We start from the raw sequence: 139,793 nt of genomic DNA, 5'->3' as shown, positions 1-139,793 counted from the left end.
AGTGTCAGTTACCCAGAGGGGCAGGTTCATTCAAGGTAGTCTTGGAGACGGAACTGCCAAGAATTTCTGATGGATTGGATATGAGAGGTGACAGAAATGGAAGAATCCAGGGTATCCTGCAGGCATGGAAAGGAGAAGAACCAGGATCCTAAAACACATCCAGTTACTTAAATCCCTTTCTAGAAAAGTAGTGCAAGTAATACTTGCTCGAGTAGGTCAGAGTTTCTGGGCCCTTTCGGGTGCCTGGCCTTCACTGCAACCCGCTTCTCAGTACGCAGACCCCGTGGCTGACCTGTTGGACCGCTGGGGCGTGTTCCGGGCCCGGCTCTTCAGAGAGTCCTGCGTCTTCCACCGTGGGAACTACGTGAAAGACCTGAGTCGCTTGGGCCGGGAGCTGAGCAAAGTGATCATTGTGGACAATTCTCCTGCCTCGTACATCTTCCATCCCGAGAATGCAGTAAGTGGCCCCAGGGGGAGAGAATGCAGGGCCCCATCCAGTTCCACGTTTGTGCCCTCAAGCACCTGTGCCGGCTTTCTTGGCCTTCCCTGGGAGGCCCCAGCTCTGGCACTTAGCAGGTACTTGGCACTGACTGAGTTATTTAACCTCGCCGAGCCTTAGTTACCTGGCCCATCAAATGGGGATTCTGGGGGTGCTGACCCGGAGGATGCTTGGAGGACTGAGTGTGGGCGTGAAAAGCACTTAGAACACTGTCTGCATTGGGTAAGTGCTCAGGGAGCCTGGATCTTAGCAATTTTCATGCTGTTCCTGAGAAGGGCACCGTCAGTAACCTCCTGGAGCTCACGTCATGACTCCTGTAGACTCAGAAGGCCTGGATGATCTCTTCAGCAAAAGTTCTTAAACAAGAATGAATAAAAACACCTCAGTCAAGGCCTTCAGACAAGCCTGCCCGGCTTTTCCGCCTCATAGTGATGCCTTAAAAGTATACAGTGGGAACATTTCCTACATAAAACTCCCTAGAGCATGGCAGCCCTTAGTGCCCGCTCCCTGGGTGCAGCATGACTTTCCGAGCAAGAGATGCCATCCCGCTTCCCAGCTCCCGCTTCCAGGGGACGAGGGGCCAGCCAGCCCTCGGGTGACAGCAAAGCCCTCCGCAGCACCGCCATGCTGCCTCTCAGCTCAGGCAGCCCACCCTGCACAGGAGGCTTCCTCCCCAGCCTGGGGTTCTCCGCCTCAACACAGGCTTCCCCAGGGTTCTTTCCTTGAAGCCAGAACTCTGTGGCTCCACTGATAGCAGAAAGCCGAGATCAAGCTAGATTTATTTAGTTAGTGCATAACGATTACTTGAGTAAACATTCCAAATTTATTATATTTAAACATGTTCATTTTAGTGAGTTAATCAAATTCAGCATAATGCATTTTGTCATGCGTCTCTAACAGATAAGGATTACTTCTTAATATAATCACAGTTCCATTATAACATCTGACAGAACTAACAGTTTCTTAATATTATCTGCTATCCAGACCGTGTTCATATTTTCCCCGTCATCTCAAAATGTTGTCCTGCATTTGGATTGTTTGACTCAGTATCAGACAAGGTCCAAGCACTGCTTTGGTTAATAATGTGTCTAGTAATTCTTGTGTCATTTAATAATTCCCCCTACCCTCTGCCTTTTCCTAACATCCTGTTTACTTGTTGAAGAATTCTGGTTATTTGTCTTGTAGAAACTTCCTCTCTTCTGGCTCTGTCTAGTTGCAGCCACGTGGTGGTGTTTTACTTAACTGCCATATTCCCTTTTTTTTTTTAATCAATTAATTTATTAGACAGACAGAGATCTCAAGTAGGCAGAAAGGCAGGCAGAGAGAGAGGAGGAAACAGGCTCCCTTCTGAGCAGAGAGACCAATGTGGGGCTCAATCCCAGGACCCTGAGATCATGACCTGAGCCAAAGGCAGAGGCTTTAACCCACTGAGCCACCCAGGTGCCTGCCATATTTCCTTTAAACAAGTAGTTAGATCAGTACTACTTGGTTAAATGCAGGTTCAGTTTTTCAAGTTTTTCAGTTTTTTCAAGAACATGTCATAGGTGATATCATATACTTATTGTGGTATCACATCAAGAGGCATGTAAGGTCAGGCTGTCCCACTTTTAAACATTTTACTTTTATTATTATTATCAAGTAGGCTCCATGCCCAGTGTAGAGCCCAATGTGGGGCTCGAACTCACAACCCCAAGATCAAGACCTGAGCTGAGTTTTGAGATCAAGAGTTGGATGCCTAACCAACTAAGCCACCCAGGTGCCCTTTAAAGATTTTAAGTCGGTCTTTGGATTCAGGTGTTAGCCTCTACCATCTGTTTGCAAATTCCCTGTTGTCCTTTCACCTAAAAATGTGAAGCCGCTGAGGATCATTGCCTCCATCAACTATTTCATTAACAACTACGAAATGGTGATTTCTAAATTTTATCATTCTTTCCACATTTATTGGCTGAAATTCTCTTTCTTTTAAATGAAACTTGCCCTCATTGACTACTTTATTATCCTAAATTCAGTTTGAATGTTTGAGTCAGGAAGTCAAGGTAAAGTCTTGGTTCTTTTTCTTTAATTCTTCAGTCTTCAGAGTAATGAGGTGGTGCTCTAGCAACTTCCAAAAGTAGACAGGGAATTTGTTGTAGGTATCTATATGAACTCATGGGTTTTTTTATTGTTATAATTTAATCCATGTATTCTTCTTTTGGATGCTGAAACGCTCACCTTCAGATAGCAGACATCCCTTCATATAACAGTGGTCTTTGAACACTTCTGTTTTCTGGTGCAACAAGGTATTCCAGGCTCATCTTGTCCCTTTCTTGCCTCAGCCCTGGAATCACCCACTTTCCTATGGAGCCTGATTCCTGTTAGTGGAAATGGTATTTAGATATGACAGTCTGGGTGGATTCTCATTGTTCCTGAGGTATCCTTTGCTTCCAGCCCTTTATACTGGACAGACCTAAAATATACATATTTTTAGAATTAAAATTAAATCATGAATTCATATTGGTTTTTTATAATTCAGTGTTAAAAGAGTTTTTATTTAATTTCTTTGGTTTTGTTTTTGTATTTGTATCTCTTCTTGTGCTGAAACTCTTGGTTCCTAAATATATTAACTTCATTACCTAGTCTTAGTCTATAGTACTTAGACTTAGTCTATAGTACATGTTTAATAGTTTCCAAATAGCAGTACTAACGTTATTACTACTACTAAGACAATTAGTACATGTAGGGTTTTTATGGAGAAGTGTACAGGCAGAATGTTATGTTTTAAATCACTTGAAGTAATTCTCTGTGTGGCTATGTCACCAGCTTTATATTAACTTTCGTTCATTTCTTTTATTGCTTTCTTAATTGTTTAATTTTTTTAAGATTTTATTTATTTGACAGAGAGAGACTCAGCAAGAGAGGGAACACAAGCAGGGGGAGTATGAGAGGGAGAAGCAGGCTTCCTGCTGAGCAGAGAGCCCGATGTGGGGCTCGATTCCAGGACCCTGGGATCATGACCTGAGCCGAAGGCAGATGCTTAAAGAGTGAGCCACCCAGGCGTCCCTTAATTGTTTAATTTTATTGCAATTATGTAACATATTTCCATGAGTCCAACATCAAAACTACCAACAGAGATGGGTTTAGAGAAATCTTGTGTCCATGTCTGCCCTCTCCCTCATTCCTGCCCTTCCCGTAGGAGTAGTCATTATTTTTTTGTTAACCCTTACCTTGTTTATATTTTTAAATTATACAGTGAATTGTTTTGTTTCTGAGCAGTCTTTAGATTTATAAAAGGGCCCCAAAATACTACTTTTGAACTCCTTTGATTTTCCCCAAACTTTTTTTAAATTTTTGTATTTACTTATTTATTTATCAGAGAGAGAAGAGAAGTAGGCAGAGGCAGAGCTGCAGACAGAAGAAGAGGGAGAAACAGACTCCCTACTGAGCAAGGAACCAGATGCGGGACTCAATCCCAGGACCTCAGGATCATGACCTGAGCCGAAGGCAGATGCTTAACTGACTGAGCCACCCAGGCGCCCGGCAGATTTTTTACGTCCCTTCTTTTGCACCCCTGACTACCACCCATTGCCACCCCTCCCTACCCTCTAAAACTGAGTGTAAATCCTGTCTGTTCCCGTGGCTCAGACTGTCCTGAAATGTTATATTTATGCTTTTAACTGCTCACTGCTAAGGATGGGAGGAAATTCCCCACCTCCCTTTGCCATGCAGCATGGCCCGGCAACCCCAAGTGAAAGCTTTCCTGGCCCTGTTTGGGGGCTCCCTGGTGTTAGTGGCTGGCAGGCAGGTGACCTCTGGCTCCAGGTGAGGTGTAAGGAGCTGCTTAGATACAATGGAAGAGCTTTTGAAATTGACAGGTAGCAAGGCTAGCTCTCCTATATTCTGCACTCTGTCCACCTTTCCTGAGGCAGGAAATCAAAGCAAGCAAATGCACGCAAACTAGCAGTTAGACTCCACGTAAAAAGCAAATGCACTGAACTGTACCTTCGTCCCAAACCAGGGAGCTTTGGAACGGCCTTAGCTGGGATGGGAGAACCAGATGATGATGATGATGATGATGATGGTGATGATGGTTTTTAGATACCTGTCCTCCTTACCAAGGAAAAGACTAACAACAGTGTTGGGGGCCCAGTCAGGCTAAGAGCCGCCCCCTCCCGCACCAGGTGCCGTTCTGCTGCCCGCTCCACACACTGTCTTCCAGGTGCCCGTGCAGTCCTGGTTCGATGACATGACGGACACAGAGCTGCTGGACCTCATCCCCTTCTTTGAGGGCCTGAGCCGGGAAGACGACGTGTACAACATGCTGCACAGACTCTGCAGCAGGTAGCGCCGGCCCCCGATGCCTCCCGCCCGTGCACCCTGCAGCTGCCGGCCTCGGGGGCCCACCCGGCCACAGCTCCCCGGGAGCGCCCAGTGGGGACACTCCGTGCTCCAGGCCACGAGGGCCATGTGGCCATACCTACCTGGTTGCTTTTTTAAGAACAGAAACAACTATTTTAAAATGAACTCTTTTAACCAATTTCATAAAGGGACATGCATTTTACTGGATTTGCTTTTCTTAAAACATACCAAAAAGGATAAAAATGGGGAGGGGGGAGAAAAAAAGCTTGAGGTCTATCAGAACTTCCTTTCAACTGGCCCCCCTTGGCCCCCTCCTCCAAGCAGACAACCTGTCCCTTTCTATCCCAGCTCGGAGCAGCTGACCCAACTCAGAATCTCTTTCCTCCAGGATGAAGTGCCTTTTTGAATGTTATTTTAAGCTGAGAGTTAATTTTTCTACACAACATATTTCCAGACATCTTTTAGTCTTTTATTGTCTTAAGATTCTCTAAAAAAAAAAAAAAAAACCGAATATGACAATTTTCTAGAACCTGGGGTGGGCGGGTGGTGAGGGATGGAGGTGAGTCCTTGAAGCCAGTCTCCCAGCAGGTGTGTGTGCTCTGACGCCCGGTGGCGGCGCTGCAGGACCGGGCTCCCGCAAGGAGCCTCGACGACGGTGGCAGTGTCTCGGTTCATTACGTACCCAGTTTGGAATGTACCTGCAGTCGTGCGGCTCGACACTTTAGGAGACAATAGATACTTTTATATTATCACTGTTACTTCGGATGGTGACAGTTGTGTCCTGCGGTCACACTTTCCCCTTGAAAAGTGGCATCGTCACCTCTACTTTCAACCACTGCCATACTTCTGTACGTTTTTCATTCTGTGGCTGTCGTTCTGGGTAGAGCAGTTCCAAGAAACTCCAAAACCCTCGGATATCTTAAAAAAAAAAAAAAAAAAGAAAGAAAGAAATCTGTTGATTGATTTTTAAATTTTTCCTTTCCAAAAGTTGGATACACACGGAGCTGTTTGGGAATTTTCTTTGCTGCTACCGCGCTGCCACCAAATGGAATTGACCAGCGGCTGTTACACTGTTCTTTGCCACTGTGCCTATGCTCAGAATCTGCTCACTGCTAAGCTGCAGACATGGATAGGGTCAGAAACGTAGGTCCCCCTCCCAACCCTCCCCCCACGGCAGACTGCACCAACCGTAACCCTTCCCTGGCACTGGCCATGGGAGTTCAGGAGGGAGCAAAGACACGGGGGCCAGCGCACCAGGCATGGCATTCATTCTAAACGGCAGCCATCATCAGATACCGTGATGAGCTGACTGTTGTCCTTTGAGAACCTGTGGCCTCAACCAGCCACCGCACTGATGTGGCCCAAGTCCACTCCTGGTCTTCTCTTTTGAAGCACAGCCTCTTTCTGAGCCGGGGTTGGGGAAGCCTGTCCAGATGTGGATGGAGCTCATTGCCCTGAGTCAGGGAGAGACAGGGTGCCCTCCCTGGGCTGGGGCTTCCTTTGCAGCCTTTCCCAGTGAGCTGTTCTAAGCAGTGCCATGTTCCTTGTTTGACAAGACAGTTTATAAAGTATTGCTCTTAAAAATAATTTAAAAGAACCCTGTCGTGTTGGCACCATTGCCTTAGTCCTCTGTGGGTTGGGCCTCCGCCAGAGCTCTGGTGGGAGAGACTGGCACTAACAAGTCTGGAGATGGGGGTCAAAGTAAAATTTTCTCCTGCTTTTGTTCACAAAATAATGAAGCCAGCTGCCAGTCCCATCCTCCCAACAGCACTTTAGGCTGTGGACTGCCATGTGTTCAGAAGACAAGTGTTTGGGGTAATCAGGTGCCCCAGCATTCTGGGTATGCAGAACCCAGTAATCCCCATGCCAGTTCCAGCAGAAATAGCCCCACGCTAGGCATTACCACAGAGAACGGCATTATGTGGCAGATCTGCACATGCCCTCAACCTTGATTTGGAAAACTAGTCATTAATGAACCCGCTGCCTTAAATGTTCTTGAATGTTGCAGTCAAGTGTCTGTCCTGTGTTGAAATCCACACAGAAATCAGTCCTGGGGACAGCCTTCGACCCTCCCCCCTGCCCTATTCTCTGCCGGCATCACGTGGTCTTCTCTGGAATAGGGGGCAGAGAGGACGGAAATTCTAGAGTATTTCAGGGGAATTGAACCTAGGAACAGTGTCCCACTTCTGAGAGCTGGAGTGAAGACGCTGGCAAGCTTGAGCCAGACACTGCACCTAGTAGTTCCTGAAACCGCGAGCGCCATTGCACGACTGTTGGGGATGGAGCCCGGTTCCAGCCATTGCAGACTCAGACTGTCTCGGGGGGTGCCAGCCCCTCCTTCCCCTCTCCCCGAGCCTTCTGGATTCTGTGCACCTTAGTTGACCACACTCCAAAATGCCATTTTTATTTTAACCCTTGATTCTGCTTTATGTACATAATCAGAATATCTATATCTCTCTATATATTTTTAATCATCTACATGTAAATGAAGCAATAGAATTCTAACATAAGGCCAAGAAATGAGATGAATGTTTGGGGTTTATGTTTTTTAAGGTAAATACGGGTATTGTTTTTAATTATTACCTTTTATTAAATTGTGGGCTTTAAAACCTAATGAACCCTATTAGCTACTTCTCTGTGCCATATGCTTCCCATGTTACCAAAATATCCCCCCCACACACACACGCACGCACTCTTCAACCAAAAGGGAAACCCAGCCTCCTGAGTTTCTTGGTCCTTTGTGTACCAGGTTAAAATACAGGCTCCCGGACAAGTATTTTTTATATTAAGATCTGGGACAAGAGAGCTTGGGTCATGGACTTGGGCCCCTATGATGTGACATCTCTGGCCAGGCTGTGGGTGGCAGTGCCTGGGCCCATCGGAGGTAGTCACTGCCCTGTCTTCCATTGCTCTGGACCCTATGTGTTGGTCTGTGGCTTCACGCATTAGCTGTTTGTAAACAGTGTTATCTGTATCCTAAGGAGGAACGCAGCATGTCACAGCCGATGGTTGGTGGGAAGCTCCTTTGACACTCCAGTTTTGATGAGGTGACTTTGGAGAATCGAAGAGGCCCTGATGACACTGATCTGTCATGGTTGCAGCATTTGAACTTCTGGTGTAAAAAAGAAATCTGTAAATCTATAACCTGGCAACCCTTTACAATCCTACATTTTAAAGACGGCTCTCTAATAAAATCTAGAACCACACAGCCCTCTATGGTCAAACACTCGTGACGTTTGTGCCTCTGCTTTTAAAGGTGCTGCAATGGGCAGTTGGCATGCCAGGGTTCGAGAGGGTGGGTGGCTTGAAGTGCTCACAGTTACCTGAGCAAGCTCTTAACGGCTGCCTCTGTTCCTGTCTCACTGTAAAACTGATGGTGTCTGTAACTGTCCGTTCTCCAGGGAGCTTCTCAGCAGACTAACACCCCCCATCCCCCCCCCCACCCCGTAGTGGAGATTCTGGTGCCTGGGTAGTCGTGGATTTCTGTTGGACATTTGAATGTGACAAACAAGCCAGCATAGTACTTGGGAAATACTACATGTGGAATGTGCACGTTTCCAGGGGCGAGCATTGTCCGGTCGAGAGGTTTGCAATGATTTCCTTCCTGCCAAAAATAAACACGTGAAACTGCGCCCTCTTGTGGATGGACTGCTTCTCCGGCGCTAGCGCCTCTTTCCGCTCTCTACGCGCTCTCTGTTCTCTCCACCTGCACGGCCTCCCGCCGGCCCCGCGGGTCTTGGGTGGGGGGTGGGAGGCGCTTCTGGAGAGCTGGGGTGGATGGGAGCAGCGCCGCAGCATCCCAGGAGCCACTAACCTTGACCCCGGGGCAGGCTGGAAGACCATCCGGCTCAATGGTAGGCCCCCTAGCGGCGTCTCCGCAGACAGAATCGCTCTCCTGGCCCAAGGATTCCAGCCCTACCAACGGGCTTCCGCACAGCCTGAGAACCGCAGCCCACAGGAGCCACTGGCATTGTGTGTGAGGTATGGTGTCTAAACCCAGAGCCCATGGGCACGCTGGCTGAGCTGCTGTGATCACCCGCTGAAGCATGGCAAGGGCTAGAAAGAGTAAGGATCACTGAGCCAGCTTTCTCACCCGGGGACATCCTCCAGGCACTGCCCTCAGCCCAGCCCCTCTGTACGTCAAAGTGAGAGGGGCAGCAAGTGCTCTTCTGCTGGAGAGTCATGGCGGAGCCTTGGGCCTGGCCACACCACTCATGACTGTTGCTTCATGGCGATCCCTAATTCAGATAACACCAGTGTCAACGGTCTCATTAGACAGGCCTTCTCCCCCATTTCATGGATGAGAAACCTGAGGCCAGTGAGACAATTCTTGGCAGTCTCTACTCTATCACAGGTTTCCACCAGGCGTGTATACTCGTCCTGAACAAGATAGGACACAGGATGTGGGTCAGCCCAGAAAACCTACTATTTACCCAAAAACAAAACCCCAAATCCCCCACAGCTAGTCTGTGCCATGCCCCTAGGTTGCCCTCTCCACCGTGGGGCAGCTGTCCAGCCAGAGAAGTCGCACCAGCTTTCCCCCAGGTTTTGGACTAGGCTATGTCCCTCTCTGTGTCTCTCCTTGGTTCTGCTCCTCCCCAGCCCTCTTCTCTCCCTCCTTTCTCCTTCTCTGGCATTGCCACCGTACCCACAACTGCTTCACACGTCTGCATACAACCAGACAGACAGACAGCTGAGAATTGTGGCAGGCCCTGAAGTAGAAGTGTCCCAGTGAATGTCCATAGATCCTCTGAACAGGTGGGAAGGAAACATACATCATCAAGAAGCCACTTATTTGGGACTTGGGCATACTTGGATTTCACCTCTGGATGTTTTCTTGTTTGAGCACGTATCATCCGTGTTCCAGGACCAAAGAATGAACAGGAAGCCAGGGAGGGGAGGGGAGGAGTGGCCGGGGAAAGCCAGCCTGGGAAGACAGTCTGTTGAGCTAATGGATGGGGGGAGTGTCGAGGGCTTGTGGCGGACTCCTCGGAGTAACTGGGAATGCTTACGTGGCAGATCTACACTGGGACTGCCCATGGGTCAACAGGCTGCTCAAGGCCAGAGCCACAGTTGGCATGGTCAGCAGCCTGGTCTCCAAGGAGAATATACTGGACCCTCCAGCACTGAGGAGGAGGATATGGGGGTTCTGGAGTTTTCCATCCCAAACTTCATTACAGCTCCATCTCTTAGCTCAGCAATTCTCAGCTGTGAATCGCTCCCATTAGAGTCACCTGATTAGATTAGAATCACCTGCCGGCTCCTAAAAACATAGATCCCTTAAGTCCACTCCAGACCATTCGAACCCCAAACCCTGAAAGTGGGCATCACATTTCTACTCAAAGTTCCAGGAAGGGCTGAGAACCCCTGTTCTGACCAGCAGTGGAGGAAAATAAATTCCCCAATTTGTTTCAGGCTTGACACCCAGGTATGGCAGAGGGGCCACGGACAGGACTTAAGGGAAATGGTTTGTATCGCTTTACCTAAAAGGCCAGCCATACAAGTCCATTGCTAAAAGGTCAGAAAACCCAGACAATTACAAAGAAAATCCCACACGGTCACTGGGAACCTTTCCCAAGGCAGGGGTGAGGAGAGGGACCTAATAGCCACACTCAGCTGACAGTTCCCGCTTTAACATTGAGGCGGAGCAGAGTAGATACCCCCACTTCACATGGGAGTGCTGCGTCACACTGCCCACCAAGCTAACCGAGCCTTGCCACCCCCCCCTCCCCTATCCTGGCCCAAGCGGTGTCTCCAGGGGGTAGACAGCACGACTGGGCAGGGTGACACATCCCCAGCTGCGGGGACGCAAAGTGGGGACACCTCCTTGTTTGCAGGGACCTAGGGCTCTTTTCTAGGCTGTCCTCAGTCCCTACCAGTTCCCACCACAGCGACTTCCAAGGAGCCCCTTTTGGGCCGGGTGACCGTGTCACTGCTCCTCTGTGGCCTGCAGCCAGATGGGAGGGGGCGGGGGTACAAGTGAGCCTAAGGCTGTTCTCCTGAACGGGGCGTGTGGCCAGGAAGTTTTCAGGCTGTGGGATCCAAGACCCCTGTCAGGCCTTAGCTCCCCTCCCACCCACCCCCAACGCCCTGTCCGCTCTGTGGAGGGTCGCACACCCCCTGCAGGACCTGGTCTCCACGAGGGGCGGCGTACTGCACCAGTCTGGGAGGGACTCCTGAGGAGAGCAGGACAGCCACGTGAAAACCCGAATTTAGGGAACTGGGGGGCGGGGGGGCGCGCAGGGCTTGAAGGGGCGGAGCTGGTTTCCAGGGTCTGTCCCGCCCCCTCCGGGCCACACCTACACCGTTGTCAATATTGACGCAGGGGTGGGGGGGAGCTAAGCAGGAGGAGGGGGTGGCAGAGTTCCTTTTTTGCCCCGGGGGAGGCACCATTCTGTGTGGGGACACGGACACTGAGCCAGGACCCAAATCAGTAGGGTTATCTGCTTCTGCAAGCACGAGGAAGAGGACAAAAGTGATGGGTGGCTGGAGAGAGCACTGCTTTAGCTAACGTGGTCAGAGAAGGCCCCTCTGGGGAAGTCTCACTTGGGTTGAGGCCAGAATGCAGAAAAGGAGCCATGGGAAGATTTAGGGGACAGGCTTCTGGCAGAGGTAACAGCAACTACAAAGGTCCAAATACTAGAATGAGGTCGGTGTCTTAAGAGACAATGAGAAATATGTAGCTAGAACACAATGAACAGGGAGAGTGAATGAAAATCCACCCAGCGGGACAGGCAATTGGAGGCTTTATTTTCGGGCTTAAAGCAGGGGAATGGGGTGATCTACTTATGGTTAAGAGATCCCTTTGCTTACTGTGAGAGGATGGACATCAGGGCCGAAGAGACCAGGAGACACAGAGGGAGGCCCAGCCACGTTCAGGATCCAGGTTGAACCAGACTAGCTAGTGGCAGCCGGTGCATGTGAGGGAGGGAGAGGAAGCCGGGGCAGCCCCCAGGTGTGGGGCCTGAGCTACCAGCTGGAGGTTCATGCCCTATCTTGGCCTCAGAGGAGGTCTCTGAGGGGCCTGACCCAGACGTCAACCGTGAGGTCAGATGCGCCAGGAGAGACGTGACCAGACAGATGAAGGATGAAAGGTGGGCAGGGGTGGTGGGGGGGCGGTGGTTCGGAAGGAATGGGAATCTGTGTTGGAAGAGACACTAGTGTTCCCCTGGGACTGGAACTTGAAAGAAAACAGACAAGAGGCAGCAGCTAAGGCCTGAGGTGTGTGCCCATTGATATCTGAAGGCCCCAACGGAGAGGGCAGAGTGGCCAGTGATGTGGGGAGAACACTCGGGCTGTGAGCAGTTTCCAGAGGAAGGAGTGGTCAGTGGGGTCCCTGGGTGGTAAGAGGGAGGGTAAGGTGAAGACAGACAACCATCCGCTCGCTGTGGCAAGAGTGGGCCTTGAAGACCAGGAAAGGGCCATTTCCAGGGAGTTCAGGAACGAAGGCCAAGCAAAGTACACAGAGGAGAGACTTTGCAGGGAGGAAGTGAGAAATGAGGACACGGGATTTTGCTGAGCATGGGGACAAAAGGAGTCAGGGAAACAGACATGTGCAGGCAGAGACAAACACACACACACACACACACCATCATATAAAGGAACAGAGGACTAAACAGGCGCTCTCACACACGCAAGGTCAGACACACACAGGGCCTAACCACCTGTCCTGGGATGCAGGCGTCCCTTCACACACAGGGACCCATTAACTCCGTTAACCACAGTCACATACTGTCAGTGGGTCCAACTGGGCACAGGTGGACCTAAACTTCCTGGAGTCACCCCCTCTCTATGACAGGGAGCAGTGAGGGGGAAGCTTGGACATGGGGAAAGGGTCTTGGGGCCAACAGGCAGGTTTTAGCAGTATGTCCTGGCAGAGGAGTCCCAATGGCTGGGCCTTGGCTAAGAGGTGGCCCTGTTCCTGGAGTTTCTGGAATGCTTCATTTTCAGCAACTCCCCCACCCTACAATCAGGAAGGAAAGGAGAGAGAAGCCCAAGGTGTGGGAAAGGTGTCTTCCTGCAAGGACTGGACTGGCCTCTCCCACGATGGGTATCAGGGCTCCCCAGGAGGGGCTGTGCTGGGCAGCAAGCCCAAATGGGGAGCAGTGAGAACAGAAGAGATGCTAGAGGGATCCCTGGCCCCCTACCCCATCTCCTGAAGTGACCTGGGTCTCACAGAACTAGACTGCCACCCCCTCCCCCAAAAGCTTTGGTTCTCCTTCCTCCTAAAGTGTGTAGGAGTAGCCTGGCCTTGTGGGGATCAGGGATCAGAGAAGGAAAGTCATGGTATATTCCACACCCCACATCTTGGACCAGCCCAGGCCACCAAGCTCTGCTGTCTCTGGCCTACAGTAGCCAGGAAGGGAGGCCTGGCAGACCAGCCATGGCCCTGGGGATGGGGTGGCTCTCAGGGAGGTGGGTCAATATTTGTTGACTGACTGTTTTTGAACCCAGCCCACAGGTGGTGGGGTGTCAGGCTGGGTGGGAGCTGGGATTGAGTTACAGTGCCACGACAGGTAGGGGACAGGCCCAGCACTGCCCGCTGGCCAGGAAAGAGAGCACCTTCCAGCAGGTAGGCCTGGCAGGGAGGGGGCTCCAGAATCAGCGGGGAGGGGTTGCTCCGAGTCAGGGGTGTCTAGCACAGGGTCACCAGGCTCAGGGTCACGAGGAGCTACCACAACTTCGGAGGCAGGGAAAACCCAACAAGTGAGAACACCAGTGGGGGCAGGGAGGCCATAGGCGGCGACCGAGGGGAGGAAAGTGGCAGATTCTGTACAGGTGGGGTCTCCCTCGTGCCCAGAGTCAGAACACCTGGGAACCCAGGCCCAGCCCTCCCTCCTCCCACTCCCACCTTCTCTGGAGGGCAGCGCACCACCCCTCTTACTGCAATTCTGGCAAAGTGACCTCAGAGTCTGCCCTTTCACAGGTACTTCAGGAGGAAGTGGCCATGGGGGCACCAGAGGAAGGGGGGCCCCGGGGGGAGGGGGGCTGGTGGGTGGGTGGGAGGAGGAGCCCAGGAAAGGAGGGAGCATCTGGAGAAGGAAGGGAGCACCTGACAGTGAGGAGAACCCAGGGTAAAGAAGGGGAGACCAGGGGAGCAAGGGGATGTTGGGGGAGGCAAGCCCTTCCACCCTAGACGCCCTCTCTTCCCCTGGGGAACTCCCTCTATCCCACCCTGTATCCTCTTTCTCCTGAAAGCCGCTGGAAGCCCAGGGTCCCCTTTTCTCCTAGATGCCCAGTTCCTTCCCTGACAAACCCATCTCCCTCCCTCCCCCATACTCCCTTCCATTCCTGACCACCCTCCTGTCCCCACTGGGCATCCCCTGCCCCCAGGCATCCTCCCTCCCCAGCCCCCTTCTCTCTGCCTTCCCTGCCCCCAGTGCTCCCTTCTCTCCCCCAGAGGCCACTCCTCCCCCCATCCTCCTGCTGCACCCCTTGGCACTCTGGGAAGGGAAGGGCCCCTCTGAGGAAGAAGGAGACCACCTGAGGAGAGGGGGTACTAGGGGAGAGAGGATCCCTGTGAGAATCCCTTGCCCATCCCACAGAACCCAGGTGATGTGGGGATGAGGGCCTCAGGCCCTGGGAGCCTCTGAGTTTGGCTGGATATGGGGCACCCTTCCCACCCCCTGCAGGGGATGCTGACCTGGCCCAGTGAATCTCACCCGGTCCCAAACTTCTGGTCTCCAGATTGACTGTCCTGTCTCCCAACAGGTCCCTGGTGACCACAGTGTGGTGGCCAGCCAGGCTTCCTGTCACTCTGCTCCTGACTCCCGCAGTTACCTGACCTACAGCCCATAGTTTATACCTCTGGCCACTGCCCACCTGTGTTCTGGTGGCTGTCACTGGACACTGCTTCTGTCCATTGCCTCTGAATGTCACTATGCCTGTCACTCGGTGTCATCGCATGTTTTCTGTTGCCTGGGACCAGCTTTACAGGATCTCTGTGTCTGCCTGTCACCCACGTCACTGGCACATCGACAGGCAGGTCTCTAACAGCCATTCTGGGTGCAGTGAGAGCGCATGGTGGCCTCCTGTCCATCCACCCTTACTCAGTAGCAAGCAAGTTTCACTCATTCAGTGGCTGTCCCTGAGTCCCTGCTGGCTGTGGCACAGCTGAGAGCTGGCAGCAAGCAGGAGGATGAGCCCCTGGCCTTGTGAGCCCCTGCTCTAGTGCAGGAGACCCTACCTACAGCAGACATGCTTGGTGAGGCTCTAACCCCAACACGACTGCCCCTCTGCCCACCCTGCTCTGGGCAGCTCCCTCCCGCATTCATTCCCTGCTTCCAGAAGCCACCTTGGCCCTCTTCGGGAGGGTGTGGAATTTCCCACAGTGACCTGTGAGCTCACCAGGGCCTGAGCCCGGCCATCAGGGGCCCCGGACAACGGTGTAAGGCATGCAGGCCACTCTGCACGAGCCACACTATTCTTCTGATTCTGTAACTCTAGAACTCTCCTCCTCCTTAGTCTGCCCTGCCCAGGCAGGGTCAGCGAGCCATGGGAGTTCCTACCACTGGAGCTAAGCGTGGAGGGGAGAGGAACTAACACCATGCTAGGATCACTAGGAAAGAGAAATTCAAAGAGAAGTGACTTCTGGGTCAATTGGGCAAAGCAGTGGCAAGAAGCAAAAGTTGTGGGGCACCTGGGTGGCTCAGTCAGTTAAGCAACTCCCTTCAGCTCAGGTCCTGATCCTGGGGCCCTGGGGTGGACCCCCACATCGGGCTCCCTGCTCATCAGAAGCCCACTTCTCCCTTTCCCTCTGTTGCTCTCTCTGCTTTGTACTCACTTCCTCCCTCTCTCTCTCTCTCTCTCTGTCAAATAAACAAATAAAATTAAAAAAAAAAAAAAAAGGCAAAAGTTGCATCTGGCAGGACTTAGGTTAGATGGAGAAAGAACTTCAGTGGATGAAGAAATGACCAAACCTCATACCCAGGGAATGTTACAGGGAAACCTGGGGGAACTGAGAGTCATCTGCTACGATGTAACAAGATACGGAGAGCTCCCTCCTTCCCCAGATACCTCTCATTCCATGCTGCTCTCCTGTGCACACTCAGAATCACAGGGCACTGTGGGAGCTAAGGGAGCTAAGTCACTGTTTGCAGAGCCTGTGGCTGTTCACAGGGTCCGCTTGTATTAAGAGGTCAGCTCTGTTTCAAGAATTTAAGAGTGCCTGTGCTTGATTCACCAAGCCCTCTCAGGTTAGCGAAGCCTGCTGCTTGCTCCTGACTCGATCACAGTCTTCAGAGATGATCCTTGTGTGCAGAGTCTGAGTTTGCAGAAACTTCCTCTTGTCTGTTTCTCTCCGAGCCTGTGTCTAGAGGCTCTTTTAAGGGTCTTTTTTTCAAAATGTGTCTTTCTTCTTTTCTTCCTCCCTTCCTTCCTCCCTCCCTCCCTCCCTCTCTTTCCCCTTCCCTTCCCTTCCCTTCTGTCCCCTTCCCCTTCCTTCTGTCCTTCCTTCTTTCCTTCCTTCCTTCCTTCTTCCTTCCTTCCTTCCTTCCTTCCTTCCTTCCTTCCTTCCTTCCTTCCTGAGATTTTATTTATTTGAGAGAAAGAGAGAGAGGAGGAGCAGGGGGGAGAGGGACAAGCTGACTCCCTGCTGACTGGGGGACCAGGATGCAGGGCTTGATCCCAGGACCCTGAGATCACAGCCTGAGCCAAAGACAGACACTTAACGCACTGAGCCACCAAGGCGCCCCCCCCCACCCCAGAACCTGTCTTTTTAAACAGTCTGTCCCTATTTCCTTGTGCATTAGTTTTGCTTTTATGGCAGAGACTGCACTGTGTGTACAACCTATCCCTGTCTACGGAGTTTGTCTGGGTCCTTGTCTACAATACCTCTTTCAGCCTAAAGACGCTGTTCCTGTTTGCAAAGCTTTGTTTCCAGTACCTGTCCCTATCAGCAGACCCTGTTTCCTCTGCAGTGTCTCTGTCTCTAGACTATGATCCTGTTTGCAGAGTCTTTTTCTATTCCAGAGTCTCGTTCAGTCTGCAGAACCTAAGTCCTATTTGTACAATCTATGACATCTTTTTAGGGACTTTAACTGTTTGCACACCCTATCTGAATTTCCCTGGGTAGAAACTGTTCCTGCTTGCAGGACCTGTTCCGGTGAAGACTCATCACTGTCAGAGGTCACTGTGTCTATCTGGAAGCACCTGTGTCTCTCTGCATAGCATATCCCTGTTTGTAGAGCCTCTGCCTATCTGCATACTCTGTTCCTAATTCTATGTGTAACTGTTAGCAGAACCTGGCCATAATTACAGAGCCTTTATCTGCTTCCAGAATTCTTTTTTTTTTTCCTATAAAGTCTATCCCTGTTTGCAGAACGTGGGCTCTCTATAGAACTCAGTCCTGTTTCAAGATCCGGGAATTCTGTGCTTGAACACAAAGCTAATTACCCTGCCAGCTCATTTCAGCAAACCCTGCCATCTCTGAATAGGCTCCCATTGTTAACAGAACCTATCTATTTATAGAGCCTGTGTGGGCTTACAAAACCTCTCCCTATCTGCAAAGTCTCAGTCTGCAGAGCCTGTGTCTTTTTTCAGAGTCTGGATCTCTTTGCAGAGTTCATGAGTATTTGCCCAAGCTGTTCCCATCTCCCTGTATGCAGGATTTGAGTCTGTTTTCCAAAGCTGTTCTTGCATGCGGGGGTCTGACCATGCCTAGAGAGTTTCTGCTTGTTTCAAGATCCTGTCTCTGGAAAGACGCTGTGCCTGTTTGCAGAGCCTTGCTTTCTATGTACCTGTCCATGTCTGCAGTCTGTCTCTTATGCAAAGAGTCCCTATCTTAAGGGTTTGTCCCCATCCGCATTTACAAAGCCTTCCCCAGTCCGCAAAGCTCCTCCATATCTGCTAAGTCCGTGGCTGTTTGTAGAGCCTTTTTTGTATTCACATCCTTTGCTTGTTTGCCTGCCCTGTCTGAATTTCCCTGGGTAGAGTCTGTCTCTTTGTGCAGGCTGTGTTTATACACACACACGGTCCCTGACCGCAGAACTCATTTTATCAGCCTGTGCCTGTTGCATCCCTTTCTTCAGTCTCAGGAAGCTGTCCCTGTTTGCAGAGCCTCTGTTTATATGTAGAGCCTTTTTCTGTCCACAGAAACTATCACTCTCTGCCGGTGCAGTCTCTCTTTGCATAGCCTGTCCCTAGGAAGACCTAGGCCTATTCACAGCTCTGAATCCTGTAGACAGAGTCCGTCTTTGTTTACAGGATTCAGTCTCATTTCAAGAACCTGTTTGCAGAGCCTTTCCTTGGCTGCTGAATCTGTTTTTTTTTTTTTTTTTTTTACCAGCAGAACCTTTGCCTGTCTGCAGAGCCCATCACTGTCTCCAGTGGCCATTCCTGGCTGCAGAGCTTTCTATCTTCATAGCCTGTTTCTAACTCCCTGCTTGTAGAGGTCCCCATGTTCAAAACCCATCCCTGCCCACAGAGCTGGGCCCTGTTTCAAGACCACAACCACAGATAGCAAATCAGGTCCCTGCTTGCAAAGCCTCTGTGCCAACGTCTACAGTACCTGTCCTGCTTTGCTGGCCTTTGGGTATGTATAGAGCCCTCCTAGTGAAAGGCATGTTCTGTGATGACAGTGCTTTGGAAAGCTGCAGGCGGGGAGTGTTCTTGCTTGGAGCCCAGAGCACAGGTGGTCAGGGCCTGAGAACTCCAGCCCTTGTTGTTTCCTCTCTCATTCCCTCCTGGCCCAGGATGGACATCGGCAAGGACCTCCCAGCCATTGAGAGTCACAGGGACCTCCACGAATGGATCATCGAGGTGAGGGGCACAACCGGACAACAGAGCTGGTGACAAAGCCTATGCAGTCCCTGAGACTAGGCTTCTCCCTCCCCCCATCTCAGAGCTCCCTCCTTCTTCCAACCCCAGAAGGTCATGGGTAGGCAGGTGGTCCTGCGGAGTTTTCCATGGGCACCTTCCTCTCCCAGAACCTGAGGATGGTGCCAGCTCCTGAGAGGGCTTCTGGGAACTTCTTCGAGGAACGCTGCTACATCGTCCTCCATGTGAGCATGCGGGGAGTCTGTCTGAGAGGTGGCTTGGCCCCGCTGGGGAATGTTATGATGCAGACCAAGTCCCGCCCCAGGAAGAGGCAGGCTGGCAGCGCAGGAATCAACCCCAGGAGAGGGCTGCCACCTCTGAGGCCTCTTCATCCTTCCTTCCCCCATTCTGGACCTCCTGTCGTGGGAGGCGCCTGCCCAGTCCCTCCAAGGCCCTTGGCGCACCCTGGATCTGTGTCCACCCCATCCCTGGATCCTCCGCAAGCCCCGACCCTCCCACACACACACACACACACACCTGGGCCCTAGGTTCCCCAGAGCCTGAAGGCCCCGCAGCGGGTGCCCAGCGACCTGCAATACTGGGTCAGGAAGGAGGAGGGCGGAGAGGCAGAGGGCGCGGCGGTCGCTTTCGAGCAGCACCTGCAGGGGGCGCCGGGGGCCTCCACCATGCAGCACCGGGAGGCGCCGAGCCAAGAGGCCGACACCTTCCGGGGCTACTTTGGCCAGGCAGTGCTGTGAGTGCTAGGCCGCCGGCTGGGAGGCCTGGGGTGACTCTCTTCACCCTCGCGTGGGGGTGTTGGGCTGGGGGGAGACGTCTCTCCTGAGTTACAAGTCTCATACCCAGCAACGACCGATTTAGAGCATAAATTCAGTGACTTCTAGTCTGTCGCTGAGTTGTGCACCATCACCTCCGTGACCCCAAAAGAAGCCACATACCCTTCACAACACTCCCCGTTTACCCCCAACATTTCCTTCCCTCCGTCTATATAGATTTGCCTATTCGGTGCATTTTTATAAATAGAATTCTACAGCGCACGATGGGGGATAGAACACATCTATGCATTTATCCCTCACGGGAGATTTGAATTGCTTCCACTTTGGGGCTGCTGCAGATAATGCTGCTATGAACATTTTTATCCACGTTTTGCGGTGGGTTTTTTGTTGGTTTTTTTTTTTCCGATTTTGTTGGGGTAATTGACATACATCACGGTAGAGTTTGAGGAGTACAACATGAGGCTTTGACTTACAAGCCCCGAGACCTGATCACCACACTAAGTTTAGTTAACATCCTCTTGTCTACAAGCTTTTGTGCAGAAGTGTTTTTCCCTTCTCTTGGGTATATACCCAGAAGTGGAGTTCAATGTCTTTTGGAGTTTGCCTTTGTGATACTGTGCCCAGTAGAAATATGTCTTTGAATAGAAATTGCTTCAAATATGGATTAAATGAATGATGGCGATATATTAGGTTAAACCGTAGGAAAATGCCAATATTTGATCATGGCTGTTTCATACATGGCTGTTTCATTCATGTAGCAGTGTTCCTCGAAGAAGTTAAACCTCGCACACACATATAAGGATAGACGGGACCATATTTATACACACACAAGCACAAAACACACCATTCCTATAGGATGCGCCAATAGGCGGGCACACGTACATAGACACGTGTCTGTGTGCACACATGTGTGCTGTGGCCCAGATTCCATGCACTCCCATCTGTACCTCCACGGACAGATCCCCGTGTGCCCCCACTTGTCCATGGATACACGTGTGCTCACCTCTGCGCTCGTTCCTGGGCATGGCAATGTGTAGTCTTCCAGCAGAGCCCGTTCCCTCCTCAGCTACCGGAAAGGAAGCCTGGCCTCTGCCCTCAGGCACGTGGAGACCAACATGTACAGCATCCAACACTGCTGCACATTCGAGGGAGGAAGCACGTGCCAGACACCAAGGTGAGGGCTGCAGGGGATGGTGCTCTGCCTCCAGGCTCAGGTCAGACTGTGGGGACTCTCCTATGGGGAAGTGTGGAGGGGGGAGGGGTCGGGGGGTGGCAAGGGCTGTCACCACTCCCAGGTGGCCTATCTTGAATGAGCAGAGAAGAGGTGGAACCAGGCTTCTAGCCCCTCACCACCATGGCTCCTCCGACTCTATTTTCTCATCCACCCCAATGGCCTATGAAGAACTTGGGGAGGTGAGGCAGACAAGATGGCGCACCCAGAGGGTCCTCCTAGGCAGCATAGTGGGAAGTGGCCTGACGTGGGATGGGGGTGCACAGCCCCACACTCTTCACACACATTGTCCCCATCGCCCGTAGGCACACCCACTGTCTCCCATCAGTCCCCCCAGGCTCACACAAGTCTGTAGATTGCCCCCTACTTCCATCTGTTAGAAAAGCAATTGGGAATACCAGTCTTGTTAGAACATGACACGTTGCTGCCATGTGGCAGGAATTTGGCATCACAAACATCCAGGTGTTTGATGTCTGCGATGTGAATGGTGACATCTGAGTTGTGCACATTACTCTCTATATGACATAGAGTGGTCTGTGACAATCCCACACAGGCTCACCCACCGTCCCCACAGAGGCAGTGACCTATGTCCCTGGTCACACAGGGACAACACGCAGCCCCAGGTTTGGCCTGCCATATTGGCATAATTATTTAGAATCCCTCCTTCTCCTCTCTGAAGTGTCTCTGTTTGGATGGTAGCTGTCCTTCTCCATAGATAACACCCTGCCCCCCACTCAGACACATCAGCTCTTACCCATGCGCTCTCACTTGTTCACATCGGAAGTGCCCCCATATGTGTACACACACATGTACACATGTGAGTAGATAGGTACACACACTCCACTTGCACACACATGTACACGTACACACATGCAGCTATCGACATGCCTTGAGCAGACAGTGTCTTAATCGTGAACACCCTGTGAAATGCAGCATTACCCAAAGTCATACATGCCTATGGATGCACACAGCCATCCCCCTAGAGTGACCTTCCAGGTCTCATATGGTCACACAGATGCGTGTCTGTGTGCCACAGTACTGGTCCCACAGATAGGCAGTTGGCCACAGCTTGGTGCACTCATGTGGACAATGTAGGTTGTCCCTCTCCCCGGGTGCTGGTGGTATAACACCCTGTTTCCTGCCCTGCCGCTCCTGACTCTGGCAGGTGGAGCTCTCTTGGAACAGCTTTAATAGGGATGACATCTTCTTGCTGGACCTGGGCAAGGTGATGATCCAGTGGAATGGGCCCAAGAGCAGCATTTCTGAGAAGGCGCGGGTCAGTGTCTACCCTGGGAACTAAGGGATGCAGGGTTTGGGGGGAAGGGTGCCCATCCTCCAGCCACCCCAAGAAGTGGTCCTGGTTCTCTGCTACAAGCTGAGAAGCACCTACTATGTGCAAGCCGAGCCTAGAGCCTGCACTGGCATCCTTGGAGTCTAGGATGCCGTGACGTCTCCCCATGACTCCGGCCTCTGGGAGCTGAGCTGTGACAGAAAGGATCGGGGATGGATTATCTGAGCAGGGAAGTTGGGGGACATGCTGGGAAGCCCTGACTGCCACGTCCTCTCACAGGGCCTGGCCCTGACCTGCAGCCTCCAGGACAGGGAGCATGGTGGCCATGCAACAGACTGGTGTGGTGGATGAGGAGGTCGGATGCAGGTCACGGAAGCTGTGCTGGCCTGCAGAGTGGGCAATCTGCACGCCACTGTGCCCAACAAGAATATTGACGGGCTGCAGAAGGCCAGTGTCCGCCTCTACCAGGGAGCAGACCTGGGGAATAGACAGGGTGGGGGGAGTAGCCTGGGTCTGCATGTCTGTCATTACTACAGTAACACAGTGTCCCTAGAAAGCTCTCTAGGAAAGGCCCCTGGGTTTCTGGAGCAAGCCATGTAGGGCTTTGGGCTCAGCCTGTCCTCTTGCATGGCTGTGTTTCTGAGAAACCTATTATACAGATAGGGCAACTGAGGCACCAGAGGGCCAGGAAGTTGCCTAAAGCTCTACAGCAAGGCTGCAGTGATGTCAGGACTGCAACTTCCATGCCCTCTGCCTTTGGGACTAGAGGAGGCTGGAGTGGAGCCAGGCCAGAAAGCGGCTGAGCTGCCTACATCAGTTGCCTATCCCCTAGTGTTTGTGAGAAGTATGAGAACTTGGTGATCCAGGAGTTGGCGACCTGCCCACTAACCCAAGACCTACTGCAGGAAGAGGTGAGGCAGGCCCAGCTAACCTCATCCATTCCCACCCACCCACAACCCCAACCCGAGCCAGACCACCTCCTGATCATTCCCCTTCTTGCTCCCAGGACTACTGCATCCTGGACCAGGGTGGTTTCAAGATCTACGTGTGGCAGGGACAGTTGTCCGGCCTCCAAGAAAAAAAGGCTGCCTTCAGCTGGGCTCTGATGAAGCTGTTGGGTCCTGTCTAAAAGGGAGCTGCCCTGAGGTTTGAAGTGGGGGGAGCCCTGCCCTGGGGTGTGAGGGAAGAAATGGCAGTACCCTGAAATCTAAGCTAGGAGACATCCATGTTCCTGGGGTTTTCAGGGGCGGTAGTCCTGCCCTTGGGCCAGGAGGTGGATACATCCTGCCCTGGGAGGCTGTCTGATAGAGGACGTGACTTTGCCCTGGGGTCTCAGCTTGGAGACAAAGTGCCTCCTCTGAGGATGGAGACACAGTTTTGTCAGGGGTCTGAGAGAGAACACAGGGCCCCTCTCAAGGTGCCCGGGCCATGCAGCCTACCCTGGGGAGCCCTGACAGGGGCTAGGGCCCGGGGACCAGATAGCACCCAAGAAACCACGTGTAAAAGGGGAACGTGGCCCTGCCTTGCGGTTTGAGAAGCACACCGCACTGGGCGCCTCCTCCTTTTTGAGGAGGGGAGACAGGGCTCTCCTGGGGTCTGGGGGTGTTGTGACGCCCATCCTTCCCAAGGCTCAGACGAAGGGGACCTTGCCCGTCCTCAGGGACCTCAGAGAAGTCGGTGGTGAAGGGGCCAGCTTCTTAAGCGGGTCATGAGCTCGGTTAATGCTGCTCAGGGCTTGGCTGAGCCGCACGTTCCCCCGTGTGGGTGGAGCAGAGAATTGGACCCCCCCGGCCGCGCCCCTGAAGCCCCGGCCTGGGCGCCCCTGACAGAGACCCCGCCCCAGACCTTCATCCATGCGAAAGGCTATCAGACCTACACCAACGTGGAGGTGGTGAACGACGGCGCCGAGTGGGCCGCGTTCAAACAGCTCTTCCAGACGGTCTACCAACCAGGCAGGGCACAAGAACGTCGACCGGACTAGTGAGAGGGAGGGGCGGGGTCTGGAGGGGCGGGGCTGGCGCGGGGCGGCACCCGGCTCCTCAGTGGGATGGGAATGTGGTCGTGGCTTGGCCTAATGGGCCGAAACGTGATCGGCGCGGGGCGGGTTCCGGGGCGGGGGGGGAGGCGGGACCGGCGCGGGGCGGCACCCAGAACTTCCGTGGATGGGAGAGCGGGCGGGACGAGGCCGGAGGCTCGGAGGAGGCGGGGCGGGGCCGGCGTGGGGCAGCACCCAGAACTTTGGCCGGGGGGCGGGGGCGTGGCGTGACCTGCGGGGGCGGGACGTGGTCGGCGTGGGACAGGGCCTGCGGGGTGAGGCGGGGCCGGCGCGGGGCGGCACCCAGAACTTCCGTGGGATGGAGGAATGGGCGGGACCGGGCCCGGCGGGTTGCGGGAGCCGGGTGCTGCGGACGCGCAACCGGGTCTTCGGTGGGATGGAGTGGGACCGCCAAGGGGTGGCACCCAGAAGGTGCCACTGGATGGGAGGGTGCGGCCGGGGTTGGGGGGCTTCTTGAATGATGGGACGGACGGGGGTTAGCTGGGGCGAGGACGCCAGTGACACCTATGCCCTCCCTGATTCAGGTAAATTGATTCAGGTAAGGCTGATGTGGGCAAGCTGCACAGTCAGCCTGAACTAGCGGCCCAGCTCAGGATGGTGGACGCCTCCGGGAAGGTGGACGTAAGGGGCATTAGCTTGGCTGGAGGAAGATAGGCACACAGGGCGGGCTGTGTTTTCAGGTGATCCGTATGGTTGCTGAAGTGCCCCAAGTCCACGCAGTTGCACATCAGACGGTGACACTCAGAGGCATGCGTACATGAACACACACCCTGCCTACAGCTGGCTCACACACATCACGCCTAATCAATCTATGCAGCTGCGTTCACGTAACACTTGGCACACAGCACAGTAACACTTCAATATACTTAAGTCCGCCCCTTTGTTAAATATATGTTATAACCATATATAGAATACAGACACATATACGCACACCTTTTAATTGCACCCAACCAGCCAAGTTCACCAGTGGCAAACGTGTAATTGCACAAATTCTACATTACACATGATCATAGTCACACACAACAGTCAACCCACAGGAACACACCAACACAGCACACAATCACATGTCATCAGTCACAGCCCCATGAGGTCACACAGTCAGCCACGTGTCTGGCCTCAGACCAGAGTTCTGGGAGATGTAGGGACTGCATCATGACATGCTATCTGATCCCTGGTAGAACGCTTAATTCCTTTGGGCCTCAGTTTTTATCTATAAAGTGGGGGCAAAAACATCTGGCCTTGGTTGGTGTGGGGATGCTGTAAGATTCTGGGAATAGGACTTGTGGCCTTCTAGTTCTTAAGGTAGGTGGAGGTCAGAGAAAATACCAATTGTCCAAGGTTTCTTCCTATATTTGCCCTAATATGGATGGACAGAGACTGTTAGAAGGGACCAAGAGAGGAGGAGACACAGCAGGGGTTGGAGGAGCAGGCAGAAAGGAAGACAGGGAATGGGAACAGAGACAGAAGAGACTGAGAAAGAGGAGGAAGGAAACAGAGTGGAGGGGGGGATGGGATGAAAAGCAGGAGAGATGGGGTACACAGGGAGAGACAGAGGGGGATAGGAAAACAGAGGAGAGCAAAGGTCTTGCCACTCAGGCTCCAAGTGCAGAGGCAGGGAGGGGAACCCTCCCAGTATGACTGCAGTCAGGAGGTGGGGAGCCCCTGAACCAGGAGGCCTGGCTGCCAGATAAGGGCTGCTCCTGGGTAGCACGTGTGATGTGGTCGGGAACAGTCTCTTCTCCAAAGGCAGCATTCTTCCCCAGAGAGGACATCTTCCCCAGAGAGAGCTGTCAGACTCCGTGTGGCCACAGGATATCCAGGCACTGTTTCCTGCCATTGTCAAGGTGGGCATTGGTATGCCCACTTTACCAATGGGAAAAGCTGACACTCAGAAGGGTCTCACCGCCCACACCGGGTTTGCCTGGGATTTGATGCAGGTTGGCCCGGCTCCAGAGCCCATGTTCAATACTCACTAGGAACAGGAAATCACGCTATTAAGTGTAAGGAAGTATTTTCCTTTCAGCGTTTGAACAGGTTTTGTCTTTTTAAGTGACACTTGAGAAAAGAGAATTTTCCCGAGAGCCCCGAGGCCTTGCATCCACCCAGCTTCTGCAGCCCTGGCCTGGGCAGCAAGCAGCTGGGCCAAGACCTGCCTGCCCCTAACGCGCCTGTGGCTGGAGGGGAGCAGGGTGTCTGGGCAGTATCTGGAGTCCTCCCCGCTTGCTTGTCCCATGCACCACAGGACAATTCTGTCCTGTTTGACAGCAGGCCAGGACATGTGTGGCAGGGCCCAGGGGCCCATGGGGAGAAGGGTCACCTGCAGAGCCTTGCACCAGCCCAGGAGAGCCCTTGCCTGCACTGAGAAGGGCTGCCCTGTGGCTGAGGAGAGCTCGCTGGCTGGGCACAGGCTGGGCGGGCTGGATCAAGGGGAGGAGCCACCTGGGCCCACCAGTGTTCTGTTCCACAGGTGTGGTGCATCCAGGACTTGGGCAGACAGCCCGTGGACCCCAAGTACCATGGACAGCTGTATGCGGACATCTGCTACCTGGTCCTCTACACCTACCGGAAGATGGGCCGGGTCTGGTACATCCTGTACCTGTGGCAGGTGTGCAGCCTGGGGGTGGGAGGGGGCACCTTCAAGCCCCAGAGCTGAGGATCTGAGAATGGGATTGAAGAGCTGCCCCAGGCCCTTACCACCGACACCTGCAGACCACCAGACCACCACACGTGAGGTCAGTGCTCTAAACCGCAATGCCGAGGAGCTGGACCTCATGTCCTGTGGAGCCCTGGTGGAGGAGCACGCGACCATGGGCAGCGAGCCCCCTCACTTCCTCGCCATCCTCCAGGGCCACCCGGTGGTCTTCCAGATAGGGACCACCTTGCTGCTGTCCCTGCAAACTCACCAGCTCCTCCATGTGCCCACAGCTCTTATGTAAGGGCGAAGCTTCTCTTCAGCCCCGGGGGCCCTCCCTGCTTACTATCCCTGGTAACCCCATGCTGTCAGACACCCGGGAACTCCAGGGCTGACCCCTGTCTGAGTCTTTTCACCTGGTCCCCAGAGCCAGCCACAAAGCAGAAGCACAGGTGAAGAAGCAGAATTGGAAGAGTAGGGCCTTGCCCTGGGCCACCATTTTCTGTCCTCAAGGCCTGGGGTAGCCATGATCCAACTCCTTGGAGATGGGGGAGGGATCCATTGAGAAAGGGCCTGGTTCCCTATCCGAGGCTGATGGGGTCCTCACACTCCACACTCAAGGGGTCTAGGAGTTAGTGGTGGCTTCAGGCAAGAGTCTGCTGGGCCCGGGGGTAGTTTGTCCGTCAATGGGACAGGGAGGCAGCTCCCAGGACCCCTTGCCTCATCCTGAGGCCCAGCCCGCTTGTAGGGGCTCAGGGGGCATCATGGGAAGGGGCAGCCAGCACCCACCATGAGGCTCTTTCATGTGCAAGGCACAGACAGCTACAACACCAGGACCATGGAAGTGCTGGCCTGTGCCTCAGCTCTCAACTCCAATGACATCTTCTTGCTGGTCACACCTAGCACCTGCTACCTCTGGTTTGGAAAGTTACCTCTAACACTGGCCCCTCACACCTAGGGCGGTGTGCAGGGCCAGGGATGGCTCTACTCCACAGGGGAGGCAGAGGTCACGTCCAGCCTCAGGCCAGGCCCTATGCAGGGGAAAGGCAACAGTGGGGAGCTGAATGTGACAGGTAGATCTGGGAGTCCACTGGTCAGAGGCAGGCCAGGTCCAGGCTGCCTCCCCTGCTTCCTGCCAGGAGCATGATCCTTGGGAAAAAGAGGAGGCCTAGTCCAGTTTGCCAGTTTTCTCTGATCTTCAACATAAGCCATAAATGGTCCCCAAGTCTGGAGTCCCCATTCCATTCTGTGGACCAGGAGAGGGCCCCAGTCCTGATAGTGGGGAAGCTCATGTGTGCCCTGCCATCAGCATAGGCCTTCCCTGACTCAAGCCCAGCCCCCCAGAGTCCCCTGTGAGTGGGGGAGGTGGGGCTGGAGGCAAAGACCCCTCCCCCTTCAGGGCCTGACCCAGCTCTCCGTTGGCCAGGCCTGCAGCGGTGACCAGCGTGAGATGGCAGATGGTGGTCACTGCTATCTCTGGGGAGAACAAGGAAACAGTGCTGGAGGGTCAGGAGCCTCCCCACTTCTGGGAGGCCCTGGGAGGCCGGGCTCCCTACCCCAGTAACAAGAGGTGACAGGGCTGGGAAGAGGATGTTCTCCTTACACAGAGGAGAAAACTAAGACCCACAGAGGGTGGGTGACGACTTAAGGGTCACACGGAGAGCTGGAGAGGCCACCCTAGAACTGAGGTCTTTTGGCTTCCCATTCCAGGATTCCCAGGAGCACAGCCCATCCTTCACTCCCCTGCCCTGGGTAACTGGGAGCAGGAAGATGCCAGGGAGAGCAGGGCAGTGGTGCCCTCTTCTGGCCAAACTTGCTCCCTGCATGCCCAGTCCAGGACCTTCCCAATGGCAGAGGGCAAGAGGGCAAAGCCCTATTCCCAGCCCACAGTCCCCAGGAGTCATGGTGCCGTGTGTGTGTCTGTGTGTGTGTACATTTATGTGTGGGGGGCAGTTAATGTGATATGTCGATAAACAGTATGTGTGGAGTGTGTAAAAGGACAAGGGTGTGTATCAGAAGGTAAGGCAGGTGAGGCCTTCAAGGAGGAGGTTACCGAGTCGGGGCCGCTGTGAGTGTCTGCGGGGCCGGGTTTATGTGCTATATGCCCCTGAGCATCCAGCCAGGACCAGGGGCTCCTCCCTCCTGGGGTGGGCAGGGCCCCAGCTTAATGCCCCTCCCCTCCATCCTTCCCTCCAGCCCCACTGAGCCAGCCATCCCCCTCCCAGGGCCCACTCAGGGGAAAATTCCTGGGGCAGCATGTGTCACCGCCGGCTGTGGCTAGACAGGTCATGTAATGGGCTTTCCCACTGACAGATGGGGACCCTGGGGCCCAGAGAGCAGCAGGGCATCGCCAGAGGGAATTATGGGCTGGGGGGAGCCCAGAGGAGGGCCCTTGCCTCCCGCTGCAGGAGAAGCTGTCCCTGTGCTGGGGGCTAGCTCGGCCCAAGCTGCTGGGAGGCACAGCTCTCTCCCGGCCCCTCACAGCTTGGCTGTCTGCAATGGCTGGGCTTCCCAAGGATGTCTCCAGCTTCCAGCCATGGCTGTTTGAGTGCTCCAGCCCAAAGGGCCACCTGGTCCTCATGGAGGTAGTGTTCTTTAGTCAAAAGGACCTGGACATGTACAACATCATGTTACTGGACACCTGGCAGGAGGTGAGACAGCCGCCCCGGCTGGCTGGGGTGTGAATGGGGGGGGGTGTCCGTGTCCATGCAGCCGGGGCTGGTTTAAGTGCATTCCCAAACGTGTCAGGCTGTGGGCGAGTCTGCGTGACTCTGGGTGACACAGTAACGCCATGAGTGACTGTGCCCCGCCCGGCCACAGAGAACTCCGCGTCACTGCGAAGCTGCAGGGGACTCTGGCTATGTCTGGGGCTCGTGTGCAGCTGGGAGCAGTTCTGTGTCCGCGTGCCTCACAACAGCATGCGGTTCCAGGTGACCGGGTGCCCGTGGCTAAGGTGGCAGTGTGAGCAGTCGCAAATTGAATGACCGTGCGAGTGTACATGCTTCTTTTGTGTGACGGGGCTGCCTCTGTGGAGCGGCTGTGGGGTCACACACCGCTGTAACTGGGGAAACCAAGAAACGATAAGACTGGCTGCCGCAGGAGCGACTGAGTCACTTCTTGGGGGGCAGGGTCACTGTGCGTCTGAGAGGCTCCATGCAGCGGGTTTGGGGGTTGCCTGTGTTTTTCAGGAGGAGTGCGCACAACTGTGATGGAGTGCAATCTTGTTTACGTGCAACCATGTGTGACCGTGGGTGACAGTGAGTGGCTTTGTGGCAGTGGGGGATTGTGTGTCTGTAGCTGTCATCATGTGTGTCTGTGACGCCAAATGTGGCCAGGAGGCTTATGCATTCCCGTCTCGGAGCAAAAGCCAAGCCCCCCCATACACACACCTACCACACTTTGTGTCTTCTTGTTTGGCTGGCTGGGATGTGTGCGGGATTGTGAGACCATTTAATGGATGGGAGTGGGAAAGAAGTGCTCAGCTCTGGGTAGCCCCTGCACTCACCCAAGGCCAGGTCCCCTCTGTGTCCCAGATCTTCCTGTGGTTCCGGGAAGCTGCCACTGAGTGGAAGAAGGAGGTGGTGGCCTGGGGCGGGACTACCTGAAGACACGCCCAGTAGGGAGGAGCCCCAACACGCCCATCTTGGTGATCAAGCAGGGCTATGAGCCTCCCGCCTTCATGGGATGGTTGTCACCTGGGACGCCTACAAGTGGACTGTGAGTGAGGCCGGGACTCCCAGCCCCACCTACTTCAGGGAGAAGGACCTGCCCTGAGCAGGCTAGGAGGAGGCACTGCCCTGTCTGGGGGAGACCTCCAGTGTGGGCAGAGAAGCCCTGGTCTTGTCCCCAGCACCCACCCTCCTCTCCTACCCCCAGGTCCCAGTGGTGCCCTTCATCCTGGTTCTACCCTGATTCTTGCCCCCAGAACAACCAGTTCTATGAGGAGGTGGTGGACGGCAGCCTGGGAGCAAAACCTGCCACAGTTGAGATAACAGCAGTGAGTACCGGGTCCCCCAGCTTCCTGCCGGGGACCAGGCTTGGTCAGCATGGTCCGGATGGGCAGAATGGGCACGAAGGGAGCCAGGCCCTGGTGGGTGGCAGAGTTTGCAATGGGGGCAAGAAGGCCACTGGCTCAGTGTGACCTCCCCGTGCGAGTGTCTCCCCCAGGACTCCCCAGCTTGAGTCCTCTCTCAGGGTGGGAACTCAACAACTTACAGCCATCTGGAGGACCAAGCAATGGCAAGGCAGGCCCCTTGACCCCACAGACCCTCAAGGGCGAGGAGGAGAGCACAGGGAATGAGCTGCAGCTAGGCCCCAAGGCCAGTGGCACCAGCACCAGCAGCTACCACAGCAGCCCCAGACCCACCATCAATGAGAGCCTGCCCCCGAAACAGCTAATGCACCAGGCTGCTGAGGACTTGCTGGAGGGTGTGGGCCCCGCCCACGAGGGGCTGGGTGCCCAAGGTCCCCTGCCACTCACTGCCCAGGGCCTGGAGCATCTGAAACTGAGCTAGAGGTGCCCAGGGCATGACCAACTGATTGTGGGAAATGGGCAGCCTGCCCGGGGGATAGGTCTTCCAGACAGAGTAATGGGCAGAGCAATATGGGGGAGGAGAGCCTTGAGCCCTGGGACGATACTGCTGGGTGGATGAGAGAGGATTCCAGGATCAGCTTACACCCTGCCCCTGTACCCTCTCCCCTGGTCCAGTTCTACCTCTCTGAATCTGACTTCCAAGATATCTTTGGGAAATCCAAGGAAGAATGCTATAGCAAGGCCAAGTGGAGGCAGCACCAGGAGAAAAAGCGGCTTGGCTTTTTCTGACCCCAGGCCCGGCCCCTGCCGGGGCCACCCACATGGACAGGACCCCCACAGGTACCTTCCCAACACATACCTGAGCCCCCAGAGAGACCCCGCTGGCAAGGCCTAGCTAGAGGCTCCCAGGTCACCCCCTCCACCCCCATCAATAAAAGTTGGTGGAGCTCACAATGTGTGGTGTGTGGGCTTTCAAGTCTGGATCACTCAGTTGGTCCATCTCTGGGGGAAGGGGCCTCTGGGACTGGAGGGGGTGGTCTGTGACATTCCAGGGACCAAGCTCTCGCCACTGTCTTCCATGGAGGGGTTTGCTTCTTGCTGGTCCTTCCTGCCCAAGGGGACAGACAACCCTCATACTCAGTGTAAGTGTGGGGGACATGGAAAGAGAGGTGCTGGGGCTCCAGTTCCCCCCAAACACACATGCGCGCGCGCACACACACACACACACACACATATGCCCTTTATAGGGATTTCCTGGCATTCCGGTAAAGAGACCATAGGAATTAGTCTTTTAACTTTTATAAAAACCCTCAGCCCAGGGCCAGGCCAGAGGGCGGAGGGCTGCAGTGTTTTTCCTAACGGAACTGAGGAGAACTCCAGGGACAGGGCCAGCTCCTGGGACCCCAGAGAAGCAGCAGCACAGACGGGATGTTAGAGCTGAAGGCAGGGCGGGGCCTCTAGCTCCAAGTGAGAGGTTGGGAGCAGCCACAGCAGCCCTGTTCCTGGATGGGGACAGAGGGCCCGGCCTGCTTGGGGCAGCCCCCATCAGAACCCCCAAACCTAGTCCTGGAGAGACACCTTCACAAAGAGGGTGGCAGACGGGTGCTGGTCTCCGTTCTTAGACAAGAGATGGACATGGCGGTATCCTGGCAAGGGGGATGGGCAGGAAAGAGCACACAGAGAGTTCTGTGAGGCGTCGTCAAGAGGCTTCCACAGCCCAAGGTAACAGGCCCTGCCTCCTCCACCTTGCCGTCCCCTCTCCTCAACAAACACTCACCTTGCTTGAGGCTGCCCAAGGGGATGGTGCTCTGACCAATGAAGTCGTTCTTGGAGGATGCGTCATAATCCTCCACCACAAAGCGCACCAGGGCAAGCTCAGGCACGACCACCTCAAACTCAAACTCTGTGTCCCACCACGGGTTGAAACCTAGGAGTGCAAGCAGCACGTCAAGAGCGGGCTGCCAGCTCGGGGGTCAGGCCCCACCCAGGCCCGGCGAGTACCGTTATTGGTGACTACAGCCGTCTGGCGGCTGGCCACGTCCCGGCCCACGCCGTGGATCTCCACTGTCACCTTGGGGTCCACAATTGAATTCTTATTCTTGTTGACTTTTGGCAACTGCTGCCCGGAGATTACCTGAGCAGAGGCAAGGGACAGAGGAGGGCTCAGGAGTAGCAGTGGGGAGGAGGGAGGCCCCTGGGCTCCCGTCCTGCGGGTGGCTGGCCATACCCTGACAGTGAGCCGCTTCCGGGTCCACCAGGGCCCCTGAGTCAGGGCACGTGAGTTAAAGGTAGAGTTCGGGTCTCGCAGGAAGGCGGGCTTCAGCACGTACCCGCAGGCCCCGTTGTCCTGGAAGCGGCCCTGGTATACATCCATCTCTGGGCCAGGTGTTTGGAAATTCAGGGCCACTGTAGGCAGACAGAGCAGTCACGGGCTGTGGGCTGGCCTTGGGGGCCCTAGAGCCCGGCCTATTCAGGGTACATGGAGGCCTTAGGGCCACACAGTGAGGCAAAAGCGGGGTCTGGCATCCCTTCAGTGCCTCCTGCCTTCCCACCCCCATCACTGACCCACAACAGCTTCACATTCCACTTCCGGTGTCAGAATTCAAAGGGCTAATGTGCTAACCAGGTGAGGTCAGACCCTGACTTACTGGCAGGGGAATATGTCCAAACCAAGACTACCAGCTCCTAAGCCCACAAGTCCCTGTGTCTGGCCCCAGCGGGGTCCCCAGAGGCACCTGACCCCTGGCCCTCTGGACTGAAACCCTCACCCTGATCTCCTCAGCCCCTGCCAGCCCATACCGATCTGGCAGCCCCCGTTCCACATCTCCACGGGGCTGTAGTTGGAGGAGTCCGTTCTCCACCCAGCAGGGTAGATTCTGCTCAGGTGATTGACATTGTGGCGCACTAAGCTGTTTCCTGAAAAGGGTGGGGGTGGTCAGAAGCACAGGCCTCCTAGGGAGCCCAAGCCCCCCCTCCCTCCCCCGCTGCCCTGCCCCCCATCTGGTAACAGCAGGGAGTGCCCCATTCAGAGTCATGGAGCCAGGCCTGGCCCCCACCAGTCTGAATACTGAGACAGCCAGCCAGCACCCTGAGGGTGCCGGGCTGGGGCTCACCTGACTCTTGGAGCAGCCGGAGGACGCGGTTCTCGGAGAAGGACACCATCTCATAGAAAGCCTGCCCTGGGGTGCCAGGGCTGGAGAAGCCCCCAAAGTGGACACTCTTGCAGTAAATGATCATATCGGAGAGCTCCTTCACTAGCCTGAGCTTGTCCTCCTGGGGGCCATGGGGAGGCCCAGGTTAGATTCAGAGGTTGGGGCAGGTGGGCACTGAGAGAGCCAGAAACCCAGACGCAGAGAGACAGAGAGGGAGACAGACAGAGAGAGGGGGGCAGAGGGTCTGAGTGGCAGCCACAGAGAACTGAGACAAGGCAAACATCCCATGATGGGGGACGGCCCCAGGGCTGCCCCCTCCCCAACAGCTCCCTCTCGAACCCTGGGCTTGCGCTGCACACGGCTCCTCACGGCCTCGTCCTCCATCTCAGCAGCCTCGTCCTCATCAGACACGACAGTGGCTTCAGGGCCACCCTCCCCGCCAGGGGGCAGGAGCCCCCCAAGCTTCTTTCCCTTCAGCAAGATCTTCCCCTTCAGTTGCTAAGAAGGGAGGAGCCGCTCGTTAAGACCCAAGGGCCTCCCAGCCAGTCCCCCTGCTCTCTCGTCTGGGTACCCCCATGCCCACTGCAAACCTCAGGGGAAGGCAGACTGCTGGTGACCCCATCCAGCGGCCGGTCCAACAGCATGGGGCCCAGGATGGTGCGCAGGTGTCGCGCCATCACACGCTGCTGCTCCAGGCTGCAGTGATTCTCCAGGGACAGGATGACGGGGTAGGGGGACGCCTGGAGGCCCGAGGGCAGGTTAGGAGTGGGGGGACCGCCGCTACCACGTCCCTCCTCACCCGCCAGGGGCGCGCGCAACCTTGAAGGCGTAGTCCCGGATGGCCCTGAGCACGTCGCAGAGGAGGATCTTGGAGGTGAAAGTGTAGCCGTGGTAGATGACCGGCTCCTGGTTGGGGCCGTCCCAGCAGTCGAGCTCCAGGCAGCGGCAGCCTTTGCACAGCGCCCTGCGGGTAGGCGTGGCGGCTAGGCCCTCCGACCCCGCCCCCAGGCGCCCGGCCCCGCCCCCAGGCCGCCCAGGCCCCGCCCCTGCCCCCTCCCCGGGCCCCACCGGATGTAGGCTTCAGTGCTGCTGGGCCCAGTGAGCTGGTCTTCCAGCAGGTAGGTGTTGTGCGAGGAGGACATCAGGTAGTGGCTGAGCGGCTGGCCCATGTCCTGGTAGACCCGCCGGTGCGCCAGGCTGAAGGCGCTGCCGTCGGCAGACAGCAGGTACATGAGGAAGCCGTCCTTTGTCATCTGCCGCTGTGCCTTGGCTGCGAAGGAGGACACCAGTGCCCGTGAGAGCCCTTCGGGCCAGGCCAGCCACCTTCAGGAGACCTTCAGGGCGCCACCGCTCTGGGAGGGGAGCCCCCTGCTGTCCGTGTCTCCCTGTCCTGAGCTGTTATCTCTCGGAGGCGGTGAATGTGAGTCAACCATCAGCCTGTGACTACCCCAGGGTGGGGCCCTGTCTTCTCCGCCTACGTCCCCCACACTGTGAGGCCCCCTGAAGCCGGGGCCTCATCTCCTCCTCTGGGCCTCCAGACTGAAGCCCCTCCAAGACAGGGCCCCGTCGGTCCATCTCAAAGCCCAGCCCAGGGCGGAAGCAGGAAAAGGGTTTGCTTTCCCAGGCTCCTCTCTATTTCTGCAGGAGGAGTCCGCAAAACCCTCTGGAGAAGCAACCAAGAGAGGGGTAGTGATGCTGGAGCCCCGTCTCCCATCTGCTTACTTTCATGGGGCAAGCAGATACTGACCAGGGTGCCCCTCTGTTCCCTTGAGCTCCCTACACTCGGGCTGTAGTCTCTCCAGGGGTCTCCCAGCCCGGTGTGGCCCCAGGGACTGCAGGCCACAGCCTGTAGCCAGGCTCTCACCAGTCTCACTGGGCTCATAGCGCTCAATGAGGGAGAGGGCCAGTGCAGGCCCTGCCGCCTCCTCCCGCTGCTGGTGCTGCAGGAACGTCACCAGCTGATCCACCGACAGCGTTTCCCTGGAGCCTGCCGCCTCCGCGAAGGTGCGGTCAATCTCCTCCCGCTGGGTCAGCATCTTGTAGAAGGCCTCAATCTCATCGTCCTCCAGGGAGTCCGTCTGGGAGTGGTCACATTCCTGCCAGGCCGGGTGGGCAGGGCTCAAAGCGTGTTCCCCACTAGGGTCCCAGGGCCCATGGCCACACAGACCCAGCCCTCACTCCCTGCCTCACCCTGAAGATCTTCCGGGCATAGCTGTCATCCACCTGGATGTTGAGCTCCTTCAGGAAGTTCTGCAGCTCCTTGAAGCTCATCTTGTTGTCCTTGTTTTTGTCAGCTTTTCGCAAGCAGGAGTGAATCCAGCTGGGCAAGAAGTAAGGAAAGAACCCAGGAGCCCCGATATCCCCAAGGTCCCAGCTGTAGCTGGGTTTCAAACCCAGGGTCCACTCCTGGGCCCAGATGGACTGAGATCACCTACAGACAAAGCTCCCTTAGGGCCTGCCATACCAGCATTCCAGAGACAAGACCCGAGGGCCTCTTTGGAAGAAATGCTATATCCTATTAAGGGGTCTTTTTTCTATTTACTGGCTTCAAACCCTTTCATATTAAAAAAAAAAAAAAATTCTTTCTCACTGGGAAAGCGTTCACTATAGATAGCTTACAAAATACAGAAAAGTAAACAAACAAATCCCCCTGGTCCCGTCAACTTTTCAAGATATGTCCTTCTGGTTTTCAATACATAAGTTAGCCAACCTGACTAAAGCGCTTGAGGCTTATTTTTACAAGAAACAGCAAACTTGAAGCCACAGATCAGAAGGTGAGTGTCTCACAAGCAAAAACAAAGCCTGCATCACATCCTCACAATGGGGGCACTTAGCCCCACTTCTCCATTATCCCTCGCCTCTACCCCCTCAGACTTGACCTGGAGAAGTCAAGAAAAAGGACCTCCACATTATATTCCAAAGAAATTAAAGAACAAAGACAACAATTTTTTAAAAAATGACAGCAGGTTTTTAGAAGAAGTCACAAAGGAAACAACATAATTGATGCCATGTAAACTTTAAATAATTCTGAGGGTCAAATAAAGAAAAAATAAAGCCATCCAGAAAACACGATGATGACCCTAATAACTAAATGAGAAAAGGCCATAAACTAACCTTTTTCAAACATTCTCGGTAATCAAAGACATTAACAGTTTGCAAATGAGAAGCAGTTCCTTAAACTCTAAGATCAGCACTTGAAAAGTCTATTAGCCAGTGCAGGTAAGGGTGAGGTGACATGGACACTCCCATCTATCACTTGGATAAAGGAAATTGTTCAACCCTTGGGAACGTGATGCAAAGATAGAGCTAAAGCTCAAAACCATTACATCATTGGACTCACCAATTCCACTTCTAGAAATCTACTGGTAAGGAAATACTCCGGAATACCGAAAGCATTTAGGAACATAGTTCTTTGCAATGTTACTTATAGTAGTGAAAGACTGAAAATAAATGTTCAACACTAAAAGAACAGATCACTAACTTAGAGGGCATCAACTGCATATTACACAGTCACTACAGCTTTTTGTGGAGACTCTACTAACACAGGGAAAAAATTATGACATAATGGTACACAGAAAATAGATACAAATATAAGATCTCCACTATTTTTGGCAAGTGCATCATTAGGCAAATTACAATGCAGAAAAGAAGATTGGGGGCAGAACCCGAATACTAGTAGTTTCATTTTGTCAGCCTTTAAAACTTCAGTCTGGGGCACCTGGGTGGCTCAGGTGGTTAGGTGTCCTACTGTTGGTTTTGGCTCAGGTCATGATCACAGCATCACAAGATTGGGCCCTGCCTCGGGCTCTGCACTCTCAGTGGAGAGTCTGCCTAGAGATTCTTTCTCTCTCCCTCTGCCCCTCTCTGCACACATGCACACACACACTCTCTTTCTAAAATAAATCAATAAATCTTTTTTAAAAATTAAAGAAAACTTCATTCTAACATAGCCATACTTTATGTATATATTTACATGAAAAAATAATTATGGCAGAATTCCAGGTTAAAAAAAAAATCAACTTCAGAGTAGTCCAGCCAAACATGAGGTCTTCATGTCGATGATTATTTAGCAGGCTGGGATGGCTTTATGATCTCAAGGGCTGGGCAACAGAACCCTCCGGGGGCACTAGACTGTCCAAGGATAAGCTGATGCTACAGAAGTGGATTTTTAAGAAAACTCAAAATTAGGCAGAGGTAGCACTGAGAAAAAATACATAAAAATCTATGAAATGCTGAAAAGTACAGAGTAAGGAAACGAAAAAAGCTCAAAGGATGTCCCTTAAAGCAGTTGGACATACACTAGCAATGAATAATCAGAAAATGAAATTAAAGTAATTCCATCAAGTAGCCTCAAAATGAATTAAAATACTTAGGAATGATTTTTTTAAAATGTATAGCTTATACTCTGAAAACTACAAAACAATGTCGTAAGAAATTAAGGAAGACCTAAATAAATGGAAAGATACCCATATTTAAGGATCACAAGATTTGATATTATTAAATATAGGGAATACTCTCCAGATTGATCTATATCAATGCAATCCCTATCATAAAAATGCTGGCTTATCTGCAGAAATTGATCCTAAAATTCACATGGGACGTCAAGGGACCCAGAAGAGTCAAAACAATCTTGCAAAAAAAGAACAGGGGCACCTGGGTGGAGCAGTCCGTTAAGGATCCAACTCTTGATCTCAGGGTCATGAGATCAAGCCCTTAGAGTCTGCTTGAGATTCTCTCTTGCTGTCCCTCTGGTCCCTCCCACTCCTGCTTGCTCAATCTCTCTCAAATAAATATATCTTAACAAAAAAATTTTTTTGGAGAACTCACACTTCCTGATTTCTAAATTTACAAAGTTACAGTAACCAAACTGTTGTGTGCTGCTGCAAGGATAGACATAGATAAATGGAATAAAACTGACAGCCATGAAAACAAACCCTCTTGAGGTGGTTAGTTAGGCGTCTGCCTTCAGCTCAGGTCATGATCCCAGGGTGTCCTGGGATCAAGCCCTTTGTTGGGCTCTCTGCTCAGTGGGGAGTCTGCTTCTCCCTCCCCTCTGACTTCTCTCTCTCTCACTCTTATTCTCTCTCAAATAAATAAATAAAATCGTTAAAAAAGAAAAGAAAAGAAATCTTCATATTTACGGTCAATTGATTTTCGATGAGGGTGTAAAAACAAGTTCAACATGTGGTGCTGGGACAACTACCTATAGGCTAAAAAAAAAATGAAGTTGAATCCCCCACATCCCACCACACACACAAATGAATTCAAAATGAAGCAAAGACCTAAATGTAATAGCTAAAACTATAGAACCTTTAGAAGAAAATAGTAAGAGTAAACATTAGTGATCTGGGGTTAAGCAAAGCCTTCTTAGATATAACACCAAAAATCACAAGCCACAAAAGCAAAAAGCAAATGAATTAGACTTCACCGAAACTAAAAATTCGTGCTTCAAATACCATCAAGAGAAGAGAACCCACACAATAAGAGAAATTATTTACAAAGCATAATTATGACAGGCCTTGTACCTAGTATACATAAACAACTCTTACAACTCAATAATAAAAAGACAAATAACCCAGGTAAAAACTGCACCACGGATGTGAATAGACATTTCTCCAGAGAAGATACAGGAAAGCAAATAAAAAACCAAGGCTCAATATCATTAATCATTAGGGAAATGCAAATCAAAACCATGATAAGATACCTATCAAACCCCAAACCAAACCAAAAAAAAAAAAAAAAAAAAAAGTAGAACAGTGTGTTGGTGTGTTGAGGACTTGAAGAAATCGGAAGCCTGGAGCATTGTCAGTGGGAGTAGAAAGTAGGTTGGATGCTGTGGAAAACAATATGGCATGCCTCCAAAAACTTAAAAGTAGAATTACCCTGTGATCCAACAACTCTGCTTCTGGCTATAGACCCCAAAAGAATTGAAAGCAGGGTCTCAGATGTTTGTGTAGCCATCTTCACAGCAGCATTATTCACAACAGAAAAAAGGTGGAAGCAACAGAAAAAAGGTGGAAGCAACAGAAAAAAGGTGGAAGCATGCCCATCAATGGATGAATGAAAAAACAATATATGGTGTATGCGGACAGTGGAATATTATTATTTCACCTCAGAATGGGAATTTGGACACGGGCTACCACACAGATGAACCTTGAGGACATTTATGCTAAGTGAAATAAGCCAGTTGCAAAAAGACAAATACTGTATGATTCTACTTGTCTGAAGTCCTTAGGGTGGTCAAATTCAGAGAGACAAAGGCAGAATTGTGGCTGCAGGGGGTCAGGGCTGTCGAGTGGGGACTGGAGGTGTGAGAATGAGAAGTTGTTGTTTAATGGGGAGAGAATTTCAGTTTTACAAGATGAGAAGAGTTGCATCTTGCACTGACAATGTGAATGTACTCAAAACAATTAACATGGTTAAAGATGGTAAATCTTATGTTATGTAGATTTTACAAGTAAAGATTTTTTAAAAATAAATCCATTTTAAAAAGAGCTTAACAGGGGTGCCTAGCTGGTTCAGTAGGTAGAGAGTACAACTCTTTTTTTTTAAGAGTTTTAATTTATTTATTTTAGAGAAAGAGAAAGAGCATGTGAGAGCAGGGGGAGGGGCAGAGGGAAAGGTAGAGAGAGGAAATCTCCAGCAGATTCTGCACTAAGCATAGAGCCTGACGTGAGGCTTAATCTCATGAACCTGAGATCATGACCTGAGCCAAAACTAAGAGTGAGACACTTAACTGACTGAGCACCCAGGTGCCCCCAAGCATTCAACTCTTGATCATAGGGTTGTAAGTTCAAGCCCTATGTTGGCTGTAGAGATTACTTAAAAACAAAATCTTAAAAATAAATAAATAAATAAATAATGGGCAAAGGATCTGATATTTCTACAAATGACCAATAAACACATGTAAAGATGAGTGCCTGGGTGGCTCAGTCATTAAGTGTCTACCTTTGACTCAGGTCATGATCTTAGGGTCCTGGGATTGTGCCCCACATTGGGCTCCCTGCTCAGCGGGAAGCCTGCTTCTCCCTCTCACACTCTCCCTGCTTGTGTTCCCTCTCTTGCTGTGTGTCTCTCTCTCAAATAAATAAATAAAATCTTAAAAAAAAACCACCCAAAACAAAACAAAAAACACATGTAAAGACAGCTGACACCATTAGCTGTCAAAGAAATGCAAGTCGAGACCACAATGAGATACAACTTCACACCTACCAGGGTGGTTAGGACAGAATAGTAGTAATGATAGTAACTAGCCTTGGCAAAGATGTGACAAACTGGAACCCTCATACACTCCTGGTGGGAATGTCAATTTCCTTGTTGGAAAACTAGAAGTCCCTCAAAAGTTCAAACATACATGCAGTTACCATAAGGCTTGTAAATTCTAGGTACGTACTACACAAAACTTCTGCACCAGTGTTCATAGCAGCATTAATTCATAAAAGCTCCAGAGTGAAAACCTCACCGTCCATCAACCACTGGCTGGGTAAATAAAATGTGGAACAACCACACCATGGAATGTTATTCAGCCGTAAGAAGGAATGAGGTACTGAGTGACACTACAACATGGATTCACCTGAAAAACAAGCTCCATGAAAGACACACAGTCACAAAAGACTCTGATTCCATTTATATGAGATGTCCAGAAAAAGGCAAACATAAAGAGCCAGAAAGCAGATTAGTGATTGTCTAGGGCTGGAGGATTATGGGGAAATGAGGCCTGACTGCTCATGGGTACAGGGTTCCTTTTAAGGTGATGAAAGTGTTGTAAAATTACTTACAACCCTGTGAACATACTAAACAGCATTGACGTGTACACTTTAAGCAGGTGAATCACATGGTATGTGAATGATATGCCAATAAAACTGTCATTAAAATAAAGGAACTGAAGCTGGTTCCACCCTAATCCTCTGTACCAGAAGTCTGACCACTTTGAACCACAGGCTAGTGTGCTGTCGTGCATCCAGATGTGGAAGTGAATTTGTTTTAAGCCTATAGGCTGGCCTGCACATGAGGCCCAGGAAAATTTGACCATTCCCCAAAGAATGGCACAGGGGGTGCCTTGGCCTTCCAAATTCCCAGACAGAAAAAATGTAGTAACTCCAAGAAACAGTCAAACACTCAAGACTTGGTCTCACATGGAAGCTGTTGCCATTAGCAGAACTCTGTGCTGGTTATGGGGGGAGAAGAAGGGACAGTGGGGGCTGCACTGAGTAGACCAAACAGGGCTCCAGGTACCTCCTCTGCTTCCCTTTGTGTAAGGACTGAACTGTGCTCCCCCCAAATTAATATGTGGGAGTGCTACCCCCCAATATGATGGCATCTGGGGATGAGTCATGGAGGGCTTATATAAGGTCTTGTAATTCATGATAGAATTACTGCCCTTATAAGAGGAGACACCAAAGATCTTGTCTGTCACTCTCTCTGCCATGTGAGGACGCAGTGAGCTGGCAACCACTCATGAGCCAGGATGAGAGCTCTCGTCAGAACCCGACCACACTGGCACCCAGACCTCGGGTCTCCAGCCTCCAGAACTGTAAGAAGATTCGTTTCTGTCGTGTAAGCCACCCACCCAGACTCTGTTATGTCGGTATGATGGCCCAGGCTCAGTATCTTCCATAACCAGGCTGCCCTGGCCATGACCACGGCCAGGATCCACAGGCTAGGCCAGGACCCACCACCACCAGAAGGATACTGCTGCAGCTTCTGCCTCTGGTCCATGGAGCCCGAGTGATGGATGATCTTGCGCAGACCCAGCACCCAGTGCTGGGCCTCCGCCGGCGATGGCGCAATGAGGTCCAGTGTGTTGCGCTGGTCCTTGAAGACCACAGAGAAGCAGCGGTCCTCGGGCACATCCCGGGCGAACTTCTCCATGCCCTCTGTGCGGTGCCCCTTCCGTACCTCCTGAATGTCCTCAATGGAGACTGCAAGAAGGGGATAGGTGGCAAAGAGAGTTGCGAGGCCTGTCCCCACCCCTGGTGTGGCCAAAGCACAGCATGGGTACCCAGAGCCAGGGATGGAGCTCAGGCCGGATCCAGAGACAAGGAGTGGGGTGGGAGGACGGACAAGGGGAACACAAGGGAGGAAGGAGGACAGAGACTGAGGTGGAGGAGGAATATGAGACACAGCTGTGATGGGTAGGGGAAATAAGGGGAGGGAGGTGGGGAACAGCGGGAAAGACTGACCCTAGAGAAGGGCACCTGGGACCCCAGGCCCTACTGTTTCCAGATGGAGGGAGGAGGGCCCCTGGGAGAGTACTCAATCAGGGCAGGGCTTTTAGAGACGGGGAGAGACCATTCTGGAGCTTGGAGCCTGTGACAGATAGGATACATACCCTCCAGATCGTACTTGACTTTGGGCCTTTGGGGCGTCTTCCCCGCAGGCCCCTCCCCTGACCCTGCGGGAGCCTGGAGCCACACTCAGGCAGCCCTGGCCCTGGGGTGTGGGGCCACAGGGAGAAGTGCTTGTGCTGCAGCACAGACCCGACCTTGGCCTGTGTGTGTCTGTGTGTGTCCTGATCAGGGAACCCCTTGGTAAGAAGAGTGCGAGAAGGCTCTTGCCCTCTAGGACTCAAAGTGGTGGCCCTTAAGGATCTGAGAGAGTCCATCATTCTGCCCTTAGGAACTGGGGGGAGAGCCCTCCTCTCACATCCAAGCCTTCCAAGCTTCAGGGAGCAGCAAGACTGCCGCCTCCCCACCGCCCCCTCCCCCGGACCCCAGGGTGCCCTTCCTGGCCTGGCTGGGAGCCAGTCCCCTCAGCTGGGCTCATGCTAAGCTGCTCAGCATCAAGGTCCAGGCTCCGCCCCTGCCCCACCTATGTTCTGAGCCATCTATCTGGCCTGGGTCCTAGCCCAGCTCCAGCTGCCAAGCTCTCCTATGCCTGTCTGTACCCCGAGTGCCCAGAAGCCTCCTATGCACCTGCAAGCCCCAGGTGAAGGGATGTGCCCAGCCTGGGTGGCAGGCTCCGAGAGTGGGGCATGTGAGCCCCAGGCCATCTGGGGTGCAGGGGATGTCCCTGCTTAATGCCTGCTAGGCCCAGACTAGCTGCTGCAGCCCTGGGCTGGGAGTGGAAACAGGAAACCGGAGCTGTGCAGCTCCCAGGCTGCCAGCACCCCCACCCGCACCAGAGAGAGAGTCCAGATGCCCGCACTGCTGATAATGCCTGGAAGCCAGAGTGGGGGGACAGGAGCAGCGGCAGGATCAGGGGAAACTTAGGGAGGAGGGAGCAGAGAGAACTGGGGGCACTGTTCCCCTCCTCCCTCACCTGGCCTCAGGCTCCCCGAGGGGAGAGAGCATTTGGGGACAACAGTCTCACTGCTCCCCCAGAGAAGGGAAGCAGCCAACAGGTATGCTCAGCCCGAGAGCCAGCTCGGTGTTACTCTGAGCACATCCCGCTGCACCCACCCCCTCAGCAGCCCCTCTGGTCAGGTCAGGCCACTCACTCATGCCCCTTCCTCGTTCTTGCCCCTGCACCTTGGCTCACATGGGTCTCCATCCTGGAAGGCCCCTCCTGCCCTTGTGCTCACAGTCCTTCTAGTATGAGGGGCTCATCTCTCCAGCCCAGGTCCCCTACTCCTCTTGTCTCTGCCCCCATGCCGGCCACCACCCAGTGCCAGGCACACAACAGGGAACCAGGCATATGTAGTGGCTGGTGGAGGGGGTGCCTCTCAGGAATCCCCAGAGCTCAGAGAGCGAGATTCCCTTTCCCACCGTGCCGCACCCCCACCAGTGCCTAACAGGAAGCCCCATATCAGGGCAGAGACCCATGAAGGAGCCTGGCTGGGGCCACCAACAGACAGAGGCGAGGTCTGGGTCACTCCCAGGCTGTGTGACTGACACGCATTCAGGTGGCTTTTGGAGAGAACTTCAGGATCTGTCCACTTTAACCCTACCCTGCCTGGCTCAGAAACCTTCCATGCCCCACGGCCCCAAGGCCCCAGCCCAGCTCTCCCTATCAAACCCTGATCCTGTCCTGCCTCACCCCTGACCCTGCCACAGGCCACACAGCCAGTAGACAATACTTTCTCAGGTTTCTGCCCAGCGTCCTAAGGCCCAGTGAACCCTTCCTGGGCACCTCCCATCCTCCTGTCCCCTCTCCCATCTGGAGCTTGTCACCTGTGTCTGGTTGCCCTCCCCAGTGGGCTGCCCCTGCCCCTTCTCCTCCTCTCTCCACCACGGCCAAGGGCGGGGGTCTGGGTTGGGTGAAATTCAGGTACCAGATCTTTCCACATTGTCCAATACAACAGCCGCCAGCCACACATGGCTATTTAAATACAAAGTAGCTACAATTCAGTACAATTAAGAATTCAGTTCCTCAGTCACACTAGGCACATCTCAAGGGCTCAATGGCTACAGGTAGCTAGAGGCACCCATACTGTACAGCATAGATATAGAACATTTCTATTATCAAAGAAAGTTCTTTTGGGTAGCATTGGCCTAAAATGTTCTCACTAGGGCGCCCGGGTGGCTCAGTAGATTAAGCCTCTGTCTTTGGCTCAGGTCATGATCTCAGGGACCTGGGATCGAGTCCCATATTGGGCTGTCTGCTCAGCGGGGAGCCTGCTTCCCCCTCCCCCCTCTGCCAGCCTCTCTGCCTACTTATGATCTCTCTCTGTCAAATAAATAAATGAAATCTTTAAAAAAAATAAATAAAATGTTCTCACTAAGTAAAGATGCAGTGGGCACTTCTCATTTTACAGAATCTTTTTTTTTTAAAGATTTTATTTATTTATTAGACAGATCACAGGTAGGCAGAGAGGCAGGCAGAGAGAGAGGAAGGGGAGCAGGCTCCCTGCTGAGCAGAGAGCCCGATTCGGGGCTCGATCCCAGAACTCTGGGATCACGACCTGAGCCGAAGGCAGAGGCTTTAACCCACTGAGCCACCCAGGGACCCCTCATTTTACAGAATCTTTAGGGCATTCTGTGCTAAAGACAGCTAACCAGCACAGCTTCTTTCTCTGGGAGGACTCTGGAGGCGCTCTCCATTTGCAGGGCCTTTTCCAAAGCTTCCAGAAAATCCTCAGACCCAACACCCTCCAGGGAGCTGCCCAGCTAAGGCCTCTCTCCACTCTACCCTACCTCTTTGCTATGGCCCCAGTCCCAGGAAGGCACTGCCTTCTGCGGCCCCACCTCACATCCTGGCCACTGATACCCGGAAGGGCCTTATCTGCCCCCGGACTTTGGGCTTGGCTTTTGTCCTCACTACACCTGGAGTCCTAATCCACCCAACTTCTCTCCTTCTCACATGGGTCTGGGTGGATACCCTGTGCGTTCAGACAACACGGTCCAGCAACCTCCCTACTCCTGAGCCTGGCTTTCCCACCTGTGGTCACAGTTATGTATCCCTACCCTCAAAAGGCTTTAGCCTCTCCATCTCTGGTCCTCCATGACTGCCCTCTCCGGCCCAGACTAGGCCTCAGTAGTCCCTTTGGTGATTTAAAAAACTCTTCTCCCCCATCCTTGCCAGCTTGCCAGCTTTAGTTTCCCTGTATTTGGTCCTGGTTGTGTGACCGACCTGGGCACCAACAGGCCAGGCCTGGGTGTCCCTATTTGTGGTCCTGGTCCAGGATTGACCTCCCCACCCCCATCCCCTGCCCCAACCAGCATCCAATTCCCCACGCAAGCACAGGGTCCACACTCTGCCCCCCCCCCCTGCAGCCCTGAGACACTCACACAGCTGGGACTCCGGGGTCCGCATGACCTTGCGCGACTCCTGCCAGATGGTCTTGCAATCTTCCTGCAACTTGTAGAAACGTTCTCGCCGCCATGAGTTGGACTTCACCTTCAGGAGCTGGCTGCCCTTTAGCAGTGCCTGTAGGTCCTCATCATCCTGTAGGCCTAGAGGGTTACAGCTGGTGAGATGCCACTTCCTCTGGCGTCCCTGCTGTCCCAGGCCCCATGCTACCTACTCCCACCTCTGGGCCCTCTCAGAGAAGGGTCCCATTTCTCACCAGCCTCACCCTCCGCTCACGGTTCCTTCTCCCACCTTCACCCATGCCCCATGGGTGATACTGGAGCCCTGCCTCCTCCAAAAAGTCATCTCTGATTGCCAGCCAAGGCCATGCAAACCTTAGGACACCCACCCACTCAAGGATACACTTGTGACCTGTCATCCACAGCTGAATGGACAAGGCGAAGCAGCTAATTCAAGAACACCTGAGAAATGCCTGAGAAATGGCCTGACTTTGGAAAACAAAACGTGCCCCTCCTGGTCATACTTAGGGGTTAGAGTGATCTGAAGGAAGCCGGGACCAAAGTAACAGGCCGAGCAGGAACAAAAAGGTTCCAGAGTTGTAGTTCTTGGAGTCAAGGTTATGGTTGCTGTAGGACCCTTGTGCCCATCCCTGTCACCCTCACCCCTCCTGCTCCCCCATCCTGAGCTCCACTTACTTGAGTAGGTCTCTGATCCTTGCCCCCCGAAGAGACAGATGAGCCCACTGTGGCCCAAGTTTGGCCTCTGGGATGCCCCTGGCTCTCCCCGTCCACCCCATCTCTGAGTGTCCTGGATCTGGGACCCTCAGGGAATAATAGCCCAAAGCACAGTGCTGCCTTCCTAGCAGCTGAGGCAGGACCCGGTGGCCCAGGGCCCTAAGCAAGGATCAGACCCTAGCTGCATGGCCCCTCCTGCGCGGCTATCTTCAGAGGCCTGGGCTGGCCTCCGCAGTGTGGGTTCCCAAAGATACAATGCCCTTTGCCTTAACAGGTCCAAGCAAGAGGTACCAAAGGGGCACTAGGCGCCCTCATCCCCTCATTCGCCAAACAGAGTCTGTATCAACTGTGATCAAGGAGAGACCACTCCCCACCTCAATGATTCATCAATATAATACAGAGATAGATGCATCTAGATCCATATCTATCCACGGAGCCAGATCAGTCCAGCAGCCATCTCTGCTCAGAGCTAGTTGGCCATCTCACCTCACTCCATCCCCAGAACTAAAACCATGTGGCCCTTCAGCAATCCTTTTCCTTCTGCTCCAGCAGAGCGATGGTATCGGGGACCATGTGGGTCCAGTCTGAGGGGCCTGTGACAAGGCCTATAAGCTTTTCTTTTCTGAGCCCAGATCCACAGTCCGACAGGCTATCCCCACTCCCCAACCCCACCAGCCTGGCCCACACACCCACAAGACAAAGGGAACCTTCTGGACCGCTTCCCCCAGGCCTCAGCCACCCATACCCACTCTATCCCTCCCCAGTCTCCTGCCACCACTAGGGACAGAGCCCAGTGCTAAACCCACACACACACCCTCATGGCTTTAGGCAGCTCTCCTCCCCCTGCCTCTGTTCCCCCATCAGCCCTGGGTGAGAACAGCACCAGAAGAGGCGTCTGTGGGTCTCCTCAGAGGTGAAAGTGTGATGTGCCTTCTTCTTTTTTTGTTCGAAGTCTCTGCACACTTCTGGGAGACCCCTCTGTCTTAGTATGAGCAGCCTCCCTTCAGCCCCAGGGGAGGCTCAGTGGAGCTGAGAAGGGCTGTAGGATGTCCTATACTGCTGGCTGTGTCTGGGGCACTTGGAACAAAAGGAAGGGAGTTCCCAGATGCCAGAAGGGAGTCCCTCAGCCTCTGCTGGGGCTTTCCATTGTCCTTTCTGAGGCTGAAGTATAATCGGCAGGGCATCTCCTCACCCTGGCCTGTCCCTTGCCCCCAAAGCTGGGCACTCATTAGGACAAGCCATGGCCAACAACACAGATGGTAATGGGGGAGGAGGTTGGAAAGTAGAAGGTGAGCCCCACCCTCCGGTTCTGGAAAACACCGTGGGGAGATGACATGTTCATCCTGTCCTGGAGCCAGGCTGTGGCCTTGTCTACGGTCAGGCAGAGATAAGTCCCCTGGCTGCTGACATGGTTTCTGGAACACGGACCTCAGCCCCAAGGTGGGCCTTGATAATAGCCAAGGCCTTCTGGGCCATTAGGGGACCTGTGCAGGCACCCCCACCTCTGAGTCTCATTGACGGCTGGCCCTTTTATTTCTGAGGCTTCTGGGCCGCCCACCCTGCCACCCTTGCTCCCTTAGTACCCAGAAAGTCTATGGCACTCGTTGCCCAGCCCCACTCACTCAGGTCCAGTACCTTCTCCTCCTGTCGAGTCCTGTCCCTGTACTGATGCATAACAGAGACAAATTGGGTCTGTGCCCCACAGCCACACAAAGCTACACAGTTACACACTGCCACACTCAACACACAGTGCCAAAACATCATCACTATGATAATCATAGCAGCCACCATCACATTCATGGCCAATACTTGAATAAGATACTGTTCTTAGCACATGTATTTAATCCCCCCAACAACCAGAGGAGGAAAGCACTATCATTACTCCCATTTTACAGATGAGGAAACTGAGGCTCAAGGAAGTTACACTGTGGAGTCGGGACTCCAAAGCCTGCCCAAGGGTTAGTGCTAGGAAACATTACCTTATGCAAGTCCCCACTCAGGCACATTGAGTAATGTCAGAAAATCCACATAACACATACTGTAACACAGAACCAGTCACCCGGGTCACCCACTGTTGATCTGTCGCCCTCAGTCAGTCAGGGCACTGAGCATCACACTGGACCACACAAGGTCGCACCAGTGCTACAGTGTCACACACTTGGTCACACAGTGTTACCCATCATCATTGCTGCACAGTGGCCCCCGTATCACACGAGGGACAGAATCACCACTAGTTTATCACACTTGGCATTCACACTTACACAGCATCACACTGGATCACATAGTCTCCGAAAATCATCTCCTTGGGTTACACGGTCATACCAGTTACACACTAGCCACATAACTAGTAGTGCCTCAGAAATCTGTAAACAGGAGGGGCGAAGGGTGGTAAGGGGTGGGGGGCTTTGGAGTGGCTCAGGTAGGATGAGAAGTAACCAATCCCCCGCCCCCCCTAAAACACTCCAAATGCCACCCCGGCAAACACAGACCCACAGTGGGTCTCACACTCACAGAAGTACTAAACTGGTCCAACCAAAGGATCAAAGCAACATATTCTACATCCTGCCCTAGCTGCCTTCCCAGCAGAGCTCCCTGCGGTCCTTACCCAGCCTCTGCCCATTGAGCGCTGCCACCTTGAGGCTCTGCTCCTGCAGGTAGAGCTCTCTGGAGCGGCTTCGACTCGGGAGTCCTAGGCATTGCATGACGCTCCCCACTGCCTCTGGGACACCGAGCCTGACCCGGGACAGCGCGGCCTCTAGAAAGCCCTGGTAGTGGGGGCGGAACTACTGCCCTAGGGGAGCACAGCAGAGCCCGGGCGTGGAGGGGCGGAGTCAGAGCCCAGGAGGAGGGGCCAGCCCGGAGGGGCCAGCCTGGAGGGGCGGAGCCTAGGCCCTAGAGGCGGGGCGTGAGAGAAATCAGGGCTAAAAGGGGCGGAGGCAGACCCCGGGAGACGTGGCCAGTCCGGGAGCAGAAGGACCTTTGTTCCTGGGGGTGCGGCAAGGGCGGACTCCAGGAGAGGAGAGGAGGAGCCAGAACCCAAGAGGCGGAGTGGGACAAATCTGTAACCCAGGAAGCAAATCAGTGGCGAAAGCAAGAACCCAGAAAGCGGATAGGGGGCGGAGCCACAGCCAGAGGTTGGGGTGGGAGGCGGGGGAAAAACGCACGGTCTGGGATGCGAAGTGGAGGCAAAGCCTCACTCAGGAAGCCGACCGGGGGCGGAGCTAAGGCCCCGAGGGCGACCCGAGGGAGGGCCCCGCACTGAAAACTCCGGGTTCAGGCAGGGAGGGGCGGAACCTCAGCTTTGGAGTTGGTGTCCCACCAGGGGGCGGTGTCCACCGGGGGCGGAGCCCGAGTCGCGAATTCTAAACACCTACTGGGGGCCGGGCGGAGGACGAAGCTTGAGTGAGATTGAGCAGAGAAGGGGTGATCGGGTAGCGGCGGCCTGGGTGGTCAGGTCTGTAAGAACGGGATAGGGCGGGGTCAGACGGAGCCGGGGATGAAGCCTGGGGCAGACCACCAAGCCCGTCAAATATTTTACTTCAATTACTCAACGAATTCATTGTAATTCAGCAGGCTGTTGCCTCACAGGCAGACTTGTTTCCTTCTCACAGTTTCTCCACCCGAGTGGGGTAATCTCCAAGGTTCCAAATGCGAATGGAATTCTTGAAAAAAAGGCTGATCTTAAAATGAGTCCATTAACGCAGGCTTGCTTTGATGAATAGATGAGAACTACTGCAACTTTATACAAAACTGTGCGGCCAGTGTGCTCGGGAACAGTGGGACCTTTCATGTAAGTTACAACTTCTCTTTCATGCACCCAGCCCCTACTGTGTGCCAAGGTCAGGACACCACCCAGAGGCCTGACTCACCCCTCTCTTTTACTCTCTGCCTCTGAATAGTTCCTCCATTCGCTTCCCTGCTGCCCCAGTCACCAGCACTGGCAGTGAGTCACCGGCAAAGCCAGCCATTAGCACGGCCAAGCAAAGCATCACACTAACAATAAACTGGAGCGCAGAGTGACTTGCCTAAGGTCGCGCCGCAGAGAATAAATCAAGAGAACGTGTGTTAGTTAGTGTAGATGAGCTGAAATATGTGGATTTTCCTCATGTGGAGGGGGAGGAGGCAGAGGGTAAGGCTAACTGTTTTAGAGAAACCACACAAGGGTTCTCATCCAGAGGATCAAGGACGGCCCCCCACCACAGCCCCACACCAAAGACCTATGGATAGAATCACATCTCAATATAATTTGCTTCCTTTGAGTTCTCATGTATTTTATTCAATGCATTTAAAAACATGACCCTGGGATGCCTGGATGGCTTAGTCTGTTAAGTGTCTGCTTTTGGCTCAGGTCACAATCTCAGGGTCCAGGGATCCCACCTGGAATCATTTGGCTTCCTGCTCAGCAGGAAGCCTGCTTCTCCCTCTCCCTCTGCCCCTCCCCCTGCTTCTGTGCACACACACTCTCTCTTGTGCTCTCTCTCAAAATAAAAATAAATAAAATCTAAAAAAAATTAAAAAAAAAAATGACCCCAAGGAGGGGCCCACAGGCTTCATCTGACTGCCAAAGTGACCTATGGCACAAAATGTTAAGATCAGTGTAGATCAGTGTGTGTCTGTGGGGTATGGGCCTGGAACCTCAGGCACAGTTTGGAAACATAATTGAGGTGATAAGGGGCTGGCTTGGGGGTACTGGCTCTTTTGCCAACCCAGAGTTCCTATGCCGATCGGTGCTTTCTCTTCACGACGTCTCCTGTAAACTGCGTGTTGCTGGCCATGGGGGGACAAAAAGGGCCCAGAGAGGCAAAGGGATGTGCTCTGGGTCAAAACATTTATAAATAGAGGCCAGATGAGGGCTGGAGCCCGGGGCCAAGATGAGCCCCTCCCACAGACTGCCTTCCACTTTTACAAATGCTAGTTTTGACAGTGAGGCAGGGTGGGACAGTGAGGTAGGGTGGATTCGGGGCAGGTAGAGTTAAGTGAAGGTGGACGTGTTCTGTAAGGGGAGGGCCTGTGATGTACTGTCCTTTGGGGTATATGTGGAGACCTGCTGGTGAGGCCAGCGCTGGTCTGGCTAGAACAGTGACAGCAAAGGTAGTGGAGTAGGGGAAGGAAGCCAGAAGACTGGAACATCAGTCTGAGGGCCTCCCAGAGACACCAGAAGGAGCCCCTTGATTCTTGAGCCCTGTTCTGGGCACATTTTTCCTAGCAAGGGACTCCCTTACAGTGCCCCCCTCATCTCCCAAGAATGAACAGGGCATGATCCCTTGGGGGTGGGCCTCCTGCAGCAACACAGCCCCTACTGAGCTCTAGGCACTGTTCCCATTGCCTTATATGTGTGACGGCATTCAGTCCTCACAGCAAGCCTATGACATCAGTAGTGTTCTTGTCCCTTATTTCACTGAGGAAACTGAGGCACCAAGAAATCAAGGGATTTGTCTGAGATGAAAAAGTCAAGGCTTAGGAGCACCTGGGTGGCTCAGTGGGTTAAGCCTCTGCCTTCGGCTCAGGTCATGATCTCAGGGTCCTGGGATCAAGAGTCGGGCTCTCGGCTCAGCAGGGAGCCTGCTTCCCCCTCTCTCTCTGCCTGCCTCTCTGCCTGCTTGTGAGTTCTCTCTCTGTGTGTCAAATAAATAAATAAAATCTTAAAAAAAAAAAGAAAAGAAAAAGTCAAGGCTTGAACTCAATCCGCCTCTAGAACCCATGCCTGTAGACTACACGGCATCTGCACCCATCTGGGGTGAGGACGTAAAGGACAGCTCATATCCAGGGAGGCTCTGTGGCAGACTGCCAACCGCCCAAGCCACATGTTCGGTGCCATAGGGCCCCAAATCTGAAAGGGGTACAGACTCCAATGGCAGTGTGGACACCCTGGAATGGCACAGGGCAGGGTACAGTGACCACCTCTTCCTGCCATCAACTCCCCTTGCCAGGTTCTTGCTTCCTGATCTGGTTTGCAGGAGGGACCGAGGCAATTAAGGGAGGTGATTCTGGGTGATGACCTTGAAGTGGCAGGGCCTGCAGATTGCAGTGTCCCTGACGGTCCCTCAGGAGGGGCTGGACAGAGTGAGGCATGTGGGAGGCATGTCTCAAAGAGAATGGGCCAAACCCAAGCTACGGTGCCTCCACGTGGCTTCCTCTCCAGGGAAGACACCAGGGGAGAAAGACAAGACAAAGGCACAGACGCCTGAGGATGGAGCCCATTCCAACATGAGCTATGTCAGAGGCGACCAGAAAGGGCTTTTAGGAGATCTGAGGGTGAGACAGACCCAGAAGAGGTGGCACTCTGCAGGACAGACAGCACTGACTGAGGGATGATGAGAGAGAAAGCAGAGGTCTCCACTGTGGTCCTCTGAGCCATCCAGACTCCCTTCCTGCCAGTTTGGCAGGAGCACTAAGGACACCTCTGGTCTGAGAAGAGGAAGCACTGGAAGGGGCAGGAGTCCCATGACCTAGGTGGATGAGGTTACCTTGAGGAGCCCAGGCCAGTGGTGGGAGGGTCACAGCTCTGGGCCCTGAACAAGGTCTCTCTGGGCCATGGACACTAGGAAACATAAGACAGACCAGGGGCTGGCTGAAAGAAAGAAAGATCTGAAAGAAAGATCTCCTATCCCCGAATTCCCCAGTGGGCAGCTGGAGGTGTCTGCCTTTCTCTTTCCTGTCTATTATCTTCATGTATGGCTTGGATGGACAGTGGTAGGCACTAAGTCTCCAACCCCAGGGATCCTAGAAAACAGGGAGATAGGGTTAGGCAGTGAGTGTATGGCCTAAGGGGCAGAGTTTGTTGAACTGGCAGATGATCTCAGAAATCAGGAGGACAAGGCACCCTTAAAAGTGACTGAGTCCCCAGGCTGGAGCAGAGAGATGCCAGACCAGATTGGGGGGCCTGACCTGCCAGAAGACCTCCAGGCTCTGGAGTGGGAAGCTGCTCTTTCTCCTGGAGGGACAGCAATGCAGCAAGGACTGCTCCCCGGTGGGTCAGAGGGACAGAACTCGACTGGACAAAGGGTGGAGCTGCAGGCAGTTCGAGGTGATACTCAGCCGGTCCCGCCAGGAGAGTGCGCAGACGGGAGGATCCGGCTGCTGCTTGCACCTTGGGCATCGCTGACTCGGAGTTCTGCGCCGAGCAGTTGAAGCTGCCCAGCCCGACCTCAGCCAACCTTGCGCACCTCATCTCCTCCCCCGCCCCGCACCCCCTCCCGCCACACCCACGCGGCCTGACGCGGTCCAGGCACGCCTGGACTTTGGGGAGCCTCTCCAGCCGGGCCCGGACGGTGTGGGGGAGAACTTGGTTATTCGTGGATGCTGGTTCCGTCCCTCCTCCTCCCTTCCGTGCGCGCTGGACCATGGTGCCCAGGCTTCTGAGACCAGAAGAAGGCAGAATCCTTGAGGCGGGGTCTGGGGGTCGCGGGTCGCCTTTCGAGAAGTCTTCAGAGCCGCACCCCCACCCCAACCACCACTTCGGGCCAGATCTGGGGGACAAGCCTGGAGACGCCCAAGGTCTTTCCTGGCAGTCCCACCCCGAGAGTCCTGTGCCGAGATTTCCCCTAATGCAACAAAGGAGCTGAGAGGCGGGCCCGGGGCGGGGCGGAGGGCGGCCGAAGGAACTGGGGGGTCCCCGGCCCAGGGCAGCGAACGGCTTCCCGCGGGGTCGGCCCATGTCAGGGTCCGCCCGCAGGCCAGCGGGGAACTCACCGTGCAGGGTCAGGAAGTCCCGGCCCGAGTCCATGCCCGACGGCCGGCGCAGCGGGAGGGGGCGCCGCGGGACACACGTGCGCGGCGACTGCGCCGGCGGCCTCGGGTCCGAGCGCAGTGTGGTGGAGGGACCCGATGGGACTCTGGTGGGAGGAGACCGGAGGTGGGCCGGGGAAACCGCCCCGCCCCCCGGGCCCGCCAACCCGCGCCTCTCCCCGCCCCCTCTTGGGGATCAGGGAGGGCAGAAGGTGGGCCAGCAGCCCTGCCAACCCCTGCCGGGGCTAGTGGGCGCGCCCCGACCAGAAATAGCCAGATTCCTCCCTCTTCCTCCGCCGCCACCACCCACAGGCCGTGGGCCCTATCATTACAGCGGGAGGCCCGGCCCCACGCCCTACCTGTGGGCGCCTCTCCGGGTTTGGGGTGCCGCTGGAAAGAATCTTCCCCGAATGGCGTCATTCGGGGAAAGGACCGCGTAACTTCCGAACCCCAGCCGGGGTGCTGCAAAAGGGAGCCTGGGCGTCCCGGCGTCCACCCGTGGCTCCCCGGATCTCTGCTTTCCTTTCTGCAAAATGGGTGCACCGGCATGGGTTAGGAGGTCCTTGGAGAAGTATGCCTAAATCTTGTCCGGAGGATGGTCCTCTCCTCTCTCGATGGGAAGTTTCTAACCCCAGGAGCGCCTTTGGTGAGGGCTGGGGCGCAGGCAGGGAAAGCTTACAGCGATTGGGTGCAGGGAACTCACCTTTTAGACTCACCCCAAACCCCTGGTGATCTGTACAGCAGAGTGGTGGGACAGGACCTAAAGGTGGGTTACATTTCTAGGGTTTCTTCTTTGGGTGGCCTCCCAAGGGGCTGTCGGAAGGAAGGGCCCCTAGGCCCCTCCATGGAACGCCCCCTCCTTGCTCCCCCTCAACTCTTGCAACCCAGATACCCCCTTTATAGGGTACCCATATACCCCCAGGGAAAGTCCAGGAATCCTGCTGCCCACCACCCTTTGGGAAAGTCCCTTGGGAGACCCCCCAGAAGGCCTCCCAGGATGAAGGGTGCTGGGCCCACCAGTGAATTACCCAGACTTCCTGAGGGCTGATAAAGCCATTGTGAGAGTCTGGTAGAAGTCAGACCCCTCGCTCACCTTAACCCCTCCTCTTTCCCGTACAACCAGGCCTTGAATACCTCAGGTAAGGATGTAAGCCACAGGGTGGTCTTTCTATTCTGAGGGTCAAGACTGGGTCAGGACTTTGGGACATCGGAGAGTCCACTGCCTCCCTATGCCTCCCCTCCACATAGAGGGTCTAGCATTCATTCTGGTGGGCCTATCCCTCAGTAAGAGTGCCCCCTGGTCCTGGCAGACCTGTCAGAGCCCTCCTTGGTTACCCTTCCAGTCAGGGATAAGCAAGTCCACACTGACAGGCCTGACTTTGGAGTCCTGGGGGGTGGGGGGGGTGAATGAGGGGATTCTTACTCTGCCCTCACCTGTCTCCCTCTCTCTCTCTCTCTCTCCATCCTAGGGTAGGATATATGCCAAAAGGCCTGTCCTCTGGGGGCCTCTGACTTTCCTGGGGGCCTTCAAGCCCCTCTACTCAGGACGTTGGGTCTCCTCATGCCCTGCCCCTCTTCTGAGGCAGAGACACGATGAAATTCTGACACCAGCAGTTGCCTTGGCCTCATCTCAAGCATCATTCCTATTGATCCACGTCACCTCCCAGCTCCGAGCCCCAGGCTCCAAACTAGGGCATTATTTGGCACTGTGGCCTCTCCCTATGCCGCAGATGCTTGTAGGGTGGGGGCTGCCGCCAGGCCGTTCCTCTAGTACCCCGAACCCTCCCCCTCAGGTCCTCTTCTGGCACAGGGCCCAAGCTGAAGCCTCCTCCCTCCCCTGAGATGGTTAGGCGTGGCTGACTCAGAGCTGGCACAAGCCACCAGGTTCTGCCGGAAAAGAGGGCGGGACAGCGCCCTGCTCAGAGAAGACAAGCTGCCGCCCTGCCCTGCTGCTCCGTCCAGCACTCCTGCACTCCACGATGGTCCTTGCCTCCTCTGTCCGCCCCTCACCTCCTCTGTCTGCCCCCCTCCTCTTACAGGCTGCCTGCGAGGCACTCTGCCTGCTTCTGCTGGGAGCCAGCCTCCGTGGGGAGTGAGTGACTAGCCGTCTTTGGGTGGAGGGGCTGGAGGGCCAAGCAAAAGGCTTTGTACCTCCAACCACAGAGTTGCTGGCTTCTGCTCCCTCGGCCCTAAACAAGAAGGGCCCTCTGTGGGCCCAGCCCTGGTCCTGGCCGAGCGCCTTAATTCCTCTCCCCAAAACCCAGCTGCCAGTAACCTCTGCAAAGTGCCCTGAGATCCTGATGACTCACAGGATTTTGGGCAGGCTCAGTGTGGAGAGAGGGGCCACGCATGCCCAAAGCTGTGTTGTCCTATGGTGGAGTTTCAGGCATCTCGCCATTTCAGTGGGCTCTCCTGTCTTCAGTGTGTGTGTGAGGCTGGGTGCAGGCGAAGGGGACTTCTGGGATGACTGGGGACAGGGAAGACCTAGTGAGACCTAGTGTTAGGGTCCTGCCTACGTCCAGGCTCTTCCCTTGGCTCTCTGGCACTCCCCCAGTCCCCCAGAGGCCCGGGGAGGGGGAGGATCAAAGCGGGGAATGTCAACTTTCAGGACAGTCAGGCTCCCGGTGTGCTTCAGGGATCGCCCAGCCCAACCTTTCCCCCAGAAATGCAAACCCAAGCAAGTCTGAGTAGGTGAGGTGGAGGAGGTTTCTTCTGTCCCTCCTGGTCTTTGGAGCCACGGGGATGGGGATGAGGGGCTGTTTAAATCTGCGGTGCCCTTTCCTGCTGTGACACTTTGAGAAAATCCTTTCATTTCTGTGATCCCCATAGTCAGGAGCTGCAGTCGCTGAAACCACAGACGCTGGCTACCAGGTACTGCTGGATGGATTTACGCTGGCATCCGATGTCTCCACAGCTGTCCCCTCCCCTGTCTCTTCTGCTGCGCCTGGTGGTCACAGAGCCCAGCCTCAGGCTCTCTGTCTAAGGGCCTGCCCCTGATGCTTACTGGGGCTGGAAAACCCCATCTGAATCCCCTCCCAGAGGGTCCTGGACCCAAAGCTAGACACACCAGTAGGGAAAGTGGAGGTGGCCTCTCCCAAGGATGCGGCTGTGGCAAGTGTGCACGCTCAGATTATGCCAGGATGCCTGTCCTGACAGTGCAGGGATCCAGGACGCTGGGATGGACCGCAGGGTGTCTGGGCCCGCTGGTTATCCCAGGATGATATGGGACGATGTGGGGTTACTTTTCCATAATGACATTTGTGGGATTTTATTGTGTATTTGCTTGTGAATGTAACTGTGATGTTTATTTGAACGCAGACTAAGTTCCAGTGCTCACCTCCACCCTATCCAACTCCAGAGGCAGAGTCTAGGGCTTGGTGTGGGGGAATAGTCAGGAGACTGGCCCTCAGACCCTCCTCTGAGGGAGGAGGCACACTTAAGTCTGTGAAGCCAAGAAGACACTGCTCTGCTATTTCTTTGTTCAACAAATATTTATTGGGCACCTACTATGTGCTAGGCACTGTTCTGAAGACTTGGGAATCACCAGTGAACAAAATATACCTCCAACCCCTGCCCTTCTGGAGCTTAACTTCTAATGGGAAGGAAAGAGACACCATAATGAACATGAGAAGTGAATTGTGTGGTAGATTAGAAGGTGTGTAGGATAAGGGCATTCGGGAATCAGAGAGGGTTCAATTTTAGATAGGTTGGATTTCACAGGGAAAGTGACAAAGACTTGTAGTAAAGACTTGAGCAAAGACTTGTAAGAGGCAAGAGAGTGGGCCATTTGGAGATATCTGGTGAAGAGGATGCCAGGCAGAGGGGACAGGACATGCCAACGCCCTGCATGAGGTTCTATACTGGACGTGGAGTCTGTTTAAGATTCTCTGTCTCCCTCTGCCCCTCCCCCCACAACCTCCCCACTTAGAAAAAAAGAATCACTCTGGCTGCAGGAAGAAGGAGCATCAGGGAGGGGCAAGGGCTGAACCAGGGAGCTCAGTGAGGAGGCTCTCGCAGTAGTAACTCAGGTGAGGCAGATGGTGGCATAAAAGTTCGAGATGCCTTCAGATAACAGAGGCAAGATGTCCAGTATATGATGGATATACAAATCTGGGGTTTTGGAGGGAGATGAGAGCTGGGAATAAAATTTGGGGTACGACAGAAATCATGTTAAAAACGTCCATCATGGGACACCTGGGTGGCACCTGGTCATGATCCTGGAATCCTGGGATCGAGCTCCATGTTGGACTCCCTGCTCAGTGAGGAGTCTGCTTCTCCCTCTTCCTCCCCACCCCCGCCCCACTCCTGCTTGTGCCCTCTCTCTCTCTCTCAAATAAATAAAATCTTAAAAAACAAAAAGCAAAAAACGTCCATCATGCTCTCACAGAATGCAGGTGGGAATCTACTCTGGCATAATCTTTCTGGAGGACAATTTGGCAATATCTCAAATATTAATAAATACATACCCTTTGGCTAAGCAATTCTAATTCCACAATATTATTCTATTATTCTATTATCTAATTCTGTGATCTTATCTGTATGTTATATATAAAAATATTGTACAAGGTGAAGTTCATTAGTGGGCTCCTGGTTAAATAACCTTATTTCCATATGGTGGGTTGTCTTGCATCTGTTTTAAAAATAAACACACAGGGGCGCCTGGGTGGCTCAGTGGGTTGGGCCCCTGCCTTCAACTCAGGTCATGATGTCAGGATCCTGGGAAATCAGCCCCACATCAGGCTCTCTGCTCAGCGGGGAGCCTGCCTACCCCCCTCTCTCTGCCTGCCTCTCTGCCTACTTGTGATCTCTGTCAAATAAATAAATAAAATCTTTAAAAAATAAAAATAAATAAAAACAAGCACACAAACAAAAGTTCTGGTCAGCAAAACAGGTCATCAAATGAAGAATGCAGCTCCAGGGATTCCCTCTATGCTAAGAGGTCTGCCTGGAGGAAAAAGCTGGTTCTAAAGGTGGCTCGAGCCCTCTGTTTCTGGTGCAGAGTTTGAACCATGCTTTTGGTCTGTTAGCGGGCAAACAGAAATCGAATGCGGGAGGCAGAATGGGGGATGGATCCAATTTGTCAGGCAGAGAGAGACCAGTGGCAGAGGGAGATCGGTTTGGTGGGGTGGGAAGCACAGAGGAGATGGAAAAGCAAGGCAAAAGAGGAAGAGGCAGCAGCCCAGGATGACCAGGACCGAGGAGCAGCTGTTGCCACTGGAGGCACTGGACGGCTGCCGGAGACCTCAGCCTGGACAGACCAGAGGGGTCTGAAGCCAGAAGGTGGGAGGAGTCACAGAAAAAGGGGAACCGTCTCCCAGGCTGGGGCAGATTCCCTGTGACCTTCTCAAGGTTGTCTGGAGGCAGGTCGGAGAGGCCAAAAGTGAGGGTAAGAATCCACTGTCCTGTCTGTCCCCGAGACAGGGAGCCTCCACAGGAACTGCTCCTAACCAACAAGACCACCCAGTCTGGGCTGGCCCACTCCTTATACTAGAGCACCAGGGGCCCCCCAGACTGTTCTGCTTCCCTTTCCACCCACAGTTCCTTCCTGCGCCACTGGGGGCTTTGCATGTGTGTGGATGACTGGACAGGCCAGCCTGCTTGCTCTAGTTCTGTCCACCTCCACCTCCTTCCACAGCGGTCAGCAATGGGGGAAAGGCTTTAAAACAGAGGCCTGCACAGGACCTGTCAATGGGCTCAGGATTTGGGGGCAGATCCTTCTGGGGTCCCAAGTACTGGAAGGGTGGGGGCAGGGCATGACTCTTTGGTCTTCCCACTCCGTAGAGAAGGGTGCAGCTCGGGAAGAGCCAGAGCAGGGTCCTCTCTGAGGACTGGAAAAGTACCGGAAAGGACAGATGAGGGAGCCAAGCCTACCCAAGGGAAGCGGTAGTGGCCCAGGTCAGTGGGCAAACATCCTGGCACTCATCTCAGGAAGTGGGTTTCAACTGTAGGGCAAGCCGACTCACCCCAAGAGGAAAAAGCAGCTAGCTGTATCAGCGGTGAGCAGAAGCCGTAGTATGCCAGTGATGCCGGCCCACGTGATGTCAAGCGGCTGGCCTGGACAAGCCTGGTCCTTTCTCCCATTTCAGTGGAGATAATCCCTCCTCTGGTTGCCCACACATGCTATCTGGGAGTCATTCTGAGCTCCTCTTACTTCCGTTATCCATCAGTAGGTCTTGTGACTTCTCTGTCTTACAGGTCCCTGATCAATTCCTCCCCCTAACCCAAGCTCCTAATCCATCTCTTTCCTAACTTCTGCATGGATGCACTTTCCTAATCCATCCCTAGTTTCCTAATTTGTCACCCTGACACCTCTTGCCTCCCTCCAGTCTGTTCTTTCATGGCAACCAGAGTGATTTTAGTAAAACACAGAGCTGACCCTGATATGCCCCGGTGAAGACACTTGATGGCCCTTCTAATTGTACTCAGAGTAGTTTGTTTTTTTTATTTTAATATTTTTTTAGATTTTATTTATTCATTTATTTGACAGACAGAGATCACAAGTAGGCAGAGAGGCAGGCAGAGAGAGAGGAAAGGAAGCAGGCTCCCCGCTGAGCAGAGAGCCCCACGTGGGGGCTTGATCCCAGGACCCTGGGATCAGGACCTGAGCTGAAGGCAGAGGCTTTAACCCACTGAGCCACCCAGGCGCCCCTGTACTCAGAGTAGTTTAAATTCCCCACTGTTGGGGCTTCCTCTTAAAAATCTTTTAAAAAAATTCTTTAAAAATAAATAAATAAATCCCCCACTCTAGCCTACAGACCTGCTTATGATCTGGCACTCAACTCCCAGCTTCATTCCTCTGGCTCAAACTCTGAAGTTCATTTCCTGAACTTCCTTCATTTCTTTCCATATGTACCTGCTCTCGTCCCACTTTGATACAATGGGTTCCCTCTGCCCAGATGCCCTTTTTTCTCCTCTCCTGGCTTATTCCTACTCATTCTTTTTTTTTTTTTCTTTTCTCTTCCCACGGTTTAAAAAATGGGAGTATAATTTGTATGCAGCAAAATTCATCCTTTATGGTCCTGTGGGGTTTGACAAATTCATACAGTTGCGCAACCACCACCACAATAAAGAACAATTCTCTCACCCCAGGAAATTTCCTCAGGCTCCTTTGGAGCCAACACTAGCTTCCATGACCAGCTCCTGGCAACCACTGATCTGTTTTCTGTTTTGTTTTTGTTGGTCTGGGCGTGGAGCCCAACATGGGGCTTGAACTCATGAACCTGAGCTGAGACCAAGAGTCCAAAGCTTACCAGATCGAGCCACCCAGGACCCCCCCCCCCCAACTGTTTTCTGTCTTGCATTTTCCAGAATGTCCTAAAAATGGAACCATTATGTATCTAGCCTTTTGAGAATGGTTTCTTCTACCAGCATAAAGCATTTGATATTCATTTCTGCTGTTGTATCAACATTCCTGTTTCCTCTTAATTGCTGAGAGCATTTGTGGTATAGATGTACCACAATTTATCCTTTAGCCAGTGGATAGGACATTTGGGTTTTTTCCAGATTTTGGTGATGATTAATAAAGCCATCATAAACATTTGGGCACAGGGTTTTGTGTGCACATAGGCTTTCATTTCCTTTGGGAAAATACCTAGAAGGGGGCCTGTTATATGTAAAACATTCCTAAGAAACTGCCAAACGCTTTTCCAGAGCTGCTGTACCAGTTGGTATTCCCACGGCAACGCAACAACTGGAGTTTCTCCACATCATGACCAGCACTCCTCTAGTACATTTATTTATTAACTTTTTGACATTCTACTAAGTGTGTAGTGTTATCGCACTGTGGTTTTAATTTCCACTTTAATTTCCTTGATGACTAATGATGGAGATTTAAAAAAAAATCTCTGCCTGGTCTTCACTTTGTCCAAAAAGCCACTGTTCACGCTCCCACTGATTAAGCTCCTGTCCTTTGTGGTTCCCTGACAACCAACCTTTATTGCCACCTTGGGCTTAACCCACTAAACTACCAAACTACCATTGTTTTCCAGTTCCCTCCCTGTTCACCACCCTGGTTTCCTAATCTGTCTGTCTGTCTCTCTCTCTCTCTCTCTCTCTCACACACACACACACACACACACACACACACACACACATACACGACTGAGGGCAGAAGCAACATCTTACTTCCTTTGCTATCTTCAGCTCCCAGCACAAACCTGAAACAGAATCTTTATACAATAAATATTAAATGAGTGTATAATTGCTTAACAAATTAGAGAACAGAGGATGGAGAGAGGTTGTTAGGAGCCAGGTTTGCAACCAGACTGGCCTGGCTGTGCCAATGAACCATTCTCCACTGGTGCCCCACACTAAGCTCCCTTTAACAAGGTCGACGCAAAACATGCGTTTATCACCACGACGACGACACCCAACGCCCCCAGCCCCCGCCCCCCGCAGAGGGAGGCAAAGCGGAAGGCGCGAAGCCGGAAGCGGAAGGGCGGCAAGGAGTTAGCGGCGTCTCAGTTGCCATGGAGACGGGAAGAGCCAGCGGCCGGCTGTCTGCAGAGTCGGGGTCCTGTGCATTCCAGGGCGCCACGTGGACGCCAACCTCGCCTGCGGCCGGGGGCCGCAGCCTCAGCGAGTCCACCCGGCTGTCCTTAACCCACTCCGAGGCTTCTCACTACGGCGTCGCGGGCCGGGCCCGCCCCGTGGGGCCCTTCAAGCTCCAGCCGCTCTCTGAGCCGCAGCTGCTGAGTCTGCGCCCCACCTCGCTGCGCACCCAGGACATCTCGCACTTGCTCACCAGCGTCTTCCGCAACTTGTACACTAACGAGGTGATCGGCGAGGACCTGTGCGCGAGCTTGATCAAGGCCCGCGGCAGCGAGGATGCGCGCCACGAGGAGTTCGTGGACGAGCTGCAGCGGGTAAGGCGGTCCCCGAGCCCCGCGGGCCCCCTGTCCGTGCTCACCCGGGACGCAGTGGCGTCGCGTCCGCGGACAGTGCGAGAGGACCCAGGGCGCGCCCCTAGAAATGCAGGGCCCCGCAGGACTCAGCCGCTGAACAAGTGCCAGCACCTGCGGGGCGCCAGGCACCGGGGATCGTGTTCGACAGCCTAGGGGAAGGGCACTCTAACCGCACGTTTCCGTAAATACGCACATAAGTTATATGTCTGTGGCACCACTCCATCTTCATTTCTCTACATGCATACACACACGAAATATTGCATATATAAATAAAAGGACTGGGGCAGATAGCCAAATAGTTGTTCCCTGGAGATGATAAGGCCAAAAGTCACTCCTTTTGGGGTGCCTGTCTTTGTATCCCAAACCACAATCGTGCCTAGGCATTCATGCCCAGATTTGAGGAAGCCTGCTTCATCTCTGGAAGGCAGCTGCCTCCTCATCTGTACGAGGAGCAAAGCAGCTGACTTGAATCTTCTCTGCTGCGTCTGACTGCTGCCCACACTGCTGAGGAGTCCCTGAAAGGGAGTCTCAGGTGAGGTAGGCATCTGCATGGCACACCCCGTCTACCACAGGTGGTGTGCTAACTTGTGTTTGCTCCTTCAGAGTTTGGGAGGCAGCTGTGAAGGCAGGAGGCGGAGTTTCAGGCTCGGTTCTGTTCCCGACTTTACTATGAAAGTTTTAAGCCATTTTCCTCTGTGTGTCCCAGTTTTCACATCTGTTAGGTTGGACCAGATGGCCTCCATAGTTCTGTAACTGCTCTGCTCCCTGCAGGAAGCCCGGATGCTCGGGGAATGGAGGGGGGATCCGGAGGATGAGTAAAGCTCTGCGGTCTCCGCATATTTCTGTGCATTTGTTGGTCTACCTGCCAGATTCGGGAGGTCTATAAGCAGCGACTGGATGAAGTTGAAATGTTGGAGAGACATATCATTCAGGCCCGCGCTCGAGCTCTTGCAGAGAACGAACGGATCACGCAAATGGCCCAAGTGCATGTCCTTGATACCTTCGTCAAGATGCCTCCAGGTGTGTAGAATGAACTCCCAAATGCCCTTCACCTGGTTCCCCAGCTGGTACTATATTACAGTGTTTGCCCCGTGGTCGGATCTTTAGTCTTCTTCTGATCGTTTGGAGATCAAATTGTAGGTGTGATGTTTCATTACCACAAAGCACTCCAACATGTGTGCCTCCAAAACAGGGACTCTCCTATGTAACCGGCATACAGCCATTCCAGCCTAGAACTCAGCATTTGTGCAACACTAACCTCCAATTCGCAGATCCCATTCTGATTTTCACCAGCTGTCCCACAGTGGCTCTTTCTCTTCTCTGGTCCAGGACTGTGTCTAGGAATTCATGTTGCATGTGATTGTCAAGACCCATATTTAGAGTCATTAGTTTGGAAGAATTTTTCGGTCTTTTCTTGTCTTTCTTGTTCTTTAAAAAAAATTTCTTTTGTGGGGCGCCAGGTTGGCTCAGTCAGTTAAGTGTCCGACTCTCGATTTTGGCTCAGGTCATGATCTCAGGGTTGCGGGATTGAGTCCTGTGTCAGGTTCTGTGCTGGGTGTGGAGCCTGCTTGAAATTCTCTCTCCGGGCGCCTGGGTGGCTCAGTGGGTTAAAGCCTCTGCCTTCGGCTCAGGTCATGATCCCAGGGTCCTGGGATCGAGCCCTGCATCGGGCTCTCTGCTCAGCGGGGAGCCTGCTTTCTCCTCTCTCTCTCTGCCTGCCTCTCTGCCTACTAGTGATCTCTGTCTGTCAAATAAATAAATAAAATTAAAAAAAAAATTCTCTCTCTCCATCTCTTTCTCTTTCTCCCCCTCTGTCCCTCCTCTCTGTCTCTCAGCCTTTCAAAATATTTCTTTTTTATTTGAGCACAGTTGACACACAGTGTTTCATTAGTTTCATGTGCACAACCTAGTGATTTGACAAGTTTAGACATTATGCTATGTTCACCACACATGTGGGCGCCATCTGCCCCAGACCTATCACAATGTCATTGACTGCGTTCCTTTTTTTTTAAATTTAATTTTATTTTTTCAGTGTTTACGCAGTACAGCTAGTGCTCCATGCAATACGTGCCCTCCTTAATACCCACCACCAGGCTCAACCATGCCTCTACCCCCTCCCCTCCAAAACCTTCAGTTTGTTTCTCAGAGTGACCTCATTGCTTATGCTGTGGCTTTTATTCTGGTGACTTTTCATTCCATAATTGTCTAACTGTCTTTCATGTTTATTTGTTTATTTATTTATTTTTTAAAAAATATTTTATTTATTTATTTGACAGAGATTACAAGTAGGCAGAGAAACAGTCAGAGAGAGGAGGAAGCAGGCTCCCTGCTGAGCAGAGAGCCCGATGTGGGGCTCGATCCTAGGACCCTGGGATCATGACCTGAGGCGAAAGCAGAGGCTTTAACCCACTGAGCCACCCAGGCGCCCCCTGTCTTTCATGTTTTGATGGTTGTGTTTCTCTCCCAAAAATTTTTATTGTGCCTAAATATGCATAAGATTTACCATCTTACCTATTTTTAAGTGGACAGTTCAGTGGTACTAAGCACATGCATAATGTTGTATGAACATCATCATTCTCCTTCCCCAGAACTCTTTTCATTTTGCAAAACTAAAACCCAGTACCCATTAAACAATACCTTCCTATTCCTCTTACCCCAGTCCCTGGCAACCACCATTCTGCTTTCTGTCTTTACAATTTATTTTTGTAAGATTTTATTTATTCATTTGAGAGAGAGAGAGAGAGTAAGCAAGAGCAGATGGAGAAGCAGAGGTAGAAGCAGACTCCCTAACGAGCAGAGAGCCTGATGTGGGGCTTGATCCCAGGCCCCTGAAGATCATGACCTGAGCCGAAGGCAGATGCTTAGCCAACCAAGCCACCCAGGTGCCCCTGCCTTTACAATTTAGACTGCTCTAAGTACCTCATATAAGTAGAGTCGTATGGTATTTGTCTTTTGTGACTGGCTTATTTCGCTTAGCTTGGTGTCTTCAAAGTTCACCCGTGTCGTAGCCTGTGTCAGAATTTCCTTCCTTTTAAAGACAGAACAGTATTCTGTTGTATGTCTATACCACATTTTGCTAATCTGTTCATCCACTAATGGTCACTTGGGTTGCTTCCACATTTTGGCTGTCATGAATAATGCTGCTCTGAACAGGGGTGTACAGATAATCTCTTTGAGACCCTGCTTTCGATTCTTCTGAGGGTATACCCCAGGGGAGGATTGCTGTTTCACACGGCAGTTCTATTTCTAATTTCTGTGAGGACCCAACAGTATGGTGGGTCCCCACAGCTGCTGAATCATTTTCACATTCCCACCAAGAGCACACCAAGATTTCCATTTTTCCACATCCTTGCCAACACCTGTTATTTTCTGTTTTTTTTTGATAGTAGCTCTTTGAACGAGTGTGAGATGGTATCTTACTGTGAGTTGGTATCTTACTGTACTTTGATTGGCATTTCCCTCCTAATTAGTGACATTTAGCTTCTTTTCATGGACTTATGGCATTTGTATATCTTCTTTGGAGAAATATCTTTTCAAACCCGTTTTTAATCATTTTTTAAAAGGTTGCCTGTGCCTTGGTGTCATATCAAGGCATATCAGAAATCATTATCAAATCCAATGCTGGGCAACTTTTGCCCTATATTTTTCTTCTAAGAGTTTTATTGTTTTAGGTCTTACATTTAGGTCTCTGCTGAAATTTTTTAATTGGAGTATAATTAACATACAGTGTTATATTTGCTTTGAGTGTACAATGTAATGATTCAACAATTCTATATAATTACTTAGTGCTCATGATGATAAGTGTGCCCCCCCTTTTCTTTTGAAATTGAGTCTGTTTTATTGGCTCTAAATAAAATTTTATGCTTAATGGAACAAGTTTCTACAAATTCTGAAGGGATCTTAATGTATAAGATATTCCAAAATAGGGGCACCTGGGTGGCTCAGTGGGTTAAAGCCTCTGCCTTCGGCTCAGGTCATGATTTCCAGGGTCCTGGGATCGAGCCCTGCATCGGGCTCTTTGCTCCGCATGGAGCCTGCTTCCCCCTCTCTCTCTGACTCCCTCTCTGCCTACTTGTGATCTCTGTCTGTCAAATAAATAAATAAAATCTTAAAAAAAAAAAGATACTCCAAAATAGCCAAGACCTATATTTTGTGTTTAGTAAAGGCAAATGGTGTTAAGCACCAGTGTGAAGAGAATTCTCCATTACAAAATTGGAAAGCCACCTACGTATCCCGCCTGTGGACTAGCACCTGCATTGCCATGTTCATCAGCCAAGATAATTACACTAAAGCTGGACTCAGCCTCTCCCCACTGACTTCATTTCTTTACACATCCTGTTCCTTAACCTTGTGGCAGGTAAATTAGGCAGTGATCTCCCCATGTTCTCCGAGCCACAAGGAAAGGAAGAGATGCTGAGGGAAGCTCAGGAAGGAACACTTGCTTCTGCACCAGAGCTTTACTGCTCTGAGCTAAGGAAGCTTCCTCCCTATCTTACAGATGAAACTGAGACTCCACAAGTTTCACTGCCTTGTTCAAGGTCACCCAGCTAGTAAGAGGTGGGAGGTCTTTTAGTCAAAGTGGAATATATATATACTCTTGCAGTGGCTGACACACCATCCAAATCAGGAAAGATAGGGGTTTGAGTTTTTTGGGAAGGACATACTTAACATGAGAGCGCATTCTGCGGTTCTAACCTTGGGGCAGTGCTGTCCTCCTGGGGGGCAAGTAGAAATGTTTGGAAGCATCTTTGCTATGCCAGTTGCTATGCAACCTAATAGCCAGTGGGTTGTGTTCTTGGCTTTTAGTACTCCATGGGTCAGGGAAGCTAAGAAATTTAAGTACTTAAGATGGTTCCGCACAGCAAAATATCTATCCCAAGATGCGAATGGCTTCCTGTTGAGTAACACCATAGGTGCCCCATTAAGCTCAGGAGTTAGACGTGATGAAACTACTTTAAATCCCTTTGGCATGAAGTCAGACTAAGACGCAGTGACTCACCTCCCCTTAATCCCCTTCATTTCACTCACCACCCCACCCACCTCCCTTTGGGCAACCAGCAGTTTCTTCTCTGTATTTAAGAGTCTGTTTTTTTATTTGTCTTTTCTTCTTTGTTCATTTGTTTTGTTTCTGAATTTCCACATATGAGTGAAATCAAATGTTTATTGTAGCGTTATTTACAACAGCCGAGATACAGAAGTGCCCAAGTGTCCATCAATAGATGAGTGGATAAAGAAGATGTGGTACGTATATACGATGGAATCTTAACTCAGCCATAAAAAAGCATGGATCTTGCCATTTGCAACAACATGGATAGACCTAGAGGGTATAATGCTAAGTGCAATAAGTCAGAAAGAGAAAGACAAAGGTTTTTACTAACTTTGATGTGTTTTAAATGGTGGTAGAAGGTCCAACTTCCTTCTTTTGCATGAGGAGATCTACTTTCCCCAGCATCATTTGTTGAAAAGACTGTTCTGTCCTCATTGAATGGTCTTGGCATCCTTGTCAAAAATCATTTGACCAGGGGCGTCTGGGTGGCTCAGTGAGTTAAGCCTCTGCGTTCAGCTCAGATCATGATCTCGGTCCTGGGATCGAGCCCCACATAGGGCTCTGTGCTCAGCAGGGAGCCTGATTCTCCCTCTCTCTCTCTCTGCCTGCCTCTCTGCCTACTTGTGATCTCTGTCTGTCAGGTAAATAAATAAAATCTTAAAAAAAAATCCTTAAAAATCATTTGACCACATATGTAAGGGTTTATTTCTGGGCTTTTTATTCTATTCCATTTGTTTCTATGTCTATCTTTATGCTAGTACCATATTATTTTGATAATAATACCATAGCTTTGCAGTAAGTTTTTAAATTAGAAATTGTGAATCCTCTAGTTTTGTTCATTTTTAAAAAGATTTTTATTTATTTATTTAACAGAGAGAGAGAGAGATATCACAAGTAGGCAGAGAGGCAGGAAGAGAGAGGGAGGGAGAAGCAGGCTCCCCGCTGAGCAGAGAGCCTGATGTGGGGCTTGATCCTAGGACCCTGAGATCATGACCTGAGCCAAAGGCAGAGGCTTAACCCACTGAGCCACTCAGGCACCCCTTGTTCATTCTTTTTCAAGAGTGTTTTGGCTATCAGGGATCCCTTGAGATTCCATATGAACTTTAGAATGGGTTTTTCTATTTCTGCAGGGAACATCATTGGGATTTTGATAGGGATTGCGTTGAACCTGTAGATCACTTTGGGTAGTGTTGTCATTTTAGTACTAGGTCTTCCAATCCATGAGCATGGATTATGTTTCCATTTATGTCATCTTTAATATTCTTTAAGCAGTGTTTTGTACTTTTCATTATAAAAGTATTTAACCCTTTAGTTAACTTTTAAGTATTTTATTCTTTTTGATGCTATTTTAAATGGAATTGTTTCCATAATTTCCTTTCCAGATTGTTCATTCTTAATGGGTAGAAATGCAACTGATTTTTACATGTTGACTTTGTGTCCTGCTATTTTGCTGAATTTGTTTATGCTGACAGTTTTTACTGTGTTCTGTTTTGTTTTGTTTTTGTGGGACCTTAGAGTTTTCTACATTTAAGATCATATCACCTGTAAACACATAAATTTACTTCTTCCTTTCCAATTTGGATTCCTTTTTCTTTCTTGCAAGTTGCTCTAGTTAGAACTTTTAGCATTGTGCTGATTGGAAATAGTGAAAGCAGGCGTCCTTGCCTCGTTCCTGATCTTAGAGGAAAAGCTTTTGGTCTATTATCATTGACTATGATGTTTGCTACTGGTTTTCCGTCTGTGGCTTTTATTATGTTCAGATAGTTTCCTCCGAGTCCTAGCTTTTTTAGTGTTCTGATCATGAAAGGGTATTGAATTTTGTTTAATGTTATTTCCGCATCATTGAGATGATCATATGGTTTTTTCCCTTCATTCCACTAATGTGATGTATTACATTGACCAATTTTCATATGTTGAGCTACCCTTACTTTCTGGGAATAGGTCTCACTTGGTCATGGTATATAATCCATTCAATAAGGTACTGGATTCGATTTGCTGGTATTTTGCTGAGGACTTCTGCATTGAGGTTCAAAAGAGGTTTTGGTCTGTAGATTTTATGTAGTGTCTTTGTCTGGCTTTGGTATCAGGGTAATGCTGACCTTACAGAATGAGTAACTCCATTTTTTTTTTTTTTTAACTTGAGAAGATTTGGTATTAGTTCTTTAAATGTTTGGTGGAATTCACCAGTGAAACCACCAAGTCCAGGACATTTTTTGGGGGGAGACTTTTAATTACTGATTCAACCTCCTTACTAATTATAGGTCAATACAGATTTTCTGTTTCTTTGGGATTTTGTCTTTGTAGGTGTCAGGTTTCTAGGAATTTGTCCATTTTATCTAAGTTATCCAATTTGTTGGTATAGAATTGTTCCTAGTACTCTCTTATCCTTTTTATTTCTGTGGAATCAGTGGTAATATCCCCACTTTCATGTCTGCTTTTAGTTATTTGGGACCTCTCTCTCTCTTAGTTGATCTAGTTAGTTTTGTCGATTTTGTTGATTCTTCTGAAGAACCAACATTTAGGTTCATTGATTTTCTCTGTTGTTTTTCTATTCTGTATTTATCTGTGCTCTAGTTTTTGTTATTTCCTTTATCTAGCTTTGGGTTTAGTTTTTCTAGTTTCTTAAGTTCTCAAGTTAGGTTGCTGATTTGAGATCCTTCTTGTTTTTAAATGTGTTTATAGCTGTAACTTTCCACTCTCACCATGTCCTGTAAGCTATGGTATGTTATGTTTTCACTTTCATTATTTGTCTCCGAGTACTTTCTAGTTCCACTGTGATTTCTTCTTTGAGCTATTGAGTTGTTTAAAAGTGTGTTGTTATTGTTTAAAAGGGCTCTGGTGGCTCAGTCAGTTAAGTGTCTGCCTTTGCCTCAGGTCATGATCCCAGGATCCTGGGATCGAGTCCTACATTGGGCTCCCTGCTCTACGGGGAGACTGCTTCTCCCTCTGCCTCTCTGCCTCTCTCTCTCACACTCTCTCTCATGGATAAATAAATAAAATCTTTAAAAAATAATAAAATAGAAGTATATTGTTTAATTTCCACAATTCAGTGAATTTTCCAGTTTCCTTCCGATGCTGATTTCTAACTCATCCATCATCCCACTGTTGTCAGAGAGGATACTTTGGATGATATCTCTTCTTTGAAATCTATTGAGATTCGATTTGTGGCCTTACCTATGATCTGGGAAATGTCCCATATGCACTGGAGAAGAACATAATGCTGCTGTTGGGCAGTGTTCTGGGTCTGCTGGATCTACTTGGTCTATTGCGTTCTTCAAGTCCTCTGTTTCCTTACTTATCTTCTGTCTGGTTTTTCTATCCATTACTGTAAAAGGGGTACTGAAGGCCCCAACTAGTACTGTAGAACTATTTGTCCCTTCAATTCTGTCAGTTTTTGCTTCATTATTTGGGTGACCTTTCATTAAGAGTCTAAATGTTTAGAATTGTTATATCTTATTATTGCATTGAACCTTTTATTAATATATAATGTCCTTCTTTGTGTCTTGGAACCTTTCGATTTTTAAAGCCTATTTTGTCCGTTAGAATAGCCACCCCTTTTGGTGTTTTTGCATGGAATACTATCCATTACTTTTTGGTTACTATTTGCATGGAGTATCTTTTTTCATGCTTTCCTTTACATTCTATTTGTGTCTTGGATCTAAAGTGAGTTCATTATAAACAGCATCTAGTTAGATCATTGTCTTTTTAGCCATTCTTTTAGCCTGTCTTTTGACTGGCGAGTTTTACATTTAAAGTACTTATTGATAAGGAGGGACTTCTGTCATTTTGTTATTTTTTTCTATATACCTTATAGCTCTTGTCTTTTATTTCCTACATTACTGTCTTTTGTGTTGGGTCAGTTTGTGTGTATGTGTCTGTGAAGTGTTTAAATTCCTTTTTAATTTCTTTTGTGCTTATAAACTCATTTCTTTGTGATTACCATAGAGATTACATTTAACAACTTAAAGTTATAACACTCTAATTTGAATTTATAGCAGCTTAACTTAAATAACATACAAACTCTGCTTCTTTATAGACCCATCTCCACCCTGTTAGGTTGTTGATGTCAGAAAATTACATGTCATAGAATTGCATCTTTATATGTTGTACGCCCAGAAACAAACAATTTCTTTCTTTCTTTTTTTTTTTTTTTAAAGATTTTATTTCTTTGAGAGAGAGAGAGAGCACGAGCGGTGGGGAGGGTCAGAGGGAGAGGGAGAAGCAGATCCCTGCTGAGTGGGGAGCCCGATATGGGTCTCGATCCCAGGACCCGAGATCATGATCTGAGCTGAAGGCAGAGGCTTTAACCCACTGAGCCACCCAGGTGCCCTGAGGGCTGTACTTTCAAGGTACAGCATATCTGTGGCCCAGAGAGAGGGAGAAGTGGAAGATGTCGTGGCTTCGAAAGGTGTTATGCTTATGGGGTCCTACTAGGGACCAGATGCTATGTAAGATGTTTCGTATAGGTTATCCCACGGAACCCTTCCAACAACCCTGTGAGGTAGGTTTCTTCTCCATTTTATAGCTGCAGGAACTATGAGAGAACGGATCAAATGACTTCCCTAAACTCACACAACTCAGAAGGGCTGGGAGTCAAATTTGGACCTGAGTGAGTCTGCTGTCAGAGCTGGCCTTTCTTCTGGAGGAGGAAGGCTGGTGGAGCAGACCAGGCGGGGTGTCACACGGGTGTTGAAGACTTCCCTCAGGGTGTGGCTCTGGGCGTGAGGCTGTGAACTCGGTCAGGCCTGCCCCTCTGAGGCTCAGCCCAGCAGACACTGAGCGATCCATGTGTGTTCCGTATCTTCTGTTCCCCCACCTTCAGAGCAGAGTCATACAGCTTCTCTCTTGTGGATTTGGCAGAGATTGTTGGTAGCAGATTCTTGGGGGTATTATTGGTTGCCTGCTGTCCTCTGAGTCCTGGGAGTCCAGTGCTGTTCCTAGGATTATACTGGCTAGAGATCAAGAGGGATGAAATAATTGTTTGGTTGTTCTTAAATGAAAATGAGCTAAAACACTGAGAACTGAGAAACCCCAGTCAGGGGAGTTTTTCAATGACCTTCATTTTGTTTTTTTTTTTTTTTTTTTTTTTTGCCCAAGATAATATTGTTGTAATCAGACATTATCTGCCCTGGTTTCTCAGCCTTCTGCTGGTAATGTTTCTCTCTTTTATTTCAAAAGTAGCAGAATTAGAGATCTTGATCCAGTTCCTTGGACATCCTGCTGGTTCCTGCTTCTGGTTCGGGGAGGAGGGTGAGGTGACCCCAGGATCTCCTTTATACCTCAGATGATTGATGGTGATGTCATTCCCCTGAAACTTTTCTTATTTGAGGTACAGAGGCAGCCTTTATCTGTTTGTTAATACAAATGTCACAAAGTTGAAAACATATGTAAATTCTTCAGACAGAGGGGGAAGATCAGAACATCTTGTGCTTTCATTCCGTTCCATTGCTGATAAATTGTCCACATTATCTCTTGGGGAGTGGAACAGAGCCACGCGTGGGAGCATAGGGTTGCTGCAGGAAGCCCACTCTTTCCGGATGGAGGAGCCTGCTCACGGGGCCAGTGAGGGGTGTTCCAAGGCTCACATAGTCCAGGCGGGACATGGAGAGAGACCTTCCAAAGAGCTGACATACAGACTGTCCCCTGCTTCTGCAGACATAACATCTAACCCTCCACAGCCTGGGGGAAGACTGCGGAGAGAATGGCATCAGAAGACAGAGACCACATCTTCCCACATGGCAAGAAGTTTTATCTTTTGATATTTCAAATGGGCCATCACCAAAGTCCTTGGGAACTGGGCTGGAACAGAACTTGGCATTCCTGCCACCCCCTGCCGTGGTCTCTGTATTGCAAAGGAGAGTCCGGGCATTTCTCAGAATTCAGCTTTTCCCGATGGTTCTATGTTAGGTCACTCGTGAAAGGCTCTTGGTGAGTTTTGGAAGGAGAGGTCACTATTCTCTAGCAGTAGTATCAGGCAGATGACTGAGCAGCTTCCTGAAAGCTTCTTGAGAAGCCCCTCCCTCAGTGCTGCTGGCCAAAGTCAGTAGTGATAGTTTCCCTGACCTTCGAGCTCCCATTCCATAGACCCCTGCATCCAACCTCTTTATATATGACATGCAGAGAGTGATTTCTGTTTTCCTCGCTGAACCCTGACTACAACAGGAACTAAGCCAAACCTTGAAATTCCTCAATTAATAAATATCATGGGAAAAACATGTATTCTTCACTTGTCTCACCCTGGGTTACTGGAAACCTCCAAAGGGCAAAGCCACGTTGGTTAATGGAGCAAGCAACAAAGTCTGGAAACTTGTGAGTCTCCATTCATCTTATTTATTCCTTAATTTTTATCCAAATGTTAATATACATGGTTTAAAAAAAAACAAATAGTTTAGAAAAGCTTCTAGTGACATATAAAAAGCCTCTACCCATGCACATCATTATAAATTTATCCAAACCCATAGATCTGCAACACCAAGAGAGAACTGTGATGTAAACTATGGACTGTGTATGAGAACAGGGTGTCAGTGTGGGCTCATTGGTTGGAACAGATGTACCACTCTGGTGGGGCATGTTGGTGGGGTCAGCTGTGCATGCGTAGGGCCAGGAGCTCTATGGGACATCTCTGGTCCACCCAATTTTTCTATGAACCTAAAAGTGCTTTAAAAAACAAAGTCTAGGGATGCCTGGGTTCTTCAGTTCTTCAGTTAAGTGTCTGTCTTCAGCTCAGATCATGATCTCAGAGTCCTGGGATTGAGTTCCGCATCAGGCTCCCTGCTCAGCGGGGAGCCTGCTTCTCCCTCTGCTTGTGCTCCGCCTGTACTCACTCACTCACTCTCTCTTTCTGACAAATAAATAAATAAAACATTAAAAAAAAAAAAAGACCATTGGAAAAAATCCTCCATGTCACCTCTCCCGGTCTCAGTCCATCTGCCAATGGTAGCCATTTTTAATTTTCTGAATACTTCTAAATAATATGTCTCTATTATTTTTTTCTTGGCTCATCAGCCATGGATATTAATGACTGACTTCTGACTCTTTTAAATGAGATTTTATTTCTCCTGTGTCAGTGGGTCTGTTGGGGGTTGGCGGATCTACCTGGGCTTGGCTGGCTAGACCAGCTTCAAGCTGTGGGCCCAGCTGAACTTGGCTCCTTGCCACAAGTTAGGCTCAAGTCTGCTCCACATGGATTCATGCTGGAATCCAAGATAAAAAAGCAGGAGCTCTTCTTGGGCAGAAAACCTCTTCTCGTGATGATGGCAAAGGCGCAAGAGAGAAGGCTCAGCCATGCAAACCTCTGCCAGCATCTCATTGGCCAAAACACATCACATGGCCAGAGTCAAGGGTGAAGAAGTGCTCTCTGTCTCTAGTAAAAGGAGCTGCAGAGTCATATGGCAAAGGGCATGGATACAGAGAAGGGTGAAGGATTGGGGCCATTTCTTTAATCTACCATACTTCCCTTAATTACATTTTATTAATAGACCTCTCCTTGAGTCACACAGTACTTTAGCTCAAATAATACCACAGCACAGTCTTACCTAATGGTTGGCCTCTGTGAAATGGCTGGTCAACTTTTGCTGATTAATTTCGGAAATCTCAAAATGACCACAGCGTTCTCGGAAAGAATTTTGTGAGATGGTTTAGATTTGGAGAATGAAGAAGTTTGGAGTACAGGTTCTTCAGTGTCAGTCTGGCTTCACACACCTCTGTCCTTCTTCTCTTCTATGTAGCAAAGACTATGTTCAGATGGTGTGTGGACAGCGAGTTGCTACAGAAACACCATTTGATCAGCCCGGATGATTACTACAGTGACATAGTGCCATTTTGCTCTGCACCCAAAGGTAAGGCTTCGGTCCTCTGCTGGGACATGTGCTCTCATTCTGGGAAAGTTAGGATCGCGACCACACTGGCTACCTCTGCTGCCATTTCCTCCTTGATGTTCCCCCCTTTTTAATTTTTGTTAGTGGTTCTTAGGAGGGTCCAGTCTAAGCATGCCCCTTCCTCTCTGGGTTTCTAACCCCTGCAAGACAAAAGTCTCAACTCCTCCATGTGGAATTTGTGCCCTTGTCAGCTGCTCAACACCAAGAGAGATGAAAATGTTTAGAAAAGTAGTTGAATGAACCAAGAGAGGGAAGGACTGAAGGCACATAAGTCAGGGAACAAGTTCCTGCTGGAGTCAGAACATGGACCATGGGGTTTTTCCATACTGCACGTAAGAAAAGAGCAGCTTACCTTCTTTGAGTTTGGTGGGAAGACTGGGTAGGGAGGCAGAGAAGGATGTGTATTTGTGTGTGTGGTGTCGGGTCAGTTCTCTGTGATGCGGGGGGCAAGATATTCTGAGAGTGAGTACGGTGGGAGCTGGGTTGTGGGTTTAAGCAGGGAGATAGACTTTTGGGAGAGTCAGTGTTATGGATAGGGAGACATTGCTTCGTGGATCCTGTGGCCACATATCCGGATGGCCCAGTGGTGCCAGGCTTGGAGGGTGAGCTCTCCAGGCACCCCAGTCAGTGGGACTCTGATGACCTCTGAGGCTTTGGAACTGATAAGGCATCTGGGGTGGGAAGACTGGGATCCAGAGAATTGAGGATGCTCATGAGAACCAAGTTCCATTGACAATCTGAGCCATGTGGAGAAGGCGGCCAGAGAGGAGCAGAAGTAAGCATTTCATGATATTAAAAGCCTCCTAATATTGCCAAGTTAATTGGGAATTCAGTGTCTTATGCAGGTAAGTAAGGATAGAGTTAGCATGTATTGAGAAGTTCCCAGGTAACTGTACAGGTACTAGTTTCATTGTTAGCTATGAGTGATCTAGTACTGGTGCTGGTACCAGTTCTTGCTAGCAATGGGTGTTCTTCTTTAACCTTTTGGGGTTGATCTTAGAGGTGTAAAAAGCTAATACAAACTTTGATGCCTCATGTGAGCTTTTCAGAAAGCAAGTTCGCATATGGGATATGTGTACATGAGTGAGAGACAGACAGACAGTAGTTTACTCATGTTCTTTGACCACGTTCAACAATCAAACAAATACGTAACCCTCTAGTCCTAAGTCTCAAGTACACAGAATAAGTTACAGGAGTAAGTTATATGCTACAGAGCAGTTATATCTAATGTAGTGAATGTGAAAGTTGAGGAAAAGGTATCAAGCTAACTGTGGCTTTAGTGGTTTTATGTAGTCTTCTTAGAAATGACCCCTTCATCGGTGGTAGCTCAGTTCCATTCCTTGGTGCCATAGGCATCTCCATGCCCGGATGTTCAAAACTCACATTCAGTTGTGAGAAGCGCTCTGTCCCCAAGAAGAACCTGATGAAGAAGCTTGAGGCTTCCTGCAAGATGCTGACTAAGTCTGAAGACGAGTTAGACTACACTGTGGACAGCCTGACGGGGGACTTGTGTTCAAAGGCCAAGCGCAAGGCCGTCAAGGTTGGAGTGGAAGTCCATGCGAGGCGGTGTGTGTGGGCAGCGGGCACAGGGAGGTGATGAGCGGAAGGAGTTCCCGGTGACACAGGAAATTGTGGGTCCACAGAGAGATAGGGAGGAGAGTTGGCACGGATTACCATTGGGTCACGGAGTTGGCCCAGTGTCAGCACTCACAGTCCCCCGGCCTGTCACGGACTCTATTTTTTGTGTGTTTCAAAGAAGGCAGGTCCACCCAAGAATAAAAAGTGGATGAGCCACTTACACGTGCCCCAGAGAGAACTGGAGCGACTTCTGCTTGCCAGAATGGAGAGTCGGAACCACTTCCTAAAAAACCCTCGGTTTTTCCCTCCTAACACTCCCTATGGAGGCAAGTCTCTTCTCTTTCCTCCGAAGAAGCCAGTCCTGGCGGGAGATCTGGAGCAGAGGTGGGTCTTTCCCGGACTTGGATTCATCAGGAGGTGGGATCTGTGCGAGTAAACCCAGAAGGCCCTGGTCTGGTCTGGACTTTTGGGGGGCCGGGGGATGGGATGTCAGTATCAGAACAGAGCAAGGCTTCAGGGTTCCCCACAGACCTGGCCTTTGGACACCCCCCAGAGGCCTGGGTTTGTGCTTTTCTGACCTGCCAGGGTTGTTGAGGGATCGGGGGTTAGTGTCGGTCCCCTGCTTTCATCTGAACAGTCTCGGTCTGTAGCCATGCTCTTCCCTTGCAGTCACGTGTCTCGGAATAGGACCCTAAAAATAAAAATATTTAAAATTTGTTTAAGTGCAAATAATACATATAAATTGTGATTTTCTTTCAGAGAGGGCCTTTGGCTTATTTCACTAATTGTCCTTGTGAAGGGAATGAATGGCTTCATGGATTCATAGTTTCAGGGGACTTCAAACTCTTAACATTTATTAGTCAAATGACATCATTTTTATTAAGAAAAATTGGAATCTTCTATGCCAAGAAACATAGCACCTATATTAAAAACCCAGTTAGGATAGCTTCCTACACGCATGCCAAAAATGAACCACAGCAGCTGCACATATCTTCATGAAGATTCTGTCATCTGGTAAAATTATCCCATAACCTGCTTTAACAACAGGAACAAAACCCAATAAATGACATACTGTGATTATCTTTGGCAGTTTGGGTGTATTTATTTCGCACAAATCCAATGGTAAAACTAACAGCCTTTCTCCCCTCTTGTGCCCTCCCACAGTTGTGCTGACACTCCAGTGTTTCTAGCTAAGCCATCAGTTGGATTTTTTACAGATTATGAAATTGGACCAGTTTATGAGGTAAAAGTCTTATTTCTTTCCAGCTCCCATTTCATCAGCTTCCTTACGTTTTGAAGTCATTCATGGAATTAAAGCCATATACAAAATTAGAGAAAAGACGGTAATAAACCCTTGTGTGCCCATCACCCACCTTCAGTAATTACCTGCTTCCTGCAAATCTGGCTTCACATATCATTCCCACAACTTCTTTGTGTGTGTGTGTCCATGTACATGTGCATACACAGGAAGTGTTTGAAGGAAAAACCTAGGTGTAGGGTCGTTCTTTAGTTAGTACTTCAGTATGTATTTCTAACTGGTAAGCACTTTTACAAAATAACCATTATCAGGACGCCTGGGTGGCTAAGTCGGTTAAGCATCTGCCTTTGGCTCAGGTCGTGATCCCAGGGTCTTGGCATCGAGCCCCACCTCAGGCCCCTTGCTTGGCAGGGAATCAGCTTCTCCATCTGCCTGCCACTCCCCCTGCTTGTGCTCACTCTCTCGCTGACAAACAAATAAATAAAAATCTTTAAAAAAACAAACAAACATGACCATATCCAGGAATATTAGCATTAATTAATATTGATTAGTATTAACTAATATCAATCCATGTTTGATTTTCCTCCATTTGTTAAAAAAGAGTCAGTTTACATTTGGTTTATTTGAACCAGATTTCAAACATTGCATTTGGGTAAAATATCTCTTTTTTCCCCTTTAGTGGGTAATAACTCTTCTACCCTCTGCTAGTTTTTTCCTCCAAAGAGACTGTCTATGCTGCCGTGCACAGTGGGTGAGATTTCTGGTTCTACATCTTCACCAAGACTCAGTCTTTTTCATTTTGACCATTATGAAAGGTATCAGAGATCACTCACTGAGCACATTTTCATGTGTCTCTCAGCCATTTGGATATCATCTTTTATGAATTGTTTTGTGGCTTAACATGGGATCTGTCCTGGAAGATGTTCCTTGATGTAAGTGGGGTGTTAAAGTCCCCTGCTATTATCATATTACTGTCAATTTCTTCCTTTATGTCTGTTAATATTTGCGCTAATGTGCTAAGGTGCTCCAATGTTGGGTATATAGACATTTATAATTGTTATATCCTCTTATTATATTGCTCCCGTTATTATTATGTAATACTCTTCTTTGTCTCTTTTGTGATATAAGTATTGCTCTCCTGCCTTTTTTCTTTTTTTTTTGCTTCTATTTGCATGGAATTTATTTTTCCATTCCTTAACTCAGTGTGTTTGTGTCTTCATTCTGACGTGGGTCTCTTGTAGGCAGCATATAGAGAGCTCTTGTTTTTTTATCCATGCGTCACCCAATGTCTTTTGATTGGAGCATTTGGGCCATTTGCATTTAAAGTAATTATTGATAAGTATTGTAAGTAAGTAGGTATTGTATTGTTAAGTATTAATAAGTATTACTGCCATTTTGTTTGTTGTTTTCTGGTTGTTTTCGTAGTTCTTCTCTGTTCCTTTCTTCTCCTGCTATCTTTCTTTGTGATTGATCACTTTCTTTAATGTGAGGCTGGATTTTCTTCCTCTTCATTTTTTTATGTACCATAGGCTTTTGGTTTGTGGTTACTATGAGGTTCATATATAACATTCTAAGTATATAGCAGTCTATATTAAGTTGATGGTACTTAAATTTGAATACATTGTAAAAGAATTTCATTGTTACTCTCCCCTCCACATTTTATGTATATGTTATTGTATTTTACATTTTTTTAATTTTGTGAGTCCCCTTAGCTGATTTTTAAAATATAATTGGTTTATTTTGTCTTTTCAACTTCATACTAGCTTTCAAAGTGATGACTACACTACCTTTTTTGTGTTTCCTTTTACTGATAAAATGTTTTCCTTTCATAATTTTATTTCTAATTGTGACTTTCTCTTTTCCACTTAAAGAAGAAGTCCCTTTAATATTTCTTCTAAGGCCTGTTTGTGGCGATGATCTCCTTTAACTTGTATTTTTTCTGGGAAACCTTTTATCTTTCCTTCAATTCTGAATGATAAACTTGCTGGGTAGGATATTCTCGGTTGTAGGTGTTTAACTTTCAAGACTTTGAATATATCATGCAACTCTCTTCTGACCCACGAAGTTTCTGCTGAAAATCAACTGATAGGTTTATGGGGGTTTCCCTTGTAGTAACTACTTGCTTCTCTCTTGCTGCTTTTAAAATTCTGTCTTTATCTTTAATCTGACATTTTAACCATTACATGTCATTGTGTAGAGCTCCTTGGGTTCATCTTGTTTGGAGCTCTCTGTGCATCCTGAACTTGGATGTTTGTTTCTTTCCCCAGTTCAGGGATGTTTTCAGCTATTATATCTTCAAGTAAGTTTTCTGCCCCCTTTTCTCTTCTCTTTCTCGTACCCCTATAATGCAAATATTTGCTCACTAGAAACTGTCTGAGAGATCCCTTAACCTGCCTTCTTTTTTTTTTCTTTTTATTGTTCAGCTTGATTGTTCTTCATTACCCTGTTTTCCAGATTACTGATTATTCTGTAGCCACTAATCTGTGATTGATCCCCTCTACTGTATTTGTCACTTCAGTTACTGTAGTCTTCAATTCTGATAGATTCTTTTTCATATTTTCTTTCCCTTTGTTGAAGTTCTCGCTGAGTTTCTCCGCCCTTCTCTCCAGTCTGGTGAGCATCTTTATGACCATCACTTTGAACTCTTTATCAGATACATTGTTTATCTTCATTTCATTTTGTTCTTTTTCTGAGTTTTTGTCTTGTTCTTTCATTAGAACACATTCCTTTTTCCTCATTTTGCTTGACTTTCTGTGTTTGTTTCTACAAACTAGGTGGAATAACTACTTCTCCTAAATTTGAAGGGATAATCTTTGTATGGTCATTACCTGTGTAGACTGTGTGTGCCTAGTGATTGTAGAGTGTAGGAATGCTGACAAGACTGTCTTCATCTTTGGCTCTCCATCGTGTTCATGTTCACCAGATGACCTCTCTTGGGGTTATGTGTTGCGAGCCCCTTGAAGATTAATATACACACCTTAGAAATGCCTACCAGGGCTGGGATGGGAGGAGGCTTACTTTGGCCTCCCATGAATCTGATAGAGATACCATAGTCTTTCCCCTTCCTGATTGCACAGGTGGCACCACAAGATCTAATTAACGTTAGCTGTCAATTAGGTGCATGCAAAACCCTTTGATCTCACTACAGAGTCCTTCTGCATGTCCCTTTGCTTTATAAAATCTATGGACTAAGATCCAGACTTTGTGGAAAATAGCCACACAGCTGCCTGAATTGTTGCTCCCCTGATTCCCCCTGTCAGTAAGTTACCCTGAATAAAACTCTGTAAACTACATGGAGTCACCTGGTTTGTTTTATAGTCTCAAAGTGCCTTCTCAGTTTGGAAGATATTTTACTATCCCTCCTCCACCTTCTAATAGGCTGGCTGGCTGAACCTGTGGCTATCATGGGCGGGAGGACCTGGTGCACTCCATGCTGGAACTGTCCTGGGGAATGGCTAGAGCTGAAGTGGGTGCAGGCTGGGGTGGTCCTGGAACTCTCTGTGCAGAGAGCACCTTGGCAGGATTGCTGAAGCTGAAGTGGGTATAACCCGGGGGATCCCAGGGCTCTCTATATAGAGAGTGCCCTGGGAGGACAGCTGAAGCTGAAGTGGGTACAAGCTGGGTTGTCCCAGGATGCTCTGTACAGGGGTGCCCTGGTAGGGGAATGCAGCTGTAGTTGAAGTGGGCATGGATCAGGATGTCCTGGGTGGTCTACACAGTGGCACCCTTGCAAGGTGGCTGGAGCCAAGGGTGGCATGGGCTGGAGTGTCCTGGGGTACTTTGTATGGGGATACCATGGTGAGACAGCTGGTGCAGAGGTGGGCATGGACCAGGGGTCCCTGGGGCACTTTGTGCCAGGAGTTCTCTGGCAAGTCTGGAGAAGAGGTTGATGCCAGACTGGGCTATTAAGGTGAAAAGGGAATGCAAACTGTAGGGCTTGCCAGCTGAGGGGTTTCAGCAGCTCTCACTGCTCAGCAGAGTTCTAGGACTGGGTCTTTTATATTCTAGTTGCCCATGCCTTCAGTACTGTCCCTCCCTGCTGCAGCTTGCAGCATTAGGGGTAGCGGTTCCCACTGTGACTCTTTCACTCTTTCCCATCTCTTGCTGTTCCATCTATGTGGTGTCTATCTTGTATTGTAGAGAAGCTGTTCAGTTGGCCCTCAGGTGCAGATTTAGAGCACCTGTAGAGGAGGTGAGTTCTGGGTCTTCCTACATTGCCATCTTGGACCAGAAATCCCTGTACCTGCTTTTTAAAAATGCCATATTTATTGAAACTGTGGTTTCTTACATCCTAGTTTTGGCTAATTGCATTTTTAAAAAACTTTATTTATTTATTTGACAGACAGAGATCACTAGTAGGCAGAGAGGCAGGCAGAGAGAAGGAAGGGGAAGCAGGCTGAGCAGAGAACCCGACACGGGGCTCAATCTCAGGACCCTGAGATCATGACCTGAGCTGAAGGCAGAGGCTCAACCCACTGAGCCACCCCGGTGCCCCTACATTTTTGTGATGTCATTAAACATGTTCCTTTATTCATATTTTCTATAAAATTATAGTTTAGATGTAGATGTTTGATTGGATTCATGTTCAGTTTTTTTGTTTTTTATTTTTTGGTTAGGGTAATTCTTTGGTGGTGCTGTGTATTTTTTATTGCATCCCATCAGGAGGAATGTATCTGCTTTTCCTATTACCAATGAAGAATGGCATCGGATGTTATGAGCCTGACCCATCATATATAAAGTTTTTGTCAACCTTTCATATATTGGCTTTAGAAGCCTTAGATGTTTGTTACATAGATCCATTTTTTTAAAACAAAATTAAGGGCTACAAAATGGTGATTTCTAATTCTGTTATTCCTTCTGCATTTATTAGCTGTGATTTTTCTATTTAAAAAGAAACTTCACTTCATATCCCTTTCCCCCCTTCCTTATGCTTTCCTTAACCCTTTTGGTAACTATTTTTATTAGTTTGGGTTCTTCCTTCTTCCATTGTTTCTTTCTGGAATCATAAGTAAATATATGGGTATATTTGAGCTCCCTATCCTTACTGCCCTCAACATATTTCTAGTTTCACTTAACAGCATATCCAGTGATTCCTCTGGGAGTAGTTATAGAGACTGTCCTGATTCCTTTTTCACCAGTTTCCTTCATTTTTATGCTAGACTCCACCATTCTAGGGAATCAGACCAAGACCAAGCTTAGTAGTTGCCAGCTCTGCTCACCAGGTTTAATCATGACAGATCTCATGACAGATCCTTCATATATATGTAAATTGTATTTTATAGTTTAAGAGAACTTGCAGATCCATCATTATTCTTTTAAAGATTTGTTCATTTATTTTAGAGAAAGAGAGAGAGAGCCTGCAAATGAGGGGAAGAGCAGAGGGAGAGGGAAAGAAATCCTCAAGCAGACTCCCTACAATAGAGAATCCTGCAGACACCACTTTGACCAAGTGATGAATTTTAACATCACCACTAATAAGACACTTTGATATCATATGCCCCGGATATGACATACTGAGAAGGGCACATCACTTACCTGGTATTCTTGCAAATAATGCAAGTAATCATGAGTAAACATTAGACAAACCCAACTGAATGCCATTCTACAAAGATATTACATAAAATAACTGACTAGTGCTCTTTAAAAGGCTCAAGGTTGGGGCACCTGGGTGGCTCAGTCAGTTAAGCATCTGACTCTTGGTTTTGGCTCAGGTCTTGATCTCATGTTATGGGATCGAGCCCCATGTGGGCCTCCGTGCACAGCACAGAGTCTGCTTCAGATTCTTTCTCCCTCTCCCGCTGCCCCCCCTACACTCAAGTAAAGAAATAAAATCTTTAAAAAAAAAAGGAAGGCTCAAGATCATGGGCAATAGAGAAAGACTAAGGAAATGTCACAGATCAGAGGAGACTAGAAAGACATGGGAACATAACACAATTTCAGATTTTGGATTGGATCCAGCAGTGGAAAAAGGAAGTTAGTGGACAAATTGGAAAAGTATATGTAGATCCTATGATTTAGTTTATATATTATAGCAAACTTAATTTCTTAGGTTTGATCATCGTTCTCTTGTTATGAAGATGTTAACATGAGGGAAAGCTGAGTGAAGAGCATATGGGAACTCCCTAGATTATTTTTGTAACTCTTGTAGATCTAATTTCAAAATCAAGCATTAAAAATATACATGTATTAAGGAGAGCTCCAGTTATGTAACTAGATAGCCTGAAGTGGGGTGCCTGGGTGGCTCAGTGGGTTAAAGCCTCTGCCTTTGGCTCAGGTCATGATCCCAGGGTCCTGGGATCAAGCCCCACATTGGGCTGTCTGCTCAGTGGGGAGCCTGCTTCCCCCCATCTCTCTCTGCCTGCCTCTCTGCCTATTTGTGATCTCTGTCTGTCAAATGGATAAATAAAATCTTTTTAAAAAATAGCCTGAAGAATAAGAATCTACAAAAAATGAAAATTCTAGAACTGACATTACTCAATAGTAATAGGGCTTACCAGCAAACTAGACACAGATGAAGAGAAGATTTACAGAGAGGTCAGTAGAAATGATACAGACTAAAGCACAAAGAAAAAAAAGAAGGAAAAATACATAAAGTGGCATTTTAAAATATGGGACCTAGTGAACAGATCTGTTATATAATTGAAGTCCCAGAAAGAGGGTAGAGGGAGAATGGTGCAGGAACAGGGTTGGAAGATGTAGTGGATGACAGTGATCCAAAACTAACAAAGACATCAAGCCATAGAGTAAAGCACTAGCAAGCCTAAGCAGAATAAAATTTAAAAAAATCAGACCCAGGCATATTTAGTAAAATTCTGTTCTAAGCCAAAGAAAAGGAGGGGGGACTCTAACTTAAACCATCGAGAGAAAAAAGACCCACCACCTTCTAATGGAAATGATTGAAGCTACAAAATACTTGGAATGGAAGCTTCAAAGTGTTGAAAGAAAGTACCTTTCAATCTAGAATTCTAAACCTAGTGAAAATAGTCTTCAAAAATGAAGATTAAAGGAAGACATTCTCAGACAAAAACTGATAATTCACAACCAGATAATAATAATTCATCACCAGGAGATCTGCACCAAAGGAATTTTCAGTCAGAAGAAAATGGTACCCATAGGGAAGCAGAGAAATGCAAGAAGGAATGAAAAGCAACAACAATTACATGACATGTAAATGGACTAGGTACTGCAGTTAGAAGGATCAAGTACCTGGGTGGCTCAGTCAGTTAACCAGCTGCCTTTAGCTTGGGTCATGATCCCAGGGTCCTGGGATCAAGTCCTACATTGGACTCCCTGCTGAACGGGGAGCCTGCTTCCCCCTCTGCCTGTCGCTCCCCCTCTTTGCACTCTCCTTCTCTCTGACAAATAAACAAAATCTCTAAAATCTACACACAGTAATGACTTAGCCTCAGAATATGTAAATACAATTTTACAAGACTGGAAGAAAAACAGATACAATAAAAAATGTAGGAGATTTTAACATTTTTTTCCCTCAAAAAGTTAAAAACTAGGTAGACAAAAAAAAAACAGTAAAGATATAAAAGAATCAAGCAATTAACAAATTACATCTAATTGACTACACTCGGCAATTGCAATATGTATTTTCTTTTAAAAGTGCATATGAAACACTAAAATTGTCTATGTGCTGGACCATAAAACAATTATGAAAAAATTTCAAAGGACTAAAAACATATATAGAGTTAATATAGAAATCAAAAACAAAAATATAACTAGCAACTACCTAAATATTCGGAAATTAAGTAATTCATTAGTAAATTCATGAATCAAAGAAGTCATAATGGAAATCAAAAAATAGAAAATAATGATCATTTTTAAGAGTTATTGAAGTATATTTGACATATAAGGTTACATTTGTTTCAGTTATACAATACAGTGATTCAACAATTTAATACATTACTCAGTGCTCACCATGATAAGTCACATCTGTCACCATACAATGTTGTTGTATATTGACTATATTCCCTATGCTGTGCTTTTCATTTCTATGGCATATTTATATGAATGATCAGTTTTAAATGGTACATCAAAGCTTGTAGAATGCAGGTAAGGCCAAGCTTAAAAGAATATGTGTAGACTTATATTTACATGTTAGAAGAGAAATAGTCTGAAAATCCGTTATCTAGGTATATCTGAAAGATCAGAAAAGAATAGCAAATTAAACCCAAAGAAATGGTAAGGAAATCACAAAAACAAGGAGAAATTTAAACAAAATAGAAAACAAATATGTGGTAGGATCAGCAAAGCCAAAAACTAGTTCTTTGGAAAGATTAATGAAATTAATCCCTAGCAAAAGTGATCAAAGAGAAAAGAAAGTACAAATTCACCAATATCAAGGAAAAAGAGGGCATCATTAATGATCCTATAGACATAGAAGAATAAGAGGTTTATGAGCAATGTTATACATGGAAATTTGAAAATATAGATGAAATAGAGAAATTTTCAGGAAAATACAATTTACAAAACAGATACAAGTAGAGATAAAACATCTGAACAATGTTCAGACGCTGAATCTCTGTTTTAAACCTCACAATGTTCTAAAATTGTGATGATCGCACAACTCTATGAATATACTAAACACCATTGTCTTATACACTTTAAGTTGTTGAGTTGTGGCATGGGAATTATATTTCAGTAAAGCTGTTTAAAACAATAGCAACAATAGGGGTGCCTGGGTGGCTCGGTTGGTTAAGCATCCAACTCTTGATTTCAGCTTATGTCTTAATCTCAGGGTCATGAGTTCAAGCCCTGCATTGGGCTCCATGCTAGATGTGGAGCTTACGTAAAAACAAAAATGACAAACCTTCCTACCAATAAAATGTCAGGCCCTGATGGTTTCACCAGTGAATTCTTTCTAACCTATGAGGAAGAGTTGCAATGATCTTTTACAAAGCCTTACAGAGATTAGGAAAAAGGGAACACAACCCAACTTGTGTTATGAGACAAGCATAATCTTTTTTTTTTTTAAGATTTTATTTATTTATTTGTGTGAGAGAGAGAGAGAGCATGAGCACAGGCAGACAGAGTGGTAGGCAGAGGCAGAGGGAGAAGCAGGCTCCCCGCTGAGCAAGGAGCCCGATGTGGGACTCGATCCCAGGATGCTGGGATCATGACCTGAGCCGAAGGCAGCCGCTTAACCAACTGAGCCACCCAGGCGTCCGGAGACAAGCATAATCTTGACACCAAAATCTGAAAAGGATTATTATAAGAAAGGCTAAACTTTGTCATGAACAGAACTGCAGAGTTTCCTAACAAAACATTAGCAAATTGAATTCAGCTTTATCTAAAAATGATCAACATTACAACCACCTTGGTTGATCCAGCAGTGCCAAGTTAGTTTAACATTTGAAAAGCAACAAGTAGAATTCCCCACCCTAACACAATAAGGTAGAGAACTCATAAAGTTATCTTTCACTAGCTGCAGACAAAATTTAATATCTAGTCATAATTTAAAAAAACGCTTTGCGAACTAGGAATAGGGTAAAAGTTTCATAATTTGACAAAAGGTATTTACAAAAATAAAACTGCTATTATTCAGATGACATGATCGTGTACCTAGAAAATCCAAATAAATTTACAGATAACCTATTGGAATTAAATAAAATTAAGTGAATTTATTGAAAATCTTTAGACACAAAGTCAATATACAAAACCCAAATTTGTTCCTCTGTACTAGAGCAAACTATTATAAAATGAATTTAAAGTAGATACTATTTATAGTGCATTAAAAAATCAAATTTAGGAATAAATTTATTTTATTTTTTTCTTAAGATTTTATTTATTTACTTGACACAGAGAGAGACATCCAGAGCAGGAACACAAGCAGGGGGAGTGGGAGAGGGAGAAGAAGGCTTCCTGTCTAGCAGGGAGCTTGGTGTGGGGCTAAATCTCAGGACCCTGGGATCATGACCTGAGCCAAAGGCAGACGCTTAATAACTGAGCCACTCAGGCAGCCCAGGAATAAATTTAAATAAATATGTGCAAGACTTTGACAGAAAACTAAGAATATAATTGAAAGAAATTAGAGGAGACCCAAATAGATGAATAGGTACATACCCAGTGGTACGTTGGAGCCAAGTCATAGTAGCGCATGAGAGCTGACCACGCACATTCTCCCCAAATCCACGTTCAGTGATGGTTTCTTGAATTCGACCACAGTGGGAGTATTTACACTATGGAAATCAACAAATACTATCAAATCAGGGCTCTCTCCCACCCCCAAGAGCCTGTCATTAAACATTCACCAGCACACTACTGAATATACTGTATTCATGGATTGGAAGACTCATTAGTAGAGGGATATTGTCAAAGAATAATTCAGAGGAATTTGTTATCTGCATACTCCTGTGAGGAATAGTAGTCAGTATACTGTTGTCAGTGAACAAAAGCAAAAGCAAATTTATAACGAGAGGAGAGAGAAAAAACTTTAGTCTGGCAACAGTGAATCATCCAGTGTTCACTGTTAGTAACTCTGTCTTAGTCCAGGTCTGAACCATTGTCCTCAACTCTTCCCATTTTGGTCATTAGTTCCTAAAGGAGAGAATTTAACCTGAAGAGCTTTATTCTCTGATGCAGAATCTTTTGGGGATGTCAGTTTGATATTGGCAGAATAGTGACATTTGTATACCTGAACATCTGACAGTGGAGGAGAGCAAAATATACCAGGGCAATTATAAATATTATAAGAAATATTGAGAACCTATTTTGCACCCATTTTTTTGTCAGCGTGGATCTAATCAAGAGCATACATCATCTTAAAGACCAGTTTGTTCAGTCTTAGTGAAGTAATTGGGTTTTTCCCCTTTGATTAATTGATTATTTCATTTTTTCCAAGACATGTATTCTAGCAGTACTGTTAAATTTAACAGCTATTTCCATGGAGTTCATTTTCTTGGCCAATATTCAAGGGCACATCTACTTAGAATCATTCTAAGTAATGAAGTTATGTTAGTCTAACCTCAAATGAGTTTATTTAAAGTCATTCATTTGCTTCTGTAATTATCCTAGATTTGTCCAGTGGGAATCTTACAAGTATTCTCCAATGAGAGTCTCCCATGTTCTTTTGTGGGGTTTTTGGTTGTGGTGTTTTTTGGGTTTGTTTCTTTGTATTTGTTTTTTTAAGCACTTCCTTGCATTCTGGCAGTAAAAGATGTTCCAGGTTCATCTTGTTCTTACTTTGTCCCAGTTCTGGAATCAGTTTCTAAAAAGCCCTGCTTCCTTTTTGTAGAGAACACAGAAACTTGATATTTAGAAACCAGGGTCTAAGCACTAGAGATGCTGTTTGCTGCTGGGGTGTCATTGCTTATGGGTCCTTTCAACGGACAGAGCTGGAGAAAAAGAGCAGTTGCATAGATCCAACCATAATTAGACATATGTGTGTACACATGTGTTCATGCATATGTCCACACATGGTTGCATAGTATTTAAAATCTTGACTATACTGATGCCTCTAGTTCTAGTCTAATTCCACACTACCTCCTCCTCTTCCATGCTTGTGGCTCCTTCTCCTACCATCCTGTGAAGAATCTTGGAATCAAATTCTACTTTTGGAAGTCTCTGCTTCTAGTGGCTTTGTAGTGAGGCTCAGGGTCAGAGCTCCATGATAAGTGGATGTCTGGTGGCAGGATTCCAAGCATTTATACAGTGGAAGGCGTATATCCCAGATGTATTATGTTCTGGAGCTTAAGAACAACATTTGTGGCTAAAAGTACTTGATAGAAAAAAAAGTACCTGAAATGGTTTTTTCTGGCATGACTTCAAGGGCAACTTTCATTGGTGTCTGTTTAAATGTATTTAGTGTTCCAGTTATGATAGCCATGTAACCAATTGCCTCAAGACTTTGTGAAACAGCCATTTGCTTGCTGATCAGGTAGGACACAGTGAGAACAGTTTATTTCTACTGCGACGTTTGGAGTCTTAGCCAGAAGACTGGAGGCAGAAATTTTCTGAAGTGTCAATCACTCACGTGTCTGGTGGTTGATGCTGGCTTTCAGCTTAGATCTCAGTTCCTCTCCCCGTGGGCCTCCTGTGGAGGCTTGTCCATATCAGTTAGTTCCTTTCCTCTCTTCCCCTCCCCTCCCCTCCCAGCCCAGTGGCTGGTTTCCCCAGAACTGGCCTCCCAAAAAAGAGAGATACAGTCTGCCACAGTGTATTATAATATGGGGGTGACATCATTCAGAGTCCCTGATACATCTAGACATTTGGGAAGAGATTTTTAGAGTAGTGCAGGGAGATTGAGTCATTAATAAATACATATTAAACAAAATCATCAATTGATTAACTCTGGACAATAATTATTTAAGGGACAATTTCATGCACAGCTGTATCATTTATACAGTGACAATAGTGTAAACATCAGTTACTGTACTAACCAAGTAGTATGATATAACTTATATTGGGAAGATGGGGGATAGGAAGCGCATATCATATGATGAGTTGGATATGGGAGAGGAAAGAGAGAATGTCCACAGCATGTATCCGTATTTAATGCACACAAATTAAGAAAAATATTATGTCATTTGGAGGCATATTCTGAAATAATCAGTCAAAGGGAGGAAAAAATATTATAGGAAATGACAGGAGACTGGTTCAGGGGAAGAAAGTAGGATTTCTGTTTTTCAAAACCTTTGATTCTTTAACCTGTGTGGTGGTCCAACTTTGATGAAAATAACAAACAAACTTTTTAGCAAAAGAAATGCTAGGCTTAGATCATCTTACAGGTACACACCACAACCATTTAAGCTAATTCCTATTATATATAAACAGTTTCAGAGACTAGAAAAGGAAGGAACATACCCACATTATTAGGTGATGAGCCTACTATGATCTGAATATTCATGTCCCCCAAAAGTTCTATGTTGAAATCCTATGGTATTAGAAGGTAGAGCCTTCGGGTAGTGCTTAGGTCACGAGGATGGGGCTTCATGAGTGGGATTAGTGCTTTTGTAAAAAAGGTTCTAGAGAGATCCCTTGCCCCTTCCACCCTTTGAGAACACAGTGAGAAGGTACCGGCTATAATCAGGAAGAGGGTCCTCACCGAAATGTGACCATGCTGGCACCTTGATCTTGGACTTGTTGGCCTCCAGAGCTGTGAGAAATGATTTTCTGTTGTTTGTAAGAAAACCAATTTATAGTATTTTGTAGAGGAGCCCAAGTGGACTAAGACAGAGCCTGATCTTACCTTGACCCCAAAGCCAGATGAGGAGGAGGTATAACAATGAAAAACATGCTCCAGGCTTGCTTAAGAACACAGGTATACTCCCAGTCCCTGGCCTCTGGAAGTTATGAGAAAGCTACTCTGTCCAAGGTGGAGGCAGATGGACCCAGGCTGTGAGTGTGAAGGCTAAAGGGTTGTGGTGGGAAGAAAGTCCTGTACCTTGTAAGCCAGGGGGCTATTTTGTTTCTTTTCAATATTTTGTTAACTTAAAAAAGACATTTGAAAGAAAAAAAAAAAACAGGTACAGAAATACAAGGTGAAAAATGGCAAGCCAAATCAAGTAAGAAATGCATTTGGGCCCACGTGTGCACCTGCACGCGCACACACATGCACTAGGAGCAAATTGTGTATAACCCAGGAATGCAAGGAATGTCTTCACCATGGGCTTTGAGTTGGCAGTTCCCTGCCCTGAGCCTCTCATTTTTCCCTCTGGGGCTTCCAGTGCTGTTAAGGAAAGCCAGCCCGCTTATTATTATCACTGACCCAGAACTTGCAGGCACCAAAGCCGCCCCCCGTTCCAGAGCCTGACCTCCCTCTGCACCTCCTTCCAGCTGACCGTGGGTGAAAGCCATGGTGATTGTGATGCCACTGTGTACTGGGGTCCTCACACCCGACTTCCCACCAGCTGGAGTTCTGATTACCACCAGACTGGCGGGAAAGCTAACAGCAGACCTGCCTCCTGAGGGTCTGCTGCCTTAGGACCCTTCTGATGCCAACTGTCATAGCCTGGGTGCCTCATAAAGCAGGGTCTGAGGCAGTGAGAGTCTGCGCTGTCAATCATGTCTCTGGAGAAGACTGAGGAAAGGGGGTGGAAGCAGGAAGAGCCAATCCAAGAAAGTGTTACTGAGCTGTCCGCCATAGAGCCCAGTTGACTCTTTCATCTTGTGGTACATCCCCTCAGAAGCCACATAAACTGCTGGCTCCTGCCCATTACTGGTCAGAGGTCTGCCTTGCGTGGCTGGAGCAAGGCTCTGTTGATGGCTCAGTGGATGAGAGGAATGGCTGCCACCATGAACACCTTGACCATGAATCTCAGCAGTGGGTACAGCTGGCTCTATGTGTGAGGGAACAGCAGCCTGATGGAGGGAACCATGCATGCTGTTGCTCAGGCTGTTCCATGCACATGTGCACTCCTGAGGAAACAAAACTGAAATGGCATCCTTGCATATGGAAAATAATTTAATCCCTACCTCACTCCATACCCTAAGCAAAGTACTTTTCAGCAAAGATCTCAAACAAAATTTATTTATTTATTTTCAGGTGGAATTTAATTGTATTATCATTACTTGTTTTATTTTGTTTTAGAGAGAAAGAGGCGGGGCAGAGGGGAGGGAGTGAGAGAATCTTAAGCAGGCTGCACACCCAGCACAGAGCTCAATGTGGGGCTCGATCTCACAACCCTGAGATCATGACCTGAGCCTTAACCAAGAGTTGGATGCTTTCCTGACTGAGCCACCCAGGCACCCCTCAAACAACATTTAAAGAAGAAAATATAGGAGATATTGAAAGATTTCTGGAAACAGAAGCACAAACCACAAAACGTTGATGAATTTTATATTAAAATTTTAGAAACTGTATATCAAAATATAATATGAGTTATAAACTTGGAGATGTTTACAACATATACCTTATAAAGAATTAGTACCCAGAATATATCAAGAACTGCTACAAATCAATAAAAGACCGAGTATACAATTGCAAAATGGTAAAAGGATATGGACAGACAACTCACACAAGAGGAACCCCAAATAGGAAATAAACCTATGAAACAATGCTCATCATCACTAATAGCAGAGTAATGAAGATTAAAATAGTAATATGGGTCTCTCTACACTTGGATGTGGTTTACAGATGGACTGGTGCAAATGTTGTGTTGGCCAAAAATAGACAAGTGTTGACTTAGGAATACATACCTATGAATAAAAGTGTGAAGACACACACTTCACATTCATGTAGCTGTTATCTGGTGGACGGAAAGGGGGCTGGGGTAGGGCTTCATCTGTATTTTTAATGTTTTTATCTTAATCTAGGTAATGGTAACATGCCTTTTGTCATGTTATAATTTATACATTTTTTTCTAGTATAATATTTCACAAAAGAGAAGAAAGAGATATGTTCATATACTGAGCTTCTCTTTTCTGCCAGGCCCTGTGTGGAGTGCTGGTGGGGGCTAGCAGTGTTTGAGTCCCAGGCCTTGCCCCAGGGGTCTCCCAGTCAGAGGGAGGGAGAAGAGAAGGCAGGGTTTAATAGGGGTTGGATGGGTTGAGTGGTAGTGGGAGGCCCAATTACAAACCAGTCATATAGGTGCCCACAAACACCTCTTGACTGGGCCCATGGGAAGAAGCGACCCAAAGGGATATGTGGGGAAGAAGTCAGCAACGTAAGAAGCCAGGTGGGCAGGACTTTGGAGCCAGATGTCCTGGGCTCAAATCTCAAGACCATTACTTACTGGTTAAGGGGCCTCTTTGAACTTCAACTTTGTCAGAGTAGAACAGAGATAGCTCCCACCTTTTCCTGGCTCTTGTAAGGTTAGGGGGCACATGGCAGATGCTCGGCAAATAGTAGGTCTTGTTTTAAAGAGGGCAAAGCATAGGTCAGATCTATTCCTGTCTTCATGTTCACTTTGTATTTTATTTTTTCCAAATACAATCTAGGGTAGATAGAGGGGCGTATTGAATCCCCAAGTGCCTATTCCCCAGCCCAGACTCACTGAATCTACACCTCTACCCCCTTTCCATATTACATAGACAGTCTGTGCCTCATGTCACTTGGCCATGTGCGTTGTCTAAAAGAGCTCCCCTTGACTTCCGGACAGATGGTGATCTCCCTGCAGAACACTACCGCGACCAGTCGCTACCTGCGAGTCCTCCCACCTTCTACACCGTACTTCGCTCTGGGACTGGGTGAGTCAGCCTAGCGGTGATCTGGACCACCTCAAAATTTTATGTGGGCTCACTCCCAGCACAGGCCCGCCTGACCCTCAGATGAGCCTGGGCCCTCCTTTCCTGTCGCAGTCCTTCGGGTCCTTCTGCTCTGCAGATAGCCTGTCCACCTCCCACCCAACCTCCTAGTGATATCTCTGAGTCCTGCCAGCCCCTTTCTCCAGGGACCCCCTCCGGGCCCTGGACCTGCCCTCTGCTCACTCTCCATGCTTCCACTGCCCGAGTCCGGCTGTCCTCATTCCCCACTTAAACCAGTGTGGGGGCTTCCCAGCCGGCCTTCCAGCTTCCACAACACAATGTTTTATCCAAGAATAGCTCTGGTTACATTGTTCCCCTTCCAACCACGCTTGGAAGCTCAAACGGCTCTCTGCTGTCCGCAAAATAAATTCTAAGCCATCAGGCCAGGCATCTCTCCCCTAACTATTCCAGATGTACCATATCACTCTGCCACCCACCTGCCCGGGGCCTGGTGTTCTCCCCTGGACTCCACGGCATGGTGGTTCTGCCATCAGTGTGGCTTTGGCACAGAAGGCATCTACAAATGGAGCAGCCCAGCTGTGATGGGGTCTACCTCTGTCCCCTGGTTGCCACCTGCATGCAACACATGAACCCAAGCCCTGGGGGCTGACTGGTCCCCAGGTCCTCATCTTTTGCTTCTGTCATGCACAGGGATGTTCCCAGGAAAAGGCGGAATGGTGGCTCCTGGAATGACCTGCCAGTTCATCGTCCAGTTTTTTCCCGACTGTCTTGGGGATTTTGATGACTTCATCTTAGTCGAGACCCAGTCAGCCCACACCCTCCTGATCCCCTTGCAGGCCCGGCGGGCCCCCCCAGTGCTGACGTGTGAGTGTGTGCTCCGCCCTCCCTGGGATGCAGTTCAGGTTGACAAGTCCCTGGAAAACCTGTCTGCTCGCTGGGACCCTTTGTGGCAGTGCATGACTTGGTCCTCCCAGATAGGGGCTTCTGGGTCCTAAGGAGGCACCAGCTAGCAGCTTCCTTACAGCCTTCTGCTGTGTTGGGCCCCCGTTGTCCTGCTTCCCGGTGGAGGCTGACTCAGAATTGTACACAGCGGGAGAGGAGGCCAGCAGCCTAGCTAGCCCCAGCACAGGCTTTGCTGGCTCCTGGATCCCTAAGTGGGCCTGTGTCACACTGAGCCAAGCCAGGGGTGCCTGGGGCCCTCAGCAGATGTCACCTCTGTAGCCGTGTGGGTGGCTTTGGGAGAGCTGGCTTGGGCTGGGCTCCCTCGTTAGCAGAAAGCCTCTTCGGCTGGACCCAGGACTCTGACCCATGCTGCGTGGCCCTGGCTGAGGCCTGAGTCAACAGTGAGCACAGACTCCTGCTGATCTAGCCAGTAGTGCATGGAGACCAGAGACTGCCATGTGGGTGCAGGGCTCAGGGTGGGTGCCCATCCAGCCTCTCTGCTCTGGGTGCTGGGCCGGAGCCCCTGCATCCTTCCACGGCTGCTCTGAGCTATGGCTGGACCTCAGGGGCACAAGGGCCACAGGGCCTGTTTGGAGCAACATGTTATTTCTGCTGTGCCCCTTCTCCTGTGGCTCCAGTGTCACCAGTGCTGGACTGTGGTTACTGCCTCATCGGGGGAATGAAGATAACCAGATTCGTCTGCAAAAATGTGGGCTTCAGCGTTGGCAAGTTCTGCGTGATGCCTAAGAAGAGCTGGCCGCCGCCAAGTTTCCGGGTGAGTGATTGCAGCCTGCTGTCTGGAGCAAGAGCAAATCCATCCCCGGAAATCCCGCCCACCCACACCCCATGAGGAACTTGCTAGAGTGACCTGTGATTGGAGACAGACACACAAAAGAACGGTGTGGCGTCTCTCTCGCCCAGCTGCTGTCATCAACACCACGGAGACCAGCACTGTGGTTCTTGTCCTGCCACGGAGACCTGTGTCACCTGGGCAGCTTGTGTAACCTCCCTCATCCTTCCAAGCCAGGCTCAAGTGTCACCGCATCTACTCCTTCCTTCAGACATCCCTGTGGCAAACGTTTTCACAGAGCCAAGGCCCTATGTTGGCTGTGTTCTGTGTTGTATTTATTTGGCACAGTGCTCAAAAACATTTTTTGGGCCAACATTTAAAACTAGGGAGATTTCACCTAAAAATCTGCCTTTCTAGTCTCTGAAAAATTGGAGGGGTGCCTGGCTGGCTCTGTTGGTAGAGCACATGACTTTTGATGTAGGGGTTATGGGTTTGAGCCCCACTTATGGCATAGAAATTACTTTTAAAAAATCTTTAAAAAAAAAAAAGAGAAAAGAAAAATTGGAAGATGTGCAGCGCAGGGCCAGGATTCCCCGTGGCCCCGTGGCAGCATGGACCATGTGCTCACGCTGTTATTTTTCGATCTGTGTCTCTGGGAAACGGGATAGATCCAGAGGACTGCATGTTCCGAGACCATTTCGCTCACTTTTGTTACCTGCCAGGGTCCTCTAGGTGTGGGTTTGGGTCCCCGGCGAGCTGAGATGGCCTCCTTTGCCAGCGAGATGGCAGCTCCCCTCGACTCCGGGACTTAGAGCCAAGGGTGGATCTGGGACTGAGGCAGCCACGCAGGGTGCTGGGATGGGGGCAGGACTATGCTTTGAGAGCCCACCTCCAGGTTGAGGCTTCATCTCATGCTTCTGCTTCACATCTGAAGCACTCACTCGTCAGTGGTGTTCCTTCTGCTCCTCACGGGGGTTCTGTGAGCCGTCAGCCCAAGGAAGGTAGAGGGAGTGCTTGCAGAATGGGCGAGCCTCAGTTTCTTCGTTGGCTGTCTCCTGGATGATCCTTAAGATCCTTCAGATTGCAAAATAGATGGAGGAGAGAAGTGTGTCATCAAAGGGCTGGATTTTACAATCTTCCATGCTCTTGTGTAATCTTCCGCTTTTCTTTAAGGCTGTTGCAACCATTGGCTTCGTTGAGCAACCTCCGTTCGGAATCCTGCCTTCGGTGTTTGAGCTGGCTCCGGGACAGGCCATATGTATGGAGGTCGGTAGTTGGACAGCATGTAGAGTTTCTCCTCGTTACGATCAGTCATGGATGTTCCTTCAACTGCTTACATGATTTCATTTGCCTCTGTTTTCGTGACTTGAATATCCACTCTCATTCCAGGATGGTTTCTGTGTAGGAGGGTGTTATTCTGTGGGGTGATGTCATCTGACCGTCTCATGAACCCTCATACAGAGCGAGTGCGGACAGCCCTAGCATTCCACCGTGATCCCCCAGTGCTGTTTGTCCGCACTGTTAGCCTGGGAGTCCCTCCCATCTAAGCTGCCTCTGGAATCTTCTTTTGGTTCTTTGGTCTCTCTTGGACACCTCCCAACCCCTACCAGGTCTGGTGCCTGGGGACGATAGTGACTTTGTCCTCTCTTTCCTCTTTCATCCTCAGTTACTTGGCTGGCAAAGTCTTCCTTCCTTCCCCCTTATCCTGGACCTCTGCAGAAGCTCCCAGACTTGGATATGCTGGCTGTGTGGCTTGTCCTTTCCTAACCAGCTTCTTTCAGTGGCCCCTTTGGCCCATCACACCTGCTCACTGATCCCCAGCACCGTCTGTGAGAAATAATGATGTATCCCTGCCCCCTTTTTAAAAAAAGATTTTATTTATTTATTTGAGAGAGAGAGAGAGCAGGAGGGAGAGGGAAAAGCAGACTCCCTGCTGACCATGGAGCATGACGCAGGGCTCGATCCCAGGACCCTAGGGTCATGACCTGAGCCAAAGGCAGATGCTTCCCGACTGAGCCACCAGGCGCCCCTCTCCCCGTACCTCTTGCTCCACACCTTGCCCTCCCCAACTCCACGGTCCAGGGCTCAGACTCTGAGCTGCAAGCTTATGTGGCCTTCCTCGCTGGCTTGTCGGAGGGGCACTGACATTCAAGAGTGAAAGCAGTCTAGTTTCTAGGGAAGGGCATTTGGACTGCACTGTGTCATCAGATAGTGAGAGTCAAGAGCCATAGCGTTTTCATACTACCCATTGCAATCTTCTGAGAATCTTGCAAAAACACTGGTATCTTGGCCCCAGTCCTGAGGTTTTGAGTTAATGGGTCTGGGGTTTGTCTGAGGCACAGTGAAAAGGAAGGCTTCCTTTATAAGCTGCTTTCCAGTATCAAATGTCTGATAGGATCTCATCTGGGAGTCCTGGAGTGATGCCTTCTTGTTCATGTCTGTGCCAGTCTGATCCCTGATAAGGACCTCACTTTTGGGGTTGGGATGAAGCCAATTCAGGGCGTTATAGGGCTTTGTCAGACCTCACCTGCTCATGGCGTGTGGCTTGGGTCCTGTTGCCTGGTCCAGGCCTTGTCAGTACCTTGTGGTATGGCTTTAAGGAATTGGGGCTGACCACCCCTGCCCAGGCCAGGACTTCCCCTCATCCCATCCTCCTGTGATCCTCAGGGAAAGGAAAAGGGGAGCAGCAGGACTCTGGGGAGTCATGAGGAGTCAAAGGGAGGTATTTTCCCCCTTGGCATTCCTTGTGTATTTTTTTTTTTTAGATTTTATTTATTTATTTGCCAAAGAGTGAGAAAGAGAGAGAGCACACATAAGTAGAGGGAGCAACAGAGAGAGAGAGAGAAGCAGACTCCCTGCTAAGCAGGGAGGCTGATGAAGGACTCCATCCCAGGACCCTGGGATCATGACCTGATCCGAAGGCAGACGTTTAACTGACTGAGCCCCCCAGGCATCCCCCTTGTATATTTTATTTATCAATTGTTTGGGGTTTGTTTTAAAATGTGTTCATATTTCCAGGCTGCCTGGATGGCTCCGTGGGTTAAGCATCTGCTTTTGGCTCAGGTCATGATCTCAGGGTCCCAGGATCGAGCCCCGCATCAGGCAGCGCCACCAGTCTCTCACCGCCCTGCCAGATAACACCATGCCCAATGAGCAACTGTGTGCATGCTTTCTTCCCTTTGCTTCTCCCTTTCCTTCCCACAAATCACTGACCACACTCTGTTCTGCCCACTCACTGTTCTGCTCTGTCTTAAAGAGCGCTCTCGTATTTGTCCCAGCTGCATAGTATCCCACTGAACAAATGAAACTTAACCCAGGTCACTTGTCCCCTACTGCTGGCCACGAAGATTCTTTCTGATCTCTGGCCATTTCGGCAACTCCGTACATCACTCTGTCCAACCATGAGTCTCCCAGCAGCTTCCAGTCCTTGAAAGGGCTTTGCCGTCTCCAGGGTCTCTGATGGTCAGAATTGTGACCGCACTGAATCCCCACCATGTGGGTGCGTCAGAGTGTCTGATCCCTCACACCCTTGCCAGTACAGTGTGTTATCAAATGTAAAAGAAAAGCTGTTAAGAAAGAAAGCAAGAAAAGCCTGTCGTCATGTGTATTTTAAAGCACATGCAAACATGGAGTGGGCTCTTTGGCACCCAGTCAATGTTCCTCAACTCTTGGCCAAGCTCATGGCATCTGCGCCTCTCTGCCTCTTCCAGCCAAACCCCACCCTTCCCCTCTGGATAATTTTGAAGAAAATTCCAGCTATCTTGTCATTGCTTTCCTGATTGCTGGCTTTCTGCTCCTTGCCAATATGAAGGGTGAAAATTTTTTCTGGGTGGTTTCCATTGGCATTTCTTATATCACGAATGAGGTTAAACATGTGTTCCCATGATGAAGAGCCGTTTGTATCTCAGTCTCTGTGAACTTCGTCTTCATGCCTTTCAACATGCTTCCTGCATTAGTCTGGGCTGGGGCCTTGGCAGAACCCCCTGGCCTTAGGGAGAAGGCTGGGGGTGGGGGGAGAACAGGGGGGAGCAGGGTGGGAAGTGAGAAGTGGAACAAGGAGAGGGGGTGTGTGTCTGCAAGGAGGAGGGAGGTCACAGGGCAGCCCTTCTCTTCTCCAGGTCTTATTCCTCCCAACGAACTTAGAAAAGGCAGAGCAGACCTTCATCATTGTGTGTGACAACTGCCAGATAAAGGAGCTGGTGACTGTAGGTAGGCTTATGTGTGCTCCCAGGCCTGGGGCTGGGGTAGACAGGTGCCATGACTCTAGAAACTGCTACATTAGCCTTGGCCGTGGCTCAGCTGTGCCCACCCTATCTCGAGGGGGGGTGCCCTGAAGGGGTGTTGCAGCCCCCAGGCTCTGGGGTCTGGTTTAGTCATGCTCTGGGGTTTGCTCTGGTCAGACATTGGAGACCCAAGCCAGTGTGGCCTCTGGGACAACCCCAGGGAACCTTCTGGTGATAGATGGAAACCTGGGTGAAGTCTTTGATTTCTTCATTTTGAAACTCACCTTGATCTCCTTTGGGGTATTGCCAGAAACTTAAATATAAATGACTGGAGGCACCCCATGTTCTGTGGAGCTAGAAGGTACATTCTGCTGGATTTCCCCCAAGATGTACTCCTTCCTTCCTCCTTCCCTCCCTTCCTTCCTTCTTTCTGTCCTTCCATCCTTCCATCCAGTTTCACCCAGCAAACATTAACTGTCTGTTATGTGCCAAGTTATCAAAATCACCTCCTTGTAGTCTGGGAAGATATGGGTATGGGATGTGCATGCTAATGGCCCCCTGTTCCCCTTTTTGCACACTTCTGGGGTTCATGGTCAAGGCCAGCTGCATGTGGATGGTGGCATGGATCCTGGGACAGCCTTTGGCCATAGAGCTCTGATTTCAGCCCTGGTGAAACTTTACCATCTTATGGTGTCAGGAATCGGGCAGCTGGTTGCTTTGGATCTGATCTATATTTCTGGTGAAGAAAGTCACCCGGAGCCTGGAGAGCTCACAGACTTAACAGCCCAGCACTTCATACGCTTTGAGCCTGAGAACCTTCAGTCCACAGCTAAAAAGCAGCTGATTATTAGAAATGCTACGTGAGTGACCCCTGTGCCGGGCCCTCCAACATGCACCCTTCCTCCTTCCTCACCTGGCCTAGAGTTCCATTGAGGCTGGAGCTTCCTTCCAAGGGCCAGGAAGGAATCTGGGCACAGGATGGGAGAACTCAGGTCTGCACTGCCCATCACGGTAGCTACATGTGGCTATTGCAATTGAAATCAATTAGAAGTAAAATAAAGCTCACTTTTTTTTTTTTAAGAAATATGGTGTTTCCATTTTTTTTAAAGGCTTTATTTATTTATTTGACAGACAGAGATCACAAGTAGGCAGAGAAGCAGGCAGAGAGAGAGGAGGAAACAGGCTTCCCGCTGAGCAGAGAGCCCGATGTGGCACTCAATCCCAGGACCCTGGGATCATGACCTGAGACGAAGGCAGAGGCTTTAACCCACTGAGCCACCCAGGCGCCCCTACAGCTCACTTTTTTGATGGCACCAGTCACATTTTAAGTACCAGCCACAGGTGTAGCTCGTGGCTATCCTATCGGACAGAGCAGATACATAAGACTACCACTGCTGCAGTCTGTTATATTGGACAGTGTTGTCCTAGATCATTCTGGAGTATCCTTAGCCCAGAGCAGTTTTGCAGAGAGGTCTTGCCCTGCCCGTGAAGGGAGGCCAGCCAAATTCCAGGATCAGGCAGATTGTGACCAGTGGGTTCAGTTCCTGACCATTCTGTGAGCATGGCCATTAAGCCAGCACAGACCTTCCCTGGCGACCCCAGGCCTTACAAGGGTTTGTCCCCGGAGGTGATGAGCTATACCCATCGGCCGTCCCCCACCCTCCATCAGCAGCATGCCTGAGTCCCACCTCCCCACCGCCAAGGAGTTGTCACTGCTCTGCTGGGAGCTGGTGGGCACACCCCCTTCTGGACAGAGCTGTCCTGGGAGGCCACAGCTGGAGGGGCAGAGGGTGGTAGAGTGGGGACACCAGGCAGCAAACCTTTGGAACTCTTGTGTGGTAGGACCCATGGCGGAAAAGTCTCCAGATATCTACAGTTAAACAGCTAGAGCCGGGTTCCTTGTGTTTACCGTTCTCCCTGCGTCACCGTGGCCGCTGCAGTGGAGAGAGGGAAGCTCCCTGAGAGAGGTCTCCAGCGTGGACCCCCTGACCTCCGTGCTCCCCCAATTCCTGATCCTGGGTCCTCTCTGCTCACTCCTGGAGCGGGGCCCAGCCAGGCAGGGGGTCAGGAGACTGGTCCTGGCAAGATGGTGACATGGCTCCACTGGCCCCCACAGGCACGTGGAGCTGGCCTTCCACTGGCAGATCATGAAGCCCAACCTGCAGCCCCGGATGCCTGGGGAAAGCTACAGCCTGGAAAGCCTCAAGTACCACCCGGACAGGGAGACGGCCTTCTCCGTCCTGCCCGACAGGGGCCTTCTCAGCCCCCACGCGGACCACGAGTTCATCCTGACCTTTTCTCCTCATGAGGTAAGAATGATGCCATCCTGGTAGTCACACGTGATGGGGCCATGGTACTTTCCACCCCCCGTCTCCTCCCCCCCAACCGCCATCCTTCTTTAGTGACGCTGAAGCAGCCGCTGAGCCTGACGAGATCCTGGCATCCTCCAAGGCCAGGACTTAGCCGAGAGTGGGGCTGGAGGACAAAGCGGCCTATTCTGCCTGGTCCTGATGGTGCGCACACCTCATCCGCCTCGGGACCCTGGGCTCGTTTCCTTAGCTCTGGCGTCTTCTGTGTTTCCACTGTGTTGGTGACAGTACCGTCTCTGCCCAGCCCCCCGCCTCCTCTGAAGAGTGAGGTGCAGGAGCCAAGGGCTGGGTTCACGTGGTGGGCTCCTGTGCGAGGCCCTGTGTGTAACTCAAGAGGGGAACGAGAGCTGGGTGTGAAGGGGGTGCTCTGGGGCCCCCTAAGAGCTGACTGGCCTGTCCAGCTGGCATCCCAGCCCTATTGTTCTGGGAGGCCCTGGTGCTTCCCACAGTCAAGGGCACTGCCTATGGGCCATGTCAGGATCTGAAGAACCTGTCCTTCTTGTCCGCTCTGGCCCAGCTGAGGTAGGAACACCAGTCTCGGGACTGCGGTGGCCCCCACACTCGAGTCCTGCCTCCCATCCTGGCAGGCCACCCCTCTTTTCCTAGGGTGGGGGTGTGGCAAAGGGGAGCACCACTATGTTCTTTGGAAGGCCTCTCTGGCAGCTAGGCCAAAGGGGAGAAGGAATTCCTGCCATGGCTCCCGGCTTCTCTAGGGCAGCCTGATTGGAATTCAGTTTGTTTTCAAGGTGCCGTGTTTGCCTTGCAGCCCAGGGATTTTCACAGTGTGCTCCAGATGGTGCTAGAGGAAGTCCCAGAGCCCGTGAAGTGAGTGGGGACAGGGCCCCATATGAGGGGTGGGCCGCAGGGCCTGCCTTCCCCCCTTGCGGATACTGGGGAAGGCAACAGCAAGGAGTGAATGAGCCCCCTGACCTCAGCAGGCTTTGACACGGGGGAGCACTTCTGCCTTGCCCTGGCCCCTAGGCCCAGAGGGGCTCAGCTGCAGGGAATGGCTCACTGGGCTCCACTTTGCCTTAGCCCAGGGCAGCCATACTGCTGGGCCCTGGGTGGTGGCCAATGAGGAGGGGAGGCTCTGCCCCATTGTGGGCATCTCCGCCAGCTCTTCCCCAGGCCGACTGTCAGGGTGGGTCTCCAGTCAGCGTCGTGTGGAGACCCCAGGCTGGGTGCCACCACAGCCGAGTCCCAGGAGGCAGCAGGCAAGGCATCCTGTCCCAGGACTGTCACTGGTTGGTTGGCTCATACCTCTGATTTGAGGGCACTTAGGAGCTGCGTGTAGGGGAGTGCTTTCTTTTTACAAGACCACAGATAAGGGACAGAGGGAAGGGCTGTGCTCCCAGGCTGTGCTGGCACTTAGCTCACGGGGGGTTTGTGTTCAGCTTGGACCTGGAAAACCAGAAGGATTCCTCCTGCTCTGTGGATGATGTGATTGTCCTGGAAATCGAGGTGAAAGGCTCAGTGGAACCTTTCCAGGTTCTCTTAGAACCATATGCCCTCATCATCCCCGGGGAGAACTACATTGGCATAAATGTGAAGAAGAATTTTAAGGTAGGCTATGGTCTCCCCCCCAGCCTAGGCTGGCCGAGAGTGTGCGGAACTTGGCGTGAGTATGGGGAGGATGTGGCTGGAGGAGCGGGTGGCAGCCTCCACACAGAGGGTGAGACGGTCCCCGGGGCTCCTGAACCTGATTTGGTGTGCACAGGTGGTGGGCCGGGCATGTCTGTCATTTTACCAGCTCCCCAGCATCCTCTGAATGATAGGGCTGTGGGGCCATTCCTATGGTCATGGGTCTTTGATGGGATACGGCGCCCACAAACCCTGCTGTGTGGTGGGGGTGCTGTTGGATGGCCAAGAATTAGCTGGGAGGGTGTAGGGAGGACCCACTGTGGGCCCACAGCCCTGCAGTCCTTCGGTGGGTACAGATTTGTGCAGGGGCGGTGCCTGTGGAGTCTGGATTGGGGTGTGTCTTGCAGATGTGGAACAACAGCAAGTCCCCCATCAGATACCTGTGGGGAAAGATCAGTGACTGCCACATCATTGAAGTAGAGCCCTGCATGGGGACCATAGGTACTGCAGGGACAGTGGTGGGGGTGGGGTGGGGGTGTAGGCGAGACGTCCTGGGGCCAGCTGTGGGGGAGACCTGAGAGAGGACGGCGGCCTGTGCAGGGGTTCGGGTGTTCTGGGATCAGCTCCCGCTGCAGCCTGGCATGTGTAGTGGATGAGAAGTCAGCAGAGGCCACACATATGGGCCCAGCCACAGCGGGGAACTGTCCCCCTCCCTTTCTCCAGCTCACTTCCCCCTCTCTTCCAGAGCCCAGCGAGGTGGAGGATTTTGAGTTGAGCTTTACCGGAGGTGTCCCTGGCCCAACAAGCCAGGACCTGCTGTGTGAAATCCAAAACTCACCCTTGCCAGTGGTGTTACACATTGAGGCAGCCTTTAAGGTGGTGCTGGGCAGGGGGGGGGGGCGCGCGGGTTGCTGTGCGGCTGGGAGGGCTTGCAGGGTGGCAGGGGTAGGGTGCAGAGTCTGTTCCCAGGGTGGCCTGGTGACAAGCCCCTCTGGGTGTCTCAGGGGCCCGCCCTTGTCATCAGTGTCTCAGCCCTTCAGTTCGGTTTGCTGCGCCTGGGGCAGAAAGCCACGGACTCCATCCAGATCCAGAATGTCAGCCAGCTCCTGGCCACGTGGTGCATGAAGGAGAGCCTTGTCTGCCTCCAAGAGAGGGGCGAAGATGTAAGTCGGGCGCCCACCAGCTCCAGGGCTGCCTCCCCCGCCGCCACCTCTGGCAGCTGATTCACCGGTCCTGGCACATTCAGAGCATTGAGGCTGGAGAGGAGGAGCCTGCCTAATCACCCCTGCCTGGCAGTGTCACCGGTTCTCCCCATCTCTGACGCAGTTGGGGTACCCTTGACAGCAGAACTTAAGCCTGAACTGGATGTTCCTGTTCCTTTCTCCACCATCTATCTGATGTGGAAATAAGACATGGGTTTCTCCTTCTGTCAGAGCAGCCTGAGTTGGGAGGAAAATGGCTCAGCTGAGCTGAGCTCCCCAGTCTCCAGGGAGGGGCAGGCCCTCAGGGCTCACCCCCAAGTCTCCCAACCTCCCAGGGACAGTACTCGCAGTTCCAGTACCTGCCACCAGGGGGCACTTGCTCCTGGGCTTGTGGCCCAAAACAAGAGAATCCAAGATGTATTTCCACTGAAGTAGCTCTTTCCTTTTAGCTATAAACTTAGAGAATACTAAAAGCGATTAAATATAATCATCATTATCATCACTAAATACGATGTAACAAAACCAGAACAAAACCAGAGCAAATGGCACAAAATGTCAGTTACTCCCTACCTGCCTGTGTCTAGCTGTGTGTCACCACTGGTCACCCCCACTCTTCATACACGGGGCATCTGTGGCTTCTTGGAAGCTGCCTTAGGTCATTGTTGCCCATATGAGGCTCTGACCAGGTCTATGTGATGAAAGCACCCTCCCTCCAACTCCCTGCCAAGGTCCCCCTCTTGCTTGCCCACATACCGTCTAGGGACAGAACATTTCCCTTCCCTCCTTCCGCATTCAGAAGCTGAGGAAAGACAGGTGCAGCCACAGATCTGCCCGTGGGCGTTCCCTTTCTCCCAGACTTTTCCTTTACACTTGACCAGCCTTGTTCCTTAGGCAACGGCTTCATTTCTCCCTCTGGGCACTCTGAAACTTAGCAGTTGGGACCATTTGTCTCAAATTACCAACACCATTGCCAAGAACCGCTAGCAAGGGCCCTGTTACACAGGGTTTGAGTTCTGCACTTTCTGTCCAGGCTTATTGGTCTCCCTGCTTGGATTTGGGAAGCATGGAAGATGGGGACAGGGACAGGGTGGTATCAATATCTTTAGGCAGGAAGCTTTTCTTCAAATGAAACCTTAGGCAGAAGCTCAAGATGGAGAATAAAGTGCGACTGCTCTGGCCACCCAGAGAGGCCCTTGTTAGGTGCCTGCTGCCCCAGCCTGCCTTTTCCCCCCACCCTAGTCCCCTTCCTTAAGTACTCTGGGACTTCCCAGAGCACAGAGCACAGCCGTGCTCCTTACTAGATAGAGACAGAGAGGGCTAGTGACTTCCCCAGGGTCACACAGCTAGTGTGTGGTGGAATCATCAGGTCCTCTGCTTTTTTTCCCACTGTGAAGAATGATAATTTTTTTATAATTGAAGTAACCGTCAATTTCATAGTATGTTAAGATTTAGTCTTAATTGAGGCTGGTACGAATCCTTGTCTCTACAGTTCTCTGTACTCTGTTCTTCTGAGCTCTCAAAAATAATGTTGGGATTTGGGGTCTGTTAGATGTGCTCAGGTCAGGGGCACAGAGATGTAGTCCTGGCCTACAGAATCCCCCCAGGACTCCTGGGGAGATTCATGTGAGGAACAAAGACCAAGAAAAGCAAAGGGGCTATTCTTTACTACTAGAGCTTGGGGCCCAGACTTGAGCACATGAGCTGCTTTTACTGAATTAGGCCAGCTCCTCCCTCCCACCAGCACCAGGGAGGAAACAAGAGAGCACAGATCCTGGGACGCCTGGGTGGCTCAGTTGGTTGGACGACTGCCTTCGGCTCAGGTCATGATCCCGGAGTCCCGGGATCGAGTCCCGCATCGGGCTCCCAGCTCCATGGGGAGTCCGTTTCTCCCTCTGACCTTCTCCTCGCTCATGCTCTCTCTCACTGCCCCTCTCTCAAATAAATAAATAAATAAAATCTTTAAAAAAAAAAAAAAAAAGGAGAGAGAGCACAGAGCCCAAGACAGGCAGCCTGCACCTGACCTTGGCTAGCGTGGCAGACTGGGTGGGAGGAAGGGGGTGGAAGATGGCAGGCCTCTGCAATGTGGGTAGGCTGCCCTCCAGGCAGGGCCTGGCACTCACTGTCTCAGTCTCCTGGAATGAAGAGACCACAGAGGAGAGAGCATCCCTCCTCGGTGTGACCTTTCCATGTTCAGTGACACCCTCACTAGGCAAGTGTGACCACGGGGCCCTTCAGTCAGACCAGTTGCAGGTCTGGGACCAGAAGAGGGAGGTAGAGAGCCCCCCCCCCCAGGTGTATTCTTCTTCCTAAGCTTTTGCCCTTCTCTTCTCCCTTCCTATGGCTGGTATGGAGGCTAAGGGGTTCAAGCCTGCAGTGGGCAACTGTGGGTGGGGGGTAGTCATGGAAGCATCGCCCTACTCCCAATCTGGTGACTTGGTGGTTTGCCTTCCTTAGACCCCTCAGGGTCCTGACCCATGTGTGCTCACTGGGGCTGGGCAGACCTCACAGAGCCACTGAGCCTGCCCTAGTGTGTCTCCCCTTTCCCCTTGGGGCACGTCCTCTGTCCTCTACCTCTCAGATCTGGGCCAGGACATGGGGACCCTCTCCTTTACTTAGAGACTTGGTCTTTGTTCTCTTTATCCCGAGGGCCCTGCTCTCCCTGTTTGCTTTGTCCTGCCTCCTAGCACCTCTTTGAAGAGTCAGGGCGGCTTGGGGGTGACCCTGGTTGGGGGCGACCCAGCTGCCAGTTCTGCAATTCCAAGTGTCCTCTCTCCTCATTCTTCCGGATTGACCTCCACGTCAGGTGTCTCCCTTCGACATTGAGCCCTCAAGTGGCCAGATTCACCCTCTGGGGGAGTGCAGAGTGACCATCACCTTGGAGGCCAAGCAGTGTCAGCGGCTGCAGACCGTCCTGGAGCTGGAGGTGGTGAACGGGGCCTGGAGGTAAGGGGGCGGGGAGGGGCGGGGAGGGCACAGCCAGGACAGCCCACTCCAGACCTCTTCACAGTATATGGATATTGTATGCCATGAAGGATTTGGAGTCATTAAAGAATTTAAAGGTGGTGAAACCTGTTTATTCTATCAGATTTGGAAATTACAGAAAAGGAATTCCATGACCCAGAGAAAACCCACTGGTCATATTATAGGGTGTATCCTTCCAGTTTGTGTGATGAAAGATTAGAAATAAGTATAATCACAGCAGCATTTTGTGTCACCCAGTAAAGTGAAGACTGTGCTTTCCCTGTGACCCAGCATCAGCCCTCAGAGAGGTGCTCCCCGAGAAACACACACGTGTGCCCTGGGAGCCGAGCACTCACAGCGGATGCTCGTTGCCATTGTTCATAGTCGTGAAAAACTGGAAACGACCAGGGTTCGCCAGCAGGAGAACGGACACCAAAAATTGTGACGTGCCTAAATGAGCAAATACCACTGTCTTCTGGGAGGCCCACACTGGAAACCTCCAAGGTTTTTGGTGCTGTTCCCTTTCTTTCTTCCTCCCTCCCTCCCTCCCTTCCTGCCTGCCTTTTTTTCTTTCTTGTGGACAATTTCTTACATACATAAAAGCAGAGCAGTATAATAAGCCCCCACGTACCCATCACCTACCTTCAGTAATTATCATATCACTACAAATACTGTTTCATTCTTATCCTTCATCCCTTCCTAAATTATTCTGAAGCATCATATTCATTCTTCAGCTGGGTGAGGGTGGTACACAGGTGCTCTTTTTATAATTCTTTAAACTGTATATATATTTACGCTGTTAATAATAGTCATTTCTGCATATATTTGGTATTTCACTAGAAAAACACTGAAGTGCTTATTTTAAATCTTCATGGATCCTCTTGAATTACCTCCCAAAAGACTGTCATTTTATACTTCCACCTCCAGTGCCGGAGACTGCCCATTACCCTACACACTCTCACAGCCACAGATAGAATCTGACTTTTAAATGTGACCACCTGATGGCTGGGGGTGGGGTAGTACCACCTGTGTCCATTCGGTTTGAATGTATTTCTACCCAGCATGGGTTTCAGTGTGACTCTGTCTCACTGGTCCCATGTGGCATCTTGTGGGCCTTAAATACCAAGGTTAAGTCTTTCTCCTCTGGAAGAATGCCTTTTATTAAGTCTGCCTATTTCCTTTCCCACCTCTCTTGTTCTTCAAGGACCCCGCCTGAATCAGAATGGTTCCAGGTGTAAGTAATGGAAACACAGATGTAACCAACTTGAGCAAAACTGGGAAGCTGTTGGCTCCTGTAACTGGGCGTTCCTGCCCTGCTGAATCCATGGGCTCCAGTCTTTTCCTGGGTCCGTTCTTCTGCTTCTCTCTCGTTCTCTACCCACTTCCCTCACCCCTGCCCCCGCCTCTAATTCTGCTTCTCTGTTTGCCTTTCTCTCCCCTGAGGGCTAGGGCCCTTGGCCACTATGCCCTGGGGGCGGGGGCCACTTAGGGCTCAGGCTCACACACTTCCAGCTTAACAACCTTCGAGAAAAATAAAACCGGCTTTCTCCGGCTCTGACTGGGCCTCTTTGGGTCACGTGCCTCCCCTCCCCCCATGCCTGTGCCAGAGGGGGAGGGTCGGCCTGGTGGGAAAGTTCCCCAAACAATAAAGGCTATAGCCCACCACAGACCTGCTGGATCTGTACGTCAGGAGCTGAACCATTTTCCTCATATCTCTCAGGGTTTGTGCTCCTTGTTCACGGAGATGTCCTTGGCCTTGCCGGGTGCTCCTTCAGTGTTGGGTGGATGCCCTCCTTGTGGCAGTCACATTTTTAAATTTCCAAGCTTTTCTGTTCTCAGATGGTTCCTTTTTTAGAGCCATATGTCATTGTCTTATGGATGCAACAGCATCTCAGATCCCCCACCAAGGAAACTCATTTTTGTTTCCTCATGTTGCTGTTGGGATCGTTCACCTTCAGTTGGTGGGTTTTCTTGTACAGTAAGTAATCCTCGGCTGCTCACTCGGGGTCTGGAGTGTGAGAGGAAGGAGACTTACATGAGCAGCTGGTGGTCTCATTTCTGAGGAAGTGGGTGTAGGTGTGGAAAGCACTCCTCTTCTAGGGAGCCGAGTGTGCGTGAGCGCCGTCAGTACCCAGCGACCTGAACACTGGAGGAGGATGGACCAGTGTTGGGGAAGGCAGCCAAGACAAGCAGTAGAGGCAACCCACAGGCCAGCGACCCGAATCTTTGCATTCCTTTATCCGTAAATAGGAATGAAGTGGGGCTCTGTGGCTCTTTTCCCCGGTGATAGCTGAGAGGCCCAGGGTTCCTGCAGGATGGGCCCTGAACTGGCCATGCTCACCTCCGGGCAGCCTTGAGTTAAGTCCTCGGCCCTTTCCCCACGGACCCCTCCTGCCGGGGAGGCGCCCCGTTCTGCTGTTAGGGGAGCTCTCCAGGGAGTTTAAATAGTCTGTTCTCTGTGTCATTAGCTAATCTGATCACAGCCGCCCTTCTTTTTCTTTCTCATTAGAACAGCATCGTATGTCTTCTTTATTCTTTATTTACAGTTTTCCACAAATGGCACAGGGTATTATATAATGGTGCAGGTGTAACCGTGGCCAATCCCGACCCAGCCTCCCGCCTTCTCCACCCTGCTGGCCTGTCTATCCACATCCTCATGATCTGTTCATGGTAGCTGTCCCAGTGTGTGAAGTGACATTTCACTGAGGATTTGGTTGATTTTTTTTTTTCCTGATGCACCTTTCATGTGCTTATTGGCCCTTTGTATGTCTTTTTTGGAGAACTGTCTCTGGGGATTTTTGCCCACTTTTAAAAAATAGGGTTGTCTTTTTTTATTACGGAGTTGTAAGTGTTCTTCATATATTCTAGATATGAACCTCTTACTAGGTATATGATTTTCAAATATTTCCTCCCATTCTGAGGTATATCCTTTCACTTTCTTGATGATATACTGCAAAGCCTAAAAATTCTTAATTTCCATGAAGTCCACTTCATTTTTCTCTTTTGTAGCTTGTGCTTTTGAGGTCATATCTAAAAAACCATTGCCTTGGGGCACCTGGGTGGCTCAGTCTGTTAAGCGTCTGCCTTCAGCTCAGGTCATGAACCAGGGATGCCTAGGATTGAGCCCCGCGTAGGGCTTCCTGCTCAATGGGGAGTCTGTTTCTCCTTCTCCCACTGCCTGCTGCTTCCCCTGCTTGTGCTCTTTCTGTTTGTCAAATAAAGAAATAAAATCTTTAAAAATAAAAATTTTAAAATCTTCATAAAAAAAAAATCATTGCCTGATCTCATGTCACAAAGATTTTCTTCTAGGAGTTTTGTAGTTTGGGCTCATGCATTTAGGTCTCTGATCTGTTTTGAGTTAATTTTTGTGTATGGTATGAGGAAGGGATCCAGCTTCATTCTTTTCTATGCAGATAACTGGTTGTGCCAGCACCATTTCAAAAAAAAAGAAAAAAAGATTTATGTATTTGGGAGAGAGTGAGTGTGAGAGCAGGGGGAGGGGTAGCAGGCAGAGGGAGAAGCAGACTCCCAACTGAGCAGAGAGCCCAGCTGTTGGGCTTGATCCCAGGACCCTGACATCATGATCTGAGCCTAAATCAGGAGTCAGACGCTCAACTGACTGAGCCACCCAGGCGCCCCTTAGCACCATTTTTTAAGAACACTATTCTTTACCCACTGACTTGTCTTGGCACCCTTGTCAAAATCAGGGGCCCCTGGCTGGCTCATTCAGTGGATCACGTGACTCTTGATCTCAGGGTTGTAAATTTGAGCCCCACACTGGGCATAGAGATTGCTTAAAAAAAATAAAATCTTAATAAAAATCAATTGACTATACATGTGAAAATTTATTTATGGCTTGTCAATTCTGTTCCATTGATCTATATAATTATTCTTATGGTAGTACCACATTTTTTTGATTATTATGGCTTTGTAGTAAGTTTTGGAATCAGGAAATATGAATTCTTCAACTTTTTCTTTTTCAAGATTGTTTTGGCAATTTTGGGTCCTCAGAATTTTCATAGGAGTTGTAGGATCAGCTTATCACTTATGGCAAATAGCCAGCTGGAATTTTAATAGGGAGTGTACTGGATCTGTTGGTCAGTCTGGGGAGTGTGTTCACCTTAACCGTATTAAAAGTCTTCTTATCTGTGAACATGAAATGTCTTTCCATTTATTTAGGTCTTTTTTCTTTTGGTGATGTTTTGGCTTTTTTTTTTTTTTTATTTTTTTTTTTTTAGATTTTTTTTTTTTTAATTTTATTTGAAACAGAGAGAGAGATCACAAGTATGCAGAGAGGCAGGCATAGAGAGAGAGAGGAGAAAGCAGGCTCCCCGCTGAGCAGAGAGCCCGATGCGGGCCTCGATCCCAGGACCCTGAGATCATGACCTGAGCCGAAGGCAGAGGCTTAACCCACTGAGCCACCCAGGCGCCCTGTTTTGGCATTTTCAATGTATTAATCTTCTACTTCTTTTGTTAAGGTTATTCTTACGTATCGTTTTTGGTGCTTTTGGAAATAGACTGGTTTTCTTAATTTCATTTTATGGAATATTCATTGCTACTTTATAGAAATAAAATTATTTTTGTTCATTGATCTTGTATCATGCAACCTTGCTGAATTCATTATTATTTTAGTTAGTTCTCTAAATAGTTCTCTAAATAGAAGATTGTGTCATTTTCTTTTGGAAATAGACTGGTTTTCTTAATTTCATTTTATGAATATTCATTGCTACTTTATAGAAATAAAAATATTTTTGTTCATTGATCTTGTATCATGCAACCTTGCTAAATTCATTATTATTTTAGTTAGTTCTCTAAATAGAAGATTGTGTCATCCATATATAGAGATTATTTTACTTCTTCTTGTCCAATCTGGATGTTTTTAATTTCTTTTTCCTGCTTAATGGACCTAATACTCCAGTACAGTGTTGAATAAAAGATGCAGAAGTAGACATTCTTGTCTTGTTCCCCATCTTAAAAAGAAAGCACTCAATCTTTCACTGTTATGTATGATGTTAGCTCTTGGCTTTTTGTAGATGTCCTTTATCAGGTTGAGGAAGTTCCCTCCTATGCCTAGTTTGCTGATTGTTTTTCTATTGAAAATTGAAAATTAGACTTCCTTGAAGGTTTTTTTCAGCATCTATTGAAATGTTCTGTCCTTTTTGTCCTTTGTGTGCCTCAGCATGGTGTTTTACATCGACTTTTGGATGTTAAAACCAACCTTGCATTCTTTTAAAAAATCCCGTTTGGTCAGTGTATGATCCTTTTTATATGTTGCTGGATTGGGGTTCCTGGTATTTTGTTGAGGATTTTTGTATCTGTAGCCATAAGAGATATTGGTCAGTGGTATTTTGTGATGTCTTTGTCTGGTTTTGTTCCAAGAGTAATACATTTTGGAATGAGTCTGGAAGTATTCACTCCCCTTCTCTGTCATTTAAAAGTTTGTGAAGGATTGGAGTGGATGTATATCTAGATTTTCTATATTGTTCCGTTGGTCTGTGTGTGTATCTCACCACCAATGGTTCACTAACTTGATTACTGTAGCCATAAAGTCTTAACACCTAATACAGCAATTTCTTATTTTATTCTTCTTTTTAAAAATTGCTTTAGTTATTCTATGTCCTTTGTCTTTCCTTATAAATTTTATAATGAGCTTGTCTATATTTACAAAAATCCTTTCTGGGATTTTTCCTAAAATTATGTTAAACCTATAGATTAATTTGTGGAGAATTGACATCCCTACTATGTTGAGTCTTCTAATCCATGAATATAGTTCGTCTCTCCTTTTATTAAATCTTTGATTAATTTCATCTGCATTTTGTAGTTGTCAGCATATAAATCTTGTATAGGTTTTATTAGATTTACATCTAAGTATTTCAGTTTTTCTGAGCAATCATAAATAACATTGTATTTTTAATTCCTATGTCCACATGTTCATGGTTAGCATATAAAAAATGTGAATTTGAACCTTATAACTTTCCTGTGTAAGGACCTATTTCACTGTCCCTGCTCCCCTTCCCCCAGGGGACTTAAAAGCAAGTCCCGGAGACCAGCTCCAGGTGTGGAGGCCAAGAAAAACAAGGCTGTACCCACCTTGAGTCTAGCCCTGACATAAGTACAGCCATCTTGGCAAAGCAAAGCCGGCACCTTGCACTGTTAAGTGTGGGTTAGCATAAGAATGGCCATCCTGAAGGCCGGGAAGCCATTTTACTGAGCGTCCCTAACCAGCCCACAGGGCGTACGTGACTTGAGACAAGAGAAAGTAGCTAAAACCTGAAAAAACGACTTAATCATATACCATCAGGGCAGTTAGGTGATGGCGCTAGAGGGACCAAAAGTTAAAGAAAAACAAATAGTTAACTTGCACAGATCACAATCCTGCAAGACAGGAGTCTCCCTTGGTTTGCAAATGTCCTGGTGATTTACAACAAAAAGGCCATCTCTTCAGTGGCCCAATTTCCAGAGACAAATGGCTCAGTTCCTGGAGGCCAAAGGTCGCCCTCCCCACCACAAAACTGTGGGAGGCTGAAGCAGAAGAAAATGTAGTTATGGTGAAAGTTCTTCTAAACCTAAATCTCACTTAACCCCCAGGATGGCACCAGGGTGATGCTGGGGTAGCAAAAGATTAAACAAAGTTAAACTGTCAAAGTGGGGTGCAAGAGATGTATGTAGCCATGAAGAAGTGCCTTGAAAATGCTATATAAACCCTTGGCTTTGAGTGCTCAGGGTCCTTGTTGAAACCCGCTGTGCCGGGCGTATACTTGGAACCCAGCTAGCTGGAAATAAACCTCACTGTGTGACTTGCATTGTCAAGAGTGTTCTCTGTCTAATTGAGGGGTGGTCGACTCCGTACCCTAACACCTGACTCATTAATTGTGGGAGGTTGTTATAGTTGTTGTTGTTTTTGTTTTTTAAGAAGTTTTTAAAATACAATCTTCTTGGGATTTTCCACACAGACCATCATGTCATCTGCAAATAGGGATGGTTTTGTTTCTTCTTCTCTAATCAGTATACTTGTTACTTCCTTGTATTCCAGTTATCTTCCTGTGTATGCCGAAGTACAGGAGCCCCACGTGTACCTGCAAAGCAGCCACATGGAAGTCATGAACCTCTACCTGGGCGTGCCTACCAAGACAACCATCACACTCATCAATGGCACACTCCTGCCTACCCGGTTCCACTGGGGCAAGGTGAATGAACTTGCGCTGTTGAGCACCGGGTCTGCAGTCCTCAGCACCAGAGGCCCATGTGGAGCGGGCCTTGCCTGCAGTTGCCCACCAGGTGCTCCCCAGAACAGAGTCTCACTTCTCTCCCGCAGCCTGCCCATTGCCCCATGGTGATCCGACATGCTGGGTTCCTTGAAGGAGCAGCACATCTGTCTGGTTTTTCCTTGCCCTGCCTCCAGGGAATTCCAGTTCCCTACCTGAGAAGGAGTCTCTGGAGCACACAGCCAGGGCTCCCGGCCAGCATAGCCCATGACTGGTCCCCACACTGTTGTGAGCCCTGCTAGGCACCACACGTGGGGCTCACTGTGGAGCTTCCTTTGCATGCCGTGGGAGGTGGGGCCGTGTCCTGTGCCTCCAAGGCAGCTGCCTTCTGCTCACCATCACTCTAGGCCTCCCAGGGCAGCTAGCTTAGTCCAGGCAACTCCTGACAGGTGGGAAGTCTGCCCAGGGTTGTGGAAGGGAGGTGAAGGGAACAGTGGGTTATCCCCACCAGTGAGCAAACAGCACTTTCTGGCCCTGCCATGGGCCCCCAGACTGCCAGCCTCCACCAGAGTGTGCCCCAGGACTAAGCACTGTCTGGACCCCAGGTCCATGCTGGGAATCTAGTATGTGACAAGAGGTCCTATGTCTGCCAGCTGCTAGGGCGCCAAGCAAGCGTCTGCACAGCAAAGATCTCCCCTAGACGGGGCACGCTGGGTCCCAGTGAGGAGCGCCAGCTCAACCTGGAGTTGACTGCGCATACCCAGGTGAGTAAGGTGGGGAGGAGGCCTGAGGGACTATGAAGGTTCCCCGGAACTATGTGTTGGCAGGGAGGTCTGCCTCAAACCCCACTCCTGTAAGAGGGCAAGAGATTTCTTGCCTTTGTGCCTGGGGTCCCCATTCCTGTTAGGCCTGCTCTCTAGGGATACAAAGTCCGGAAGCCTGGAGCAGGCCTTGAACGTGCTCTCAAACCCACTGGCCACGTCCAGCCTTTGGCACCAGCTTTACCCTTCCCCTCTTCTGCAGCTGTAGGTGGGCCCACCTTTCCAATTTGCCCAGAGATGCAGAGCAGAACTGCTGCTCACAGCAGGCCCTGTGCTGGGTGCTACTGGGAGAGGTTAGCCGGTGGCCACCTTCCTGGAAGAAAGGCACAGCTGCTCCCTGGCATGGCCCACAGGAAGGCCCTCGGGGCAGAATGTGCTCAGGACTTGGTTGGGGGTTGCTGGCTGTTTGTGGTTCTGGTGAGAAGAGAGACTTCTTCCTTGCGGAGGCTTGCAGACCCAGTCCCATTTCTCCCTGGCAAACCCAGAGATGGTGGACTTTCTTTCTCAGCTGAATCTGAGCACTAGGATGATAGGCAGATGGACGCAGACATGGAACAGAACTCACTTGGGATGGGCTTGATTTCTGTGGGAACAGCTTCATCAGGATAAGTGTATGGCTTCTCCAGAGGCCCGCCTGGAGGGTCTCCCTTCATGGGGCTATGCACAGATATTTGGAGTAGACTCAGCCAGGAGCCCTGAGGAAGGTGTGGAATGTCAGGCTGGACCTGTGAATGGTGGCTCACTGGAGGGACTGGGGAGCCCTTTCACAGAGTGGAGACTAGACAGAGGTCAAGGCCTTTGTGCTGAGGGCCCCACAGCAACCACCTCTTCTAGGCAAGACCATCTGGGGCACTTACGGGTAGTGATGTGTCCTTGGTGCGCTTTCTTATAGGAAGAGCTGACTGATCTGGCCTTCCCTTGTACCGTGTCAGGCATGAAGGAGCCACTGGTTCTGGGCATTTCTGGGAAGCCCCAGGGACTGCAAGTGGCTATTGCCACCTCTGTGGAGGACTCTGACAGCAGGTAAACCCAGGGCTGGGGTCAGGGCCTGAGGGTTGAAGCAACCACCCAGAGGACCAGCACCTACTCCCAGCTGACTCCTGTGGCCAGGAAAGGGCCACAGTATTATTGTGCCACCCCCCCACCTCTCTGGAGCAGATCTCTCTACCCAAACCCTGCCCTCTGTGTGGTCTTTCCCCACACACCTGGAGACATGGCGTCCAGGCTGGTGGGAGATGCAGGGGACAGGGCTGTAGGCAGCTTGGGCTCTCCCACACAAGGCCAGTCACCCCTGGTCAGAGAGGGTTTGTGGTTGAGGCCCCTCCTGGTGTCACGAGCTGACAAGAAGGATGTGTCTGTGGGCCAGCAGCTTCACGGGAGGCAGTCCAAGGGCGAAGCCTAGTGTGTAGGTGGCTCTCACACTCCCATCCCAGCGGGCTCTCTGGGCAGGCCTGAGGGTGGCATGTAACTAGTGCCCTGGGCCTGGGGCAGTGTGCCCAGCACGGAGCTGTGTCCAGACCGCCTGGAGGAGCTCCACCTTGACTTCGGCTCGACGGTGCCTCTGAGGACCCGCGTGAGCTGCCGGCTCATCCTGACCAACCACTCCCCGATCCAGACACCTTTCAACCTCCAGTTTGAGTACTTCGGGAGTCCCCAGAACAGCCTGACCCAGAAGGCCAGCCTGTAAGTCTGGTTTCTCTCAGGGGCAGTCCCCAGGGAGCATGGGGCCTGGCAGGGTTGCCGTTAAGCATCTGTGTAGCTCAGGCAGCCCGAGGCTGTTTGGTGTGAGGAGTGAGAAAGGTGTGTTTTCACAAGGATACGTGGAGAAACGTAGAGAAACCACTCCCAGCACCCATCTCCCAGACTCTGCGGGGACCTTTGGGAGATGCTGGGGTTGTGGTGGGGGACTGGAGGGAGCTCCTGGTAGATGAGGCGGTTCAGGCCAGTAGGTGAGGGAGAAGTTCCTGGCAGCCGACGGAGACATGAAGTCAGAGATGTCACAGTGAGGCATTCTGCAAATCTGTAGCTGGACGTCAGCCTGGGGAAGGTTTTACGCCACAGAAATTGGCAGTTTACCAGCACACCAGAGCAAACCGCTCCGTCCCCTAAGGCAGGAGAGCCCAACTTCAAAACCACTGCCATGGGTGATGGGGAGCCACTCGTGGTTTGTAAGCCATTAACTTTCCCAGTCCAGTAAAGTTAGTGGATACTCGATGCTGGACAGATGTCAGCAGGAAAGACCAGAAACAGGGCCTGAAAGACCAGAAGGCTGGGCAAGAGATGAGTCTGGGCTCGGTTGGTATCCAGGGTCAGCAGGACAGAGCCTGGGGGTAAGAGGTCTCTACCCCAGCGCCCTTCTGTGTTTCTTGGAAGGCAGTCCCTGGGCTGGCAGGTGGCCTATAGCCACAGGGCTTTGGGTGGTGGGGGTGTAGCAGATGCCAAGACCAGAGAGGGAGGTGAACAGACCTGACCTCTTCCCTGGGAGGAGCAGGCCAAGCCGGCTTCCTCCACTGGGCGCCTGGTAGGATGCTAGTTGCTGGGAGGCATGGCTCAGCTCTGGGGAACAGCCCTGATGGCTTGCTGCTCTTTCTGTGTCCTGTCTGGTGAAGTCCCGACATGCCCCCTGCCCTGCTGAAGACGTCTCAGATTCGAGAACACTTGGCCAAGCGAGAGCAGCTGAGTAAGAGCCCCATGGTGGGCCAGAGCAGGGTTTCCTGGGGCCTTTTCAGGGGCTGGGCCACCTGCTGCAGGGAGGGGACCCTGGTCACAGACCCCATGTCAGTGTCTTTTCTAGCAAGATCTTTGAGATGGCCATGGCCCCCTGCCTGATGGTACACCCTTTTTGAATGGGGCCATCTCCTGGCTAGGACATACAGCCCATGGACAGGGTCTGGTTTGGATTTGGAATGGGTGTTGACTCAGAAGGGTGGGCTCCCTATGGGGTCCTGGTCCCTGAGAGGTGAGGGAGGCTGCCTGCTGGATTCTGGCCTCCCAGGAGGAGGGTCTGGGCTATGGACTGGCTTGTCTGGTATAGTGCTTTGCTAACTCCTGAGGGTTTGGACCTCCTTCTTGCCCTGGAGTCCTGAATCCCATTCCTGGTTATCACCCAGATTTTATGGAAAGCATGTTGTCTCATGGGAAAGGAGCTGCCTTCTTTCCCCACATTTCTCAGGGCATGCTGGGGGCGCACCAGCAGCTAAGCATCGACATCACAGGCTATGCGAACATGTGGGGCGAGTACTGGGACAACCTCATCTGCACGGTAAGCCTGAGCCCGGCCTCACCTTCAGCTTCTCCCTCCCCCAGCTCCAGGCCCTCAGCCTCTTGGATCTGTCCTGGTTGGAGGACAATGCCTGTGAGCTTGGGATGGGCATTCGCATCCACAGCAACCACAGGGATTCAGGCGGGAGGGGTTCTCGGGAGCAGAACATTTCATAACTTTTCCCACGGGGTCCCCTGAGGCTGGGCACACTGAGGAGGGCAGAGAAATCTGATAGGCTGCCTACTTGGGCCAGGACTCGAGACCTGAAGGAGCGTGAGTGTGGCAAAGCAGTAACAGCCTCCCAGAGCCACATGTCACCTAGCCCTTGGTGCAGTCACTCATTCTCCCATTGGCTCTTCACTCACTCATTCAGCCTGAAGGGGGTGCCTGCTGTGCATGGGTTCCTGTGGGGTCCCTCTGGATGGGGACAAATAAGAACGGATGATCCAACAAGGAGTTCCTAGTTCAGTGCAGAGGGGTGAACTCTGTCTGTTGTTCAGTTGGAGGGATGGCCTTGAACAGGAGGGGAATGGGGAGCCAGGGACTTCTAGGGCAGGGGACAAGAGGGATCCAGGATTGGTGTGCGTTTGCAGGTGGGGGACTTGCCACCAGCAGTCATCCCAGTGCACATGGCAGTGGTGGGCTGCCCCATCAGCTCCCAGAGGACCACCTACTATACCACTGACCAGTTACAGAAGGAACCAATCATCAGGTGACCGCACCGGCCTCATCACCCAACCCTTGAGACCCTCTGGCCATCACCCTGGCTGCACATGCTGACCTTGTTGCTCTCCAAGGGGCCCAAGGCTTCATGGCACCACCCAGCAAGAAAGCCCCAGGACAGGGCTGCCCGGGAAGGGAGAGGCTTCTGAGGCCATGGCTTCTGTCTGCACAGGGCTTGGGGGAGTTGGAGAGAGAAGTAGCCAGTAGTCAGGGTGGCCTGAGGGCCGTGCCAGACCCTGGGCCCCACATACCACGAGTGGGGATCTGTCAGGAGGTGTGGGGCAGGGAGCAGGTGCTACCAAGGCACTGAGCAGTCCTGGGTCACACTCACTGGGCGCTGCACGGGAAGGCCTCCAGCCCAAGGTCTCCGTGACTTCAGGATCCACCACCGCTGCGGGCCTCCTCCGTGCTAGGCCCCAGTTCCAGCCCTGCCTACACTGTGTGTGCCTGCTGTGGTGGCGCTGAGCCTGGTCTCTTGCCTCCAGGTTCGGCACCCGGGTCTCTGGAGGGGACACAGTCACCCGGATCCTTCGCATGAATAACTCCAGCCCCTGTGGTGAGAGGCTTTTGAGAGAAAACTGGGGCTCTCATGACATGTCGTGCCATGTGGTGGGCCAGGCTGGAGGACGATGGCACTCTAACCCAGGAGTCCAGGTGGCCTGGGGTTACTGAGGGAGGCCCCTGAGAGCCAAGGTGGGGAGTGACCTGCTAGTTGGGGGTTGTCGGAGATAGTCGTTTCCATGCCCTAGGACAGGATGCTTACCCCTTGCTCACCCCTGGGATCCCCCAGTGTCTGTGGGGCACAGGTGCCCTGCTCTCATCAGGTTCACTTTGCACAAGGACAGATACTGGTGGGCGACACCTTTCTCGTCCCTTCAGCCCGCACTACCTGTGCCATAGCTAGGTGCTGTACAAGGTGCTGGGGACCCAGAGGGAACAGGACAGCTCACCACTGTGCTGGTGGGGTTGCCGTGGTCAGGTTGAGTGCATTGAAGGGGACTGCTGGAGGACCGCACAGGGGGCGTCCAGGAGGCAGGACGAACCAGCTGGGCCTGGGGAAGCATATGGGAATGGAGGGTATCCGGGCCGTAGGAAAAGCTTTGGCGGTCTGGAGGTGGACCAGGGTTCCAGGCATCCCGAGGCTGGGCCATGAGGGGCTGAGCCAGTCTTCAGGGGCAGGGCCCGAGCAGCTCTGACTTTAAGTTCCTTGGTGCCTGTAAAGAATATGCAGCAGGGGAATGCCTGCCCTCCTGCTCCGTCTGTCCACGGAGTCCCTGCTTCGTCTATCCATGGAGTCTGGCCAGTTAGGAAAGGGGCACTGAATTCACTGCTCGAATTGGCTTTTTCAAGATCCCCTGGCATTTCCAGGGGTACCTGGTTAGCTCAGGCGATAGAGCCTGTGCCTCTTGATCTCGGGGTTGTAAGTTCGAGGCCCGTACTGGGTGTAGAAGTTACTTAAAAATACAGGCTTAAAAGGAAAGATCTGGTGTTTCCAGCAGTTTTACTTCTTAGCTGTTAGATGCATTTGAGAACTGAGTCATATCTTTGCCTTTGCCGTTTTTACCCTTCATCATTTTGATATGTTTCTTTGTAAACAATGGAGAGCTGAGCTTTTAAAAAGACCAACCTGACATTAGCTTTTAATAGGAATAGTCTACATGCTTATTTCATGATTTTACATTTTCTACTTTCTTTTGTTTGTTGTGACTTGGTGCCATTTTCCTTTTGTTTAACTTGGAATTTCTCTTCTACCTTCTTTTGTTTTGGTGGTTCCCTTCTTGTCCTCGGGACTCATCATCACACTCCATTTCTCTGTCTTTACTGAACTTCGGTGGGAGGGTGGAGGTCACTGGTGGCCTTGGTGAGGGGGATTTGGTGGGTATAAGAGGCAGTTGCCAAGGTAATAGCTTGAAGAAATACGAGCTCAGGAACGTAAGCCTGTTCGCCAGGTCTCCCGCAGGGCTAACCATGAGTCAGATGTTAGCTGGGGAGTGGCTGAGAGCAGAGTGGGGGAGGCGATGGTGGACAGGGTCCTACAAGTGTGCTGTGGAGGGACAGAGGTGGTTTGGAAAGGTCTTCTGGTGGAGGGAAAACTGTTCAAGGTGGGGAGACTGCGCATGCCTGGCCCCTGAGAGGGGGTGGAAGCCGACGGAGGTGGGAGGGAAAGGGGGATAGCGGAGATACCTGCCGAGCAATGGGGGTGTTGCGATGGGACTTCAGGGCCTTCTTGATGTGGGGGCTTTGGGGAGGGGAGCTGCAGGCAGCAGCCCAGTGCCCAGCAGCCCCGTGCCCAGGAGGCAGCTCAGGTGTCAGAGACCAGGGAAGGCGTGACAGTGGGGCCAAGGGTCAGTTCAGTTCTCCAGGGTTAGGCTTTGTCAGGTGGGTAGAAGGCTGGGGGTAGGGAGGGATGAGAATCCTGGCAAGATGGCGGTTGACATGGTGGCATCTAGATGAGCCCAGCTGGGGAAGGAAGTGAGTGCAGTGGGAGCTGATGGAGGGGAGAAGGCAGGGAGAGGGGCTGGAGTGCCTGGGGAGGCTGTGGGGAGAGCCCCAAGGACCTGGAGCAGCGCATTTGGATGGGAGGGCCTGCTTGCTGCAATCCTTAGGTAGGGCTGACAGAGCCAGCTGACGCAGCCTGTGGTCTATTCTAAAACAAGAATTGCCTGAAGTGGCATTAGGGAGAAGGCGAGACCCCTCTCCACCCTGAGTATGGGAGAATAGGCACCAGTAGGGGTAGCGGGGCAGGGGTCCAGGGAAGATTCGCCTGCCCCTTCCTCAGCCCTCCCCCTCCCTCCTGCAGACATCCGCCTAGACTGGGAGACCTACATGCCGGAAGACAGGGAGGACCGGCTGGTGGAGCTGCTGGTGTTTTATGGGCCACCTTTCCCACTGCGGGACCAAGCTGGGAATGACCTCTTGTGCCCAGAGACCCCTGAGAGCAGCAGCCCCTTCTTATCCCCAAGCCCCTCCAACACTTCGGACTCCAGCCACGAAGCCTCCCAGACTGTGAGCAGGGGTGGAGGGGTGGGATGGGATGGCAGCTGAGCTGGGGCCAGTGAGCCTTGAGCCTGTGTGAGCCCCAACAACTCCCTGATGACAGGCCAAGGACCGCTCCTGTGTCAGCAACAGGGTCTCACAGAAGCTCATCTCAGTCATTCTGCGGGAGCATGATGGGGTGCCCGCTGACCACCTGTACTGCATCAGCCCCAAGCAAGTGGTGAGTCAGGGAGGGGGGGGCTGCTGCACTGGGGGGCAGCAGCACCAGCTCCATGGGCAGGAGCAGCACTGAAGCTACTGTCCGTGTCAGGTGGTCCCTGCAGGGGGCAGCAGCACCATCTCCATCTCCTTCACACCGATGGTCCTGGGCCCTGATGTCCTGCACAAGGTGGAGTGTGTTGGCTACGCCCTGGGCTTCATGAGCTTGGACGATGAGGTGAGCCCTCCATGCCCAGGATGGGGCCACGGCCACCCCCTCTTCCAGCTGGCATGCTGCCCCTCAGCTCAGGGACAGCCCATAATCAGGCTTGGGCCCCACAGGTGGAAAGAGAGCTTCCGGGGAGGAGGTGTCGCCTGCAGGACTTTGCAGCAGGACCGCTGAGGCTGGACCTGTGTAGCTACGTGAGGCCCGCACAGTGAGTGGCTGGGGCCTCCCGTGATCCCCTTGTGGAGAGCACCTGCACTCTGGGAGCAAGAGGACAGGCATGGGAGGGAGAAGCCAGCAGGAGAGCCCAGGCAAAGGCTGGCCGGGGCCCAGTGAGCACAGTGGGACAGCCAGGAGGCCCCCAGGGCCCAGCCGTGCTCCTTGTTGACAGGCTAAGCATGGAGCTGGACTACGGGGGTGGTGTGGAGTTCTGGCACCAGGCCAGTGACCTCATCCCGGAGCAGCCCTGTACTGGGGTGAGTGTGCTGTCCTCCCTGGCCCTGCCAGTCCATTTGGGCCTCAGAGGTCCCTGTGAGCCCTCTGACAGTCTGGGGCCTCCTCCCCCGGAGTGCTTCCACCCCAGAGCTGCAGGCTCCTGGAGGGTAGAAGTGCAGCCCGGCCTCCCCACCTCTGTGGCTCCCCAGGTGCTGAGTGAGGTGGTGACCACCCACCATGTGAAGCTGAGTAACACCACTGAAATCCCGCAGTACTTCCGGCTCCTGGTCTCCAGGCCCTTCTCTGTTTCTCAGGAAGGGGCCAGCCGCAGCCGCAGAGCTCCTGGCCGGGGGAGGGGCGGCGAGGAAGAGCAAGCCGCAGCCAGCAAGCAGCTGGTGCTCTACCCGCGGGAGAACATGCTGGTCAGTGGGGGCTCTGCAGGCCGTCACCCAGGCTGGAGGTCACCTTCCTTGCACACACATGCACATGTGTAGACGGACGTGTGCACACCGCCATCCCGCACTTGTCCATTATCAGTGTCCAGACACTGCACGCTCTCATGGCATCCGCCTCCAGAGCTTCTGTGAGCGGTCATATCCGCTCTTCCAAACCATGTACTTCCGTGCAGGTGTGCTGAGTGCCTGCCATGTGCTAGGTGCTGTGCTAGGTGACAGACCCCCCAACCCTCCACCCCAGACCTCATCACGGAGGGGGCAATTGCTACAGAAGAGAGGAAGGGCACCCTCGGCTCACTTAGCCTTGGCTCCCTTCTTCAAAGGTAAACTGAGGCAGCCCCGAAGCACAGCCAGAGGTCCTGTCCCAACAGGACACCCATGAAACCACAGGCTGTCACCGAGTAAAGGTCTCTCTAAAATGCTTCTGGGAGCCTCTGGTCTCTCAGAGAGAGGACATTTTGTAATGGTAGGACTTCTCACCCTCCATGTGCTGACCCAGGCATCTGGTCCTGATCAGAGTTCTAGCCCAAATTCATTTCTCCACTGTCCTCCTCACCCAGTCCTGCCCATGCCTGAGCCACCACTCTTGGCAGGAGCATCTGATCTCGGCAAATACCACTGCACCCAACCCTGTGCCCAAGCAGAGCCCTGGCATTCTGCTCCACAGCCCCTCCCTGACCAGCCAGCCTCCAACGCCCTGTTGCTGCCCCTCCTGTTTCCATGTCTCCCTACTCTTCATCCCACACCTACAGCCCTGGTCATGCCAAGAGGTAAAGGGTAGTTTGCCAAGGGGTAAATGTCCTGCTTCTGAGGGCAGGCAGGGCCCTGTCCCCAGGACTACCGGGTGCTGGGCACAGAGTAGGGCACCATGTCTGTGGACTGAATGCCCCAGACAGCGGCACTGGGCTGCTGGCCGGGCAGGGCTGGCTCAGTCTGGGTCGGCCTCGTGAACTGGGTGTGGGCAGGTGCCGAACTGGGGCCTTGCTGGGCAGTGGGGGCCATGGAGGGAAGGAGGCCAGAGCTCCCGGGGGACGGGAAGCTGCCGCCTGCCTCCGGCAGCCTCGGGTGACCAACTGGCTCACGTGGCTCAGGTGAACGTGTCCTTCTCGCTGTCCCTGGAGCTGCTCTCCTATCAGAAGCTGCCGGCTGACCAGATGCTGCCAGGGGTGGACATTCAGCAGCACGCCAGCGGGGAGAAGGAGATGGTGTTCACTCAGAACCTGCTCCTGGAGCACGCCAACCAGACCACTCAGGTCAGTTCCGGGCGCCCCATGTCCAAGAGGACAGAAATGGGCCCGACTCCACTCTCCTGGGTCAGAGGGGGACAGACCCCACCGGGTCTTCAGAAGTGAGGAGCCCCAGCCCTCGCCCCGAGGGCCTGGTCTGCCCTGGAAGAGCCCCAGCCCTCGCCTCGAGGGCCTGGTCTGCCCCGGAAGAGGCCTTTCCCTGGAGAGAGGAGGGTCATCCTTCCTTACCTGTCTCAGCACAGAACCAGGTGAGGTGCTGGAGGGTGGGAAATAGGGAAGGCTTCCTGGAGGAGGTATTTGGCCTATGAAGCCTCCCAGCTGGAAAGTCCAGGTGAGAAACAGAAAGGAATAGCCTAAGGGTGGATTCTAGGGAGGCCAGAGAAAGAATCCGTTTGTGACCAGGCAGGCCCTCCAGCCTGGTCCTTGGGTGGCTGCTGGGGCTCGTGGGGGTTCGGGGTGGGGAAGGCTGATGTGATGAGGTGTGTATGGCAGTGCCTGAGGCAGATGTGGGGAGACCCCCGGCAGCTTGGGCAGGTGAGTGCACAGGTGGGGCCCAAGGCCAAGGGAAGAGGTGAGATGGCCCAGAGCCCAGGAGGAGCAGAGGGCTGGGTCTTGGGCCCTCAGGGGATGGGGGCAGAGGGGGAGGGCAGCCTAACCAGGGAGCAGAAACCACAGGGCGTGATCAGGGCAGGGGATGTGGAGTGGAGGGAGAGCAGATATTGTCTTCGGGACCCCTTATCGGCGCAGACCCCCACCAGCCCTGGTTTTAGATGCCGGTGCCAGCCCCCTTCCACTTGCTGTGGCGCTGCCCGTGTGCTCCTCCGAAGCTTCAAGACTTGGGGTCAGCAGGGCCCGGCATCCCTGAGACCCTGGCCTGGAGCCTGGACGGAGGGGACGAGGGCCCTACATTCCAGGCTCTGTCCCCCAGGTGGTGCCACTGAGGGCCACGGTGGCCGTGCCCGAGCTGCAGCTTTCCACCAGCTGGGTGGACTTCGGGACCTGCTTTGTGAACGAGGGACGGGTCCAGGAGGTCTACCTCATGAACCTGAGTGGCTGTCGGAGCTACTGGGCGGTGCTGATGGGTAGGCTGTACCTGTCCACCATGTCCCCTGCAGGCTGGCACCACCCAGGATGCCCCATGGCCACCCATGGCCAGTGACCAGATCCCAAGTGATCCCAGGGTAGCCCTACCCCGTGGCACTGAGCTGGACCAGAAGGGCACACCTGAGCTGTGGGGCGGGGGGGCTCTCTGGGGTGGTGCACGGAGCTACCTATGCTCTTGTGTGCTCCCTTCTCTTGGGGCAGGCCAGCAGGAGCCAGACAAGGATGCTGCGGCATTCAGGGTATCTCCAAATAGCGGGCTGCTGGAGGCACGACTGGTCAACGGGCCCCCAAATACCGTCACCCTCCAAGTTTTCTTCACTGCCAGGTACCAGCCTCTCCCAGCCTTCCCACAGGCCCGGGCCCCCTTCTTAACCTCAGCGAGTGACCCTCACCTGCACAGGAGCAGCATGCTGTATGAATCCACGCTGGTGGTGGAAGGCATGCTCGGTGAGAAGGCCTGCACCCTGCGGCTCCGTGGCCAAGGCTCTTACGACGAGAAATACATGTCACCCCACCAGCTCTGAGGTTCTATCCTCAGCCCCCCAGCTTCGGAAATAAAACATGACCTCGAGCTAAGGAACAGGTTTGCTGGGCTAGAGTACACACCGGAGGACCTCCAAGAGGCTCTGGGGAGGGGAGGGACTCCCTTGGAGGGCAGTGCTCCCAGCCCAGGCCCTGCCTTACCTGCCCTCAGCATGCAGCTGGGCCAGAGGCAAGGCCCAAGACAGCTAGAACTGGCCTTTGGGAAAAATCACAGCCACCAAGATAAGAATACGTATTTATTGTCTGCTGCACTCCTCATCCCCAGGACCCACATGGTGACCTGGGTGGCCTGGCAGAAGGCAGCCCTGAACCTCAGCCACACCTGTATTGTGTCACCAGTGCTCATGTTTGTCCCAGTGCTGCCACCGACACTGGAGCGGAACTTAGTGGGGCCCTGCTCAGTTTCCAGGGTATTCAAAGACAGCAGCGGCTCCCATCCCGGTCCCGATGCACATGGACACCACCCCGTAGGCCCTAGGGAAGCAAGACTGTGTTGGCTGGGTGAAGGCACCAAGGGCAAAGTCCTCCCCACCGAGTTCTCAACAGACCTCTGGGCCTGTGGGGCTCCCAGACTGCCCGCTGAAGGCCACACCCAGGATGGCAAGTACTCGCTGGCCCCCAGGGAGAATAGGGGTCACAGCCCTGTGTCCTCCGTTCAGAGCACACATGCATGTGTGCCAGCCCCTCAGTGACCCCAGCTTACCTCTTCCCACGGCGCTTCAGCTCATTAAGGAGCGTGATGACCTGTCGAGCTCCAGTGCAGCCCAGCGGGTGGCCCAGGGCCACTGCACCCCCGAGAGGGTTCACCTTCTCGGGGGGGAGACCTAGCTTCTCCACACAGTAGACAGCCTGGGAGGGGGCAGAGCATCAGTTACAGTTCCCTCCCCAACCCCTGCATCCCATGCCCACAGGCTCCTCCTTGGCCATCCCGGGCCCAGGCAACATGGAAAAAGGAAAGCTCACCTGGCTTGCAAAGGCCTCATTGATCTCAAAGATGTCCACATCATCCACCATCAGCCCTGTGGGCACGGGGAGAAGACCTGAGCTGACTCAGCGTCCCCGCGGCAGGACTCTGTCCCCCAGGGCCCCATCCCAGCCATGGCCTAAAGGCTGCTTGCTATGCCTAATCCACATGGGCAGGTGGGTCCCGGCTGTGAGGTCAGGAAGGGCTGGGGGGTCAGGAGGCTAGCCTGGCCCACCTTCACTCGGGGGCACTCACATGACCTCCCCCCACAGCGGCAACAGCACGAGAGGCAGGAGTGGGAAACAGATAGAGATCTCGAAGAAACCGCCTTACCTGCTTTCTGCAAAGCTACGGGGATGGCATAGGCAGGTCCAATGCCCATGATGTCAGGCGGGACCCCAACCACCGCATAGGACCTCAGGACCCCAAGGATGGGAAGGCCCAACTCTTCTGCCTTGGACCTCCGAGCCAGCAGGAGGGCAGCTGCCCCATCACTCACCTGACTGGAGTTTCCTAGAGGCAAATCGTAGGGGTTAGGACGTGTCAGGGCAGGCGGAGGAGCTCCACCTGCACACCTTGCCTGGAGGTTCCAGGCTCCCAGAGAACACCCCGCAGGACACGGCCCCTCCTGACCCTCCCCCAGCCCAGTCTCACCAGCCGTGGTAGAGCCGCCCTTCTTGAAGGCAGGCTTCAGTTTGGCCAGGCCCTCCATGGTGGTGTTGGGGCGGATACCCTCATCCTGGGCCACGGTGATGCTCCTCTCGGTACCCTTGTCATCATGGACCGTGGTGGTCACAGGCACAATCTCAGCTTGGAAACAGCCCTTGCTCTGGGCTCTGGCTGCCCTGCCAGCACCATGGACAGCCAGGCTCAGGCTCCCGGGGTGCCTTCCTCTCAGGGGTCCCTTCCTTCCAGGGGTCCCTCCCACTGCCTCTACCGCCCCTGCCCACTGGGGCAGACACACTAATTCAGACTCCTAAACATGGGGACACGCTTGCCTCAGGAGAGCTGTAAGCAACTGCTGAGGGCCCCTCTTCCCAGCCTGGGAGTGGGAGACCTGAAGCCTTATGGGGCCTTCTTGGCCTTCAGCCTCCTATCTTCAGATCTTGGCCAATCCCAACCTTGAAGGGCAAGGGGAAGTTTAGATGTCATACCTCCCCCTTTGAGCCCTTCACCCACGAGGGACTGAGCCAAATTGAAGACGGAGCGCCAGGAATATCTGTGCTGGGTTTTACCAACTTGTCTGCTCCATCCCAATGGCTCAGTTTCATATACTCCCCAGTTTCCAAACATGTAAAATGACATACACTAAATTACTTAATGCATCTTATTATTTAAAGAGTACAAAAGCACAAAGTGTTTTTAGGGTGATCCTTGCAATCATACGCAAGATGTCGGTGCCCAGGGTTTCCCCTGGAGAAGATTCCGGTTTTCAAATGCTTCCTTGACCCCAGGTGCCTAAGAACCACTTCCTCAGAGAAGCCCCCTCCCTTCTTTTGCTGTCCTCTCTGGGCATCTGGGGCTTGTCAACCTCAGCCTGCCCCTGCCCAGAGGCCTGAGCCCCCAGGGGTCTTCTGATGCTCCCCAGACACAGGGGTGGTCCAGAAGCTGGGATGCCAGGGTCCCCAGCAGTGCAGGCCCCACAACCAGGCCATCTAGTGAAGCCTGTGGCTTTCATGTCGAATCACCAAACTACAGACAATCAAGAGTCCTGCTCCTCATCACACTCCTGATGAATAGACGGGGAAACTGAAGCCCAGTTAGGGAGAGACTCGGGGTGAATAGACAGTAAAAGGACATGGAAGAGCTGTCAGTGTACTTCCAGCACATCCCCGGTCCCTGCCCATCTCTCCCTCCCTGACAGGCACTAGGCTTGGAAACCACTCACTGCCCAGCTGTAGCCTAAGGGCAGCTCCACCTGAGGCCACTTAATCCAGCCTCAAAACCTCTCTCTCTCTAGCCCCTTACACACCCCATCCCAAAAGGCACTCACTTTTGCTGGGAAGCCAGGGCAAAGGTATCCTGCTTCTCCCGCGAAATGCCAAACCGCTCAGCTACATTCTCTGAAGTTATCCTGAAATAAAAGCAGCGCGCACTGTGGGGACGTGTCCAGCAGCCTGGAGGCCTGGGCCAGGCTGCAGAGCTCTGCTTGCAACTCTGAGTCCCTGCGGCTGTAGGCAGAGGAGGACAGGAGGGCCAGTCCACGCCATAGAGACAGAAGAGGATTTAGGGTGGAGTGTGGGGGCACAGAGAGGGAGGCAGGAGTGCTGGCCGGACCCTGAGAAGCTTGTACACTGGAAAGACCAGCCCAGTAGAGGGGCAGGTGAGGGAATGGGCGGGAATACTAACCAGTTACTCTTAGCCAGCTTCCCCTATACCTTGAGAAAAGCTGCTCTCAGGTGGGGAGAGGAAGACCCCCATGGCTCTCTGGGAAGGCCACCCCCAGGCTTTCTGCTCACTGTCACCAGACCCAGCCCTCACTCTCAAAGCCCAGAGACACAGCCAGGCCTTCCAACCTGGCCTTCTGGCTTTAGACACTTCCCTGGGAGATAGGGTCACTGGATGTGGGGGCAGCCAGGGTACTGCCCCTCTCTTAGCCTCAAATCTCACATTCAGGGGAGCCATGACGCCCTGCTTATGAACCTGGGGGATGGCCAGAGGCTCAGTGATGCTGGCTGCACAGCTAAGATGCCGAGGAAATGCAAGGCACTGTGATGTTGCCTCTGACAGGGCCCAAGCCCCCGCGCCAGTGTGTTCCAAATCAAAGCCCTTCCACATCAAGTTCGTAGGCCTCCAAGCCTCTGGTATGCAGATGCCATCGTTACTTGTGCAACTGGCCCCTCAGGGTGGGAGTGACAGGCTGGGCCATGACCAGAAACCTAGAGACACAGAGGACCTGGAGGCCTCAAGAAAGGGAAGTCAGGGGCCGCAAGTCCCACCCCCATGTCCCAGCAAAGCAGAACAAGCCCGGGAGGTCACAAGATGATCCAAGTCTCTGTGCGCCTGCTCCAGGCCAGGAAGGGAGCTGAGGGTGCAAACTCACCCCATAGGAATCAGGCAATCTCTGGCCTTCTCCTTCTCCACCAAGCGCGAAGTAATATTTCCAGGGTTTCCTCTGTCAGCCAGGGACATGGACTCCACCCTGAGGAGGCAGTGGAGGAGGGTGGTCACTCCCAGGACTCCCCCAGGGACAGCTATGCCTCTGGCGAGTGCTAGGAAAAAGGCAGCAGGCCCTGGGAAATCCAGCAGGCTGTCTCGGAACCCCGGGCAGGGCACTGGCCAGGAAGGCAGAGCTGGCCGTGCAGGGCTGCTGGGTCCCCTCCACCCCCACGCGAGGATGGAGCGTTGCACAGCCCACACTCCCAGGCAGGGCTGTGCTTCTCTTGCGCAAATGCTCCGGCAGCTGGCCAGTCCGTGGTTCCCTGGCAAAGCCACCTAGTGCGGGCCACATCCAGGAAGCCTGGGCCCTGCCCTCAGGCAGCAAAGGTTCAGAGGGTAAAAGAAATAAGTATTTTAAAAGCCATAGATCAAAGGGCATCTGATCTGCACCCACGAGGTGCTAGGAGCTCTGGAAGGCAAGATCTCAGTTTGGAGCTGTCAAACAGGCCTTCAAGGGGCCGGGGTCGGGGGGACACCTGGGGGGGCGGAGTCAGTTAAGCGTCCAACTCTGGGATTTGGCTCAGGTCTGATCTCAGGGTCATGAGATCGAGCCCCAAGTCCAGCACCATGCTCAGTGCAGAGTCAGCTTGGTTTTCTCTCCCTCCCTCCCTCTGCCCACCCTTCCCCCTGGCTCGGGGGCATGTGCTTTCTCTCAAATAAAGGTTAAAAAAAAAGGCCCTCAAGGCCCTCAAGGAACATAGGGCCTCAAGGGATAACATGTAACTCTGAATGCTTTTCACATGCCCTGTGCTATTTGAAAATCTGTTCAGATATTAGAAAGCTTTCAACAGCATCAGTCACATGACATACATCCCAGAGTGATAGCTGCTGTTACTACTCCCTTTAATATTATCAACTTCAACAGGACTGAGGTCTTTTTCCCCTATTTTATACATGAGGACACTGAGGCCCAAAGAGCTGAGTAACTTGTCCATAGTCACTCAGCAGGGATCCAGACTTAGATGTCTGGCCCCAGAGCCCATTCCCAACCAGGATGCCCTGGGGCTCCTCTTCATGATCAAAGCCTATGGGGGACAGTCTTGGCCCAGACCTTCAATACTCTAGAAACATAGTCTTTAATCTGCCTGGGGACTCAGATGCCCTCTCAAGAACTCATGAAGACTCCACCCTTTTCAAGTTATCCATACCTGTCCTACCCCTAGGAAGATAGAGGATCATGAGATAAATCCAAGGGCAGACTGGCAGTGGCCCTTGCCTGGCCCAAGGCTCTGCAGTATGGTCTCTGGCTTTGTTTACAAGCGCAGACAACCAGTGCCAGGCAGCACAGCCCTGAGGCAGCCCAACAATACTCCAAGAAATGCTCCAAAGTGGAAATGAAAGGCAGAGAGAACGTGTCAAAATCCTGGGGCTGCTTGCCTCCCAGAGCCTGCCAGAGTCCTGGCTTTGCCTGCCTTCTGATACCAGATGCCCACTCCAGACGGGGTCCCAGGGCCCTTCCCCTCCCTGGAGGCACTGCCCTGTATGCCTTCTGTGACTCCAGGTGCTGCAGCTGAAGACAGAGCCACAGCTGACAGTGACCAAACCACCGCAGATCTGACCATGCCCCTCAGAGCCCAGCAGGCAACTGCAAGTTTCCACCATGGTACCAAGGAGGGGGTCAAGGGGACCCACAGCCTCATAAAATGAACAGACTAGTTACATAGCAGACAACTGTCCCTGGCTTCAGGCAACCCAAACTGCAACATCTCAATAGCATCATAGGGCCACAGAAGGAAATCCAAGGGCTCTATTTTCTCAAAATACTTGCATTTTCCAGCCTGACAAATTCCCAAGAAAGCAAGCTTTTTAAAAGCCAATTCCCTTTCCCCACTAGTGCTGAGAGGTGTGAGCAGTTCCTGAGCATGCAGAGCTGGGGGCTACTTCTAAGCTGAATTTGTAGGAATCTACTCCCAGACATCTGCCTAAAAGGGCTAAGGGAGAATCCTGTCATTACAGCCCCTGAGAACTCAGGACATGAAAATTAGTTTTATTGTTAGACGTTGATTAGTAAGCTCTGGCAGAAAGAAATTCTTACCCACAAGCCATGCCAATGTCATAAGACCCATTTCTGATGCCACCTGCAACAAAAGCATTTCATAAACATTCTTTATCAGAGTCCATCTGCTCTAAAACAGAGGAGCCTCTTCCCCACCTGGTCTCTAAGTGGGACTCAGCCCCAGCCTCAGAGATGGTAAGACCCAGGTAAGGTAGACCTTAGGTAAGACCTAAACCCATGGAGCCAGGACCAAGGCCAGGCTGGAGTAGTGGGCACCCACCCCTTCATAACTTACCAGCTATGTTGGCCACTGCCTGGAGCCCAGATGAACATTGTCTATTGACGGTGGACAAAGGCACGGTCTCTGGGATGTCACTGAAACAGAAAGCAAAACTACAGTCAGCCCCCTCTCCTCTGCAAGGCTCTCATGGAAAGCAGGCCTATGCTCCTGGTCAATAAGACTGCCCCAGCAAGGGATACAAAAACCAGGGGAACAAACCAACAGCCCTGTCGCCACTCTAGGCCAGATCCTTACTGGGCAGACCCCATCTCTGCAGGGACCTGTACCCCAGGGCCCCACAACACATGTTCTTTCCTCCTGTGAGTCTCTTTAACCAAGGTCAAGAACAGCCCAAAGGCAAGGAAAACTGGTTGGACCACAAGGATCCTTCTTTCTCTCCCTTTGAAGATTAAAGAAAAGGAAAACTATACATCCGTTTCCTCAAAAAAAAAAAAATAATAATAGTAAGAGAACAGGATCTGTTGCTGGGGCAGAAAACCAGGGCAAAAATAATAAAATAAAAAAAAGAATGAATGGATGAATGAACGTCTCAAGCATGAGGCCAGAAACCATCAGCCTTACCACTATTTAGCTAACCCTTTTTTTTTTTTAAAGATTTTATTTATTTATTTGATAGAGATCACAAATAGGCAGAGAGGCAGGCAGAGAGAGAGTAGAAGCAGGCTCCCTGCTGAGCAAAGAGCCCAATGCGGGGCTCGATCCCAGGATCCTGAGATCATGACCTGAGCTGAAGGCAGAGGCTTAACCCACTGAGCCACCCAGGCGCCCCTTTAGCTAACCCTTTAAGTTCCCACTCTCTGGAAGGTCTGTTCCCCGCTGGACAAAGAACCCTTGATGGGTACCAAGTATTCTAACATCCCTTGTTTGGGGGTGTTCCCCTAGGTTTCCACACTGGTACCAGTCTGAGAAGCTGGTGGGGCTGTCCCTCCTGATGTAACCCTCCCTGACCAAGGGTACGAACCCTGGAAAAATCCCCAGCCCTTCCTCAGACCCTTGGATTCAAAACTTCAGGGGGTGAACGTGCTCTGGAGATGCTCTGGTGTGTAGCCAGGGTCGGCAAACTGTGAGCTAGTGCCCAGGCCAGGCCCTGCTGAGAGCCTCTCAGGTGGGTAGCCTCCTAGGCTCATGCAGCCTGTATAATCCCTCCCAGGTCTCCTAACTCCTTACTAGCTAGTTTCTACTTAGTTACCACTTCTTCACCCAATCCACCAGCAGTTCACCAAAAACCTGCTCTATACAAAGCACCATGTGAGGGATGCTGACATCCCTAGAGGCAGGCTGACCAGCACAGAGACAATGGATCAGCTGGCAGAGACTGCAATAACAGCGCAGAGAGAGGAGGGAGGGACAGCACTCCAAGGGGAAGACAGTGGGCAGATAGGTGGGCTGAAAGAGTAAAAGTCAAGGCAAATAAACAGCTGGGAAATAAGGCTGGATGCTCCGTCTGGAGCCAGATCGAGGGAGTCCTCGAACTCCACGCTAAGCAGTCTGAACCTGTCCCAGTCCCTAAAGGTTTTGTCAGTTTTCCTCTTCCTTCACTAGCTAACGTTCCTATTATTTCTTCTCCAGGTAGTAGGAAGTGCAAAGTGGTTCTTCAATCTACACATGACGATAATTTAAGCACTCCTCCCCTGTCTTGGGACAGCAAGTGGTGAAGGGCAAGTTTCCCAGGGCCCCTCCAGGGCTACCCCTCACCCCAGGGTTCTGCCGAATCCCCAGGTCTCTGCTGATGAACTATGTCTTGAAGGTCTCAGCTTGCTCAACTAGGTTTTAAAAGCTCAGAGTTGGGGCATCTGGGTGGCTCAGTGGGTTAAGCCTCTGCCTTCGGCTCAGGTCATGATCTCAGGGTCCTGGGATCGGGCTCTCTGCTCAGCGGGGAGCTTGCTTCCCCCTCTCTGTCTGCCTGCCTTTCTGCGCAATTGTGATCTCTGTCTCTCTGTTAAATAAATAAAATCTTTAGAAAATAAAAAAATAAAAGCTCAAAGTCACCCTTCAGTGTGCCTTCCTGGTTAGTTGCCTGGCAAAAGAGGACAGAGTCCATGCTTAGGCAAGCAACAGCTGACTTTGGCTAAATCATCAGGCCCCAGAGAGCTTTTGCTCTAGTCCCAAAGGCCCTGTTTGTCTTGGATCAGCACCGATAATGCAAACTTCCTTTAAAGTAGGGGAGTGGCACCCGGCTGGCTCAATCAGTAGAGCCCACACTCTTGATCTCGGGGTCCTGAGTTCAAGCCCCACACTAGGCACAGAGGTTACTTAAAAAACACAACAAAACAAACAAACCAAAAAAAAAAAAAAAAACCCACAAAAAAACCAAAACCAAAAACAAAAAAACACAAGGATATGCCAAAGTAGGGGAAAGGTAGTGTCCACAAAAGCAGGGTGTCAAGGACCCTGGCTGCATCTGGGTCTGGTACCCAACCACTCATAAGCTGAGGTCCCTGGGGCCTGAGCCTACTCAAGAATCAAAATGGCCAACCCACAGCTAGAACTAGAAAAGTTTACCTTAGAAACTGAGCAATTCGGGCCATGATTGCTCCGGCCCCCGGCTGAAGCACATTTCCTGTGGACAACAAACCTTTATTCAGTGCCAGATAGTGTTCCAGACACTCAGGTACAGTTGTGAATACTAGAGAGAGGACATTCCAGATCTTTCTTCCACAACACAAGCCCTCAGCAGGCTCCACTGGGGTTCTGGAATTTCAAGGAGCTGGTCATACAGCACCTTGCCCTGGTCATACAATTAAACCCAGCCTGCAGGAGTCATAGACTGCCTTGACCTGGACCATGCTTTTCCAAATCAATGCACAGCGGGAGGGCTGGGTGCCTGCCTTTAAAGGAAACGTGGAAGACTGCAACGCAAAGCTCGCAAACAAACTGGTCTTGTCAGGAAAATGAATTTCTGAAAATGCACACCTTCTGAAGTGTCCTCAGCCAAACCTGCTGGCATTTCAGAGGCAGAACAGTGATGACCCACCTAAGGATGGCACCCATTGACAGGAGTCTGGCCATGTTCTATTGTTTCCAGGCCAGAGGAATAGGGTTGGAGTAAAAGGTTGCAGAGTGTCAAAAGGCTCTGGATTTCAGGTCCAATCTCTGCTGCTAATTTCCCAGGACTGAGTGTCTCCATCTGTGAGGGGCTGAACTTCATGGTTTTGATGGTCCTTCTGTCCTGTGGTGGCACAGGCAGGATGGGTTAGAGAACCCTGTCTCCTACAGTGTCTGCAAACTCCTGTGCCAACAGCTTGGGTGTTAGAATGGCATGAAGATCGCTGCTCTCCATCATACTTAACAGGCAGAGAGTGCCTGGAGGTGGGAGGAAAGGGTAGGCTCTGAAGAAACGATTAAATTCACTGCATGGGGTCCCTTGACATTCCCCTCAGTGAAAGCACCTAGAAGATGCCTGGAGGGTGAAGAGGTGTTTGCGGAGGGCTTTGGCCGGATGGAGGGCGAGGAGGACCAAGCCCAGAGCTCGGGGAATGTGCTCACCCACGCAGATATCCCCCAGCTGCGCCGGGCTCAGCTTCATGTCCCGGAGAACCGCTGTCATGACGGCCGAGAGAAGCTCGTCAGGGGTGGTGTCCTGCAGCGAGAAGCACCGCCTTCGTGATCCCCCGCCACCAGTGCACGGGGTTCCCGGGACCCCCGCTCCCCCACCCCACCCGAGAGACACAAAGCGGTCACAGCTCGGGCGCGGAGCCCCCTCCGGCGCCGAGGGGCCAGACCCCAGCCCGCTCAGGCCCCCCGTCTTCCACCGGGCGCCCGGACCCCGGGGCCTCACCTTGAAGCCGCCGCGGCCCCCTCGGCCAATGGCCGTGCGCCGCCCGTGCACCACCACCACGTCCTCGGCCGAAACCTGCGGAGCGCCACCCAAGCACGGCGCGGCCTCCGGCGCCGGCTCCCCCCCACACTGGGGGTGGTGGGTCAGGTGGCCCAGCACCACCTGCAGCCTCCGCATCGCGCCTCTCGGCCCAGTTAAGCCCCCACTCCGCGGGGAGAAGTAGAAGCTAACAGACCGCCTTCCGCGCAGGCGCAGAACCCACTCTACCAGGAGGCTTTAACTCTGCCCAGAGCCCCGCCCTAAAGTCTCACCCGCCTCCCACCTCAGCCAACCAGAAGGGGTGTCTACCTCAGGTCCCGCCCCCTTCTTCTAATCAGACCACCTAAAGCAGAGCTCTTGTTTTGGTGGAGAGTCTTTCCCCTCAAAGCCCCGAAGCCCCGCCTGCCGTAGCCTAAGGCTGCCAACCAGGAGGGGGCCCTTTCCAAGCCCCGCCCAGAAATGCCGGCCGGAAACCTTTCCCGTTGCAGTCCTGGCTACTGAAGAGTCCTTTCGGTGGCTTGTGTGTG

At 51.0% G+C, this 139,793-nt stretch overlaps 4 protein-coding genes across 20 annotated transcripts in view; 2 read left to right on the top strand and 2 right to left on the bottom strand.

Annotated features, from left to right (window-relative positions):
- The window catches only part of CTDSPL (CTD small phosphatase like), a 116,836-nt gene extending 108,371 nt beyond the window's left edge, over positions 1-8,465 (top strand). For 3 of the 5 annotated variants that reach the window (XM_032861214.1, XM_032861213.1, XM_032861217.1), the window contains 3 exons: positions 272-457; positions 4,695-4,816; positions 5,823-8,465. In XM_032861214.1, coding sequence (XP_032717105.1) covers positions 272-457; positions 4,695-4,816; positions 5,823-5,889 — 375 coding nt within the window. In that variant the 3' untranslated portion in view covers positions 5,890-8,465. Of the gene's footprint in view, positions 1-271; positions 458-4,694; positions 5,593-5,822 lie in introns of those variants that run through there. The other 2 variants (XM_032861216.1, XM_032861215.1) reach the window with 1 other exon arrangement.
- A 23,444-nt stretch (positions 8,466-31,909) lies between these two features.
- PLCD1 (phospholipase C delta 1) lies at positions 31,910-55,041 on the bottom strand. Of its 2 annotated transcripts, none has more exons than XM_032861211.1 (15): positions 54,895-55,041; positions 46,447-46,611; positions 42,471-42,699; positions 35,969-36,098; positions 35,643-35,874; positions 34,847-35,048; positions 34,598-34,742; positions 34,369-34,518; positions 34,118-34,276; positions 33,740-33,899; positions 33,426-33,542; positions 32,854-33,032; positions 32,628-32,760; positions 32,404-32,553; positions 31,910-32,272 (listed from the first exon to the last, which is right to left on the bottom strand). In XM_032861211.1, the coding sequence occupies exons 1-15, from the start codon at positions 54,926-54,928 to the stop codon at positions 32,187-32,189; spliced, it is 2,271 nt and encodes a 756-aa protein (XP_032717102.1). In that variant the 5' UTR covers positions 54,929-55,041; the 3' UTR covers positions 31,910-32,186. The 2 variants fall into 2 exon arrangements, with proteins under 2 accessions (XP_032717102.1, XP_032717101.1); XM_032861210.1 differs by lacking the exon at positions 54,895-55,041 and adding an exon at positions 49,808-49,943.
- An 8,336-nt stretch (positions 55,042-63,377) lies between these two features.
- DLEC1 (DLEC1 cilia and flagella associated protein) lies at positions 63,378-129,066 on the top strand. 12 transcript variants are annotated; one of them, XR_004383097.1, is made up of 38 exons: positions 63,378-63,794; positions 64,703-64,853; positions 76,608-76,718; positions 78,110-78,297; positions 78,514-78,719; positions 79,500-79,578; positions 95,640-95,727; positions 96,436-96,609; positions 97,326-97,462; positions 98,651-98,743; positions 101,596-101,686; positions 102,398-102,560; positions 103,817-104,009; positions 104,836-104,894; positions 105,464-105,632; positions 106,058-106,151; positions 106,396-106,526; positions 106,655-106,813; positions 109,656-109,795; positions 116,847-117,000; positions 117,672-117,782; positions 118,732-118,862; positions 119,331-119,522; positions 120,449-120,519; positions 120,950-121,101; positions 121,695-121,813; positions 122,310-122,380; positions 124,625-124,830; positions 124,925-125,041; positions 125,132-125,257; positions 125,362-125,456; positions 125,637-125,721; positions 125,890-126,102; positions 127,227-127,388; positions 127,552-127,630; positions 128,311-128,464; positions 128,688-128,811; positions 128,887-128,984. XR_004383097.1 is itself a non-coding variant. In XM_032861202.1 (37 exons), the coding sequence occupies exons 1-37, from the start codon at positions 63,399-63,401 to the stop codon at positions 129,008-129,010; spliced, it is 5,223 nt and encodes a 1,740-aa protein (XP_032717093.1). In that variant the 5' UTR covers positions 63,378-63,398; the 3' UTR covers positions 129,011-129,066. The 12 variants fall into 12 exon arrangements, 11 of the variants coding, with proteins under 11 accessions (XP_032717093.1, XP_032717091.1, XP_032717095.1 ...); XM_032861202.1 differs by lacking the exon at positions 127,552-127,630 and having other exon boundaries at positions 128,893-129,066; XM_032861200.1 differs by lacking the exon at positions 127,552-127,630 and having other exon boundaries at positions 128,887-129,066.
- A 185-nt stretch (positions 129,067-129,251) lies between these two features.
- On the bottom strand, positions 129,252-139,437 carry ACAA1 (acetyl-CoA acyltransferase 1). The gene is made up of 12 exons (XM_032861209.1): positions 139,228-139,437; positions 138,936-139,029; positions 137,952-138,009; positions 135,444-135,523; positions 135,188-135,230; positions 133,037-133,135; positions 131,987-132,067; positions 130,648-130,838; positions 130,327-130,506; positions 129,993-130,048; positions 129,733-129,878; positions 129,252-129,503 (listed from the first exon to the last, which is right to left on the bottom strand). Exons 1-12 carry the CDS (start codon positions 139,402-139,404, stop codon positions 129,428-129,430), a joined length of 1,281 nt encoding a protein of 426 aa, XP_032717100.1. The 5' UTR covers positions 139,405-139,437; the 3' UTR covers positions 129,252-129,427.
- Between the last annotated feature and the right edge of the window lie 356 nt (positions 139,438-139,793).

Source organism: Lontra canadensis, unplaced genomic scaffold (assembly GCF_010015895.1).
Source record: "Lontra canadensis isolate GAN:19392208 unplaced genomic scaffold, GSC_riverotter_1.0 scaffold20, whole genome shotgun sequence".
Taxonomy (NCBI): Eukaryota; Metazoa; Chordata; class Mammalia; order Carnivora; family Mustelidae; genus Lontra; species Lontra canadensis.
The sequence above is the reverse complement of the archived record's forward strand: the minus strand, read 5'-3'. Positions and strand labels throughout refer to the sequence as shown.

Excerpts from the sequence above, each read along its gene's own strand:
- PLCD1 (XM_032861210.1), bottom strand. The coding sequence starts at position 49,904 with ATGCAATGCCTAGGACTCCCGAGTCGAAGCCGCTCCAGAGAGCTCTAC. Across the intron at positions 42,700-46,446 it reads GACCCCGGAGTCCCAGCTGT|TCTCCATTGAGGACATTCAG; the intron begins GTGAGTGTCTCA and ends CCCTTCTTGCAG. Across the intron at positions 34,277-34,368 it reads GCAGTCTGCCTTCCCCTGAG|CAACTGAAGGGGAAGATCTT; the intron begins GTTTGCAGTGGG and ends CTCCCTTCTTAG.
- DLEC1 (XM_032861198.1), top strand. The coding sequence starts at position 63,399 with ATGGAGACGGGAAGAGCCAGCGGCCGGCTGTCTGCAGAGTCGGGGTCC. Across the intron at positions 64,854-76,607 it reads CTTCGTCAAGATGCCTCCAG|CAAAGACTATGTTCAGATGG; the intron begins GTGTGTAGAATG and ends TCTTCTATGTAG. Across the intron at positions 78,720-79,499 it reads GCGGGAGATCTGGAGCAGAG|TTGTGCTGACACTCCAGTGT; the intron begins GTGGGTCTTTCC and ends GCCCTCCCACAG.
- ACAA1 (XM_032861209.1), bottom strand. The coding sequence starts at position 139,404 with ATGCGGAGGCTGCAGGTGGTGCTGGGCCACCTGACCCACCACCCCCAG. Across the intron at positions 138,010-138,935 it reads GCTGGGGGATATCTGCGTGG|GAAATGTGCTTCAGCCGGGG; the intron begins GTGAGCACATTC and ends TGTTGTCCACAG. Across the intron at positions 132,068-133,036 it reads GATTGCCTGATTCCTATGGG|GATAACTTCAGAGAATGTAG; the intron begins GTGAGTTTGCAC and ends CTTTTATTTCAG.